The 113,649-nt window shown below is 43.3% G+C and overlaps 3 protein-coding genes across 3 annotated transcripts; all 3 read left to right on the forward strand.

Moving 5' to 3' along the window:
• Positions 1–25,584: 25,584 nt before the first annotated feature.
• Positions 25,585–79,747, forward strand: neo1a (neogenin 1a; the record flags this gene model as incomplete). Its single annotated transcript, XM_031817449.1, has 22 exons — positions 25,585–25,853; positions 27,207–27,361; positions 30,661–30,809; positions 41,175–41,313; positions 41,483–41,532; positions 44,639–44,783; positions 46,292–46,402; positions 48,626–48,820; positions 50,004–50,099; positions 55,622–55,854; positions 61,769–61,907; positions 62,503–62,610; positions 63,460–63,654; positions 64,565–64,597; positions 64,780–64,845; positions 66,381–66,519; positions 72,752–72,990; positions 73,291–73,383; positions 73,823–73,996; positions 74,926–75,204; positions 76,411–76,541; positions 77,216–79,747. Coding segments are annotated over 22 exons (3,288 nt in total), but the record flags the coding sequence as incomplete, so codon positions are not given.
• Positions 79,748–82,053: 2,306 nt separating this feature from the next.
• On the forward strand, positions 82,054–91,431 carry LOC116352700 (sorting nexin-1). Its single transcript, XM_031817450.1, has 15 exons — positions 82,054–82,578; positions 84,959–85,118; positions 85,246–85,358; positions 86,130–86,196; positions 86,831–86,874; positions 87,119–87,260; positions 87,420–87,498; positions 87,721–87,796; positions 88,011–88,124; positions 88,391–88,484; positions 88,600–88,805; positions 89,223–89,366; positions 89,472–89,552; positions 89,664–89,735; positions 89,866–91,431. Exons 1-15 carry the CDS (start codon positions 82,462–82,464, stop codon positions 89,914–89,916), a joined length of 1,560 nt encoding a protein of 519 aa, XP_031673310.1. The 5' UTR covers positions 82,054–82,461; the 3' UTR covers positions 89,917–91,431.
• Positions 91,432–91,704: 273 nt separating this feature from the next.
• On the forward strand, positions 91,705–111,773 carry LOC109877267 (casein kinase I-like; the record flags this gene model as incomplete). The annotated part of the gene is made up of 4 exons (XM_031817448.1): positions 91,705–91,944; positions 104,385–104,749; positions 107,882–107,922; positions 111,706–111,773. Coding segments are annotated over exons 2-4 (284 nt in total), but the record flags the coding sequence as incomplete, so codon positions are not given.
• Positions 111,774–113,649: the final 1,876 nt, after the last annotated feature.

Genomic DNA, 113,649 nt, shown 5'->3' on the forward strand with positions numbered 1-113,649 from the left:
AGCTGGTCTGTCATAATATATAGAGACAGTAGATCTAGCTGGTCTGTCATAATATAATAGAGACAGTAGATCTAGCTGGTCTGTCATAATATAATAGAGACAGTAGATCTAGCTGGTCTGTCATAATATAATAGAGACAGTAGATCTAGCTGGTCTGTCATAATATAATAGAGACAGTAGATCTAGCTGGTCTGTCATAATATAATAGAGACAGTAGATCTAGCTGGTCTGTCATAATATAAAGAGACAGTAGATCTAGCTGGTCTGTCATAATATAATAGAGACAGTAGATCTAGCTGGTCTGTCATAATATAATAGAGACAGTAGATCTAGCTGGTCTGTCATAATATAATAGAGACAGTAGATCTAGCTGGTCTGTCATAATATAATAGAGACAGTAGATCTAGCTGGTCTGTCATAATATAATAGAGACAGTAGATCTAGCTGGTCTGTCATAATATAATAGAGACAGTAGATCTAGCTGGTCTGTCATAATATAATAGAGACAGTAGATCTAGCTGGTCTGTCATAATATAATAGAGACAGTAGATCTAGCTGGTCTGTCATAATATAATAGAGACAGTAGATCTAGCTGGTCTGTCATAATATAATAGAGACAGTAGATCTAGCTGGTCTGTCATAATATAATAGAGACAGTAGATCTAGCTGGTCTGTCATAATATAATAGAGACAGTAGATCTAGCTGGTCTGTCATAATATAATAGAGACAGTAGATCTAGCTGGTCTGTCATAATATAATAGAGACAGTAGATCTAGCTGGTCTGTCATAATATAATAGAGACAGTAGATCTAGCTGGTCTGTCATAATATAAAGAGACAGTAGATCTAGCTGGTCTGTCATAATATAATAGAGACAGTAGATCTAGCTGGTCTGTCATAATATAATAGAGACAGTAGATCTAGCTGGTCTGTCATAATATAATAGAGACAGTAGATCTAGCTGGTCTGTCATAATATAATAGAGACAGTAGATCTAGCTGGTCTGTCATAATATAATAGAGACAGTAGATCTAGCTGGTCTGTCATAATATAATAGAGACAGTAGATCTAGCTGGTCTGTCATAATATAAAGAGACAGTAGATCTAGCTGGTCTGTCATAATATAATAGAGACAGTAGATCTAGCTGGTCTGTCATAATATAATAGAGACAGTAGATCTAGCTGGTCTGTCATAATATAATAGAGACAGTAGATCTAGCTGGTCTGTCATAATATAATAGAGACAGTAGATCTAGCTGGTCTGTCATAATATAATAGAGACAGTAGATCTAGCTGGTCTGTCATAATATAATAGAGACAGTAGATCTAGCTGGTCTGTCATAATATAATAGAGACAGTAGATCTAGCTGGTCTGTCATAATATAGAGACAGTAGATCTAGCTGGTCTGTCATAATATAATAGAGACAGTAGATCTAGCTGGTCTGTCATAATATAATAGAGACAGTAGATCTAGCTGGTCTGTCATAATATAATAGAGACAGTAGATCTAGCTGGTCTGTCATAATATAATAGAGACAGTAGATCTAGCTGGTCTGTCATAATATAATAGAGACAGTAGATCTAGCTGGTCTGTCATAATATATAGAGACAGTAGATCTAGCTGGTCTGTCATAATATAATAGAGACAGTAGATCTAGCTGGTCTGTCATAATATAATAGAGACAGTAGATCTAGCTGGTCTGTCATAATATAATAGAGACAGTAGATCTAGCTGGTCTGTCATAATATAATAGAGACAGTAGATCTAGCTGGTCTGTCATAATATAATAGAGACAGTAGATCTAGCTGGTCTGTCATAATATATAAGAGACAGTAGATCTAGCTGGTCTGTCATAATATAATAGAGACAGTAGATCTAGCTGGTCTGTCATAATATAATAGAGACAGTAGATCTAGCTGGTCTGTCATAATATAATAGACAGTAGATCTAGCTGGTCTGTCATAATATAATAGAGACAGTAGATCTAGCTGGTCTGTCATAATATAATAGAGACAGTAGATCTAGCTGGTCTGTCATAATATAATAGAGACAGTAGATCTAGCTGGTCTGTCATAATATAATAGAGACAGTAGTCTAGCTGGTCTGTCATAATATAATAGAGACAGTAGATCTAGCTGGTCTGTCATAATATAATAGAGACAGTAGATCTAGCTGGTCTGTCATAATATAATAGACAGTAGATCTAGCTGGTCTGTCATAATATAAAGAGACAGTAGATCTAGCTGGTCTGTCATAATATAATAGAGACAGTAGATCTAGCTGGTCTGTCATAATATAAGAGACAGTAGATCTAGCTGGTCTGTCATAATATAATAGAGACAGTAGATCTAGCTGGTCTGTCATAATATAATAGAGAGTAGATCTAGCTGGTCTGTCATAATATAATAGAGACAGTAGATCTAGCTGGTCTGTCATAATATAATAGAGACAGTAGATCTAGCTGGTCTGTCATAATATAATAGAGACAGTAGATCTAGCTGGTCTGTCATATATAATAGAGACAGTAGATCTAGCTGGTCTGTCATAATATAATAGAGACAGTAGATCTAGCTGGTCTGTCATAATATAATAGAGACAGTAGATCTAGCTGGTCTGTCATAAATAAATAGAGACAGTAGATCTAGCTGGTCTGTCATAATATAATAGAGACAGTAGATCTAGCTGGTCTGTCATAATATAATAGAGACAGTAGATCTAGCTGGTCTGTCATATATAATAGAGACAGTAGATCTAGCTGGTCTGTCATAATATAATAGAGACAGTAGATCTAGCTGGTCTGTCATAATATAATAGAGACAGTAGATCTAGCTGGTCTGTCATAATATTAGAGACAGTAGATCTAGCTGGTCTGTCATAATATAATAGAGACAGTAGATCTAGCTGGTCTGTCATAATATAATAGAGACAGTAGATCTAGCTGGTCTGTCATAATATAATAGAGACAGTAGATCTAGCTGGTCTGTCATAATATAATAGAGACAGTAGATCTAGCTGGTCTGTCATAATATAATAGAGACAGTAGATCTAGCTGGTCTGTCATAATATAATAGAGACAGTAGATCTAGCTGGTCTGTCATAATATAATAGAGACAGTAGATCTAGCTGGTCTGTCATAATATAGAAGAACAGTAGATCTAGCTGGTCTGTCATAATATAATAGAGACAGTAGATCTAGCTGGTCTGTCATAATATAATAGAGACAGTAGATCTAGCTGGTCTGTCATAATATAATAGAGACAGTAGATCTAGCTGGTCTGTCATAATATAATAGAGACAGTAGATCTAGCTGGTCTGTCATAATATAATAGAGACAGTAGATCTAGCTGGTCTGTCATAATATATTAGAGACAGTAGATCTAGCTGGTCTGTCATAATATAATAGAGACAGTAGATCTAGCTGGTCTGTCATAATATAATAGAGACAGTAGATCTAGCTGGTCTGTCATAATATAATAGAGACAGTAGATCTAGCTGGTCTGTCATAATATATAGAGACAGTAGATCTAGCTGGTCTGTCATAATATAATAGAGACAGTAGATCTAGCTGGTCTGTCATAATATAATAGAGACAGTAGATCTAGCTGGTCTGTCATAATATAATAGAGACAGTAGATCTAGCTGGTCTGTCATAATATAATAGAGACAGTAGATCTAGCTGGTCTGTCATAATATAATAGAGACAGTAGATCTAGCTGGTCTGTCATAATATAATAGAGACAGTAGATCTAGCTGGTCTGTCATAATATATAGAGACAGTAGATCTAGCTGGTCTGTCATAATATAATAGAGACAGTAGATCTAGCTGGTCTGTCATAATATAATAGAGACAGTAGATCTAGCTGGTCTGTCATAATATAATAGAGACAGTAGATCTAGCTGGTCTGTCATAATATAATAGAGACAGTAGATCTAGCTGGTCTGTCATAATATAATAGAGACAGTAGATCTAGCTGGTCTGTCATAATATAATAGAGACAGTAGATCTAGCTGGTCTGTCATAATATTAGAGACAGTAGATCTAGCTGGTCTGTCATAATATATAGAGACAGTAGATCTAGCTGGTCTGTCATAATATAATAGAGACAGTAGATCTAGCTGGTCTGTCATAATATAATAGAGACAGTAGATCTAGCTGGTCTGTCATAATATAATAGAGACAGTAGATCTAGCTGGTCTGTCATAATATAATAGAGACAGTAGATCTAGCTGGTCTGTCATATATAATAGAGACAGTAGATCTAGCTGGTCTGTCATAATATAATAGAGACAGTAGATCTAGCTGGTCTGTCATAATATAATAGAGACAGTAGATCTAGCTGGTCTGTCATAATATAATAGAGACAGTAGATCTAGCTGGTCTGTCATAATATAATAGAGACAGTAGATCTAGCTGGTCTGTCATAATATAGAGACAGTAGATCTAGCTGGTCTGTCATAATATAATAGAGACAGTAGATCTAGCTGGTCTGTCATAATATAATAGAGACAGTAGATCTAGCTGGTCTGTCATAATATAATAGAGACAGTAGATCTAGCTGGTCTGTCATAATATAATAGAGACAGTAGATCTAGCTGGTCTGTCATAATATAATAGAGACAGTAGATCTAGCTGGTCTGTCATAATATAATAGAGACAGTAGATCTAGCTGGTCTGTCATAATATAATAGAGACAGTAGATCTAGCTGGTCTGTCATAATATAATAGAGACAGTAGATCTAGCTGGTCTGTCATAATATAATAGAGACAGTAGATCTAGCTGGTCTGTCATAATATAATAGAGACAGTAGATCTAGCTGGTCTGTCATAATATAATAGAGACAGTAGATCTAGCTGGTCTGTCATAATATAATAGAGACAGTAGATCTAGCTGGTCTGTCATAATATAATAGAGACAGTAGATCTAGCTGGTCTGTCATAATATAATAGAGACAGTAGATCTAGCTGGTCTGTCATAATATAATAGAGACAGTAGATCTAGCTGGTCTGTCATAATATAATAGAGACAGTAGATCTAGCTGGTCTGTCATAATATAATAGAGACAGTAGATCTAGCTGGTCTGTCATAATATAATAGAATAGATTACAGTAGATCTAGCTCTGGTCTGTCATAATATATAGAGACAGTAGATCTAGCTGGTCTGTCATAATATAATAGAGACAGTAGATCTAGCTGGTCTGTCATAATATAATAGAGACAGTAGATCTAGCTGGTCTGTCATAATATAATAGAGACAGTAGATCTAGCTGGTCTGTCATAATATAATAGAGACAGTAGATCTAGCTGGTCTGTCATAATATAATAGAGACAGTAGATCTAGCTGGTCTGTCATAATATATAGAGACAGTAGATCTAGCTGGTCTGTCATAATATAATAGAGACAGTAGATCTAGCTGGTCTGTCATAATATAATAGAGACAGTAGATCTAGCTGGTCTGTCATAATATAATAGAGACAGTAGATCTAGCTGGTCTGTCATAATATAATAGAGACAGTAGATCTAGCTGGTCTGTCATAATATAATAGAGACAGTAGATCTAGCTGGTCTGTCATAATATAGAGACAGTAGATCTAGCTGGTCTGTCATAATATAATAGAGACAGTAGATCTAGCTGGTCTGTCATAATATAATAGAGACAGTAGATCTAGCTGGTCTGTCATAATATAATAGAGACAGTAGATCTAGCTGGTCTGTCATAATATAATAGAGACAGTAGATCTAGCTGGTCTGTCATAATATAATAGAGACAGTAGATCTAGCTGGTCTGTCATAATATAATAGAGACAGTAGATCTAGCTGGTCTGTCATAATATAATAGAGACAGTAGATCTAGCTGGTCTGTCATAATATAATAGAGACAGTAGATCTAGCTGGTCTGTCATAATATAATAGAGACAGTAGATCTAGCTGGTCTGTCATAATATAATAGAGACAGTAGATCTAGCTGGTCTGTCATAATATAATAGAGACAGTAGATCTAGCTGGTCTGTCATAATATAATAGAGACAGTAGATCTAGCTGGTCTGTCATAATATAATAGAGACAGTAGATCTAGCTGGTCTGTCATAATATAATAGAGACAGTAGATCTAGCTGGTCTGTCATAATATAATAGAGACAGTAGATCTAGCTGGTCTGTCATAATATAATAGAGACAGTAGATCTAGCTGGTCTGTCATAATATAATAGAGACAGTAGATCTAGCTGGTCTGTCATAATATATAGAGACAGTAGATCTAGCTGGTCTGTCATAATATAATAGAGACAGTAGATCTAGCTGGTCTGTCATAATATAATAGAGACAGTAGATCTAGCTGGTCTGTCATAATATAATAGAGACAGTAGATCTAGCTGGTCTGTCATAATATAATAGAGACAGTAGATCTAGCTGGTCTGTCATAATATAATAGAGACAGTAGATCTAGCTGGTCTGTCATAATATAATAGAGACAGTAGATCTAGCTGGTCTGTCATAATATAATAGAGACAGTAGATCTAGCTGGTCTGTCATAATATAATAGAGACAGTAGATCTAGCTGGTCTGTCATAAATAATAGAGACAGTAGATCTAGCTGGTCTGTCATAATATAATAGAGACAGTAGATCTAGCTGGTCTGTCATAATATAATAGAGACAGTAGATCTAGCTGGTCTGTCATAATATAATAGAGACAGTAGATCTAGCTGGTCTGTCATAATATAATAGAGACAGTAGATCTAGCTGGTCTGTCATAATATAATAGAGACAGTAGATCTAGCTGGTCTGTCATAATATAATAGAGACAGTAGATCTAGCTGGTCTGTCATAATATATAGAGACAGTAGATCTAGCTGGTCTGTCATAATATAATAGAGACAGTAGATCTAGCTGGTCTGTCATAATATAATAGAGACAGTAGATCTAGCTGGTCTGTCATAATATAATAGAGACAGTAGATCTAGCTGGTCTGTCATAATATAATAGAGACAGTAGATCTAGCTGGTCTGTCATAATATAATAGAGACAGTAGATCTAGCTGGTCTGTCATAATATAATAGAGACAGTAGATCTAGCTGGTCTGTCATAATATATTAGAGACAGTAGATCTAGCTGGTCTGTCATAATATATTAGAGAGACAGTAGATCTAGCTGTCTGTCATAATATAATAGAACAGTAGATCTAGCTGGTCTGTCATAATATAATAGAGACAGTAGATCTAGCTGGTCTGTCATAATATAATAGAGACAGTAGATCTAGCTGTCTGTCATAATATAATAGAGACAGTAGATCTAGCTGGTCTGTCATAATATAATAGAGACAGTAGATCTAGCTGGTCTGTCATAATATAATAGAGACAGTAGATCTACTGGTCTGTCATAATATAATAGAGACAGTAGATCTAGCTGGTCTGTCAAATATATTAGAGACAGTAGATCTAGCTGGTCTGTCATAATATAATAGAGACAGTAGATCTAGCTGGTCTGTCATAATATAATAGAGACAGTAGATCTAGCTGGTCTGTCATAATATTAGAGACAGTAGATCTAGCTGGTCTGTCATAATATAATAGAGACAGTAGATCTACTGTCTGTCATAATATAATAGAGACAGTAGATCTAGCTGGTCTGTCATAATATAATAGAGACAGTAGATCTAGCTGGTCTGTCATATATAATAGAGACAGTAGATCTACTGGTCTGTCATAATATATAGAGACAGTAGATCTAGCTGGTCTGTCATAATATATTAGAGACAGTAGATCTACTGGTCTGTCATAATATATTAGAGACAGTAGATCTAGCTGTCTGTCAATATATTAGAAACAGTAGATCTACTGGTCTGTCATAATATAATAGACCAGCTAGATCTACTGTCTGTCATAATATAATAGAGACAGTAGATCTACTGGTCTGTCATAATATATAGACAGACAGTAGATCTACTGTCTGTCATAATATTAATAGAGACAGTAGATCTACTGTCTGTCATAATATATACAGACAGCTAGATCTACTGTCTGTCATAATATATATACAGACAGTAGATCTACTGGTCTGTAATAATATATGACAGACAGTAGATCTACTGTCTCTATTATATTATGACAGACCAGCTAGATCTACTGTCTCTATTATATTATGACAGACCAGCTAGATCTACTGTCTCTATTATATTATGACAGACCAGCTAGATCTACTGTCTCTATTATATTATGACAGACCAGCTAGATCTACTGTCTCTATTATATTATGACAGACCAGCTAGATCTACTGTCTCTATTATATTATGACAGACCAGCTAGATCTACTGTCTCTATTATATTATGACAGACCAGCTAGATCTACTGTCTCTATTATATTATGACAGACCAGCTAGATCTACTGTCTCTATTATATTATGACAGACCAGCTAGATCTACTGTTCTATTATATTATGACAGACCAGCTAGATCTACTGTCTCTATTATATGACAGACCAGCTAGATCTACTGTCTCTATTATATTATGACAGACCAGCTAGATCTACTGTCTCTATTATATTATGACAGACCAGCTAGATCTACTGTCTCTATTATATTATGACAGACCAGCTAGATCTACTGTCTCTATTATATTATGACAGACCAGCTAGATCTACTGTCTCTATTATATTATGACAGACCAGCTAGATCTACTGTCTCTATTATATTATGACAGACCAGCTAGATCTACTGTCTCTATTATATTATGACAGACCAGCTAGATCTACTGTCTCTATATATTATGACAGACCAGCTAGATCTACTGTCTCTATTATATTATGACAGACCAGCTAGATCTACTGTCTCTATTATATTATGACAGACCAGCTAGATCTACTGTCTCTATTATATTATGACAGACCAGCTAGATCTACTGTCTCTATTATATTATGACAGACCAGCTAGATCTACTGTCTCTATTATATTATGACAGACCAGCTAGATCTACTGTCTCTATTATATATGACAGACCAGCTAGATCTACTGTCTCTATTATATTATGACAGACCAGCTAGATCTACTGTCTCTATTATATTATGACAGACCAGCTAGATCTACTGTCTCTATTATATTATGACAGACCAGCTAGATCTACTGTCTCTATTAATATGACAGACCAGCTAGATCTACTGTCTCTATTATATTATGACAGACCAGCTAGATCTACTGTCTCTATTATATTATGACAGACCAGCTAGATCTACTGTCTCTATTATATTATGACAGACCAGCTAGATCTACTGTCTCTATTATATTATGACAGACCAGCTAGATCTACTGTCTCTATTATATTATGACAGACCAGCTAGATCTACTGTCTCTATTATATTATGACAGACCAGCTAGATCTACTGTCTCTATTATATTATGACAGACCAGCTAGATCTACTGTCTCTATTATATTATGACAGACCAGCTAGATCTACTGTCTCTATTATATTATGACAGACCAGCTAGATCTACTGTCTCTATTATATTATGACAGACCAGCTAGATCTACTGTCTCTATTATATTATGACAGACCAGCTAGATCTACTGTCTCTATTATATTATGACAGACCAGCTAGATCTACTGTCTCTATTATATTATGACAGACCAGCTAGATCTACTGTCTCTATTATATTATGACAGACCAGCTAGATCTACTGTCTCTATTATATTATGACAGACCAGCTAGATCTACTGTCTCTATTATATATGACAGACCAGCTAGATCTACTGTCTCTATTATATTATGACAGACCAGCTAGATCTACTGTCTCTATTATATTATGACAGACCAGCTAGATCTACTGTCTCTATTATATTATGACAGACCAGCTAGATCTACTGTCTCTATTATATTATGACAGACCAGCTAGATCTACTGTCTCTATTATATTATGACAGACCAGCTAGATCTACTGTCTCTATTATATTATGACAGACCAGCTAGATCTACTGTCTCTATTATATTATGACAGACCAGCTAGATCTACTGTCTCTATTATATTATGACAGACCAGCTAGATCTACTGTCTATTATATTATGACAGACCAGCTAGATCTACTGTCTCTATTATATTATGACAGACCAGCTAGATCTACTGTCTCTATTATATTATGACAGACCAGCTAGATCTACTGTCTCTATTATATTATGACAGACCAGCTAGATCTACTGTCTCTATTATATTATGACAGACCAGCTAGATCTACTGTCTCTATTATATTATGACAGACCAGCTAGATCTACTGTCTCTATTATATTATGACAGACCAGCTAGATCTACTGTCTCTATTATATTATGACAGACCAGCTAGATCTACTGTCTATTATATTATGACAGACCAGCTAGATCTACTGTCTCTATTATATTATGACAGACCAGCTAGATCTACTGTCTCTATTATATTATGACAGACCAGCTAGATCTACTGTCTCTATTATATTATGACAGACCAGCTAGATCTACTGTCTCTATTATATTATGACAGACCAGCTAGATCTACTGTCTCTATTATATTATGACAGACCAGCTAGATACTGTCTCTATTATATTATGACAGACCAGCTAGATCTACTGTCTCTATTATATTATGACAGACCAGCTAGATCTACTGTCTCTATTATATTATGACAGACCAGCTAGATCTACTGTCTCTATTATATTATGACAGACCAGCTAGATCTACTGTCTCTATATATTATGACAGACCAGCTAGATCTACTGTCTCTATTATATTATGACAGACCAGCTAGATCTACTGTCTCTATTATATTATGACAGACCAGCTAGATCTACTGTCTCTATTATATTATGACAGACCAGCTAGATCTACTGTCTCTATTATATTATGACAGACCAGCTAGATCTACTGTCTCTATTATATTATGACAGACCAGCTAGATCTACTGTCTCTATTATATTATGACAGACCAGCTAGATCTACTGTCTCTATTATATTATGACAGACCAGCTAGATCTACTGTCTCTATTATATTATGACAGACCAGCTAGATCTACTGTCTCTATTATATTATGACAGACCAGCTAGATCTACTGTCTCTATTATATTATGACAGACCAGCTAGATCTACTGTCTCTATTATATTATGACAGACCAGCTAGATCTACTGTCTCTATTATATTATGACAGACCAGCTAGATCTACTGTCTCTATTATATTATGACAGACCAGCTAGATCTACTGTCTCTATTATATTATGACAGACCAGCTAGATCTACTGTCTCTATTATTATGACAGACCAGCTAGATCTACTGTCTCTATTATATTATGACAGACCAGCTAGATCTACTGTCTCTATTATATTATGACAGACCAGCTAGATCTACTGTCTCTATTATATTATGACAGACCAGCTAGATCTACTGTCTCTATTATATTATGACAGACCAGCTAGATCTACTGTCTCTATTATATTATGACAGACCAGCTAGATCTACTGTCTCTATTATATTATGACAGACCAGCTAGATCTACTGTCTCTATTATATTATGACAGACCAGCTAGATCTACTGTCTCTATTATATTATGACAGACCAGCTAGATCTACTGTCTCTATTATATTATGACAGACCAGCTAGATCTACTGTCTCTATTATATTATGACAGACCAGCTAGATCTACTGTCTCTATTATATTATGACAGACCAGCTAGATCTACTGTCTCTATTATATTATGACAGACCAGCTAGATCTACTGTCTCTATTATATTATGACAGACCAGCTAGATCTACTGTCTCTATTATATTATGACAGACCAGCTAGATCTACTGTCTCTATTATATTATGACAGACCAGCTAGATCTACTGTCTCTATATATATGACAGACCAGCTAGATCTACTGTCTCTATTATATTATGACAGACCAGCTAGATCTACTGTCTCTATTATATTATGACAGACCAGCTAGATCTACTGTCTCTATTATATTATGACAGACCAGCTAGATCTACTGTCTCTATTATATATGACAGACCAGCTAGATCTACTGTCTCTATTATATTATGACAGACCAGCTAGATCTACTGTCTCTATATTTATGACAGACCAGCTAGATCTACTGTCTCTATTATATTATGACAGACCAGCTAGATCTACTGTCTCTATTATATTATGACAGACCAGCTAGATCTACTGTCTCTATTATATTATGACAGACCAGCTAGATCTACTGTCTCTATTATATTATGACAGACCAGCTAGATCTACTGTCTCTATTATTTATGACAGACCAGCTAGATCTACTGTCTCTATTATATTATGACAGACCAGCTAGATCTACTGTCTCTATTATATTATGACAGACCAGCTAGATCTACTGTCTCTATTATATTATGACAGACCAGCTAGATCTACTGTCTCTATTATATTATGACAGACCAGCTAGATCTACTGTCTCTATTATATTATGACAGACCAGCTAGATCTACTGTCTCTATTATATTATGACAGACCAGCTAGATCTACTGTCTCTATTATAATGACAGACCAGCTAGATCTACTGTCTCTATTATATTATGACAGACCAGCTAGATCTACTGTCTCTATTATATTATGACAGACCAGCTAGATCTACTGTCTCTATTATATTATGACAGACCAGCTAGATCTACTGTCTCTATTATATTATGACAGACCAGCTAGATCTACTGTCTCTATTATATTATGACAGACCAGCTAGATCTACTGTCTCTATTATATTATGACAGACCAGCTAGATCTACTGTCTCTATTATATTATGACAGACCAGCTAGATCTACTGTCTCTATTATATTATGACAGACCAGCTAGATCTACTGTCTCTATTATTATGACAGACCAGCTAGATCTACTGTCTCTATTATATTATGACAGACCAGCTAGATCTACTGTCTCTATTATATTATGACAGACCAGCTAGATCTACTGCTCTATTATATTATGACAGACCAGCTAGATCTACTGTCTCTATTATATTATGACAGACCAGCTAGATCTACTGTCTCTATTATATTATGACAGACCAGCTAGATCTACTGTCTCTATATATTATGACAGACCAGCTAGATCTACTGTCTCTATTATATTATGACAGACCAGCTAGATCTACTGTCTCTATATATTATGACAGACCAGCTAGATCTACTGTCTCTATTATATTATGACAGACCAGCTAGATCTACTGTCTCTATTATATTATGACAGACCATAGATCTACTGTCTCTATTATATTATGACAGACCAGCTAGATCTACTGTCTCTATTATATTATGACAGACCAGCTAGATCTACTGTCTCTATTATATTATGACAGACCAGCTAGATCTACTGTCTCTATTATATTATGACAGACCAGCTAGATCTACTGTCTCTATTATATTATGACAGACCAGCTAGATCTACTGTCTCTATTATATTATGACAGACCAGCTAGATCTACTGTCTCTATTATATTATGACAGACCAGCTAGATCTACTGTCTCTATTATATTATGACAGACCAGCTAGATCTACTGTCTCTATTATATTATGACAGACCAGCTAGATCTACTGTCTCTATTATATTATGACAGACCAGCTAGATCTACTGTCTCTATATATTATGACAGACCAGCTAGATCTACTGTCTCTATTATATTATGACAGACCAGCTAGATCTACTGTCTCTATTATATTATGACAGACCAGCTAGATCTACTGTCTCTATTATATTATGACAGACCAGCTAGATCTACTGTCTCTATTATATTATGACAGACCAGCTAGATCTACTGTCTCTATTATATTATGACAGACCAGCTAGATCTACTGTCTCTATTATATTATGACAGACCAGCTAGATCTACTGTCTCTATTATATTATGACAGACCAGCTAGATCTACTGTCTCTATTATATTATGACAGACCAGCTAGATCTACTGTCTCTATTATATTATGACAGACCAGCTAGATCTACTGTCTCTATTATATTATGACAGACCAGCTAGATCTACTGTCTCTATTATATTATGACAGACCAGCTAGATCTACTGTCTCTATTATATTATGACAGACCAGCTAGATCTACTGTCTCTATTATATTATGACAGACCAGCTAGATCTACTGTCTCTATTATATTATGACAGACCAGCTAGATCTACTGTCTCTATTATATTATGACAGACCAGCTAGATCTACTGTCTCTATTATATTATGACAGACCAGCTAGATCTACTGTCTCTATTATATTATGACAGACCAGCTAGATCTACTGTCTCTATTATATTATGACAGACCAGCTAGATCTACTGTCTCTATTATATTATGACAGACCAGCTAGATCTACTGTCTCTATTATATTATGACAGACCAGCTAGATCTACTGTCTCTATTATATTATGACAGACCAGCTAGATCTACTGTCTCTATTATATTATGACAGACCAGCTAGATCTACTGTCTCTATTATATTATGACAGACCAGCTAGATCTACTGTCTCTATTATATTATGACAGACCAGCTAGATCTACTGTCTCTATTATATTATGACAGACCAGCTAGATCTACTGTCTCTATTATATTATGACAGACCAGCTAGATCTACTGTCTCTATTTATTATGACAGACCAGCTAGATCTACTGTCTCTATTATATTATGACAGACCAGCTAGATCTACTGTCTCTATTATATTATGACAGACCAGCTAGATCTACTGTCTCTATTATATTATGACAGACCAGCTAGATCTACTGTCTCTATTATATTATGACAGACCAGCTAGATCTACTGTCTCTATTATATTATGACAGACCAGCTAGATCTACTGTCTCTATTATATTATGACAGACCAGCTAGATCTACTGTCTCTATTATATTATGACAGACCAGCTAGATCTACTGTCTCTATTATATTATGACAGACCAGCTAGATCTACTGTCTCTATTATATTATGACAGACCAGCTAGATCTACTGTCTCTATTATATTATGACAGACCAGCTAGATCTACTGTCTCTATTATATTATGACAGACCAGCTAGATCTACTGTCTCTATTATATTATGACAGACCAGCTAGATCTACTGTCTCTATTATATTATGACAGACCAGCTAGATCTACTGTCTCTATTATATTATGACAGACCAGCTAGATCTACTGTCTCTATAATTATGACAGACCAGCTAGATCTACTGTCTCTTTATATTATGACAGACCAGCTAGATCTACTGTCTCTATTATATTATGACAGACCAGCTAGATCTACTGTCTCTATTATATTATGACAGACCAGCTAGATCTACTGTCTCTATTATATTATGACAGACCAGCTAGATCTACTGTCTCTATTATATTATGACAGACCAGCTAGATCTACTGTCTCTATTATATTATGACAGACCAGCTAGATCTACTGTCTCTATTATATTATGACAGACCAGCTAGATCTACTGTCTCTTTATATTATGACAGACCAGCTAGATCTACTGTCTCTATTATATTATGACAGACCAGCTAGATCTACTGTCTCTATTATATTATGACAGACCAGCTAGATCTACTGTCTCTATTATATTATGACAGACCAGCTAGATCTACTGTCTCTATTATATTATGACAGACCAGCTAGATCTACTGTCTCTATTATATTATGACAGACCAGCTAGATCTACTGTCTCTATTATTTATGACAGACCAGCTAGATCTACTGTCTCTATTATATTATGACAGACCAGCTAGATCTACTGTCTCTATTATATTATGACAGACCAGCTAGATCTACTGTCTCTATTATATTATGACAGACCAGCTAGATCTACTGTCTCTATTATATTATGACAGACCAGCTAGATCTACTGTCTCTATTATATTATGACAGACCAGCTAGATCTACTGTCTCTATTATATTATGACAGACCAGCTAGATCTACTGTCTCTATTATATTATGACAGACCAGCTAGATCTACTGTCTCTATTATATTATGACAGACCAGCTAGATCTACTGTCTCTATTATATTATGACAGACCAGCTAGATCTACTGTCTCTATTATATTATGACAGACCAGCTAGATCTACTGTTCTATTATATTATGACAGACCAGCTAGATCTACTGTCTCTATTATAACTACAGTATACTACTACAGCCCAGAATACTACTACAGCCCAGAATGCTACTACAGTATACTACTACAGCCCAGAATACTACTACAGTATACTACTACAGTATACTACTACAGCCCAGTATACTACTACAGTATACTACTACAGTATACTACTACAGCCCAGTATACTACTACAGTATACTATAACAGTATACTACTACAGCCCAGAATGCTACTACAGTATACTACTACAGCCCAGTATACTACTACAGTATACTACTACAGCCCAGAATGCTACTACAGTATACTACTACAGTATACTACTACAGCCCAGTATACTACTACAGTATACTACTACAGTATACTACTACAGCCTTCCCAGTTACAACGAAGATGCGAGAAAGCAGTGCTAAAAATACAATTTAGGGACTCCTCTGGGGCTCTGTACAACCCAACAAGAACACAAATGTAAACCCCTAGTGTCTGTCTGGGGGATAGAAGCTGTATCTTCAGGCCGGGGTCAGGGACAGGGCGACCAGACACTATTTGTGTTGTGTGTCACTGTGGCGTCTGTAGCAGTGTCTGTAAAGTCATAAAGCGAGCAGTGGTCCCCGTGCGACGCTCACTGCCATGTAAATGTGACAGGTTTACGCGCCCCGCATGTCGCCCCCCTCTCAGGAAGGCCTCTGAGAAGAGAGGGAGAGCGAGTCAGAGAGATGGCGAATTGAATCAGAGCGACTGTTGGTTTTACAGCTACGCACTCTGACAAGGGCCTTTTTATTAGCCTTGGAAGATGGATGGTGTACCAGCTAGTGTGATATTAGTTTATATGGGGTACGTTCAAGATTGGAAATTAAATGTTTTGAAAATGTTAGAAATGTATAGAAATGAGGTTAGTTCAAACATACAGCCTACAGTAGTAACATGCAAGGTATTCTTAGTGCCCCATCAATAGTAAATACACTAAATAGTGGTGTTACCCAGAAGGCTCGGTCCACCTACAGGAAGTAATGGTAGTGTTACCCAGAAGGCTCGGCCCACCTACAGTAAGTAATGGTAGTGTTACCCAGAAGGCTTGGCCCACCTACAGGAAGTAATGGCAGTGTTACCCAGAAGGCTCGGCCCACCTACAGGAAGTAATGGTAGTGTTACCCAGAAGGCTCGGCCCACCTACAGTAAGTAATGGTAGTGTTACCCAGAAGGCTTGGCCCACCTACAGGAAGTAATGGTAGTGTTACCCAGAAGGCTCGGCCCACCTACAGGAAGTAATGGTAGTGTTACCCAGAAGGCTCGGCCCACCTACAGGAAGTAATGGTAGTGTTACCCAGAAGGCTCGGCCCACCTACAGGAAGTAATGGTAGTGTTACCCAGAAGGCTCGGCCCACCTACAGTAAGTAATGGTAGTGTTACCCAGAAGGCTTGGCCCACCTACAGGAAGTAATGGTAGTGTTACCCAGAAGGCTCGGCCCACCTATAGTAATTAATGGTAGTGTTATCCAGAAGGCTCAGGCCACCTACAGTAATTATTGGTAGTGTTACCCAGAAGGCTCGGTCCACCTTCAGGAAGTAATGGTAGTGTACACCCAGAAGGCTCGGCCCACCTACAGTAAGTAATGGTAGTGTTACCCAGAAGGCTTGGCCCACCTACAGGAAGTAATGGTAGTGTTACCCAGAAGGCTCGGCACACCTACAGGAAGTAATGGTAGTGTTACCCAGAAGGCTCGGCCCACCTACAGTAAGTAATGGTAGTGTTATCCAGAAGGCTCAGGCCACCTACAATAATTATTGGTAGTGTTACCCAGAAGGCTCGGTCCACCTTCAGGAAGTAATGGTAGTGTACACCCAGAAGGCTCGGCCCACCTACAGTAAGTAATGGTAGTGTTACCCAGAAGGCTTGGCCCACCTACAGGAAGTAATGGTAGTGTTACCCAGAAGGCTCGGCACACCTACAGGAAGTAATGGTAGTGTTACCCAGAAGGCTCGGCCCACCTACAGTAAGTAATGGTAGTGTTACCCAGAAGGCTCGGACCACCTATAGTAATTAATGGTAGTGTTATCCAGGAAGGCTCAGGCCACCTACAGTAATTATTGGTAGTGTTACCCAGAAGGCTCGGTCTACCTGCAGGAAGTAATGGTAGTGTTTACCCAGAAGGCTCGGTCCACCTGCAGGAAGTAATGGTAGTGTTACCCAGAAGGCTTGGCCCCCTACAGGACGTAATGGTAGTGTTACCACAGAAGGCTCGCCCACCTATAGTATTAATGGTAGTGTTATCCAGAGGCTCAGGCCACCTACAGTATTATTGGTAGTGTTACCCAAAGGCTCGGATCCACCTGCAGGAAGTAATGGTAGTGTTACCCAGAAGCTCGGTCCACCTGCAGGAAGTAATGGGTAGTGTTACCCAGAAGGCTCGGCCCACCTACAGGAAGTAATGGTAGTGTTACCCAGAAGGCTCGATCCCCTACAGGAAGTAATGGTAGAAGAAACACAGACACCCTAACCAGAACACCCACTCATCCTTCTACCTCTGATTACTTGGGCCTGTGTTGGTTTCACTGTGAGCAGTTAGGCAGCTGACCAGAGACTGTGGTTTCCAGTGTGTGTGTGTGTGTGTGTGTATGTATTTGTATTTATCACACTCTGTTCAAGGGACCGTGAGCGTGGGTTTAAACTGCCAATTTGCTCCCTTGGGCTTTGTTTAACTCTACAATGGTTAGGACCGGCAGTGGTTGGTTCCTAAAGCTTATTGTTCTTTGTATATTTTCCCTGATTGTTCATTCCATCTCTGAGATTCATTTGCTTACACGAGGACAGAATATTACCATCTGTGTGTTTTCTGTTATTCTGTATGATAATTCAACCCACTTTCTTTTTACAATGGAAACTGTAAGCTTATGTTTCTTTAGTTTCCTGTATCTTTTCATAGCTTTTTTTCCAAGGTCACACTTTCAACCTTGTTATCGTGGCCGTTTTTAGCCCTGACCTGGGCTTGGTGTGTCACCTGCTCACGCTCCAGTCACACCTTCCCTATCACTTTATCACTCACACTCCATCCAGGATGCTGGTTGCTGTTGTTGGATACCACCCATCCCGGAGTCTACTTTCAGGGCTCTACTCGGCCCAAACAGCCTAAATGGGTGGAAGCGCCACGTTGCGCCAAAACAACGCTCTTCCTCTATACCCCGACAGGTCACCTGACCCCCAGCGGGGCCCCTGGGCTCCTGGCTCAGAGATGGGCGGCGTTGCCAGGCTAGCGTTTCCCTTTCACGTCAACCGCCCCCTGTCGTGCCACCCTCCCTCTACGCATATTGACCATCATGCAACATTCCAGGGGTGGTATATAATAGGCTACCCGCCTTGATGTCCCTGTGCGTGATATCCACCACGTAGACCAACCCAGCGACCCTGATTACACTCTGTGAATCCAAGGGGAGGGGTTTCCTCTCTGAGTTACACTAACAATTCATTTATTTGAACCTTTCCTCTCCTGTTGGGAGAAACCTGGCACAAGCACCCCTGAGATATCAAAACCACTTACCGTACTGTACACAGTTACGTGTTGAGAATTCGATTCACAAACCAGGTAATAAGAACCTGCAGTCTGTTGGGATGATGATGTAGGGTAAAACACATTTCCTGCTTCTTTAACTCTACAGGAGGAACCCCTGTGGGTGCCCCCCCCCCTGTTTCTTCTCCACTGAGCATGTTTACCACTGGATGCATATGATGCTAATTTCCCCAAAGAAAGACTACAAGACGGGGGGGAGGAGGGGAGGCAATCAACATAGAAAAAGATGTCCATGCTCTTATTCATTTGCATATCGGGGCTCATGCCACAGCAGGCGCCTCACATGTTTTGGGCGAAGAGGGGGGCTTGATATACAATCATGACCCTACAGTGGAAGTGGATCAAGGGATGATGTTTGTCTGATGAGGAAGGGGATGCTGTATGTATGCATGTACACACCAGACATTTTAATTATTGATGTAACCAACCTGATTCAATTATCAGCTGTTTTTCAAAGCAGATGACAGTCCAAGGGGAATTTACTGTGTATATTAAACGTGTACACTCTTGTGATGGGAGACGAGCATGCAGGCACTCTGGGACCACGGATAGAGGAAGGACTTTAAAGTGGCAAGGGCGGAGATTTATTAGGGGGAGGAGATGAGTGGGATGGGGGGGGCAAAAGGAGTAAGACTGACTGCTCCATGGGCCTGCTTTAGCCCTAGCAGGGAGGGAGGTTAGACCTCCTCTAGGGAGCCTACCTCTCCACCCTCACCAGATGAGTCTCTGTACACTCACTCCATCATATCCCCTGATGCCTGGAACACTAGGGGGCATCCCTAAACCCTAATCCTGCTCTCATGCTGTGACCCCCCCCCAACCACCCTCTCCACCAGATCCCCCCCTGTCCGTCCGTCCACTGCAGTTGTGTTGTCCTCCTACAGCTCCATCCCTTTATCTCACCAGCCAGAGGGTCCTCAGGCAGAAAGGAGGCCATCTCACCCCCCCCCCCCAAACCAGTCCCATCCCAAATGTTTCATCTTCCACACGTCTCTGATGCCTTAGTTCCACTTTGCTCTATTTTTAGGCCTGTTATGCAGTTAGTTGGCTCTTTGTTGACGACGAAGAAAAAATAAAGTGTCTTCCAATGAGTTGAGTGTGATCTGGCTACGCAGTTGGTAGCTATAGGTTTTCTACTTCCTGTTGAACCACCATACCACAGTACAACAAGCCCTTCACTTGTCCTTGGGTTCCCTTACTATGAGCGGTTCCACAAAATACCTTCCTTATCTGTGCTTCATAAAATAAAGAATATGCCAGATTTCCAATATGCTGCAAACACCTGTTGAAATGGTGCAGGGAGTGTAAGAAATGAATATGGAGATACCGAGAACTCATGCAGACAGCTCCACATCACCCAGAACCCATGAACTCATGTCTAACCGTAGCTCTACAGTGGACTACTTTGTTTTCTCTGTGGCGCGAGCCTCAATGAATAGCAGCTTTTAATGCCACCTTCTCAGGAGGGAAACCCCATGTGTATCATGTTACTGATCTGTGTTTTGTGCCTTGGGCAGTGGGCGTTCTGTAACCCTTATAGACTTTATAGGAAATCAGATGCCTCTCCCGTCCCTCACGACTCCCCTCACCACGTAAAAAGGTGTCAGAAACAGAAACGCTTTGTTCTTAAAGGAAAAAAGGCAGAGGTGGCCCCGAAGAGGAGGGTGGGGGAACAGCGTCCTCATCTTGATCAAGTCCAATGCTTGGCCAACCGACGAACGAGAGGAAGCAAGGGACCGGGAGATAAAGAACATGTTTCATCTGCCTCTCCATCTTTCTCGTTCCCTCCCTCATTTTTGTCTTGAAGACATTTGTCTGTCTCTTACCCGAGTTTGTATCTTTTGTCGACACATCAAGAGCCTCTCCCAATGTCACGTTCTGTCAGAATTCTATTTCCTCTGATGCTATCGGCTGGAGACTAGCAAGAGAACATGGCCTCTTGAACAAATGAATGACTGAAATGGTCTTCGCTTTGCTTCCATCAGCAACCAATTGGATACGACCACACCGCGATCGTTCTCGCTTGATCAGAACCCCCCACAAACGCTGTTTCAGAACATCTCCTCAGAGGAAGCATCACGAATCAGTCAAGATCGCAGTCTGTTTGCCATCACACATGTTCTTGTTGAAGTTCTATGAAAGCTTGGATGTGTTCCTTTAGCTGCTTAACTGACCAAGACATTTCCTTTAAATCTTTTAGCTCTATCAGTATTTTTTAACCATCGTATATCAGCTCTCTCCATTTCATGTGCCATATCTCATCCTCTTCTGCTGAGGAGCGTGACCATCTCTCTTCCCTCTTTCTCTCCTCCCTCCTTCCCTCCCGGAGTTAAAAGCGCTCATTCTGTAATGAGCCATTAGTGTAGCCATGTGGCTCTGTTCAGCGACATTACATGAACCCAACCCACAGACAGAAGCAGAGACTGTTTCCTTCAATTCTGAGACTAGTTCTACCATTATGCAACACTTGGCAAGACCTCTCACTCTCCAGGTTACATAGTAGCGACTTTGAACACTGCCTGGTGACGTCACTGTTGACCTGAATCCTAAATAACCATGCTTTCTTTGTATATAACAGCAATTAGATGTTTGAAAGCCCAACAGCCGGCCAATGAGCTAAGTGTCCTGTGGGTGTACGTGTGCCGAGAGGGGACTTTCTAAAACCCACGGCCGTCTACCCGTCAGACAAAGTGGCAGCGCATTCTGCCAGTTATGTTTTCATATGCCCACAAAGTTGACGTATTGTACAACTCGTATTGACATTACTAGAAGCTTAGGCACCAGTTACTTCCCTTGTAATAAACTTGAAAAGGTACTGGAGATATTTTGTTCTAAAGAGTTCCACTGATATCATTCAGCTGCCCTGGGAAGTACAGTATGTTTCATTGTCCATTATTAAGATTCTTCTGTTATTAACAGTTTTTTTTTAACAATCTTTTGTCTAACTCTTTCTTATACACAGTACCCAGATACCTGGTTAAGGTAGAGGATAACTTTCCTCATTAGCTCCTAATGCCAGCCATTCATTACCAGTGTCACACGCCCTAATGACACAATTAATCTACTAGAAATAGACCATAAGAACAGCTACAGTAGAAATCTAGGATTCTCCTCAATGTCTTCCTTACTGTAACTGTCCATGGCTGAGAATAGATGGAAGACTGATTGTGACCAGGAGACTGAGACATTTCCTGTTCTCTGTAATACCACGGAGACTAACATTAACAAGGAGGAGACTGAGACAGGGCCTGTTCTCTACAGTACCACTGAGACTAAGATTATGGTTTTCATCTACTTGCTGTATGCCCGGTGCCAACTTGGACATAGTGGTCCTTAGTACGTGGCCGCATGCCAGCGCCTCGCTAGGCAGCTCAGGAACCTCTCCACCCAGTTGACTGCCATCTTTCTAAACCCTTTTCTTTCCTTTATTCCTTCCCCGGCAATTTGCTCCGGGTTCTGTCTCCAACAGAATGGTAATCTCCAGCTGAGCCTTAAAGCCCAGAGGACCGAGGGGAGTGGAGCCCCGGCCCAACGGAGTATGCTTGGGTTGTATCCAGATTCATACCTTCATACCGACCTTGTGCCAAACCGGGATATTCAGTAATACCGACACAGAACACAAGGGGCGCTGTTTTCAAACCCCACTGATACTCTGAAATCCGAAGGTTAGCAATGCTAAAAAGTCCCATAGAGAATGCTAACTAAATGCTAACAAGCCTATTGTGAAGATTTTATACAGTCTGACCTAAACTACACAACTAACTCAAAAATGCTACTTACGGTTTGCTGCACACACAACAAATATAAGCCACAAGGCTCTTGATCCAAGAGGGAATTCTCTGCAGCTAGATAGTTAAATAGCTACTAAATTAGCAAACCACATGCACAACTGCAGAGCATTTAGCACATTTTTGACAGTTAACTTAATAGTTATAAGATATCTAGCTGGCAAACATTTAGTTGTGAATTCCATACTGTAATTTGATCACCTGGCACATGCTTCACAACAGTGACTCACAAGGCCCCAGTCTTTTGTCCTAGTGGGCTTGTAAACATACACCACATGTAAACTTGAAAATGAAAAATTGTGACAGGTGAAATGAACAACACGATCTTTATCTCCTAATGTATTGCACAAGTTTACTGCAGGTATTTATAATCTTTATCTCCTAATGTATTGCACAAGTTGACTGCAGGTATTTACTTAAAAAGTAGCTACAAATATTCACATTTTATAAAATTTAAAAAACTTCACTTGTATTGAAAAACGTCTCATGGCTTTTTCCAAATACCCTGGTATACGGTGTGTGTATATACGGTATACCGCCCAAGCCTAAAACGGTCTCTGACCGAGAGCGTCCTACGTACACATACAGATATACAGCTGTATAGACACACACACACACACACACAAATGGACACACACAACTGTCATAGACATGTCAGGACTGTTTATGATATGAGGATATAACCTCTGAAAGTCACACGATTAACAGATATGTCAAATAAATAGTTCCCAATGCTTTCCCTGCAGCAGCCTAGTCACACTGACAGACTGACAGCTCACTCTGTGTACTAGTCAGTAATTGCTGTGAATGATGCCTCCTCTACATTCCGTCTAATGGCTCGTGTCGTTACAGAGAAGCTGTAGTGAAATGAACCAGACTTAATGTATTTCCTAGAGTTATGAATCAGATGGATGTATATCCTCCTCAGGCCCTCTTTGTAAAATAGCTTTATGTTTATGGAGGGAGATGGAGCCCAGGTATTCCCAGTTGTTGGCTGTTTCTGTGATTGAATATTTTGTTGATGATTAGATTGTTTACATTTTATATTGGCGTGTGTTTTTTATTATGGGAGGTGAGGAGAATTTTCTCTCAGTGCCCAAGGAAAATATGTTGTAACTCTGTAGAATGACACTTATTTATTATCTTCCCTTTACTCAGATATACAGGGGAATCAATTCCCTGTGTGTGTGTGTGTGTGTGTGTGTGTGTGTGTGTGTGTGTGTGTGTGTGTGTGTGTGTTCATTTATATGTGTAATATACAGCAAATCCCACACCACTCTGTTCAATATCCAAGGTCATGGCACTGCTGGAATCTGTCATATAAACAGATAGTCTAGTCTCCCTGAATAAGCATCTCCTCAGTGTGTCATGGTGGATAGATATACTATGGTCAGCATACATTTGCATATAGAGTTGTATTTCTCCATATATATATATACCCCATATGTTTAGTTTCTATGCATTTTGGCATTGCCCTCGACTTGATTCCTTTGACCTGCAACCAATAGAAATGCCACAGTCTCTCTGACATTCTTTCCCTGTGTTGAGACAACACGATTAACAGTCGTCTAGAATGAAATAGAAAGCAGATATACCCATGTCTAACCACAGATTGTTCTGAGAAAGCACCAAATGACATTTTTTCACATTGCTGTGGGTAGACTGTGGAATAGCGCCAGTACAAGTGCATTAAAACATTATAGGGTGGGTTTGACAGTTGGTGTGGAGCTCTAAGGTCACACTTTGCTATGTAGAATATGTACCAAGTCTAGACTGTATTTTCTATATGTGTTCATACACCAGTCAGTGGTGTTTGTGTTGCTCCCCTCTTCCATTAGAGATGTTGTGCATGTTTAGTCTCCCTCTTTTTGTATTGTGTTTCGTTGTGATTATTCCAGCGTGATATTAGTGTGTTTTTGTGATTCCTTGTCATGCTGAGAGCTCTTTTTTTGTCACGTGGTTATTTTGTGTGTTTCTTCTGTTTTCTTTTTTGTTCTCCTTTATTTCGCTGTCCTTTCCTTTCTCTTCTACTCTCTGTTCCTTTTGGATGCCCGCCATCCGTCCACCTCTTTCTCCTTCTCTCTCTCGCTGTCTTCTTCACCTCCCTTCACCTTCCATCCACCTGACCACTACTCATCTCCCACCACTCCACCCTCAAAGATGTAGCCCTCCCCACCCCTCCTCCCCCCTCACTGACTCCTGACACTACTGACCATGTAACGCCAGGCTCCAGAGGTGTGGCTAACCCCACTGGCCCCACCCCTTCCGCCCCCCGTGACGTCGTGGCCTCGCTGGTCTCCACACGCTTCATCAAGCTCACCTGGCGCCCTCCTGCTGAGCCCAACGGAGAAGACCTCACCTACTCTGTCTACTTCAATCAGGAGGGTACCAACAGGTAGGGACCCTAGGCAGTACAGTATTACACACTACTCAGTGTATTATAGCAGGTAGGCCCTCTATTCAGTACAGTACATCATACACCCTGCTGAGGGCCCCTATAGCATACACCCTGCTGAGGGCCCCTATAACATACACCCTGCTGAGGGCCCCTATAGCATACACCCTGCTGAGGGCCCCTATAGCATACACCCTGCTGAGGGCCCCTATAGCATACACCCTGCTGAGGGCCCCTATAGCATACACCCTGCTGAGGGCCCCTATAGCATGTACCCTGCTGAGGGCCCCTATAGCATGTACCCTGCTGAGGGCCCCTATAGCATGTACACTGCTGAGGGCCCCTATAGCATGTACACTGCTGAGGGCCCCTATAGCATGTACACTGCTGAGGGCCCCTATAGCATGTACACTGCTGAGGGCCCCTATAGCATGTACACTGCTGAGGGCCCCTATAGCATGTACACTGCTGAGGGCCCCTATAGCATGTACACTGCTGAGGGCCCCTATAGCATGCACCCTGTTGAGGGCCCCTATAGCATGCACCCTGCTGAGGGCCCCTATAGCATGCACCCTGCTGAGGGCCCCTATAGCATACACCCTGCTGAGGGCCCCTATAGCATACACACTACCCAGTGTACAGGTAGACTCTTGCTATGTAATGGTGTGTAGTCTGTAAATACAATACTGTCCACTCAGTAGAAATCAAGTGATGTAGTATGGCTTGCCTTCTTTTGATAGTGTGTGCACTAACTGGGCTGTTGATAGTGTGTGCACTAACTGGGCTGTTGATAGTGTGTACACTAACTGGGCTGTTGATAGTGTGTGCACTAACTGGGCTGTTGATAGTGTGTGCACTAACTGGGCTGTTGATAGTGTGTGCACTAACTGGGCTGTTGATAGTGTGTACACTAACTGGGCTGTTGATAGTGTGTACACTAACTGGGCTGTTGATAGTGTGTACACTAACTGGGCTGTTGATAGTGTGTACACTAACCGGGCTGTTGATAGTGTGTACACTAACCGGGCTGTTGATAGTGTGTACACTAACCGGGCTGTTGATAGTGTGTACACTAACCGGGCTGTTGATAGTGTGTACACTAACCGGGCTGTTGATAGTGTGTACACTAACCGGGCTGTTGATAGTGTGTACACTAACCGGGCTGTTGATAGTGTGTACACTAACCGGGCTGTTGATAGTGGGTACACTAACCCGGGCTGTTGATAGTGGGTACACTAACCCGGGCTGTTGATAGTGGGTACACTAACCCGGGCTGTTGATAGTGGGTACACTAACCCGGGCTGTTGATAGTGGGTACACTAACCCGGGCTGTTGTGTGTGTGTGTGTCTCAGGGAGCGTATCCTGAACACCAGTCGGCCAGGTGAGATGCAGGTCACCATTCAGAACCTGATGCCCGACTCCAAGTACAAGTTCCGGGTGGTGGCACACAACAAGAACGGCCTGGGAGAGAGCTCTGCTGTCCTCAAGGTGGCCACCCAGGGTGAAGGTAAAACACACACACACACAGACAAACATACTGTATACTCTACAAACAAACATAAACACTTACACAGGGATAAACATGAACCCAGACCACCCCACTGTCGCTCAGAGGACTACAGTCCTCTCCTATCTAGGCCGTAGAAACATCCTCTGTAGTGGTTGTTCATTTCCTTCCAGTTACTTACCTGTGTGTGTGAGAGAGGTGTGTGAGATGTGTGTTTAAACATGACCGCCCATACTGTGGCTGAGGAAGAAGGGTGTGTGTGTGTTTGTGAGAGAGGTGTGTGTTTAAACATGGCCTCCCATACTTTGGCTGAGGGAGAAGGGTGTGTGTGTATAGTGGGGTATGGTAGGCAGGCTGAATTAAAATCCATCCTCCTTCCTTCCAGTTCTCCAATCCGTAATACCTCCTCCGTCAAACATTGACACTGTATCCATTCACAGTGTATACAAAACTTTGACACTGTATCCATTCACAGTGTATACCAGGCCTTTTTAGGATGTTGTGACTGGAGCGTTTTCCCCTCACAGCTCTACAGTAGACATGCTAAAGGCTTCCCCCTCCATGGCACAGTGGAGGTGAACACCCTTCTATTCATTTCTCCTCCTCTCTCCCTCATCACGGCTCAGCCTATTCATTTCTCCTCCTCTCTCCCTCACGGCTCAGCCTATCCATCTCTCCTTCTCTCTCCCTCACGGCTCAGCCTATTTATCTCTCCTTCTCTCTCCCTCACGGCTCAGCCTATCCATCTCTCCTTCTCTCTCCCTCACGGTTCAGCCTATCCATCTCTCCCTCTCTCTCCCTCATCACGGCTCAGCCTATCCATCTCTCCTTCTCTCTCCCTCACGGCTCAGCCTATCCATCTCTCCTTCTCACTCCCCCATCACGGCTCAGCCTATCCATCTCTCCTTCTCTCTCCCTCATCACGGCTCAGCCTATCCATCTCTCCTCCTCTCTCCCTCACGGCTCAGCCTTATCCATCTCTCCTTCTCTCTCCCTCACGGCTCAGCCTTATCCATCTCTCCTTCTCTCTCCCTCACGGCTCAGCCTTATCCATCTCTCCTTCTCTCTCCCTCACGGCTCAGCCTTATCCATCTCTACTTCTCTCTCCCTCACGGCTCAGCCTATCCATCTCTACTTCTCTCTCCCTCACGGCTCAGCCTTATCCATCTCTCCTTCTCTCTCCCTCACGGCTCAGCCTTATCCATCTCTCCTTCTCTCTCCCTCACGGCTCAGCCTTATCCATCTCTCCTTCTCTCTCCCTCACGGCTCAGCCTTATCCATCTCTACTTCTCTCTCCCTCACGGCTCAGCCTATCCATCTCTACTTCTCTCTCCCTCACGGCTCAGCCTATTCATCTCTCCTCCTCTCTCCCACCATCACGGCTCGGCTGTTGCCCAGTTTCTGGGTCAGTCTCTGCCTCTCTACCTGTGTCCTTTGCACCTGGCACTCCATAATGTGTGCCGGCGGGAGCCTAACTACCCGTGGGGATAGCAAAGGGGGCAGCCAGTGCCAGGGACAAATTTGTCTGTCTGTCTGACAGCATCTCTTCTAGGTTATAAATGAAGGTTTAAACTGTTGACCTGATTCCAAGTACCCGACCTGGACCGACCACACTGCATCCCTCACTGTATATATCTTACAGACACCTACTATATATACTGACAAATGAGAGCCTCCGTGTACTGCCAGGCATATCTGCAGCTAACGCACAGCAACGGTACATGTTCCTTTCCCTTAGAGAAGAATTGGGGTATTTGTCAGTGAAACTGGGTCTCAAGTATTTTCCAGGCGTAGTTTGTATTACATGTAGAATCAACATGGTCTGTCTGTTAAAACACTGCTATAGGTTCCTTGTGTATATACAGTGTATTTTGATTTGTTGAACACTTTTTTGGTTACTACATGAATGTGTTATTTAATAGTTTTTAGGTCTTCACTATTATTCTACAATGTAGAAAATAGTTTTAAATTAAGAAAAACCCTTGAATGAGTAGGTGTGTCCAAATGTTTGACTCATACTGTATATACACTACCATTCAAAAGTTTGGGGTCACTTAGAAATGTCCTTGTTTTTCAAATAACTTTATTTTTGAAATGTCCATTAAAATGACATCAAGTTGATCATAAATACAGTGTAGACATTGTTCATGTTGTAAACGATTATTGTAGCTGGAAACGGCAGATTTTTTATGGAATATCTACATTGGCGTACAGAGGCCCGTTATCAGCAACCATCACTCCTGTGTTCCAATGCCACGTTGTGTTAGCTAATCCAAGTTTATCATTTTAAAAGGCTCATTGAGCATTAGAAAACTCTTTTGCAATTATGTAAGCACAGCTGAAAACTTGTTCTGATTAAAGAACAATAAAATTGGCCTTCTTTGGACTAGTTGAGTATCTGGAGCATCAGCATTTGTGGGTCCGATTACAGCCTCAAAATGGCTAGAAAGACCTTTCTTCTGAAACTCACAACATTAGCAATGTCTACACTGTTTTTCTGATCAATTTTATGTTATTTTAATGGACAAAAAATTTGATTTTCTTTCAAAAACAAGGATATTTCTCAGTGACCACCACACTTTTGAACAGTAGTGTACATGCATACACACGTCATCCTAAACACCACCGAAGTTCTCTCTTGAGGACCAGGTATGGTTAATGATGCATTACATTTGCCACACAGCTCAGTTTCTCAGACCCTATCGTTATCCGTCTAGAGACTACATCCTCTAGTAGATGTGTGGCTCTCAGCACCTGCTACCACAGTCTTGTGTTAAACAGCTACGCCGGTCGGCACCAGAGCTGTTAATTGAATGTAATGACCCACGTCCCTGCAGAGCAAACAACAATGGAAACACCCCTCTCCCTCCTCAAACACTTGGTTTAGTCCCAGCCGCTCTCTCTCGGCTAACCAATTCCAATTAACTTAATACTTCAAATAAATTCCTCTGTAAACCAAGCATGACCTTGTCTGTCCCCGCTCCCCCCTCTCACCTACTGCAATACCATGCTAGAGGGATTGGTGGGATGATGTGGGGAAATGACCACAGCATGTGTGTCAGGCTTTGCGGTTTAAGAAAAAAACAAGGGGACATTCCAAAATGGCAGTCTTTCAAATTGGGACAGAATTGTCTCCAAGTGATTGAATGAGAGTGTGGTTTTGTGCAAGTGTGGTTATATGATGTGGCTTACATATGAAAAAAAATACAAATATTGAGATTTGGGGGGGAAATGCCTTCCTGTGTCTTTTTATTTTGGGATTCATACTAAGTGTCCGCTGTATCCTTTGGTGTTTCCAGTGCAAGTTCCTGGCCCCGCCCCCAACCTGCAGGCTGTGTCGACCACACCCACCTCCGTCACCCTCAGCTGGGACACGCCCCTCACTGGTAACGGAGACGTCCTCACCTACAAGGTCTACTATATGGAGAAGGGTCTGGACCTGGAACAGGTAAGACCCAGTGTGATGGGTGGGGGAGTTAGATGGCCCTATATGTTGAAATAGTGATCCATCATATTCTATGAGAGAGATTAGTCTTGTGATGATATAACAACAAGACTGCAAACAAGCAAAACAGAACAGTGAAATGAACCGTTGCTTTTCCCGGTTTAGCATCAGCACCATATAGCCCATTGAAGTGTCCCAGCTCGGTCACAGCCCAGTAGACTGCCTTGAAACTCCTGTTCCCCTGAAGTTCCAAAGCCTCTGCTCTATTCCCACTCTATCAGATAGCTGGCAGCACCACCCTCCCCATTCCCCAGTCTCCCAGCAGGCCACAGTGCAGCGCACCGCAGCACAGCCTCCTGAGTCATCCAGCCCTGCCAGCCCAACCAGCCAGGCGTTAAAGAGCCTTTAATATGATAATGGATGAAATGTCAGCCAGCACAACGAGTAATGATGCTGTTGCTGCTGCCGTCCCTCGCTCCCTAGAGGAGAGAGAGAGAGAGGCTGACAGGAAGAGAAGAGGCTTATCTGACGATCTCTTTATCTGAAAAGAGAGGAACAAAGGTTGAATCCAGAGAACAGGGTAGCTAACGGGGTGTTGGAGTGGATGAATTATTGAGGCAGCGACAGGGAAGGCTTCAGGAAGTGGCATGTCTACAGGGAGGAAGCTGTCACAATGGCGCGCCTGACTTAATTTGAACAGTTAGGCACTGTGGTTTTACTACCCAGGGACAAAGATTAGGGCAGTACCCAAATAGAAGGGGATTTTTTAAAATAAGTAGCTAGTTTTCCATCCAATTGACAACAGATTTTTATGCAAAAAAAAATACAAAATCTGCATCAAAACAATATGCGCATTTTCCCACCAGATAACTGTTTCCATCAAATTGACTTGTTGCGGATAAAAGGCTGTGCGTGATGACGTAGTGCCCATAAAATAACTTTTGTGATTAAACTCCCATGTACAGAAGAAGAAAAACAGTGAAGTGTTTCTATCTCATTTCCAACAACTGATGGTTTTGTCACAAAATAATGTTGCGTTATATAGTGAATGTGCCAACTCTGGTCGTGGCATGTGCACTATAGACAACAGCTCGCAGATACAATGTGTGTATAGCCTACATTCATGGCCAAAAGTTTTGAGAATGACAAATATTAATTTCCACAAAGTCTGCTGCTCCAGTGTCTAGATATTTTTGTTAATGTTACTATGGAATACTGAAGTATAATTACAAGCATTTCATAAGTGTCAAAGGCTTTTATTGACAATTACATGAAGTTGATGCAAGAGTCCAAATTTGAGGTGTTGACCCTTCTTTTTCAAGACCTCTGCAATCCGCCCTGGCATGCTGTCAATGAACTTCTGGGCTACATCCTGACTGATGGCAGCCCGTTCTTGCATAATCAATGCTTGGAGTTTGTCCGAATTTGTGGGTTTTTGTTTGTCCACCCGCCTCTTTAGGATTGACCACAAGTTCTCAATGGGATTAAGGTCTGGGGAGTTTCCTGGCCATTGACCCAAAATATTGATGTTTTGTTCCCCCGAACCACTTAGTTATCACTTTTGCCTTATGGCAAGGTGCTCCATCATGCTGTAAAGGGCATTGTTTGTCACCAAACTGTTGCTGGATGATTGGGAGAAGTTGCTCTCTGAGGATGTGTTGGTACCATTCTTTATTCATGGCTGTGTTCTTAGGCAAAACTGTGAGGCTGTGAGTGAGCCCACTCCCTTTGCTGAGAAGCAACCCCACACAAAAATGGTCTCAGGATGCTTTACTGTTGGCATGACACAGGACTGATGGTAGCGCTCACCTTGTCTTCTCCGGACAAGCTTTTTTCCGGATGCCGCAAACAATTGGAAAGGGGATTCATCAGAGAAAATAACTTTACCCCAGTCTGTCCCTGATGTTTTTCTGAAGGGAAGTGGCTTCTTTGCTGCCCTTCTTGACACCAGGCCATTCTCCAAAAGTCTTCGCCTCACTGTGCGTGCAGATGCACTCGCACCGGCCTGCTGCCATTCCTGAGCAAGCTCTGTACTGGTGGTGCCCCAATCCTGCAGCTGAATCAACTTTAGGAGACGGTCCTGGTGCTTGCTGGACTTTTCTTTGGCGCCCTGAAGCCTTCTTCACAACAATTGAACCACTCTCCTTGAAGTTCTTGATGACCTGATAACTGACTTTGCAATTAATTGCTATTCATCTGGTCACTCTTCATGACATTCTGGAATATATGCAAATTGCCATCATACAAACTGAGGCAGCAGACTTTGACAAATATACATTTTCATATTCTCAACTTTTGGCCACGACTGTACATGATAAGATTATTATTGACAAAAGAGCAAGATTATTTTTATCATCATGTAATCAGAATAAGACCCTTGATATTTATTGGAAAGGAGCGTCAAGCTCGTCACTGTGCGCTTTCACCACCCTGTGAAGTTCATCATATATAAAAAAGATTAAGAACAGACACTAGCCTTCAAGGCAGAGTTCCTCTGTCCAGTGTCTGTGTTCTTTTGCCCATCTTAGTCTTTTCTTTTTATTGGCCAGTCTGAGATATGGCTTCTTCTTTACAACTCTGCCTAGGAGGCCAGCATCCCGGAGTCGCCTCCTCACTGTTGATGTTGAGACTGGTGTTTTGCGGATACTATTTAATGAAGCTGCCAGTTGAGGACTTGTGAAGAGTCTGTTTCTCAATCTAGAGACACTAATGTACTTGTCCTCTTGCTCAGTTGTGCACCGGTGCCTCCCACTCTTTCTATTCTGGTTAGAGCCAGTTTGCCCTGTTCTGTGAAGGGAGTAGTACACAGCGTTGTATGAGATCTTCAGTTTCTTGGCAATTTCTCACATGGAATAGCCTTTATTTCTCAGAACAAAAATAGACTGACGAGTTTTAGAAGCAAGTCCTTTGTTTCTGGACATTTTGAGCCTGTACTCGGACCCACAAATGCTGGTGGTCCAGATACTCAACTCGTCTAAAGATGGCCAGTTTTATTGCTTCTTTAATCAGTACAAGTTTTCAGCTGTGCTAACATCATTTCAAATGATCAATTAGCCTTTTAAAATGATTAACTTGGATTAGCTAACTCAACCTGCCATTGGAACACAGGAGTTTCTGATAATGGACCTCTGTACACCTATGTAGATATTCCATAAAAAATCTGCCGTTTCCAGCTACAATAGTCATTTACAACATTAACAATGTCTACACTAGGGATGCACGATATATCAGTGAACACATCGTAATCAGCCAATACTCGCAAAAAATGCCAACATCAGTTTCGGCCGATGTCTAGTTTAACGCCTGATGTACAAAACTGATGTCAAAGCTGACGTGCATACCTATATAATGAAGGTACATGATGTAATGGCGCCACGTAAAATGTTGCGCTATAAGTTAAACACAGCATTCCTAACCTAGCCCACAATGTCTGCTGTGTGGATCGAGCAGTCAACAAGTCATTTGAAAAAGTAAAAACATTTCAGTGAGACAACTCAAAGGGGAAATCCATTATAGCCAAGATAATGGGATTCATTGCCCTTGACAATCAAACGTTCTCTGGGTGATGTTGGCTTTCGCCGACTGGTCGAACACCGGTACAAACTACCAAGTGTGCTATTTTTCAGATGTTGCCCTAACGGAGTTACACTGTAATAGCGTCACTATTAGCTTCACGACATGCATACTATGGAAAGCCGTTTGGGTCTTTTTTGCGTGTCAAAAAAGATACAGTAGCACTGTCAAAGCTGTACTAAAAAGTCCGCAAACATCTGCCACGAACGATGTGTTTACCATACCGCGTTAGTAATAAAGCATAATTTGTTCGACCAACTTCTGGGGTAGCTAGCTTTAGCTTGGTACCTAGCTAGCACCAATACAACCAGCCTAAAAACTGCAGTCGTTTTCATTATTCTTAGCAATGATTCCTTGTGAGTAAGTATTAGCTAGGTTGCCACTTGTTGTTCGCCTATTGAAATTGAACTTCAGTTCATGAAAATAAATAGCTAGCCAGCTACTTAACCCTGTTTCCCAAAGCTAAAGTTATAAGCAGCCAGCTAGCTTCATCTGGCTAGTGAGGCTCGACCTGACCAGGTTATGTGTTGTGAAGCTAGCCACAATAAGGATTAGGCACAATAGTGGAATTTGCGGTTTGCCTTCAAAATAAAAGTATGCCATTGACAGTGATGCAAATTAATACAAATTGTAGAATTATGCCATACTTTTATTTTGAAGGCTAATCGCAAAGTCCATTATTGTGGCTAATCCTTATTGTGGCTAGCTTCACATGATGGGTCCGACCACCATTAATGAAATAAGAACTCTCTTATGAATTAGGGTTATTTAGATGTTAGCTAGCTAACTATAGCTACTGAAAAGATTGTCATGTTATTTATTATTAAACGACTGAACAACAAAACAGCACAGCAAGTAAGTGAAAGAAATAGGTTTTGATTATGTTTTACTGGTAATGGGACATGCATAAATGCCAACAAAATAACTTTTTGGGTTGTGTGTGTGTGTGGGCGGCAGCGTAGCCTAGTGGTTAGAGCGTTGGACTAGTAACCGGAAGGTTGTGAGTTCAAGCCCCCGAGCTGACAAGGTACAAATCTGTCATTCTGCCCTTGAACAGGCAGTTAACCCACTGTTCCCAGGCCGTCATTGAAAATAAGAATGTGTTCTTAACTGACTTGCCTGGTTAAATAAAGGTTAAAAAAAAATAAAAAATAAAAAAAGTGAAACTAGGAAAATCAGTTAAGAACAAATTCTTATTTACAATGACGGCCCAGACGATGCTGGGCCAATTGTGCGCTGCCCGATAGGACTCCCAATCACGGCCCGATGTGATACACCCTGGATTCAAACCAGGGACTGTAGTGACGCCTCTTGCACTGAGACGCAGTGCCTTTGACCGCTCCGTCCATGTGTGTTAACTATTTAACTGTACTAGAATGCTTATCGGTATTGTGGTTTTTGGCAAGGAAAATATCGGTATCGGCCAAAAATGTCATATCAGTGCATCACTAGTCGACACTGTATTTCTGATCAATTTGATGTGATTTTGATGGACAAAACAAGGACATTTCTAAGTGACCCCAAACTTTTGAACGGTAGTGTAGGTGTCAGAAGGGAGGAAGCAGAGAAGTAGTTGTCATCCGCATGGCAATGATGGGAGAGACCATGTGAAGATATGACGGAGCCGAGTGACTTGGTGTTTCCACCAGTTGTGATAGTAGTAGGGGTTGTGGTAGTAGTAGTTGTGGTGGTGGTGGTAGTAGTAGTAGTAGCGGTGGTGATAGTAGTAGTAGTAGTAGTAGTAGCGGTGGTGATAGTAGTAGCGGTGGTGATAGTAGTAGCGGTGGTGATAGTAGTAGTAGTAGCGGTGGTGATAGTAGTAGTAGCGGTGGTGATAGTAGTAGTAGCGGTGGTGATAGTAGTAGTAGCGGTGGTGATAGTAGTAGTAGTTGCAGCGGTGGTGATAGTAGAGGTAGTAGTAGTAGCGGTGGTGATAGTAGTAGTAGTAGCGGTGGTGATAGTAGTAGTAGTAGCGGTGGTGATAGTAGTAGTAGTAGTAGCGGTGGTGATAGTAGTAGTAGTAGTGGTGATGATAGTAGTAGTAGAGGTGATGATAGTAGTAGTAGAGGTGGTGATAGTAGTAGTAGCGGTGGTGATAGTAGTAGTAGCGGTGGTGATAGTAGTAGTAGCGGTGATGATAGTAGTAGTAGAGGTGATGATAGTAGCAGTAGAGGTGATGATAGTAGTAGTAGAGGTGATGATAGTAGTAGTAGAGGTGATGATAGTAGTAGTAGAGGTGATGATAGTAGTAGTAGAGGTGATGATAGTAGTAGTAGAGGTGATGATAGTAGTAGTAGAGGTGGTGATAGTAGTAGTAGAGGTGGTGATAGTAGTAGTAGAGGTGGTGATAGTAGTAGTAGAGGTGGTGATAGTAGTAGTAGAGGTGGTGATAGTAGTAGTAGAGGTGATGATAGTAGTAGTAGAGGTGATGATAGTAGTAGTAGAGGTGATGATAGTAGTAGTAGCGGTGGTGTTGATAGTAGTAGTAGAGGTGATGATAGTAGTAGTAGAGGTGGTGATAGTAGTAGTAGCGGTGGTGATAGTAGTAGTAGCGGTGGTGGTGATAGTAGTAGTAGCGGTAGAGGTGATGATAGTAGTAGTAGAGGTGATGATAGTAGTAGTAGAGGTGATGATAGTAGTAGTAGAGGTGATGATAGTAGTAGTAGCGGTGATGATAGTAGTAGTAGAGGTGATGATAGTAGTAGTAGCGGTGATAGTAGTAGTAGAGGTGATGATAGTAGTAGCGGTGGTGATGATAGTAGTAGTAGAGGTGATGATAGTAGTAGTAGAGGTGGTGATAGTAGTAGTAGAGGTGATGATCGTAGTAGCGGTGGTGATGATAGTAGTAGCGGTGGTGATGATAGTAGTAGCGGTGGTGGTGATGATAGTAGTAGTAGAGGTGGTGAATAGTAGTAGTAGAGGTGGTGATAGTAGTAGTAGAGGTGGTGATAGTAGTAGTAGAGGTGGTGATAGTAGTAGTAGAGGTGGTGATAGTAGTAGTAGAGGTGGTGATAGTAGTAGTAGAGGTGGTGATAGTAGTAGTAGAGGTGGTGATAGTAGTAGTAGAGGTGGTGATAGTAGTAGTAGAGGTGGTGATAGTAGTAGTAGTAGAGGTGGTGATAGTAGTAGTAGTAGAGGTGGTGATAGTAGTAGTAGTAGAGGTGGTGATAGTAGTAGTAGTAGAGGTGGTGATAGTAGTAGTAGTAGAGGTGGTGATAGTAGTAGTAGTAGAGGTGGTGATAGTAGTAGTAGTAGAGGTGGTGATAGTAGTAGTAGTAGAGGTGGTGATAGTAGTAGTAGTAGAGGTGGTGATAGTAGTAGTAGTAGAGGTGGTGATAGTAGTAGTAGTAGAGGTGGTGATAGTAGTAGTAGTAGAGGTGGTGATAGTAGTAGTAGTAGAGGTGGTGATAGTAGTAGTAGTAGAGGTGGTGATAGTAGTAGTAGTAGAGGTGGTGATAGTAGTAGTAGTAGAGGCGATGATAGTAGTAGCGGCGGCGATGATAGTAGTAGCGGCGGCGGTGATAGTAGTAGCGGCGGCGATGATAGTAGTAGCGGCGGCGATGATAGTAGTAGTAGAGGCGGTGATAGTAGTAGTAGAGGCGGTGATAGTAGTAGTAGAGGCGGTGATAGTAGTAGTAGAGGCGTGATAGTAGTAGAGGCGGTGATAGTAGTAGTAGAGGCGGTGATAGTAGTAGTAGAGGCGGTGATAGTAGTAGTAGAGGCGGTGATAGTAGTAGTAGAGGCGGTGATAGTAGTAGTAGAGGCGGTGATAGTAGTAGTAGTAGAGGTGGTGATAGTAGTAGTAGTAGAGGTGGTGATAGTAGTAGTAGTAGAGGTGGTGATAGTAGTAGTAGTAGTAGAGGTGGTGATAGTAGTAGTAGTAGTAGAGGTGGTGATAGTAGTAGTAGTAGTAGAGGTGGTGATAGTAGTAGTAGTAGTAGAGGTGGTGATAGTAGTAGTAGTAGAGGTGGTGATAGTAGTAGTAGTAGAGGTGGTGATAGTAGTAGTAGTAGAGGTGGTGATAGTAGTAGTAGTAGAGGTGGTGATAGTAGTAGTAGTAGTAGAGGTGGTGATAGTAGTAGTAGTAGTAGAGGTGGTGATAGTAGTAGTAGTAGAGGTGGTGATAGTAGTAGTAGTAGAGGTGGTGATAGTAGTAGTAGTAGAGGTGGTGATAGTAGTAGTAGTAGAGGTGGTGATAGTAGTAGTAGTAGAGGTGGTGATAGTAGTAGTAGTAGAGGTGGTGATAGTAGTAGTAGTAGAGGTGGTGATAGTAGTAGTAGTAGAGGTGGTGATAGTAGTAGTAGTAGAGGTGGTGATAGTAGTAGTAGTAGAGGTGGTGATAGTAGTAGTAGTAGAGGTGGTGATAGTAGTAGTAGTAGAGGTGGTGATAGTAGTAGTAGTAGAGGTGGTGATAGTAGTAGTAGTAGAGGTGGTGATAGTAGTAGTAGTAGAGGTGGTGATAGTAGTAGTAGTAGAGGTGGTGATAGTAGTAGTAGTAGAGGTGGTGATAGTAGTAGTAGAGGTGATGATAGTAGTAGTAGTAGTAGTAGAGGTGATGATAGTAGTAGTAGTAGTAGAGGTGATGATAGTAGTAGTAGTAGAGGTGATGATAGTAGTAGTAGTAGAGGTGTATGATAGTAGTAGCGGCGGCGATGATAGTAGTAGCGGCGGCGATGATAGTAGTAGCGGCGGCGGTGATAGTAGTAGCGGCGGCGATGATAGTAGTAGCGGCGGCGATGATAGTAGTAGAGGCGGTGATAGTGTAGAGGCGGTGATAGTAGTAGTAGAGGCGGTGATAGTAGTAGTAGAGGCGGTGATAGTAGTAGTAGAGGCGGTGATAGTAGTAGTAGAGGCGGTGATAGTAGTAGTAGAGGCGGTGATAGTAGTAGTAGAGGCGGTGATAGTAGTAGTAGAGGCGGTGATAGTAGTAGTAGAGGCGGTGATAGTAGTAGTAGAGGCGGTGATAGTAGTAGTAGAGGCGGTGATAGTAGTAGTAGAGGCGGTGATAGTAGTAGTAGAGGCGGTGATAGTAGTAGTAGAGGCGGTGATAGTAGTAGTAGAGGCGGTGATAGTAGTAGTAGAGGCGGTGATAGTAGTAGTAGAGGCGGTGATAGTAGTAGTAGAGGCGGTGATAGTAGTAGTAGAGGCGGTGATAGTAGTAGTAGAGGCGGTGATAGTAGTAGTAGAGGCGGTGATAGTAGTAGTAGAGGCGGTGATAGTAGTAGTAGAGGCGGTGATAGTAGTAGTAGAGGCGGTGATAGTAGTAGTAGAGGCGGTGATAGTAGTAGTAGAGGCGGTGATATAGTAGTAGAGGCGGTGATAGTAGTAGTAGAGGCGGTGATAGTAGTAGTAGAGGCGGTGATAGTAGTAGTAGTAGAGTGGTGATAGTAGTAGTAGTAGGGTGTGATAGTAGTAGTAGTAGAGGTGGTGATAGTAGTGTAGTAGCGGTGTGATAGTAGTAGAGGTGATGATAGTAGTAGTAGCGGATGGCGGTGGATGATAGTAGTAGTAGAGGTGATGATAGTAGTAGTAAGGTGATGATGGTAGTAGTAGAGGTGATGATAGTAGTATAAGGTGATGATAGTAGTAGTAGAGGTGATGATAGTAGTAGTAGAGGTGATGATGGTAGTAGTAGAGGTGATGATAGTAGTAGTAGAGGTGATGATAGTAGTAGTAGAGGTGATGATAGTAGTAGTAGAGGTGATGATAGTAGTAGTAGAGGTGATGATAGTAGTAGTAGAGGCGGTGATAGTAGTAGTAGAGGCGGTGATAGTAGTAGTAGAGGCGGTGATAGTAGTAGTAGAGGCGGTGATAGTAGTAGTAGAGGCGGTGATAGTAGTAGTAGAGGCGGTGATAGTAGTAGTAGAGGCGGTGATAGTAGTAGTAGAGGCGGTGATAGTAGTAGTAGTAGAGGTGGTGATAGTAGTAGTAGTAGAGGTGGTGATAGTAGTAGTAGTAGTAGAGGTGGTGATAGTAGTAGTAGTAGCGGTGGTGATAGTAGTAGAGGTGATGATAGTAGTAGTAGCGGTGGCGGTGATGATAGTAGTAGTAGAGGTGATGATAGTAGTAGTAGAGGTGATGATAGTAGTAGTAGAGGTGATGATGGTAGTAGTAGAGGTGATGATAGTAGTAGTAGAGGTGATGATAGTAGTAGTAGAGGTGATGATAGTAGTAGTAGAGGTGATGATAGTAGTAGTAGAGGTGATGATAGTAGTAGTAGAGGTGATGATAGTAGTAGTAGAGGTGGTGATAGTAGTAGTAGAGGTGGTGATAGTAGTAGAGGTGATGATAGTAGTAGTAGCGGTGGCGGTGATGATAGTAGTAGTAGAGGTGATGATAGTAGTAGTAGAGGTGATGATAGTAGTAGTAGAGGTGATGATAGTAGTAGTAGAGGTGATGATAGTAGTAGTAGAGGTGATGATAGTAGTAGTAGAGGTGATAGTAGTAGTAGCGGTGATAATAGTAGTAGCGGTGGTGATAGTAGTAGCGGTGGTGGTGATAGTAGTAGTAGCGGTGGTGGTAATAGTAGTGGTGGTGATAGTAATAGTGGTGGTGGTGATAGTAGTAGTAGCGGTGGTGATAGTAGTAGTAGCGGTGGTGATAGTGGTGGTGGTGGTGATAGTAGTAGTAGCGGTGGTGATAGTGGTGGTGGTAGTGATAGTGGTGGTGGTAGTGATAGTGGTGGTGGTAGTGGTGATGGTGGTAGTAATAGTACAAAACAAGGAGAAGTACAAAATAAATCTACAGAAGCACTACTTAACTTTGTGTGTACCACCTCTCTTCTCAACCTCTCAGGACGTAGACGCTGGAGCTCTGTCCTACACCTTGATGGGTCTGAAGAAGTTCACAGAGTACAGCATTAGAGTGGTGGCCTTCAACAAGCACGGTTCGGGAGTGTCCACAGGAGACATCACCGTCACCACCCTGTCTGATGGTAAGCAGGGGACAGATGAAGGAGCGGAACTCTTCCTCTCTCATAGGAGAAATGGGTAGATCACAACGGGCAGTCTTCTTTCTGAAGAGGAAGATGTTAAAGACCTGGTGTGTTAAGGTGATCTCTCTTGAGTTCTAAAGAGTAAAACACCTTGTTTTTACCCCTACAGTCCCCAGTGCCCCTCCTCAAAACCTCACTGTGGAAGTTCACAACTCAAAGGTAAGCACAAGTCAGCCACTTCTCTTTAGCACGCAGACACTCTCCCTACCTCTCAGGTGATGTGATAGCTGTGGGCCTAACCCTGTTTTCCATGCCATTAGCTCTTGTCAGTGGGCTCAGCTCACACACAGACTGCTAGCGTTGTGCTTGAACCCTGTATCGATCCACCCAGCAAGCGGCTGGAGACTGGGCCTGTGAAGGCTTTCGTCTCTCTCTATCACAACTCCTACAGCCTCACACATCTAGAGGCTCATCTCACACAGGAAGGCTTTCTATCCAGCTCACTTGTGTCCGTTTGTGAATGAGCCAGGAGTCAGGAGCTCTTGCTGTTGCAGCACATGGAGATGTGTTAAACTGAGTGAGGACCTCTTGCTGCTTGGTGTATGTAGTACCACTATAGAGATGGGGTGTATTTAGTACCACTATAGAGATGGGGTGTATTTAGTACCACTATAGAGATGGGGTGTATTTAGTACCACTATAGAGATGGGGTGTATTTAGTACCACTATAGAGATGGGGGGGGGGGGTGTATTTAGTACCACTATAGAGATGGGGGGGGGGGGGGGGGTGTATTTAGTACCACTATAGAGATGGGGTGTATTTAGTACCACTATAGAGATGGGGGTGTATTTAGTACCACTATAGAGATGGGGTGTATGTAGTACCACTATAGAGATGGGGTGTATTTAGTACCACTATAGAGATGGGGTGTATTTAGTACCACTATAGAGATGGGGGGGTGTATTTAGTACCACTATAGAGATGGGGGGGTGTATTTAGTACCACTATAGAGATGGGGGGGTGTATTTAGTACCACTATAGAGATGGGGGGGTGTATTTAGTACCACTATAGAGATGGGGGGGTGTATTTAGTACCACTATAGAGATGGGGGGGTGTATTTAGTACCACTATAGAGATGGGGTGTATTTAGTACCACTATAGAGATGGGGTGTATTTAGTACCACTATAGAGATGGGGGGGGGTGTATTTAGTACCACTATAGAGATGGGGTGTATTTAGTACCACTATAGTAGCATGTATTTAGAAATGGATTCAGTCTGACTTGCATCTAGAACTGGTTTGTGACCTTATTTGTTCTGTTTACTGGTCAATCAGAGCAGGTTTTACTTTGTTCTTCCTTTGTCAGACTTGTCCTGTATGTTACTGTTTGATACCAGTAATGAATGGCCTTATATGGATGAATATCATTATAAAATACATTTCTAATTAGATTAAAACACAAAATGCAATTTGTCATTTTAATGGTTTAATTTGCTCTGTCCTGTGGGCCGTGTCAGTCAGCCAGGCCCGAGGGGTGAAAACTAACATACAAGGGGAAGTGTAGTCTCAACATGTGAACCACAACCCCCCCCCCTCAATTTAACTTGTATTTTAGAGAAGGGGGGAAGGGGTGAGGGGAAAGATTGTAGCTGAAATACGAACGCACTATAAGAAAATGGAAATGAACTAATTGAACACACTTAGCACAGATTTAATTAGTGCTGTTCCCCCAACTCATGGATGTGTGTTAATGTTGGCACGCCTGTGTGTGTTTTTGTGTGTGTGTGTGAGCGACAGTGGGGTAGTGTTAATTAACTCCTCTCTCACGCTGAGTTCCCCCCACGCGTCCCTTCACACACACACACACACACACACACACACACACACACACACACACACCCACCCAGCCTACAGTATCTCTCCTCCCTCCTTCCACACCATCCCACAGTGCACTGCAGGGCCTGCAGCTAAGGACCTGAATCTATCGCTCTCTCTCTCGCTGGGAGCCACTCCTCTCACCAGGGCTCCTCTCACCAGGGCTCCTCTCACCAGGGCTCCTCTCACCAGGGCTCCTCTCCTCCACTCTTTATTTATTATGAATGTCTTTATTTCCTCCTTTCTCCAACAAGACAGCCTGTTCTCTTCTCCTTCACCACTACATTACCCTCTAACATCAGTCTGCTTTAAGACTGGTGCAAGGCTTTGTGAGACTGGTATAAGACTGGTGTAAGGCTTTGTGAGGCTGGTATAAGACTGGTGTAAGGCTTTGTGAGGCTGGTATAAGACTGGTGCAAGGCTTTGTGAGGCTGGTATAAGACTGGTGTAAGGCTTTGTGAGACTGGTATAAGACTGGTGTAAGGCTTTGTGAGGCTGGTATAAGACTGGTGTAAGACTTTGTGAGGCTGGTATAAGACTGGTGCAAGGCTTTGTGAGGCTGGTATAAGACTGGTGTAAGGCTTTGTGAGGCTGGTATAAGACTGGTGTAAGGCTTTGTGAGGCTGGTATAAGACTGGTGTAAGGCTTTGTGAGGCTGGTATAAGACTGGTGCAAGGCTTTGTGAGGCTGGTATACGACTGGTGCAAGGCTTTGTGAGGCTGGTATACGACTGGTGCAAGGCTTTGTGAGGCTGGTATAAGTCTGGTGCAAGGATTTGTGAGGCTGGTATAAGACTGGTGCAAGGCTTTGTGAGGCTGGTATAAGACTGGTGCAAGGCTTTGTGAGGCTGGTATAAGACTGGTGCAAGGCTTTGTGAGGCCGGTATAAGTCTGGTGCAAGGCTTTGTGAGGCTGGTATAAGACTGGTGCAAGGATTTGTGAGGCCGGTATAAGGCTTTGTGAGGCTGGTATAAGACTGGTGCAAGGCTTTGTGAGGCTGGTATAAGACTGGTGCAAGGCTTTGTGAGGCTGGTATAAGACTGGTGCAAGGCTTTGTGAGGCCGGTGTAATGTCGCCTTTTGACCTTACACCAGACGTGGTCAGGTTAGCCCTGTGACGTCAATGTCACAGCGAGTGGTGTTACTGTGTATTGCCATAACCACCCACTCATTGCCCTGGTGTGATTTTATCTGCAAAGTCCTGTGGTTGTCATTCCACCTCTAAAGTCAATGGTGGCAGCTAGAGATGATTCAGTATTGTCCTTGGGTTGGGCTCGTATCCATTGCAATTCAGGAAGTGAAATGAAATTTGTGAATGGAAAAAGTTGACATTGAAAACAGTGGGTCAGTTTTCTGTGAATATGACCATTTCCCTGTGGTTCAGCAGTAGAAACTGTAACCGTGTCTTAGACTATGTACTCACTGTGTGTCGTTCCACCCCCCTACCCAGAGTATCATGGTCCGGTGGCAGCCCCCACCACCAGGCGCCCAGAACGGCGAGATTACTGGGTATAAGATCCGTTACCGGAAAGGAACGCGGAAGAGCGAGGCGGCAGAAACCACGGGAGGCACCCAGCTATTCCAACTCATCGACGGTAAGCTCTCCTATAATACCAAGTCACGTACTCTATCACGTACTCTATCGCGTACTCTATCACGTACTCATCACATGACTCATTGTGGAGTTGAATTAGTCATGCACATGCAATATCTTACATGGGAAATCATGTGATTATTGATTAGCGTGTACTAAAACAAATCTAGTTTTCAGATAGGCCGAAGGCACTGTGGCTACTGCTGGTAGTTTAACTTTTGGAGCCAATTGGAAGTTTCTAAGTTGAATACTGTGGTCCCATAGGACCAGATGTTGTATCACTGGAGCACTTTTCATTTGAGCCTTTTGTCTGGCGTGTTGTTTGGAGTCATCATTTTCCTTCATCGTCTGTGTTACTTCAACATCTCACATCCAAACTGATATTATACCGTTACTGTAGTACAATAGATATCAGACTGTAGCGACGGCAATGAATATTACATGTTGTCTCAGCAACTTTTCTGGCCCCGTCTCACGCTGTGTGGTGCAGCATCAAAGAGAATACACACTTGAAAGTCAGACCCGATTTATATTTGGGGTGCAACAGGGGTGTTTGTTGGTTCAAAGGCTTTTAAGCTAGAGATTTTCTTTCTAGAGCCTTGGAGTCCTGGAGTGTCTGGGTGGTTTTCAGCAGTCTGCCTCAGGGACAGCCCGTAGTAGTGAAGGGAGAGACGACACGATTAGCATTTAGCGTCCAAACCGATAAATCCAATCCGATTCTTAAGAAAATGTTTGCACCAGTTAGCGCAGCTACATGTTCTTTAAAGACAGCGGGCGGTTCCCACCACTTTGAATTTCCAAAACACGCCCGTGGCGGTGATGTAGCCGACCCAGCAATGTGGCTGGGATGGTGGTCCAAGCAGGGATCCAGCTCCACTCCTCCAGGAGTGAACAGTGTCCTCTTTCTTCTCTGAGATTTCTATCGGGAACGGCTTGCTTGGGTTACATTCAAACTGCTCATGTGTAAATTCCCCCACAGACGCGTCGTGATCAATGGCAGAAGGTTCATCTCTATCAAACCCATTGGATTGGAAAGAGGAAAATGTTAATTGCGCCACGACGACGAGCTCTCTCTTGATCCCACCCCTGACAGAGTTATCGATTTTCCCTTCACACAAGCAAAGAAATATTGGACTTCCTCTTGAAATATTACGGCTTCAAATATTTAGTGTGTCTGCATGCCCAGCTCGATTGAGTGGTGGAGTGAGGGATGCACTGCTAGTACATCCTTTAAGAAGCCCACTGAAAGGAAAGTTTGGACAGTTTTCTAACTGCAGAAACTGATGGACCTAGCCTATGGCTGATTCTGCACACAAACCCAATTACATTTCTTGGTCTGCCTGTCAAAAGAGCGCACTACTTGTTCACTTCGCCTCAAACATTTCAAAGCACTTGATTGAGGGGGGAGTGAACAAGATGAGGGCGCACTTTGGGTAGAAGAGGGAGGAATGGAACTGGGCTTCCTGTCTGACTCTGACTGATTTTCTATCTGTGTGTTGTTGTGGTCAGGTCTAGAGCGGGGGACAGAGTACACGTTCAGAGTATCAGCCATCACAGTGAACGGCTCCGGGCCCGCCACAGAGTGGAGCACCGCAGAGACCTTCGAGAGCGACCTGGACGGTAAAACTTCCCTTAATACACTGACCAGTCAAATCCCTCTACCTCAGCCCTGATCCTTACCTCTTCCCTTAATACACTGACCAGTCAAATCCCTCTACCTCAGCCCTGATCCTTACCTCTTCCCTTAATACACTGACCAGTCAAATCCCTCTACCTCAGCCCTGATCCTTACCTCTTCCCTTAATACACTGACCAGTCAAATCCCTCTACCTCAGCCCTGATCCTTACCTCTTCCCTTAATACACTGACCAGTCAAATCCCTCTACCTCAGCCCTGATCCTTACCTCTTCCCTTAATTCACTGACCAGTCAAATCCCTCTACCTCAGCCTGATTCTTACCTCTCTTCCCTTAATACACTGACCAGTCAAATCCCTCTACCTCAGCCCTGATCCTTACCTCTTCCCTTAATACACTGACCAGTCAAATCCCTCTACCTCAGCCCTGATCCTTACCTCTTCCCTTAATACACTGACCAGTCAGATCCCTCTACCTCAGCCCTGATCCTTACCTCTTCCCTTAATACACTGACCAGTCAGATCCCTCTACCTCAGCCCTGATCCTTACCTCTTCCCTTAATACACTGACCAGTCAGATCCCTCTACCTCAGCCCTGATCCTTACCTCTTCCCTTAATACACTGACCAGTCAGATCCCTCTACCTCAGCCCTGATCCTTACCTCTTTCCCTTAATACACTGACCAGTCAGATCCCTCTACCTCAGCCCTGATCCTTACCTCTTCCCTTAATACACTGACCAGTCAAATCCCTCTACCTCAGCCCTGATCCTTACCTCTTCCCTTAATACACTGACCAGTCAGATCCCTCTACCTCAGCCCTGATCCTTACCTCTTCCCTTAATACACTGACCAGTCAAATCCCTCTACCTCAGCCCTGATCCTTACCTCTTCCCTTAATACACTGACCAGTCAGATCCCTCTACCTCAGGCCCTGATCCTTACCTCTTCCCTTAATTCACTGACCAGTCAAATCCCTCTACCTCAGCCCTGATTCTTACCTCTCTTCCCTTAATACACTGACCAGTCAAATCCCTCTACCTCAGCCCTGATCCTTACCTCTTCCCTTAATACACTGACCAGTCAAATCCCTCTACCTCAGCCCTGATCCTTACCTCTTCCCTTAATACACTGACCAGTCAGATCCCTCTACCTCAGCCCTGATCCTTACCTCTTCCCTTAATTCACTGACCAGTCAAATCCCTCTACCTCAGCCCTGATTCTTACCTCTCTTCCCTTAATACACTGACCAGTCAAATCCCTCTACCTCAGCCCTGATCCTTACCTCTTCCCTTAATACACTGACCAGTCAAATCCCTCTACTTCAGCCCTGATCCTTACCTCTTCCCTTAATACACTGACCAGTCAGATCCCTCTACCTCAGCCCTGATCCTTACCTCTTCCCTTAATACACTGACCAGTCAAATCCCTCTACCTCAGCCCTGATCCTTACCTCTCTTCCCTTAATACACTGACCAGTCAAATCCCTCTACCTCAGCCCTGATCCTTACCTCTTCCCTTAATACACTGACCAGTCAGATCCCTCTACCTCAGCCCTGATCCTTACCTCTTCCCTTAATACACTGACCAGTCAGATCCCTCTACCTCAGCCCTGATCCTTTCCTCTTCCCTTAATACACTGACCAGTCAGATCCCTCTACCTCAGCCCTGATCCTTACCTCTTCCCTTAATACACTGACCAGTCAAATCCCTCTACCTCAGCCCTGATCCTTACCTCTTCCCTTAATTCACTGACCAGTCAAATCCCTCTACCTCAGCCCTGATTCTTACCTCTCTTCCCTTAATACACTGACCAGTCAAATCCCTCTACCTCAGCCCTGATCCTTACCTCTTCCCTTAATACACTGACCAGTCAAATCCCTCTACCTCAGCCCTGATCCTTACCTCTTCCCTTAATACACTGACCAGTCAGATCCCTCTACCTCAGCCCTGATCTTGACTACTTTCACTAGTCTGAATTGTTCAGGGCCAACATGTTTTGTTTACTTGTTGGTTTATCAGCATCATAAATACCTTCAAACCCTCTTTTAATGTGGTCTCACCTTTATATTTATGGTTTAGTTTTAATGTATTTTATTGTCTTGATTCTAGTCTAAAGTATATGGAGTGTTTAATATTTATTGTGTTTAATTTCTTTATTGTGTTGTAATTGATATAAGTTTGATCTCCTGAGTTTTCCTCCCTCCAGAGTCCAGGGTGCCAGACATCCCCAGCTCGCTACATGTGCGCCCGCTGGTCAACAGCATCGTGGTGAGCTGGACGCCGCCGGAGAACCAGGACATGGTGGTACGAGGCTACACCATCGGCTACGGCATCGGCAGCCCCCACGCCCAGACCATCAAGGTGGACTACAAGCAGCGCTACTACAGCATTGAGAACCTAGGTGAGCACACCCTGTTGTTGCCCTCTGGGTTGTTGCCCTCTGGGTTGTTGCCCTCTGGGTTGTTGCCCTCTGGGTTGTGCCCTCTGGGTTGTTGCCCTCTGGGTTGTTGCCCTCTGGGTTGTTGCCCTCTGGGTTGTTGCCCTCTGGGTTGTTGCCGTCATTGTTGATAGTGTGTTGTTGTGGAGCCATGTTCTTGATGCATGACTGTGAACAGTCTTTGACTGCATGGCTGGCTGTGCTTCATGGTGTCCTGTAGCCTACTGTAATTACAACATGGTTAGGGGGGACCACTATGATAATGTTGCATAATTTAGCTTTTCATTAAAACCCCAACGAGAGAATGGGTTTCAATATACACCTTTTGTCAAGATGATGAATATCCTGATCCTATGAGGAGAGGGTCTCAGGAGTCTGGACTTGATTAGCTACATTATTTCATAATGCGCTCTCTCTCCCCCTCCGTCTCGCCCCCTCTTTCTCCCTCTCTCTCCCTGGCCCTCTTTCTCCCTCTCTCTCCCTGGCCCTCTTTCTCTCTCCCTGGCCCTCTTTCTCTCTCCCTGGCCCTCTTTCTCTCTCCCTGGCCCTCTTTCTCTCTCCCTGGCCCTCTTTCTCCCTCTCACCCTGCCCTCTTTCTCTCTCCCTGGCCCTCTTCTCCCTCTCTCCCTGGCCCTCTTCTCCCTCTCTCCCTGGCCCTCTTTCTCTCTCCCTGGCCCTCTTTCTCTCTCCCTGGCCCTCTTTCTCTCTCTCTCCCTGGCCCTCTTTCTCCTCTCACCCTGGCCCTCTTCTCTCTCTCTCTCACCCTGGCCCTCTTTCTCCCTCTCTCTCCCTGGCCCTCTCTCTCCCTCTCTCTCCCTGGCCCTCTCTCTCCCTCTCTCCCCTGGCCCTCTCTCCCCCTGGCCCTCTCTCCCCCTGGCCCTCTCTCCCCCTGGCCCTCTCTCCCCCTGGCCCTCTCTCCCCCTGGCCCTCTCTCCCCTGGCCCTCTCTCCCCTGGCCCTCTCTCCCCTGGCCCTCTCTCCCCCTGGCCCTCTCTCTCCCTGGCCCTCTCTCTCCCTGGCCCTCTCTCTCCCTGGCCCTCTCTCTCCCTGGCCCTCTCTCTCCCTGGCCCTCTCTCTCCCTGGCCCTCTCTCTCCCTGGCCCTCTCTCTCCCTGGCCCTCTCACTCCCTGGCCCTCTCCTTCCCTCAGACCCCAGCTCCCACTATGTGATAACCCTGAAGGCCTTCAACAACGTGGGGGAGGGGATCCCTGTATACGAGAGCGCCATCACCAGGCCACAGTCAGGTAGGACACCTACACAATACCCCTACACCCTGAATACTGGAGTAATGGAATGGTCTCATGGACACACCCTAAATAGCCTTACCAATGAGATGGTCACTAATACCCTCCATACTGGACCGGTGAAATGGTCTCATGGACACACCCTAAATAGCCTTACCAATGAGATGGTCACTAATACCCTCCATACTGGACCGGTGAAATGGTCTTTTAATGGAGAAATGGTTTCATCCATAAAAACGTATGCTGGTGTCATTTCTGTTTGCTGCCATATTTCAGTGGGGAGTGAAGTCATTTAACTCCCTTAAAGAAGGAATCTGACTGTAGTCTTTGACCAATGTTACATCACCACCACCATCATCATCATCATCAATAAATATACCCTGACGCGGCTTGACTCTAAATAACTTCAGAGATAAACTTACTAAAACCTAATGTGTTTTTTATTTGACCAACTAGAGCCTTGACTTTATATTAGACATTATTCCTCCTGCATTCATATGGTGCAGTTTACCTTCCATCAGACCTGATCGTTAGAATCAACTTGTCAGAGAGCATCTCTGACCTGCCATTCTCTCTGTGGTAATTGACTTTCCCTTTGTCACAAATATCACTGCACAAAACAAGTGGTCCCGGCTCATCTTAGGCCTGTCTCCCAGAGAATAATAAGGAAATATCCTCCAATCCAGATTTCTCTAATCTGAGGACAGCTACTCAGACAATTAGCTGATATTTAGGTCACAATACCAAATGCCAACAATTGAACACAAAGTATGAATTGCTAGCAGGAAGTCGCTGCTCAACATAGCTCTGTAGAGTATGCCGCATTTTTTGACACCCGTAAGATGAGGGAACTAGGAGTGTAGGCTGTACCCTGTGTCGAGGCACCCCCAGGGAACTCTGAGTGATGGCTGAAACCCATGTCGACTTTAAGCCAACCCCTCGTCACCCCCTCTCTGTTTTGATGAGCCAGTTTGTCTGTACTTGCACTCCGCTATCCCAGCATGCACTGCTGTGCAGGGACAGGATACCGGATGACTGAAATGGCATCAACATGCTGCAGGGGGGCAATCCACACACACACACACAGGCACACACACACACACACACACACACACACATACACACACAGGCACACACACACACAGGCATACACGCACACAGAACACACAGACATATATACATAGCACTGTGCAGAAGCGCGCACGCACACGCACACACCCCTGCTGTGGCTTTGGCAACCCTCTGTCAGATCCAGCTCTCCTCTCAACACAGAACCAAAGCCCTCCAATACAGTCTGCAGTTTGAATACACCAGTGAGTTGCTCCACAAGCATGTTCATTGGATGAAAAAGTTTGGAATAAAAGACTGGTTGACCTAGATAATGTTTTGACTTAAAAGAAGTTGGGAGAAATCTAGGAGTGTTGTTTAGGGACTGATGTATTATAGTAAATATCCAGTGGGAAGATAACCTTGGTGCAAAACATATGCAAGACTGACTTGAAAAGGAGATTTTCAAACTCAATGTGACTTTCCTTTATAAAGCATAAATCAAACCAAAGCAGAATAAAAACCTTCTCCTATATGTGGCATCTGATAACTGACTGAAATGCATGGAGGGGGGGGTTCTTTTTGACAGGTAGGAACATTTCATTCAGAGCACTGTAGGCTACTAAACCCAGGCTGGTACAGACTACTGCTGCAGACACAGTTCTCAGAGTGAAAAACAGATGCCATTTCCATGCCACCTAAAACCACACCGTGTTTCCAGGACCACCTCCATGCTTCCTAGAAAGAGAGAGAGAGACACACACACACACACACAAAATGGAGCGGGGAGGAGAGAGGGAGCTGGATAGAGTGGGGGTGAGTTTGGGGGAGGTAGGCTACACCAGATGACCAGAGATTTTTCTAATTACCACTGGACCCTGGTCAAAATCTGGTGTCCAGGGCTGGCGCAGAGCATGGCGTAACATAGCTAGCAGCGAAGCCTGGTCAGTCCGCTCATTGCTGCCATCTTGAAGCGTTTGGTTGGCATTGTGGCGACTTGAGCCAGGGAACCACTTGTTACTGCCTCTCTCACAACACCAGTGTTTACCATGCGTCCATAATGAGTACACACACACCTCAGCAACCCCCTGGAGGACATTGTAGTGAGGGAAGCAGGTGGATGGACATGTGCTCACAGTGGCTAACTGTGTTTAGTTACATAACAGAGGTATCCTCCATCTGTCAAGAGATGTGACCAGGGTAACATTCTTTAGGGAGGTATCCTCCATCTGTCAAGAGACGTAACCAGGGTAACATTCTTTAGGGAGTTATCCTCCATCTTTAAAGAGACGTGACCAGGGTAACATTCAGTAGGGAGGTATCCTCCATCTGTAAAGAGACGTGACCAGGGTAACATTCAGTAGAGAGGTATCCTCCATCTGTCAAGAGACGTGACCAGGGTAACATTCAGTAGAGAGGTATCCTCCATCTGTCAATAGACGTGACCAGGGTAACATTCAGTAGAGAGGTATCCTCCATCTGTCAAGAGACGTGACCAGGGTAACATTCAGTAGGGAGGTATCCTCCATCTGTAAAGAGACGTGACCAGGGTAACATTCAGTAGGGAGTTATCCTCCATCTTTAAAGAGACGTGACCAGGGTAACATTCAGTAGAGAGGTATCCTCCATCTGTCAATAGACGTGACCAGGGTAACATTCAGTAGAGAGCATCTCCATCTAGAAGAGACGTGACCAGGGTAGCATTCTTTAGGGAGGTATCCTCCATCTGTAGAAAGACGTGACCAGGGTAACATTCAGTAGGGAGTTATCCTCCATCTTTAAAGAGACGTGACCAGGGTAACATTCAGTAGAGAGGTATCCTCCATCTGTAAAGAGACGTGACCAGGGTAACATTCAGTAGAGAGGTATCCTCCATCTGTAAAAGACGTGACCAGGGTAACATTCAGTAGGGAGTTATCCTCCATCTTTAAAGAGACGTGACCAGGGTAACATTCAGTAGAGAGGTATCCTCCATCTGTAAAGAGACGTGACCAGGGTAACATTCAGTAGGGAGGTATCCTCCATCTAGAAGAGACGTGACCAGGGTAACATTCAGTAGAGAGGTATCCTCCATCTGTAAAGAGACGTGACCAGGGTAACATTCAGTAGGGAGGTATCCTCCATCTGTAAAGAGACGTGACCAGGGTAACATTCAATAGGGAGGTATCCTCCATCTGTAAAGAGACGTGACCAGGATAACATTCAATAGGGAGCAACTATATCATTAAGTAACACAGACATAGATGATGCTAATCAATCCCAGATAGAACAGACATCACTAATTTAATCAATCCCAGATAGAACAGACATCACTAATCTAATCAATCCCAGATAGATCAGACATCACTAATCAATCCCAGATCAGACCATAATTTATCTAATCAATCCCAGATAGATCAAGCATCACCACATTATTCATAGGTAAAGACCAAGTCAATCCATTTGAAGTTGTCAAAACTCCCTTTCATTGGCGTTTAATATCCCTCGCCCTTGACACACGAGATCCGCTGATAGGCTACATGAGCAACAATGAACAGATGAATAATTCCCACATTTCACTTCTTACATGCATAGAGTTTGAACACAGCGTCAGTGTAGGGCTTTCCTTGTGAGTGACATGGCTGTATATACAGTCCTATTGTGATTCAGCTATAGTAAATGTTCTGTTGCAATGCTGCATACAGTAGTATTTCTATTGAGACACTGTAAAGTAGTGCCTGTATTCACAGAGACACTGTAAAGTAGTGCCTGTATTCACAGAGACACTGTAAAGTAGTGCCTGTATTCACAGAGACACTGTAAAGTAGTGCCTGTATTCACAGAGACACTGTAAAGTAGTGCCTGTATTCACAGAGACACTGTAAAGTAGTGCCTGTATTCACAGAGACACTGTAAAGTAGTGCCTGTATTCACAGAGACACTGTAAGTAGTGCCTGTATTCACAGAGACACTGTAAAGTAGTGCCTGTATTCAGAGACACTGTAAAGTAGTGCCTGTATTCACAGAGACACTGTAAAGTGGTGCCTGTATTCAGAGACACTGTAAAGTAGTGCCTGTATTCACAGAGACACTGTAAAGTAGTGCCTGTATTCACAGATACACTGTAAAGTAGTGCCTGCATTCAGAGACACTGTAAAGTAGTGCCTGCATTCAGAGACACTGTAAAGTAGTGCCTGTATTCACAGATACACTGTAAAGTAGTGCCTGTTCAGAGACACTGTAAAGTAGTGCCTGCATTCAGAGACACTGTAAAGTAGTGCCTGCATTCAGAGACACTGTAAAGTAGTGCCTGCATTCAGAGACACTGTAAAGTAGTGCCTGCATTCAGAGACACTGTAAAAGTAGTGCCTGCATTCAGAGACACTGTAAAGTAGTGCCTGCATTCAGAGACACTGTAAAGTAGTGCCTGCATTCAGAGACACTGTAAAGTAGTGCCTGCATTCAGAGACACTGTAAAGTAGTGCCTGTATTCACAGAGACACTGTAAAGTAGGACCTGCATTCAGAGACACTGTAAAGTAGTGCCTGCATTCAGAGACACTGTAAAGTAGTGCCTGTATTCACAGAGACACTGTAAAGTAGGACCTGCATTCAGAGACACTGTAAAGTAGTGCCCCGTTTTCAGTCACTGTTTAGCCTTGCAGTCAGAGACATTATTATCAATAATGAAAGAAATCAGTCTTCTTTAAAGGTGTGGTAAGTCAGTATGGTATTTGTATTTTTGATCTTGTTGTTCTGTTGCACTGTTGTCTTTCCCCAAAAAATTCTGAAGCCATGTGGCTAAATGTTACTCTGTTGACCTTTACTAGAGATTACTCTGTTGACCTTTACTAGAGATTACTCTGTTGACCTTTACTAGAGATTACTCTGTTGACCTTTACTAGAGATTACTCTGTTGACCTTTACTAGAGATTACTCTGTTGACCTTTACTAGAGATTACTCTGTTGACCTTTACTAGAGATTACTCTGTTGACCTTAACTAGAGATTAATCTGTTGCACGTTCCTTCTAGTTGTAGCTTTCCTTTGAGTGATTATCCATCTTTACTTAGTGTTGATAATGTGAGTTGATTATGTTGAACACAACAGCCCTGGATCAAATCCGTGACAACAAATCGGTATTTGACCCAAGTCTGATCGACAACAGCCCTTGTATAGACAGTAGAAAACCTTGATGTAGCCAATAGCCATGTCTGTTGATCTAATAGAATTTTCTCTCTTTCTCTTCACCCTTCCCAATCCCCTCTCCTCCTCCCTCATTTGAATAACTCATTAACATATTTTCTACCCTTCTTCGTAACCCCTCCCTCTCTCTCTACACCCCGCCACCCCGTTTCATTTGGACCGGTCTTGCTTTTTCTTTTTCTTTTGACCTCGCCACAAAACACACTTTTTTGGTTTGTAATTTCTTCCCTCTTTTCCACCATGTTCTGTTTGCCATCTGTTGTGAACCTGGTGTGTTGGTAACTGCTGGCAGACCCCATAGACCCTGATGTTGATTTGTATGAACTCTTCCATGCGCCATACACACCAGTACCAGACCCCACCCCCATGCTACCTCCCGTGGGCGTACAGGCCTCGGTGCTCAGCCACGACACCATCAAGGTGACCTGGGCCGACAACTCTCTGCCCAAGAACCAGAAGATCACGGACGCACGCTACTACACGGTGCGCTGGAAGACCAACATCCCCGCCAACACCAAGCTCAAGGTACGGTCACGGGGACGCAGCAGCATGGCCCGCAGGGCCCCGTTCAAAACAGCACAGCTTTATTATTCCCTCACGGTTCATTTTAAAGTAGAAGGTGTCATCAGAGCACAGCATAGTATATGTATTCTACCACTATGCCATTCTAATCATCAGTGTGTTCAGCTATCCCACTAGCAGGGTGATGAATCAATGTGAAGTAATCCCACCCACTAATTACATGAGGTTCAAACGTCTCTCAGTCCTTCCCATCTACATTCCACAGTCCTTCTCATATACATGCCACAGTCCTTCCCCATCTACATGCCACAGTCCTTCCCCATCTACATGCCACAGTCCTTCCCCATCTACGTGCCACAGTCCTTCCCCATCTACGTGCCACAGTCCTTCCCCATCTACATTCCACAGTCCTTCTCATATACATGCCACAGTCCTTCCCCATCTACGTGCCACAGTCCTTCCCCATCTACGTGCCACAGTCCTTCCCCATCTACGTGCCACAGTCCTTCCCCATCTACATGCCACAGGCCTTCCCCATCTACATGCCACAGGCCTTCCCCATCTACATGCCACAGGCCTTCCCCATCTACATGCCACAGGCCTTCCCCATCTACATGCCACAGGCCTTCCCCATCTACATGCCACAGGCCTTCCCCATCTACATGCCACAGGCCTTCCCCATCTACATGCCACAGGCCTTCCCCATCTACATGCCACAGGCCTTCCCCATCTACATGCCACAGGCCTTCCCCATCTACATGCCACAGGCCTTCCCCATCTACATGCCACAGGCCTTCCCCATCTACATGCCACAGGCCTTCCCCATCTACATGCCACAGGCCTTCCCCATCTACATGCCACAGTCCTTCCCCATCTACATGCCACAGTCCTTCCCCATCTACATGCCACAGTCCTTCCCCATCTACATGCCACAGTCCTTCCCCATCTACATGCCACAGGCCTTCCCCATCTACATTCCACAGGCCTTCCCCATCTACATGCCACAGGCCTTCCCCATCTACATGCCACAGTCCTTCCCCATCTACATGCCACAGGCCTTCCACATCTACATTCCACAGTCCTTCCCCATCTACATTCCACAGGCCTTCCCCATCTACATGCTACACAACAGAGATGTTCAGCACTAACGTTTATAGTCTCTCTGAAAAAGGGAATATCTTTAACAAATAAATTGCATTGATTGCACTGTCATTAGTCAGTGTACTGCATTCACTCAGGTTGTGAATGTGGCATAGTATGGTATACAACACAGAAAGACAAACCCTTCAACTAGGTGTAAGAGATGCTATAGCATCCTGCCCTAGCTCAATTAAGATCATTACTTATCTCCCTCAACAAGATTAGGTGTGTGGTGGGGGGTCAGAATACGAATAACGGCTGTGTTGTTTCATAGGTGGTTAAACAAGGACAAGGACAAGACAGAGGTCTGGGGAATGGGGGCCTGACAGTGCATTCTGAGTACAGACTGTTCATACAACACATATTCTGATTCAGCAGTTAGTCAATCCCTATTCTGAACATAGAGACTGCTGTATCCATCACCTAACATGGGACTGTCAAGATTCAGAATTTAAAAAATCGTTATTTAACTAGGCAAGTCGGTTAAGAACAAATTCTTATTTACAATGACGGCCTACCAGGGAACAGTGGGTTAATTGCCTTGTTTTGGGGCAGAACGACAGATTTTTACCTTGTCAGGTCAGGGATTCGATCCAGTAACCTTTAGGTTACTCTCTAACCACAAGGCTACCTGCCTCCCCCCAACACAGAGGTGCTAAAAGGCTAGTCTGGTTATTGAAAGCGGATGTAGATGCTAAAAGGCTAGTCTGGTTATTGAAAGCGGATGTAGATGCTAAAAGGCTAGTCTGGTTATTGAAAGCGGATGTAGATGCTAAAAGGCTAGTCTGGAGCGACTGCAGTCACTGTTAGCGCAATGCAACACATTTAGGACAATGATGTGTGATGTTGATGCTAATTAGGGGTTGGGGTCAATTGCATTTCAATTCGGTCTATCCAGGAAGTGAATTGAATTTGAGAATTGCTAAAAATCCAGTCAAAATAAATGGCGATTTTCAAGTCTGAAATTATAATTTTGAATCATCTCCTGAATTGGCTGGATTGAAATGGAATTGACCCCAAACCTGTTAGTCACCCTGTGTTGTTTTGTAGAAAGGCATTGTTCACACTGGACAATTACTCTCACCTTGTTGTGCTCGTCCCAGCTGTCAGAAATGCCTTCCTGTTTCTCTCACACACACACACACACACACACACACACACACACACACACACACACACACACACACACACACACACACACACACACACACAGCGTGTACCTACATTATTGAACAGATGGCTCCTCTCCACTCAACTAAAAGGATAGGATGTTTTTCTCTCTGTGACATCCTGGATGACAGATTTGTCTTGTTTAGTACACTACAGGACGTGGCTAGCATCACTGGGACAGGCTATTTAGAAAGCTAGGACCTGAACTAGCCTTCACCAGGAGAGACTGACTACCCAGGGTCTAGATTAGACTGCTGGGCGTAGTGAGGAAATGGGCGTAGTAAAGTGATCAGAAGTATTTTCATCGCTGCATGTCATCTAGTCTTTATTCAAACGGTGTCCACTGTTTTCATGTTATACCAACTACGTTTCAGCTGTTATTTTGGAATAAATAGCCTTCATTTAGTTTATCTGGCATTTTTTTATGTACAGAACGTATTCACACCCCTTGACTTACTCCACATTTTGTTGTTACAGCCTGAATTCAAAATTGATAAAATATATATATATATATATTTTTATTTTTATTTTTATACATACTACCCCATAATGACAAAGTGAAAACGGGTTTTTAGAAATGTTGCTTACATTTACATTAGTATTCACACCCCTGAGTCAGTACTTTTGTAGTATCACCTTTGGCAGTGATTACAGCTGTGAGTGTTTCTGGGTAAGTCTAAGAGCTTTCCACACGTGGATTGTATAACATTTACCCATGTATTCTTTTCAAAATTCTTCAAGCTTTGTCAAATTGGTTGTTGATCATTGCTAGACAACCATTTTCAGGTCTTGCCATTAGATTTTTAAGTACTTTAGATTTAAGTCAAAACTGCAACTCGGCCATTCGGGAACATTAACAGTCTTCTTAGTAAGCAACTCCAGTGTAGATTTGGCCTTGTGTTTTATGGTATTGTCCTGCTGAAAGGTGAGTTCATCTCCCAGTGTCTGTTGGAAAGCAGGCTGAACCAGGTTTTCCTCTAGAATTTTGCTTGTGCTTAGCTTCATTCAGTTTCTTTTTTTTATCCTGAAAAACTTCCCAGCCCTTTAACAATTACTAGCATACCCATAACATGATGCAGCCACCACTATGCTTGAAAATATGTAGAGTGGTACTCAAATATGTTTGTGGCAAATCCAATACAATGTTTTGGATTATTTCTATTCTGTATAGGCTTCCTTCTTTTCACTCTGTTATTTAGGTTAGTAGTGTGGAGTAACTACAACGTTGTTGATCCATCCTCAGTTTTCTCCTATCACAGCCATTAAAACTCTGTTACTGTTTTAGAGTCACCATTGTCATGGTGAAATCCCTGAGCGGTTTCCTTCGTCTCCGGCAACTGAGTTAGGAAGGACGCCTGTATCTTTGTAGTGACTGGGTGTATTGATACACGATCCGAAGTGTAATTAATAACTTCACCATGCTCAAAGGGATATTCAATATATTTTTTTTTCCTTTTTTTTATTTACCCATCTACCAATAGGTGCCCTTCTTTGCGAGGCATTGGAAAACCTCCCTGGTCTTTGTGGTTGAATCTGTGTTTGAAATTCACTGCCGACCTGAGGGACCTTACAGATAATTGTATCTTTCGGGTACAGAGATGAGGGACCTTACAATTATCTGTAAAGTCCCTCTGTACCTCACACATACAGATAATTGTATGTGTGGGGTACAGAGATGAGGGACCTTACAGATAATTGTATGTGTGGGGCACAGATATGAGGGACTTATTAACAGATAATTGTATGTGTGGGGTACAGAGATGAGGGACCTTACAGATAATTGTATGTGTGGGGTACAGAGATGAGGGACCTTACAGATCATTGTATGTGTGGGGTACAGAGATGAGGGACCTTACAGATCATTGTATGTGTGGGGTACAGAGATGAGGGACCTTACAGATAATTGTATGTGTGGGGTACAGAGATGAGGGACCTTACAGATCATTGTATGTGTGGGGTACAGAGATGAGGGACCTTACAGATCATTGTATGTGTGGGGCACAGATATGAGGGACTTATTAACAGATAATTGTATGTGTGGGGTACAGAGATGAGGGACTTATTAACAGATAATTGTATGTGTGGGGTACAGAGATGAGGGACTTATTAACAGATAATTGTATGTGTGGGGTACAGAGATGAGGGACCTTACAGATCATTGTATGTGTGGGGTACAGAGATGAGGTAATCATTAAACAATCATGTTAGACACTCTTATTACACACAGTGAGTCCTTTCAACTTGTGTGACTTATTAAGCACATTTTTACTCCTAAACTTATTTAGGCTTTCCATAACAAAGACATTGAATACTTAGACTTTCAAGCTTTCAGCTTTTCATTTAATGCATTTGTACTTTGACATTATGGGTTGGAAACACTCTGGTGGGTTTGGTCAGTGACAAAACGTCTCAATGGAATCCATGTTAAATTCCGTCTGTAACAGCAGAATGTGGAGCAGTCCAGGGGTGTGAATACTGTGAAGGCCCTGTATTATTCATGGCTGTTTATTTTAAAGATGCATGGAGCAGGTTTCTGCTTTGAAGCACTCTGGTTCTGTTGGTCTTGAGGGCCACTTTGTGGTCAAAGTCTGTACCTTCCATTATGAACTGGTTTTCTGTGTGTGCCTGCGTGTGTGTGTGTGTGTGTGTGTGTCTGCGTGTGTGTGCCTGCGTGTGTGTGCCTGCGTGTGTGTGCCTGCGTGTGTGTGCCTGCGTGTGTGTGCCTGCGTGTGTGTGCCTGCGTGTGTGTGCCTGCGTGTGTGTGCCTGCGTGTGTGTGCCTGCGTGTGTGTGCCTGCGTGTGTGTGCCTGCGTGTGTGCCTGCGTGTGTGTGTGCGTGCGTGTGTGTGCGTGCGTGTGTGTGCCTGCGTGTGTGTGCCTGCGTGTGTGTGCCTGCGTCTGTGTGTGTGTGCCTGCGTCTGTGTGTGTGTGCCTGCCTGTGTGTGTGCCTGCGTGTGTGTGCCTGCGTGTGTGTGCCTGCGTCTGCGTGTGTGTGCCTGCGTGTGTGTGCCTGCGTCTGTGTGTGTGTGCCTGTGTGTGTGCCTGCCTGTGTGTGTGCCTGCGTGTGTGTGCCTGCCTGTGTGTGTGCCTGCGTGTGCCTGCGTGTGTGTGCCTGCGTGTGTGTGCCTGCGTGTGTGTGCCTGCGTGTGTGTGCCTGCGTGTGTGTGCCTGCGTGTGTGTGCCTGCGTGTGTGTGCCTGCGTGTGTGTGTGCCTGCCTGCGTGTGTGCCTGCCTGCGTGTGTGCCTGCCTGCGTGTGTGCCTGCCTGCGTGTGTGCCTGCCTGCGTGTGTGTGTGCCTGCGTGTGTGTGTGCCTGCGTGTGTGTGTGCCTGCGTGTGTGTGTGCCTGCGTGTGTGTGTGCCTGCGTGTGTGTGTGTGCCTGCGTGTGTGTGTGTGCCTGCGTGTGTGTGTGCCTGCGTGTGTGTGTGCCTGCGTGTGTGTGTGCCTGCGTGTGTGTGTGCCTGCGTGTGTGTGTGTGCCTGCGTGTGTGTGTGTGCCTGCGTGTGTGTGTGCCTGCGTGTGTGTGTGCCTGCGTGTGTGTGTGCCTGCGTGTGTGTGTGCCTGCGTGTGTGTGCCTGCGTGTGTGTGCCTGCGTGTGTGTGTTTTCAGACGGCCAACACCACCAACCTGAGCCACATGGTGACGGGCCTGAAGCCCAACACGCTCTATGAGTTCTCTGTCATGGTGACCAAGGGCCGGAGGACCAGCACCTGGAGCATGACGGCCCAGGGAACCACCTTTGAGACCAGTAAGAGCACACATACACAGGCATACCGAGTACATACACACACACACACACACACACACACACGAAAGCATCTTCAGTGAAGTTTGTGTCTTTTAACATGACTACACAGAATATCCTGGTTCTGTCAAAGCTGATTGTCGTGGGTGTTTGTCATTGACTGCTTTTCTCTGATATGCGGCAGGTCTCCTAGTGATTAGAGCATTGGGTCAGTAACCTATAGGTTGCTAGTTCGTGTCCCAGAGAGAAAGAAAATCAGCAAATCTGCCCTTGAGCAAGGCACTTACCCCTAATTGCTCCTGGGTCGCCGGCAATAATGTCTGATCCCATGCCGTGACCCTACTCTCTGAGGGTGTCTCAGGGGAGTGGGATATGCAAAAAATACTTTTCCATTTCAGGTTACACCCACTGGTACAGGTTACACCCACTGGTTCAGGTTACACCCACTGGTACAGGTTACACCCACTGGTACAGGTTACACACACTGGTACAGGTGTCAAACAGTAATAATATAAGCAGCCCCTATTTGATGTCAAAGCCAAGCGTTCCCTCATTAATGGCCTTGTTCCCATACTGACTTTCTGTTTGACTTTCACAGTTCCCAGCTCGTCCCCCAAAGATGTGACTGTGGTGAGCAAGGAGCTGAAACCACGTACCATCATAGTCAACTGGCAGCCCCCCTCAGAGGCCAATGGAAAAATCACAGGTGAGACCACACACACACACACTCTTATCAGGTTTATTCAGTCAGAGAAACAAGTGGTCTGAAACAGTTCTCTAACCTTCTCCTCTCCCCCATCTACCTCTATCTCCTCTCCTCCGATCTCTCGCTCCTTTCCCCCCATCTCTCTCTCTCCTTTCCCCCATCTGCCTCTCGCTCCTTTCCCCCCATCTCCCTCTCGCTCCTTTCCCCCCATCTCTCTCTCTCCTTTCCCCCATCTCTCTCTCCTTTCCCCCATCTCTCTCTCTCCTTTCCCCCATCTCTCTCCTTTCCCCCATCTCTCTCCTTTCCCCCATCTCTCTCTCTCTCCTTTCTCCCTCTCTCTCCTTTCCCCCATCTCTCTCTCTCTCTCTCCTTTCTCCCTCTCTCTCCTTTCCCCCATCTCTCTCTCTCTCTCTCTCCTTTCCCCCCATCTCTCTCTCCTTTCCCCCATCTCTCTCTCTCTCCCCCATCTCTCTCTCTCTCTCTCCCCCATCTCTCTCTCTCTCCCCCATCTCTCTCTCTCCTTTCCCCCATCTCTCTCTCTCTCCTTTCCCCCATCTCTCTCTCTCTCCTTTCCCCCATCTCTCTCTCTCTCCTTTCCCCCATCTCTCTCTCTCTCCTTTCCCCCATCTCTCTCTCTCTCCTTTCCCCCATCTCTCTCTCTCTCCTTTCCCCCATCTCTCTCTCTCTCCTTTCCCCCCATCTCTCTCTCTCTCCTTTCCCCCCATCTCTCTCTCTCTCCTTTCCCCCCATCTCTCTCTCTCTCCTTTCCCCCATCTCTCTCTCGCTCCTTTCCCCCATCTCTCTCTCGCTCCTTTCCCCCCCATCTCTCTCCCCCTATCGCTCCACTAGGCTACATAATCTACTACAGTACTGATGTGAATGCGGAGGTGCATGACTGGGTGATAGAGCCGGTGGTGGGCAACAGGTTGACCCACCAGATCCAGGAGCTGACTCTGGACACCACCTACTACTTCAAGATCCAGGCCCGTAACTCCAAGGGCATGGGCCCAATGTCCGAGGCCGTACACTTCCGCACCCCCAAGAGTAAGTGTGGGGGGGGATCCCTGGAGGTTGATAGGCTCTGAAAGGTTGAACATTGGGATGATTGTATTAAATGTTCTTATTGGTTGAGTTAATATGCGTTGTGATGGGCTGAATGGTCAAGATTCAAATAATTATCTTAGCTTCTCTTCACTGTAGCTGGCTGCATTCTCAATCCCTTTTCTATAGATGCTGGTAAAGAACATACCATTCTGTTGAGCCGAGCCTGCCCTCTCTCCTGCTCTCTTTCTCGCTCTTGCTTTCTTTCTTTCTTTCGCTCTATCCCTCTCTTTCTCTTTCTTTCTCTCTCAATCTCTCCCTCTCCCCTCTCTCTCTGTCTCTCTCTCCTTTATTGATGCTCACACCTGCTTGCCTTACCCCTCCAATGCTGTACCCTTTACCCATCTCTCTCTACCCCCCTCTCTCTCTCTACCCCCCCCTCTCTCTCTACCCCCCCCTCTCTCTAGCCCCCTCTCTCTCTCTACCCCCCTCTCTCTCTCTACCCCCCTCTCTCTCTCTCTAGCCCCCTCTCTCTCTCTAGCCCCCTCTCTCTCTCTAGCCCCCTCTCTCTCTCTAGCCCCCTCTCTCTCTCTCTAGCCCCCTCTCTCTCTCTCTAGCCCCCCCTCTCTCTCTCTAGCCCCCCCTCTCTCTCTCTAGCCCCCCCTCTCTCTCTCTAGCCCCCCCTCTCTCCCTCTAGCCCCCCCTCTCTCTCTAGCCCCCTCTCTCTCTAGCCCCCTCTCTCTCTCTCTCTCTCTAGCCCCCTCTCTCTCTCTCTCTCTACCCCCACTCTCTCTCTCTCTACCCCCACTCTCTCTCTCTCTCTCTCCTTCTCCCACTGCTCTCCTTAACTCCTCTAACCAGTGTTTGCTTTGTATTTTCTCTCCCTGGCTACTGTCTCCTTTGGCCTGTTTAGCTGAATCCTCTGACAAAATGGCTAATGACCAAGGTAATTCCCTCTTCCCTTCCATTCACTTCTTCTCAATGATGACTGATTGACTGTGCAGATTGTGTTCTTTTTCCTCACTCACGTGCCTAAAGCCCTTCATCTGCGTTCTGGTAAGGTGAAATAAGTCAGGTAGTATTTAATTAACTGGGTGTAATAACTGGTGGTTTTGTCTCCTATCTCAGCCAATTTGCCAGTTAAACCGGGAAGTAACCAACCACCTCTTGACCATGGCTTTGGGTCTTCACACGGTAATGGCCTTTTCAGGTCACCATTGCCCATTCTGATTTGATCAACTCAATTGGCTGCAGTGTGGGTCCATTTCATTCCACCTCCATACATGGATGTTAGTGTGAATAGGGCTTTGTTCAGTTCCATGGTACATTGGATTCATTTCTGGACTGAAGCTGAAATGGAATTGACACCAATTCTGCATTGAGCACTAATGTCTTTCTCAGCTAAGATAGTGTGCAGGAACTGAACAAACCCCTATTCACATAAGTAACACTTTATTTGGATAGTTCTAAGTAGATGGTTTGTAGATGTTCAACTGTCAACATCTGAACTAACCCTTATCCTAACCCTAACCTTTACCCTTACCCTAAACGTAACCTTTACCCTTACCCTAGCCCTAACCCTGAACTTTACCTTTACCTTAACCCTAGCCCTAACCCTAAACTTAACCTTTGCCTTAATCCTAGCCCTAACCCTAAACTTAACCTTTACCTTAACCCTTACCCTAGCCCTAACCCTGAACTTAACCTTTACCTTAACCCTTAAACCTAACCCTTACCTTTACCTTTACCTTAACCCTTACCCTAGCCCTAAACTTAACCTTTACCTTAACCCTTACCCTAGCCCAAATCCTAAACTTAACCTTTACCTAGCCCTAACCCTAAACTTAACCTTTACCCTTACTCTAACCCTTAGCCCTAACCCTAAACTTAACCATTACCCTTACTCTAGCCCTAACCTTAACCCTAACTAGTCCTAGCCTTTACCTTCACCCTTGCCCTAATCCTAAACTTAACCTTTACCTTAACCCTTGCCCTAAACTTAACCTTTACCGTAGCCCTAACCTTTACCTTAACCCCTAACCCTAAACTTAACCTTTAGCTTAACCCTAGCCCTAAACTTAACCTTTACCTTAACCCTAAACTTAACCTTTACCTTAACCCTAGCTCTAAACTTAACCTTAACCATTACCCTAACCCTAAACTTAACCTTTACCTTAACCCTAGCTCTAAACTTAACCTTTACCTTAACCCTTAACCCTAGCTCTAAACTTAACCTTAACCATTACCCTAACCCTAAACTTAACCTTTACCTTAACCCTTACTCTAACCCTAAACTTAACCTTAACCCTAACCCTAAACGGAACCTTTACTTTAATCCTTACCCTAGCCCTTATCCTAACCCTAAACTTAACCCTTACTCTAACATTCACCCCAACCCTCATTCTAAACCTAACCTTAGCAAGCAGTTGCTTATCAACAGATAGTTTGTTGATAGTGTGACCATCCATGGAGCATCTATATGGGACTATCCTCATAAAGTGGGACAGAAGTAATTCATGAAATGTAATCTAACCCAAACCCCTTATACAAGTCTCCTATTGGTCTGAAATATTAGTCATCATTCTAAAAGAAGTATAATGGGAAATTAATGAATGGACACACAAACAAATGAATTGTTAAATACGCTATTTGATCTCCAATGAGGACATTAATTATTATGTGGATAAATAGGATTTTCTTTCTCACCTCTCTGGTCCATTTTGTTCCAGGAAAACCAGGAATTACAGGAAGTGGGGACAACCACATCCTGGTCATCGTCGTCATCATCTCTGTGGGAGCGTTCACCATCATTGTGGTGGTTGTGGGGGCCTTCCTCTGCACACGACGCACCACCTCCCACCAGAAAAAGTGAGCTGGTGCGCTGTAGCAATAATGTCTCTTAGGTCACTAATGTCCCAGCCAATACCAGACCAACAACACAGGGTTATAACACACACACAGAATACCTGAGAGGAGCAGAAATGTCTGCTTTCCTTTATCCACCTACCTTTCCTTCTGTCATCTTTCACTTTCCTTTTTTATTTATTTATTTTATTTATTTTACCTTTATTTAACCAGGTAGGCAAGTTGAGAACAAGTTCTCATTTACAATTGCGACCTGGCCAAGATAAAGCAAAGCAGTTCGACAGATAAAACGACACAGAGTTACACATGGAGTAAAAAACAAACATACAGTCAATAATGCAGTATAAACAAGTCTATATACAATGTGAGCAAATGAGGTGAGAAGGGAGGTAAAGGCAAAAAAGGCCATGATGGCAAAGTAAATACAATATAGCAAGTAAAATACTGGAATGGTAGTTTAGCAATGGAAGAATGAGCAAAGTAGAAATAAAAAATAATGGGGTGCAAAGGAGCAAAATAAATTAATTAATTAAAATTAAATACAGTTGGGAAAGAGGTAGTTGTTTGGGCTAAATTATAGGTGTGCTATGTACAGGTGCAGTAATCTGTGAGCTGCTCTGACAGTTGGTGCTTAAAGCTAGTGAGGGAGATAAGTGTTTCCAGTTTCAGAGATTTTTGTAGTTCGTTCCAGTCATTGGCAGCAGAGAACTGGAAGGAGAGGCGGCCAAAGAAAGAATTGGTTTTGGGGGTGACTAGAGAGATATACCTGCTGGAGCGTGTGCTACAGGTGGGAGATGCTATGGTGACCAGCGAGCTGAGATAAGGGGGGACTTTACCTAGCAGGGTCTTGTAGATGACATGGAGCCAGTGGGTTTGGCGACGAGTATGAAGCGAGGGCCAGCCAACGAGAGCGTACAGGTCGCAATGGTGGGTAGTATATGGGGCTTTGGTGATAAAACGGATTGCACTGTGATAGACTGCATCCAATTTGTTGAGTAGGGTATTGGAGGCTATTTTGTAAATGACATCGCCAAAGTCGAGGATTGGTAGGATGGTCAGTTTTACAAGGGTATGTTTGGCAGCATGAGTGAAGGATGCTTTGTTGCGAAATAGGAAGCCAATTCTAGATTTAACTTTGGATTGGAGATGTTTGATATGGGTCTGGAAGGAGAGTTTACAGTCTAACCAGACACCTAAGTATTTGTAGTTGTCCACGTATTCTAAGTCAGAGCCGTCCAGAGTAGTGATGTTGGACAGGCGGGTAGGTGCAGGTAGCGATCGGTTGAAGAGCATGCATTTAGTTTTACTTGTATTTAAGAGCAATTGGAGGCCACGAAAGGAGAGTTGTATGGCATTGAAGCTTGCCTGGAGGGTTGTTAACACAGTGTCCAAAGAAGGGCCGGAAATATACAGAATGGTGTCGTCTGCGTAGAGGTGGATCAGGGACTCACCAGCAGCAAGAGCGACCTCATTGATGTATACAGAGAAGAGAGTCGGTCCAAGAATTGAACCCTGTGGCACCCCCATAGAGACTGCCAGAGGTCCGGACAGCAGACCCTCCGATTTGACACACTGAACTCTATCAGAGAAGTAGTTGGTGAACCAGGCGAGGCAATCATTTGAGAAACCAAGGCTGTCGAGTCTGCCGATGAGGATATGGTGATTGACAGAGTCGAAAGCCTTGGCCAGATCAATGAATACCGCTGCACAGTAATGTTTCTTATCGATGGCGGTTAAGATATCGTTTAGGACCTTGAGCGTGGCTGAGGTGCACCCATGACCAGCTCTGAAACCAGATTGCATAGCAGAGAAGGTATGGTGAGATTCGAAATGGTCGGTGATCTGTTTGTTGACTTGGCTTTCGAAGACCTTAGAAAGGCACGGTAGGATAGATATAGGTCTGTAGCAGTTTGGGTCAAGAGTGTCCCCCCCTTTGAAGAGGGGGATGACCGCAGCTGCTTTCCAATCTTTGGGAATCTCAGACGACATGAGAGGTTGAACAGGCTAGTAATAGGGGTGGCAACAATTTCGGCAGATAATTTTAGAAAGAAAGGGTCCAGATTGTCTAGCCCGGCTGATTTGTAGGGGTCCAGATTTTGCAGCTCTTTCAGAACATCAGCTGAATGGATTTGGGAGAAGGAGAAATGGGGAAGGCTTGGGCGAGTTGCTGTTGGGGGTGCAGTGCTGTTGTCCGGGGTAGGAGTAGCCAGGTGGAAAGCATGGCCAGCCGTAGAAAAATGCTTATTGAAATTCTCAATTATGGTGGATTTATCAGTGGTGACAGTGTTTCCTATCTTCAGTGCAGTGGGCAGCTGGGAGGAGGTGTTCTTATTCTCCATGGACTTTACAGTGTCCCAGAACTTTTTTGAGTTAGTGTTGCAGGAAGCAAATTTCTGCTTGAAAAAGCTAGCCTTAGCTTTTCTAACTGCCTGTGTATAATGATTTCTAGCTTCCCTGAACAGCTGCATATCACGGGGGCTGTTCGATGCTAATGCAGAACGCCATAGGATGTTTTTGTGTTGGTTAAGGGCAGTCAGGTCTGGGGAGAACCAAGGGCTATATCTGTTCCTGGTTCTAAATTTCTTGAGTGGGGCATGTTTATTTAAGATGGTTAGGAAGGCATTTTAAAAAAAATATCCAGGCATCCTCTACTGACGGGATGAGATCAATATCCTTCCAGGATACCCCGGCCAGGTCGATTAGAAAGGCCTGTTCGCAGAAGTGTTTCAGGGAACGTTTTACAGTGATGAGTGGAGGTCGTTTGACCGCTGACCCATTACGGATGCAGGCAATGAGGCAGTGATCGCTGAGATCTTGGTTGAAGACAGCAGAGGTGTATTTAGAGGGGAAGTTGGTTAGGATGATATCTATGAGGGTGCCCGTGTTTAAGGTTTTGGGGAGGTACCTGGTAGGTTCATTGATTATTTGTGTGAGATTGAGGGCATCAAGTTTAGATTGTAGGATGGCTGGGGTGTTAAGCATGTTCCAGTTTAGGTCGCCTAGCAGCACGAACTCTGAAGATAGATGGGGGGCAATCAGTTCACATATGGTGTCCAGAGCACAGCTGGGGGCAGAGGGTGGTCTATAGCAGGCGGCAACGGTGAGAGACTTGTTTTTTGAGAGGTGGATTTTTAAAAGTAGAAGTTCAAATTGTTTGGGTACAGACCTGGATAGTAGGACAGAACTCTGCAGGCTATCTTTGCAGTAGATTGCAACACCGCCCCCTTTGGCAGTTCTATCTTGTCTGAAAATGTTGTAGTTTGGAATTAAAATGTCTGAGTTTTTGGTGGTCTTCCTAAGCCAGGATTCAGACACAGCTAGAACATCCGGGTTGGCAGAGTGTGCTAAAGCAGTGAATAGAACAAACTTAGGGAGGAGGCTTCTAATGTTAACATGCATGAAACCAAGGCTATTACGGTTACAGAAGTCGTCAAAAGAGAGCGCCTGGGGAATAGGAGTGGAGCTAGGCACTGCAGGGCCTGGATTCACCTCTACATCGCCAGAGGAACATAGGAGGAGTAGAATAAGGGTACGGCTAAAAGCTATGAGAATTGGTCGTCTAGAACGTCTGGAACATAGAGTAAAAGGAGGTTTCTGGGGGCGATAAAATAGCATCAAGGTATAATGTACAGACAAATGTATGGTAGGATGTGAATACAGTGGAGGTAAACCTAGGTATTGAGTGATGAAGAGAGAGATATTGTCTCTAGAAACATCGTTGAAACCAGGAGATGTCATTGCATGTGTGGGTGGTGGAACTAATAGGTTGGATAAGGTATAGTGAGCAGGACTAGAGGCTCTACAGTGAAATAAGCCAATAAACACTAACCAGAACAGAAATGGACAAGACATATTGACATTAAGGATAGGCATGCTTAGTCGAGTGATCAAAAGGGTCCGGTGAGTGGAGAGGTTGGTTGGTGATTTAGACAGCTAGCCAGGGCATCGGTAGCAAGCTAGCATAGGATGGAGGTCTGTTGTTAGCCACCCCTTACGTTCCGTCAGTAGATTAGTGGGGTTCCGTGTGGTAGAGGGGATTAATCCAAATCACACAACAACAACAAAAATAAAAACAATAGATATAGTTATAGAGGCCCAAGAAGAAAACATAATAATAATAATAAAAAAATAAAAAAATAAAAATAAAAATAAAATAAATTAAAAATAAATTGTTTATTCAGATAGCAGCCGGTAAGACAGCTAACGGTTAGCAGGCCGCAGATGGGCGTTCAGGTAACGTCGCGACGGAGGAGCCAGCCGAATAACTCCATCGGGTAGATAACGTCGGCAGTCCAGTTGTGAAGGCCCGGTGGGGCTCCGCGAAGGCAGTAAAACGGGTCCGGATAGGTGACTGCAGCCCAGGTGTGATTGATGGAACTCAGGAGTGATTGACGGAGCTTGCTAGCTCCGGAATAATTGATGTTTGCTCCGGAATCGACGAAGGCCGATAGTCACACGGATAGCAGCTAGCTAGCTGTGAGATCCGGGTATGAATGTCCAGAGAGCAGTCGAAATCCAGGGACATGAAGAGAAAAATTGGTCCGGTATGTTCCGTTCCGAGCCGCGCCGTACAGAACTGGCGATAGATTTTCGAGCTAAAGGATAGCTGATGACCACAAACCGTGGTTAGCTGAATATTAACGATTTGCCAGTAAAGGAGCTAACTAGCTTCTGAACTAGCTTCTGGATTAGCTTCTGGCTAGTTTCAGGCTAGCTTCTTGGAGTTTCTGGCTAGCTTCTTGGAGGATTACAGATCTGAGGTAAATAATACTTTTTTATAAATATACATTGGTGAGGCGGGTTGCAGGAGAGTGTTTTGAAGATGAGTTGATGGAAAATAAAAATAAAATGTATGTGAAAAAGTTGTAAATATATATATATATATACAGGACACGACAAGACGAGGACAAAAGACGTCTGAACTGCTATGCCACCTTGGAGAACCTTTCCCTACCACTTAATATGATTCCCCCTTTTCAACCGACATGACCCCTCCCCCCTTCAACCGTCATGACCCCTCCCCCCTTCAACCGACATGACCCCTCCCCCCTTCAACCGACATGACCCCTCCCCCCTTCAACCGACATGACCCCTCCCCCCCTTCAACCGACATGACCCCTCCCCCCTTCAACCGACATCACCCCTCCCCCCCTTCAACCGACATCACCCCCCCCCCCCTTCAACCGACATCACCCCCCCCCCCCCCCCTTCAACCGACATCACCCCCCCCCCTTCAACTGACATCACCCCTCCCCCCTTCAACCAACACCCCCCCTTTATTGCTGGTGGCCAGTAATAAACTGGTCCTGAACATCTCTAAAACTAAGAGCATTGTATTTGGTACAAATCATTCCCTAAGTTCTAGACCTCAGCTGAATCTAGTAATTTAATGGTGCGGTTGTTGAACAAGTTGAGGAGACTAAATTACTTGGTGTTACCTTAGACTGTAAATTGTCATGGTCAAAACATATAGATTCAATGGTTGTAAAGATGGGACATGTCTAGCCATAATAAAGAGATGCTCTGCTTTTTTGACACCACACTCCAAAAAGCAAGTCCTGCAGGCTCTAGTTTTGTCTAATCTTGATTATTATCCAGTCGTGTGGTCCAGTGCTGCAAGGAAAGACCTAGTTAAGCTGCAGCTGGCCCAGAACAGAGCGGAACGTTTTGCTCTTCATCGTAATCAGAGGGCTGATATAAATACTATGCTGCCAGTCTCTTGGCTAATAGTTTTTATAAGAAACATTAATATGTTGGAAATCCCAAATTGTTTGCATAGTCAACTTACACACACTTATCCCACCAGACATGCCACCAGGGGTCTTTTCACAGTCCCCAAATCCAGAACAAATTCAAGAAAGCGTACAGTATTATATAGAGCCCTTATTGCATGGAACTCCCTTCCATCTCAGATTGCTCAAATAAACACCAAACCTGGTTTCGAAAAACAGATAAATCAACACCTCATTGGCAAAATAACGCTCCCCTATTAGACCTTGTTAGCTTGTGTCTATACATTGATATGGAGGCTACTTCTGCCTTTACAAAATATGTATGTAGTTCTGTCCTTGAGCTGTCCTTGTCTATTAGTGTTCTGTATCATGTCATTCTGTATCATGTTTTGTGTGGACCCCAGGAAGAGTAGCTGCTGCTTTTGCAACAGTTAACGGGGATCCACCTCCCCCTTTTCAACTGACATCTCAACCCCCCCCCTTTCCTCTTCTCTAACCCATAGGAAGCGGGCGGCCTCCAAGTCGTCCAACAGCTCCCACAAGTACAAGGGCAACTCCAAGGACCTGAAGCCTCCAGACCTATGGATCCACCACGAGCGGCTGGAGCTCAAGCCCATTGACAAGTCCCCCGAGCCCAACCCGGTGATGACTGACACCCCCATCCCCCGCACCTCGCAGGACATCAACCCCGTGGACCCCAGCCTGGACAACAGCCTGCTGCAGAGACGGAACTCCTACCGAGGTCAGATTGATGTAATCAGTTTGGGGATTCCTTTGTCTGTGTTTTGAAGAGGCTGTCTTTGTCGTTGTCATGCTAAACATTTCCTGCTTTTCATACATTTAACATTTCATACATTGTGTTTAGAGGGAAGAATCACCACTAACCAAACCCAGCCTCACGACTGAGTCACAGATTTCTCTCAGGAGCCAGATTACCAAATCCTTCGATTGTTCCTGTCAATCCAAGAACAGTTACATTTTCAGACGTTCTTCATTCAGAGTCACTACCAATAGTGATCAAGGAAAAAACTCTGACTTGCAGGCCACGAATCAGAAGACAGCATATCTGCGCTGGCAGGGCGCCGGGGGATGCGGCCTAAAATGATGATGCCCTTCGATACGCAGCCCCCCCAGCGTAAGTGTGTGTTTGGGATCTGTGCTCTCATTGGTCACACTGAGGTCAATAGATTATTTACCACTCAGACTATCGTACTGTTCAGCTGAAAGGAAAAGAATATGCTGGTTTCTCCCTCCCGTGATAATGCACTACAGTCAATAGACTGAGCGCACTACAGTCAACATGTGGTTCTATAGGATCTGTTTCTATATTTTAGCCTTCATCTCATTTCAGTTTAACACATTCATTCACTACCAAATTATGCTGCCAATTCAAATGTCCATCAGACGCACTCTGTGGAGTTATTGTATACGTGTGTATGGTTAAATACTACTGCTTTATGGTGTCACTATGAACCTGGCCTGTGTGTGTGTGTGTGTTTGAACAGCACTGCTTCCCCACCCCTTCGTCAGCACGGCTGATTAAATGTTGTCTCTGTGTGTGTGTCCATTCACAGCTGTGATTAGCGCTCACCCCATCCATTCCCTTGATAACCATCACCACCATTATCACACGGGCAGCCTGGCATCCCCGACACGCAGCTACCTCCATCACCACCAGGGCAGTGCCCACCTGCGCCCGCACGTCTGCGCCACCCCCATCTCCTATCTAGACATGGTGGGCTCCACAGGTGAGAGACCGCTGCCGCCCGCAGGATGGAGGAGGGAATACAAGCGGGCAGCGCCAAGGGCCCACCTGGTCGTTCTGTCTGTCTTTCTGGCCTGATTTTGAGGAAGAACACAGGAGCATTATCTTTCATCTTCATGTCCATCCGATAATCTGTGGGTCCACTGTGGGCTGTCACATCCTTTTATCTGTGGGTCCACTGTGGGGCTGTCACATCCTTTTATCTGTGGGTCCACTGTGGGGCTGTCACATCCTCTTATCTGTGGGTCCACTGTGGGGCTGTCACATCCTCTCATCTGTGGGTCCACTGTGGGGCTGTCACATCCTCTCATCTGTGGGTCCACTGTGGGGCTGTCACATCCTTTTATCTGTGGGTCCACTGTGGGGCTGTCACATCCTCTTATCTGTGGGTCCACTGTGGGGCTGTCACATCCTCTCATCTGTGGGTCCACTGTGGGGCTGTCACATCCTTTTATCTGTGGGTCCACTGTGGGGCTGTCACATCCTTTTATCTGTGGGTCCACCGTGGGGCTGTCACATCCTCTTATCTGTGGGTCCACTGTGGGGCTGTCACATCCTTTTATCTGTGGAGCGGTCTCATTTCATTGTTCTTGTGGCCTTGTCCACTATTCACTTGCCAATACTCATTAGTGTGTGACTTGCCTAGTTAAATAAAGGTCAAACAAATAAATAATAATAGTAATTTATAATACATTAAGCCAGTCATGACACCTTTGAGTGTTGCAGAACCAAACAACCTTGATAACAAATTTATTCCATATTTTCCACCAAACTCATCAGGCTTCATCCTGACGTTGATACTAACGCCTCCTATTTATGGACACAACCACTCTAGAACCCAGGCTATACACATACTGTCTCAAACACACCATCCACTGACCTGTCCCCCCCACACTCCTTTTGTGACTGCAGAGTCGGTGAGGAACACCCCCAGCACAGAGCCCCTCCCACCCCAGGCCCAGCCCCCCTGCCAAGCCGAGCACCAGCACCCGGAACCCGAGGGCAGCTACCAAGACTCCACGGCCACCGACGATGAGCCTAGCGCCAGCGGCAGCTACTGCAGTGCCGGCCAGCCCCCCACCGCCCACGTGCGCCCCACTCACCCCCTCAAGAGCTTTGCCGTGCCCGCCAACCCCGCCGCCATCTTCGAGTCGCCCGCCCTGCCCAGCATGCCGCTGCTTACTCAGACTGGTGAGGAGCACATCACGCATACATACATACATGTACACACACATGCACACCATGCATTAGGACAGGCGTATGTACTGCCAAAATAAAGGAAACACCAACATAGTGTCTTAATAGGGCGTTGGGCCACCAAGAGCCACCAGAACAGCTTCAAGGAGCCATGGCATAGATTCTACCAGTGTCTGGAACTCTATTGGAGGGATGTGACACCGGTCTTTTTTTACCCCTTTTTTCTCCCCAATTCCGTGGTATCCAATTAGTAGTAGTTAGTCTTGTCTCATCGCTACAACACCTGTACGGGCTCGGGAGAGGCGAAGGTCGAGAGCCATGCGTCCTCCGAAACACAACCCTACCAAGCCGCACTGCTTCTTGACACAACGCACATCCAACCCGGAAGCCAGCTGCACCAATGTGTCAGAGGAAACACCTGGCGACCTGGTCAGCGTGCACTGCGGCCGGCCCACCACAGGAGTCGCTAGTGCGCGATGAGACAAGGACATCCCTGCCGGCCAAACCCTCCCTCCCATACAGCCAATTGTGCGTTGCCCCATGGACCTCCCGGTCGCGGCCGGCTGTGACAGAGCCTGGGATCGAACCCAGAATCTCTGGTGACACAGCTAGCTCTGCGATGCAGTGCCTTAGACCACAGCGCCACCCGGGAGGCGTGACACCGTTCTTCCACTAGAAATGCAATAGTTTGGTGTTTTGTTGATGGTGGAAAATGCTGTCAGGTGCTGCTCCAGAATCTCCCATAAGTGTTGGATTGGGTTGAGATCCAGTGACTCTCTCTCTCTCACACACACACACACACACCCTATGCTCCTTTGATACACCTGTTTCAAAGTCACTGAGATCTCTTCCATCCATGGTAGTCAAAATAATGGGCAACTGTAGACACCCTAAGAATGATGGGATGTTAATTGCTTAATTAACTCAGAACCTGCTTACAATATACTTTGTATCCCTCATTTACTCAAGCGTTTCCTTTATTTGGGCAGTTTTCTGTACATGTTTTACACCCCCACTGCAGATGAACATACACTGTTGGTAGAGCTTCTTGAGAAAGGAAAGGAAACACATTTAATGAAGATGACTTGTGATTCCCTCTAACTATCAATCCCTTTGGAACTGTGTCTGTCCTGCCTGTCCTGTCTGTGTCTGTCTCTCTTTCTGTCTGTATCTCTGTCTCTCTCTCTGTCTGTATCTCAGGGCCCCAGCTCCACTCAGTAAAGACAGCCTCCATCGGCACCCTGGGCAGGGTACGCCCCCCCATGTCAGTCACGGTGCCCAGTGCGCCAGACGTGCCCGAGACCAGCAAGATGCTGGAGGATGTAGACAGTGTGAGTACTGCTCCCCCCAGGTCTTAGTGTAGAAAGGCTACAACATGCTGATTATGACTGTTAAATCAGCTGGCATATCATGTCATGTTGGTTGTTATTGTAGTTTGCACACACTTTAAATACAGGAAGTACACATGAATTACTATGTCATGTTGGGGTAAAAACCTGGTCATAGATCAATCAAACCCATTGAACTAGTGAATATATTCCAAGATCATGTCATGTTTCTTTTTGGACACAATCCTAAATGACATTTAATCACATTTCTGTTTCTTTTCTCTCTTTATTCTTTGCAACTTGTTGCCTCCCTCACTGTTTTATGGTGTTATCGTTGGCTGCTTGTGATCATTGATATTATTGCATTCAATTTCTAATACTTCCTCTAAACCCATTGGAATGGTTTTGCCCATGATAATTCCCCTTAACCCATTGGAATGGTTTTGCCCATGATAATTCCCCTTAACCCATTGGAATGGTTTTGCACATACATTGATGTCTTGCCCCCTTTCAATGCCTTAACATATTGGTTGGCTGTTGATGCTGCTTTGTTTGTCTTGGGCTTGGCTTCATGCTGCAGTCCCATTGACCAATTCCCCACCCACCCTTTATTTTGTAAACCTCATTACTCCCACCCCCTCCAAAAACAAACTGACCCTCTCCTCTCCCTTCCCCAGGTCCTTGCCTCCCTCCCCTCCTGTTCCTCCCTTGCTCCCCGCAGTAACCCTGTTCCTTTCCCTCAGAGCTACGAGCCTGATGAGTTGACAGAGGAGATGGCCCACCTAGAGGACCTGATGAAGGACCTGAACGCTATAACCACAGCCTGAGAACCACACGCCCACTCATTACGCTGCTCACACACATACAAGCAGACACACACACACACACTGCCAGCCCTCAGCAAACTGGGAGCCCGATGCCCCGGTACAAAATGGATACCGTAAATGGATCTTACACACCCCACTCAAGACAAACAAAAAATCTCAACTGAAACTTTTCAACTTTTGGCTTACCTTGCTCAGTCTCAGGAAGGAGATGGCCATTTTAAAAAGCGACAGTTCACCTTTTTATGAAGAAACATTCTCAGAGACGATATCTAACATTGGTCGCATTCAACCAGAAGATTGTGAATTTTCTCAGCACAAAAACTGAAATGCATCAGAAGGTTGCTCTCATACTTTGATTGCCGTGGAGACCGCTCCTATGGTTGCCGGGGAGACCGCTCCTATGGTTGCCGGGGAGACCGCTCCTATGGTTGCCGGGGAGACCGCTCCTATGGTTGCCGGGGAGACCGCTCCTATGGTTGCCGGGGAGACCGCTCCGACAGACATCATATTGTGATTCCAAGTCAAGAGGAAGAGTCAAATATGCCGGTATTTCATGTTGGTGCTCACGAAACACAATCTAAACACAGTGTTTGTTTAATTAGTGTCACTTATTTGTGCGTTTTTGTATATCTATTGCCCTGTTTCAGTGAAGTGAACGTTGGACAACAGTCCCCTCCATTTCCATAAAAGCGGTAATTTTATAGCTATCATTTTGATCCAATGACGTCTGTTTTCCCTACTCTGTGTTATATATTGTGCCAAGTCTCTTATTATTCTCTAATATGCCATGTATGTTTTTTACATATCCGTATAGATATGTACATATGTTTTTTACATATCCGTATAGATATGTACATATGTTTTTACATATCCGTATAGATATGTACATATGTTTTTTACATATCCGTATAGATATGTACATATGTTTTTTACATATCCGTATAGATATGTACATATGTTTTTTATAAACGGCCTCATTCTATTCCCCCCCCCAGCCTAGCCAATCATTTCATTTTATTTGGGAGGAGAGTGACAAAATAGACCCTCAAACACTCACTTTTCATATCTTGTGGGGAGATGCCTTGCGTGTTAGTCCATTACATTTGAATGGTTTATTGCGTTCTCTGGCATTGTGTTGCCCCTTTATACATTGAAATGTTCAGTCTTTTTTTGTTTGTGGGAGCTCTGTTTCAAAAAGCCTTACGAAACGTGTCCGTACGTTTACATTGGAGATGACTGTGCCCTCTGTGGACGTTTTCCAGTTACACTGTGATCCCTCTGACACGCAGCATCACCACTCTCAGGCCAGCCTGGCCTTGGAGTGCCAAGTAGTAGGGCTTGTTAGCTGGTGACCTTTCAGAACCATCTGTGGGACATGAACCCTCCAGAGGCTGCTGGACTCGGAGTGCCTCACCCCGCAATCACACATCCTACCCAGTCAGTCGTTTCAATGGAATGGCAATATATCATATGAAAGTGCTATGAAATGGATGTCTTGTTTCCAAGAGCCAATATTTGGTTGAAGAGGTCTGTTTTTTGCTCTTTATCTCTCTGTCATGTGAAAACCAGGTTTTTCAATCAAGGATAAGTGTTTACTGTTATCTGAGGTCTGTTAAAGAAACACTGCTTCATCGCTCTTTTTAAATGCTACTTGCAACGATGTTGGCCTATTGAATGGGACTCCCAGATTCAGATTTTTTTTTTTACATGTAGTTTGTTTTGTATGAAGAAAAAATAAACTTGTTCTGTACACAATTCCAATGTAAAAAAATTAAATATGATAATGTAAGAAGCTAGTTTTTCATCTGCCCTCTTACCCAAAGAAATGTAATTGCAATCCTAGTTACATGCTCTACTTTTGTGAATACCATGTTTCTCATAATGTACATCATCATGAATGTCAATATAACTGTAAGAGATTTTACTTATGGATACAAAAGGAGCATGTATAAAAAGAATGAAAAAGAAAGTGGACCGTGGGAAAAAGACAGGACGCTAACCCGTTGGGAATAACCTATTAAGTTGTAGACAGTCAAGCCTGTATTGCACTTTTTCACAATTTTTGAAAAAAAATAATCTTCCATATCTTGTGTTTTAAATATAAAAGCGATGTTTCTGTAAAGTAGTGTCCTAGGTTAGCAGCAGGCAGCTGGTCTTGTTTTAATGGTCATTTGTTTTTGAGATATGAAATTGAGCGGCAGGTTTTACTGTGCTGCTGAGGTATTCTGTTGCTTGTTTCTGTACAGAGATCTCTTTGCTTTCTGTAGGATATTCTGTGGCTTAAAAAAAAAAAAGTTTGAGAAAAAATGTTTTTTTATTTTTATTGGTGCTCTTATACATTGTGTATCCAACTATTATGAATACTAACAAAGTTGAAGCTTCTACTTGTCTGTTTTGTCATGCATGTCGTATTTTATTGGTTGTGTGTGTTTGTCGTACATGCGTGTGTGTGTGGGCGTCGATCTATTTCTCCATGAGACTTTTTAATGGATGCCTGCCTTCATAGACTAGGTGTAACATCGTAAATGGAAATCCGGGACACTCAAATAAGTATATGTTACGTTTGTATGGAAACACAAGACAAGGTGGTTACTTAAGGTAAAAACAAAAGGAGGGTGGATGGATGGGCGTTATAACGTCTAGGATTTACGTACAGAAAAATAGAAAATGCTCAAGGATCACCTTGCCTTACTTATTCTCTATAATACTTACCGTAGCTCTGCTTAATACCAGTAACCAGTCATTGACCTGTTGGCACAGGCAACACTTTCATATACTGAGAGTCAACTATATATAGGCTGGAGTGTGATTGTCAATGGAGGAAGGGGACCTGAGGAGACATTACCACTTAGATCAAAGAGACGCTAGACGTGTTCACTTCGCCTGGTCCTAGATCTGAAAATACGCTTAGCAATGTCTTCGCAGCCATTGTTAAGCCAAACTTCCCTTTTTTTTTTAAATGAACTAAATAAAGAAATCGACAAACATGTCAAACCAGCCAAAGGAGGTTAATAGTTTTTACATTTTAAATGAACCAAGCCAGTGGAATACGTGAGCTGCATGCAGGTAAAAAGATGTGCACATTTATGGGGCTGAAGAACAGTATCAGAACGAACCAGTGACTCTCGGCAGTAAATCCAGATCTCTGTGAAGCTCAGTGACATAAGTGTTAATGGGTAGGAGAGTGAAGGAGGACGACTGTCAGGACCGGAGATACTCAAGTCAAAGAGAGAGAGCTAGGACAAAGCTCTTGCATCTATACACATTCTATGCAAATGAATGAAAATTAAATTGTTTTCTTCCTTTGAAACTCATTTGATCTATTGATCTTAACTTCACCAGGCAATTCTATATTAACCCCCAACATTACTTGGCTAGCATAACAATAGTTTACCTATCAATTATTACATCTTAATGGGGTTGGCCACATATAAATGCTTAGAACGTGAGAAATCCTTCATCGGCAAGACAAACCTGTTCGGTCATGAGGACTCACACAGGGGAGAAATCATACAGATGTCCAGAGTGCAGCAAAAGCTTTTCTAAAGCCAGTCATTTGAAAATTCATCATAGAATTCACACAGGTAAAAAATATATCGGTGTAAACGATGTGGCAAATCCTTCAGTCACGAGGTTAAACATGTAGACTCACACAGGTGACAAATCACATCAATGCGAATAAAGTGGAAACTCATTGAGGGCGAGACCAGACTGGCCCTTTGAGTTCTTTCTGGTTTCTCAATGGAAGTCGTACGTTGACGCGTCCATAACCATAACATTTCAATCCATTTTTCACATACAAAAATATCTGAGTTGAACTTTGGACGGGCCGAAGGATAAGTAACCATCCGTTTAGCGAATTAGAAAAGAGCATGCGTTTCACGTCACACACTCCACACGGACCAAAATGCATCCGTTTTAATTCGGTGTCCATTCTCCACGGGTCAGTACGGCCTTGACCTTGTAGTCAGAGCGGACATTTGGTCAAGCATACGACATTTCAAACAGGGGAGAAACCGTTTTGCTGCAATGAATGTGGTTCATGCTACACCAGAAATTCAAGTCTTAAAAGCATTTTGTGCTTTATGTGTCGAAAATGGTTAATATCAACCACTAAAATGGCATCAGTCAATTCCCTGAAGAGAAACTACTTTGTTGCCATGACTGTGGCAAACTCTTCCAAAACAAGAAGAACATTGATAAAAATATCAAGAGGAGACGAGGAGAAAATATATTGCTGTCATATATGTGTCAAATGCTTTAGACAACAATACACTGATGGGCATATGAAGATACACATGGAAGGAAGAGAATGGATTTCAAAGGGAGGCTGGTTAGGCTCACTCAGTCTGATTAAAAAAACATTTTTAATTACTTTTTAATCTGTTTTCTCTTAGACTGTAGGCCTACATTTGAACTTGTATCTGTTTTCAAATGACACTTCTGTCATCAATAAGAATCATTGTTCAGTAAAGTAGACTATCAAAAATAAATGATTTTGAATGATAATTTTGGAGCTATTGTTCCCTTTGTTTTTCTATGGCTATCAAACTGTTAATTTGTCAGGACTCTAGGGGACAGAGGGAGTTTCTCTCCTAACAAATACCTATAGAGGATCTCTTTCACAGCCTAATTTCCGTATGTCTCTGTCAGAATACTTTTTAAATGCATGCTTCTTTGAGTCCTTCCTATACGTTGTGACTGATAACACATGACTGGATTAGTGAAGGGTATAAGGACCCTCGCTTTCATCTGTCCAAATTAGTGATTAATTCAAGGAGAAGGTAGAGGTGTATTTTTAAAAACTCTGACCAAGCCACTTTAACCCATGCCCAACCTAACACCTGGCGCCACATGGTAATGAAAAAACATCACATATAATACAGAATGGCGGTTGAAATACATTATATAGGCTAGATATTTTATACAAGGTGCTTCATTATATTGCTATTTCCAGCACCATTTCCAGTTTTACAGTAGAAAGAATAGAGGTCTGTGACGTTCCTAAACGCGTTGCCGTTTAATCACCAGCAGGTGTCGCTCCAGACAGTACTTTGCACTTGTCAACTTCCGTTTAGAGACGTATCATCACAGACATGGCGGCTAGCTCACGGCGGAATCCCCCTCCTCTCCCTGGAGCAGAGAACCAAGACCCACTTTCCGAAATGGCAGATGAAGACAGTGACGAAGGGGAGGATATATTCGTTGGCAATGTAAGCACTAGGCATATCAGATGATACCAGTTACAGCTTGAAACCTGATTTGTACACCATTCCATAGCATGCTAATGTTAGCTAAGCTAGTAGCCCTGTACACTACAGAACGGAGTTTAGCCAGCTAGCTAGGCTAACATTAGCTAGCTACCTGTCAAGCACAACTCTTCAAGTCTCCATTCTGGTACAATCCATTAGATAGCTTACTGACGTTAACTCCTTTTGTTTTTTGATTGCAGTCAGCAAGCTGCACTCACTCAAACAATTACTAATTTATTAAGCGCTGCACTCCAGCCTAGATATCTACCTGTGTGAAGCTAGTCACAAAAAGGATTAACCATAATAGTGCATTTTTCGGTTCGCTTTCAAAATAAAAGTGACACAATAGTGGAAACGTGCTAAATTTGGACTAGCTAAACAATGTAGGAATGTTCTTATACATTCAACAAAAGACAATAATTAGTTTTGACACACACAAAAAATCAGTTGACAATCGCACTGTGGATGTATTAGACTAGAATTGCATTGTGGGCATACTTATATTTCATTCTACAGCCTTGCCTAAACATCACTGTTACCATGGTTATTCCATGGATAATCAGTCTGAAAGAAATCGCTGTAAAAAAATATGCAAATCTATGCAAGCTAAAATGTTGAATAAAATGATATGAGGTTACTTTACCGGTTGTCCGTGCAGAACCTACCGGCGCAGCAAAAAGTCAAGTAAACAATTATTTACTGTGGACATTTGATCTCCACAACTTTTTCCAGCACCTGTAAATTCTCTCACTTGTATTTTCCATCTCCATAGCATTTCACGTGATGCACAATATGTAAACAATAGCCGAATGTAATCGAACATGGTCCTGTCTATGCTTCGGTTAAACTCGGCCATTGTTGATATATTGGCCAAGTCATGCGAATTGCGTCAGTATTGGAAATAAAAACCAGAAATACAAACCGATATACAGACCAGCGTACTGAAAGTCGGGTTAATAACACTACTCTGTGGATAGTCCGTCTCGGATTACCGCCTATATAAGGAGTAAAGTATGTTTAAATTAAGTTTATTCAATGTTCTGACTTGTCTTATGACTGTTCACAAAAAGTGAGCCTACATGTTAGAGATGAGAGAAGAGTCTGCCACGCTGGGATTCGTAGAGACTATGTACAGGCTAACCTATGGATGTTGCACCCATGAAATGGAGTATCAGCCTACTCAGTGACATTCACAGAACGCTAATATGTGTGTAAACGCTACACAGTTGTTTTCTGTGAGTGTCACTCAATAGGCTGATACCCTATTTCATGCAACATCCTTAGGTTAGGCTGTACAGTGCATATAAGTATGCCAACAAATGCATTTCTAAAGTCTAATACATCCACAGTGCGATTTCAACTGATTTGTATTACTTTGGGTCAAATTAACTAATTATTGTCTTGAATCTGTATAACATCCGACCATTAACTAGTCCAAATATGGCATTATTCCACTATTTGTATTCGTTTGAATCTCTTTTAATGGGGCACTTTTATTTTGAACCGCAAATTCCACGATTGTTGCTAATCCTTAGTGTGGCTAGCTTCACACAGGTGTAGCTAGCCAAGGTGGCTAATTCTGTTTTGATTTTAGCCCATCTGGGCAATGGTTGACCTCACTCTTGTTCAGGACCGGGGCAGCTGATAATGTAACTAACTAGCTTGTTAAATCGGTTCTATTCACTGCACGTTGGCTAGCTAGTTCTACTAATATCTATATATCTAACTTCAGTTGGACATACACTTGTTTCCACCCAAATAAAGGAAAAGATGAGAAATTGTCTTCAAATCCCATAGTGGACATCAGTCTACACTTGAACAGTTACCCCCACCTTCATTTTTGACGAAAATGAGTTTGATAGTAATGGACATGTGGCTATGTAGGCCCATTTATTCTGTTGCATCATTGTAATACAGCAATGTAATACACAACTAAAGGGACAATTCACTATTTTCCAACACTAAATTCATCATCTCCAACACCCCCAACATCAACATGTGAACATGGTGGGTTTATATGTTTTTGAGTCAAAAAACACATCTTCCTATCTCTTCTACTTCAAAACACAAATGCACCATTTTCATATGTTGATGTTGAGCTGGTGCTGGAGATGAATATGAAGTTACAAGTTTTTTTTATTTTTTATAATTGCCTTTGTCACAATCAACTGACCTGGCCCCTTTTCACTGATAACCCAAGTCCACCCCACACAAATATTGTGGTTTGTGCTTCTCCTTGTATGTGAAAGGTTTAAACGCCGGCACTAAAAAAGTGACCTGTTTTAATACCCTCAATTCTAAGTGCTGTACTCTTTATTGATGTTTCTGTATTCCCCTTCAGAGCAACCCTGTTGCAGAGGCCTTTCAGCCTGACACAGCCAATGGTGAAGAACCAGCTGACCTCTTCAGTGAAGCAGAAACTAGCACCGCTGCCAACAGTTACATCACAAACTCTAAGTCCAACGGTGTCCATTCAGACAATGAGAATGATCTATTTGCAGGTATGTTATCATTTTTACCTTTTATTATTACCCCTACTAGACTGAAAAGCAGAATTGGTTCATCTCCCTGTGACGTCCTTGCTTATGTTATATGTTGCCCCCCCCCCCTTTGTCCCCGTCCCCTCAGAGGTCTCGGTGGAGCTGTCCATGGAGAACCCCAGCACCACAGCCAAGTCCTCTGGAGCTGAATTCACCCCATCACTTACACTATCAGCAACACAACCTGAGTCTATGGAGCAGGTAGGCTATAACAGGACATCAGAAACACAACCGAGGTCTATAGAGCAGGTAGGCTACAACAGGACATCAGCAACACAACCCAGGTCTATGGAGCAGGTAGGCTACAACAGGACATCAGCAACACAACCCAGGTCTATGGAGCAGGTAGGCTACAACCGGACATCAGCAACACAACCCAGGTCTATAGAGCAGGTAGGCTACAACAGGACATCAGCAACACAACCCAGGTCTATGGAGCAGGTAGGCTACAACTGGACGTCAGCATCACCACCCAGGTCTATGGAGCAGGTAGGCTACAACAGGACATCAGCAACACAACCCAGGTCTATGGAGCAGGTAGGCTACAACAGGACATCAGCAACACAACCCAGGTCTATGGAGCAGGTAGGCTATAACAGGACATCAGAAACACAACCCAGGTCTATGGAGCAGGTAGGCTACAACAGGACATCAGCAACACAACCCAGGTCTATGGAGCAGGTAGGCTACAACATGACATACCCAACAAATTCCACCACAGTTTAGTTTAATGTAATATGTTGTTGTCTGCTGCTCGTTGCTTTGGAGGGCCATTATGCCATACCGTAATTATTATCAGCCCTCAAAAGACAGATACAGGGGATAGGGAACACTGCTGACCTTATGAGACTAGCAAAACCCAAAATGTTTTCATCATATGCAGCATTAGCAAAAGAGAGAGAATAATAACAGTAAATGTAAGTGCAATTTCCCGAAGTCTTGTTGTTCACCAGCTCATTTCCACCAATTCAGTTGGAAGAGGAAAAGGATGAGGACAGCTTTGACATGGAGGTTGCTGTCACCAATCCAGAGAAAATTGGTAAGGAATATATATTTTTTTTCACTATCTTTGAACTGATGTTTGGCAACCATTTAGAAGCATTGGAAGTGTGTATTGTGGTTTAATCCATGGAAGCTATGATGTAATTATCTCATCTTCCTTTCAATTGAGTTGAGTTTTTAAAGTAGGAAGCCAAGATGGCATTGCTGGGAGAGGGAGTGTTTTCTTGCTTGTCCAAGCAACTTTGAGGGTTAGGAGTGTAATATTGGCTATCAATATAGCAATAACTAACTATAGCTTTAGCTACACATGGCAAGTTGAGAGTTTTGATTTGTCAATTTGAATGGGAGAACACAACAAAGACAACAGGAGATGGAATATCAAAACCTCACAGAAGCCGACAGGCATGCTAGCTAGCTACGACAAGAGCCAGAACAGCATGTATACACAAGATGCCGTGAGCTCAAGACGGACCAGATCCTTGAAACCTCTTTACCTCAGTTTAGTTTTTAAATGTTGTTCACGCTTGGTCCTGGAGGGTTGTAGCCAGGATATGTTTTTTTAATTGTTTTTTTTACAGTTTGTGTGTCATTTTCCCATCTCTCGGATTTCATATTTGAAACTAAACTATGTCTCAACCTCTGTAACCTGACAATTTGATTTTCCCTTTTAGGAGATGGCATGAACGCTTACATGGCCTACAAGGTGTCCACTCGGGTATGTAACTTCTGCAGCAGCAAAATCAGGACTTTTTAAACAACTCGTTTTTGTTTTGGTCATGTATACAGTAGTACTCCCAAACCATTTTTTCTATACTTTGCACTGTGACCATGAACAATTTGAAGGAATTACTCTGCTTGTGTTGAGTAGGCCTACTTCTGCCAGTGTCCTCTATGGAATCAGAACTTGTGATTTCGTCTTGCGCAAACTGATACTAAGCCTCACTAATTCCACCCCCTAGACTACATTACCCATGTTCAGGAACAGGACATTCTCGGTGTGGAGGAGGTTCAGTGATTTCCTTGGTCTGTATGAGAAGCTGTCAGTGAAGCACTCTCTGAACGGCTGTATCATCCCTCCACCACCAGAGAAGAGCGTTGTGGGTAAGGAACTACATTTTTCAGTTTATGTCTGCCAGCCAGTTTCAAAAACCTGGTTGCAGGTATAGTATGCAAACCCGGTAGATTTCACAGGTGCAGGGTACTGATCACGGCACATGGAATACAGAAAGACACTAGTAACACCATGTCTTGACTCCCTAGGGATGACCAAAGTGAAGGTGGGAAAGGATGACTCTTCCTCGGCTGACTTTGTGGAGAGGAGGAGAGCGGCTCTGGAGAGGTAGAACCTGAAGAAGCACCTTTTACCATTATTGTACTCAGACTTTGCATGTACAGCACGGTGAAGTATCATGTTCAGATTGTGTTTTATATTAGCCTGTTGATATTTGTCATATTCCTTTGCTTTTGTTAAGAATGTATTGCTGTATCTTCATTGCTATGGCAGGCATTGCAGTGTTTCCTCCCTGTAGTCTAGCCCGTTGATATTTGTGGGATTTTCTAGGTACCTGCAGAGAGTAGTGTGTCACCCATCCCTGTTACAAGACCCTGATGTCAGAGAGTTCCTGGAAAGAGACGAGGTAGGTGCTCTAAAGTCATTAGCTGTCAATACTGTCACAGACTACTGGAATCATGCATTAATTTGTTCACTGCGTGTGTGTGTCTGCGTGCGTGTGTGTCTGCGTGCGTGTGTGTCTGCGTGCGTGCGTCTGCTTGTGTCTGCGTGCGTGCGTGCGTGTGTGTCTGCGTGCGTGCGTGCGTGCGTGCGTGCGTGTGTGTGTGTGTGTCTGTCAGCTGCCTAGGGCGGTGGGTACACACACACTGAGTGGAGCTGGTTTCCTGAAGATGATCAACAGAGCATCAGATGCTGTCAGTAAGATGACCATCAAGATCAGCGACTCGGATGCTGTAAGACAATCACTGTTCTGGTTGATTTACTCAAATGCCAAACAAGAAATCATAGCAGTAAAGTCAGTTATCTAAATTAATGTTGGAGCTTTTGCATTTATTAATTTTTTCTGTAAAATGATGATATTTTTCTTTCCTGTCTGCTAAACGGGATGCGTATGCCTCTGTAAAGCTTTGGGTCGATACGTCCCCTTTGTCATTCAAATTAGTTGAATTGATGTAGATTGGTTGCCTGATCGTACCTCCCACGTTGCTTTGTGTTCCAGTGGTTTGACAACAAACTGCAGGAGGTGGAGAGCGAGGAGCTGCAGCTGAGGAAACTCCATGCGGTGGTGGACTCCCTGGTCAACCACAGAAAGGGTGAGATTCACAGAAAAAAGATGTCTGCTTTAAAACCCTTTTGATAAGATTGGAGCTTTAAAGCAGATTGGAGCTTTTTAAAATTATGACCCTGTTATATCTGTTGTTTCGTCAGAGCTCTGCGGGAACACAGCAGTGTTCGCCAAGAGCATGGCCATGCTGGGCAACTCGGAGGACAACACAGCTCTGTCCCGGGCCCTCTCCCAACTGGCTGAGGTGGAGGACAAGATGGAGACGCTACACCAGGAGCAGGCGGCCAGTGACTTCTTCATCTTGGCCGAGCTGCTGGCCGACTACATCCGCCTACTAGGGGCCGTCAGGGTACTGAAACTTCATTCTACATCCGCCTACTAGGGGCCGTCAGGGTACTGAAACTTCATTCTACATCCGCCTACTAGGGGCCGTCAGGGTACGGAAACTTCATTCTACATCCGCCTACTTAGGGGCCGTCAGGGTACGGAAACTTCATTCTACATCCGCCTACTTAGGGGCCGTCAGGGTACGGAAACTTCATTCTACGGCCTGAATTTTAAATAGAACGCTACGACTACATTAACTGGATGAGTAAATCCAAAATGTCTATGGAAGATTAGTGCAAACGCTGCTAGATTTGGTGCTAAACTGGGTAGCTACTAGCTAGAATCTGTGTGCCCTCGATGTGAAATTGATGTGGTGCAGATTTTGGTCTGAACTCGTGCTGTGCGCTTAATTTGGGCATTCTCGTTATGTTGTCCTCAGGGCTGTTTTGAGCAGCGCATGAAAACGTGGCAGCGCTGGCAGGAGGCTCAGAGCACCCTGCAGAAGAAGAGGGAGGTTGAGGCAAAGCTTCTGTGGGCCAACAAGCCTGACAAACTACAACAGGCCAAAGAGGAGATCACTGAGGTACAGGAGCCAGCACTGTGTTAATGCATGCTTAAAGGGAGGTGGTATTGCTTTGACTTCTAGTTCCACATTAAACTCTCCTTCTTCCCCTCATGTCTTTCACAGTGGGAGGGTAAAGTCACTCAGTACGAGAGGGATTTTGACAGGATCTCTGTAACCGTCCGCAAGGAATTCCTCAGGTTTGAGGTAAGGATTTATTAATTTTTTGCATCGGAGCAACATCTTGCTCCCGTATTCAGGGTAGTTTTGCATGAGAAAATCTACATGACCGTTATTTTCTTCCCCTCCATCTAACAGAAAGAGAAGTCCAATGACTTCAAAAGCCAGATAGTGAAATATCTGGAGTCTCTTCTACAGTCTCAACAGCGGGTAATCTGTACTCTTTTTTAAAATCTCTTCAAATGTGTGTTTTTCCATGTAACTGTTTGCTTGAAATATTGGTCTTTATACTCCAGATATTGATGTGCTCTCTTTTCACTTTTCCCCCTCTTGGATCTAGCACGTAAAGTTCTGGGAAGCATTCCTGCCTGAAGCAAAAGCGATAGCATGATGAGGCTTGAGGACGTTAGGAAGAGAACGACTGCCTTTTTGAACACTTTACCTCCTGACTCTGTACCCAGAAGACAATGCAACAGAGGGGACAACTACTCTACATCTCATCCATATTATTTTAGCATTAGTGATTTATTTTCCAGCTTTTCAGTATGCTCTACATCGGCACAATGTATCGATTCAACAGAGATGAATTTGACAGTCTAGCTTTTCTAAGTAAACATGTCAGTGGTGTAAGTGGGATATGTTTACTCCGTGTTCTTGGGCCACCCTTACTCCGATAGGAAGAGTTTGACTTAACAATCCTAAAGTGTTCACGTTTTGAGGTACTTCCCTAGAGTAGTAGTGTTTGTTTACAGTGGAGGGCAGTTCATAACTGTTTACAAAAGCTCATGAAATAACTTTTGGATCCACAAAAGCATAGAGGGGAATGTAGTAAATTGTGTGTGTCGTGTGAAATACCACTTTGACTAGAGAGCTCATTCAAACTGATAGACGGACTAATACCAACTGTCCTCAATTTGTGCATTTGCAGACCTACAGTGAAGGGACAAAATAATGGAAGCATGGAGTGTATGTTTATGGTGACCCATCAGATGAGTGTGCCTGCCTGTGTCTGTGCGTGTTCACCATTGTTTGATCATCAGTTGATATACATCTGTAACCTCAAATAATTATGATCAACAACAGTCTTTCTGAACTGACCATCAGTATATTTTTTACATCTGTGTTCAAACATGTAGCCTCATTGAATTCAATGTGATTGTGAAATATGTCATGTTCAGTGTTGGGAAAAGTACTCAATCGTCCTACTTGAGTAAAAGTACAAAGTAAAGGTCAATGCTATACATAAAATTCCTTATATTAAGCAAACCAGATGGCATGATTTTCTTTTTTTAAATGTATTTACAGACAGACTGTGGCACATAATTCTATTCTGCCTCAGCATTCAAAATGTAATAAGTTATTTTGGGTGTTGGGGTAAATGTATGGGAGTAGTACATATCTTTAGGAATGTGGTGGAGTAAAAGTAGTCAAATATAAATAGTAATGTAATGTACACATACCCAAGTATTTTTTTCTTCAGTACTTTAAACCAATGGTCAAGTTTCCTCGCAATTTTGATAAACTAGCAACAGTGCTTGACTTGGACTGAAATAGGTGTCAGTACTCATTTTGTGTGCTGGTACTGTTAAGGTGCAGGAAGTCCATAATACTTTTGAACTAAATATTCTATATAAGGTGCAGGAACTCGAGCAGTAGAAAATTAGGTGCCGCTATTCAGTTCCGGTTGGGGTTATACCCAAATCCAGCACTGACTAGCAGTGTGTAATGATGATGAAAGCAAAGTGATAACAAGTGTTGACTCCTTTAGTTTTCTTACCCAACATTTATATGAGTGTCTGTTCTTTTTCCTCGAGATGTGCTTTATTTTTGTAACCACTCGCATTTAGATAAGATATTCCTGAAAATTATATAGAAGTGAGTAATAAAGATGATTGACTGAACTTTGTTTAATGTTTGAGGCAGTTTTTTTTTGTCCATAAAATGTTATCAGTATCCAAAAATGTAGGACAGGGAATATCAAATTGAGGTTATTTGGTGCATGGTTTCAAACATTCTATCCACATAATATACATTTTAAATAACTGAGCTTGTATCATTGCATTGTTAAAACCATTGAGTTAGAACATTTGAAGTCATTTACTCATAATTCATCACCATTATTTAAAAAAAAAATTAAACTTGGGTCCCCCCCAAGAAATGTATCGAGCCCTGTGCAACCTGGAAGTGTTGACGCAAGCGGGTGTGTCGTTCAAAGCTCAATGGTGCGACTGCCTGTACTTCCGGAGAACGTCAACCTTTCACGAACAGCAAGAATAAGAAAAATTATGAAAGGGTTGCTTGTCTGTCTCTATTGACTGATAATTATACAATATTTATATTTGATAGAATTAAATACACTCGAACACTTAGGTGAATCGCAAGAAGCGGCCGAATCAACAGCAGGAGTACCACAGCTAAAGTAAGTCGGTGGTTGTTTGCATGATGATAGCTAGCCTCGTTGCTAATGACGATAACTACTAGCGAACGTTAGCTATTTTCCATTTCCTCGTTCCACCTAATTTGGGTTAACCGAAATTACGTTCCCCCTGAAATAAATGTAGTTCCATGTCAATGAGACTGCTATAGCTAAATACCAATGAAATAAATGGCGCTATTAATTGGCCTGCTAGCTAGCTAACATATCCAAGCAAGTAACGTTATTGCTTTTTCATCCAATTCAGTTTGTTTTGTATAACCTAACGTTAGCTAACTAGTTGTTGGCTGGATATATGAAAGTTATGGTTGGATAAAATTGTGGTTGCTGCTAAAAGTGGTGGTGGTTGCTTTTGACAAAATAAACGCTATCTATCTAGCTAGCTAACGTTATAAACATTCCCATCATTGGCTAAGTAACTAGCAAGCTAAGGTCAATTTACACATCTAACGTTACTGTAGGTGGCTAGCTAATCGATATGTCCACATTGTCAGTAAGTATCTTTTGTCTATGGAAGAAGCCTATAATAACAAACGTCGCTGCTGGCATCGTTTTTTTAGCTTGTGGAAAAGCATCTCTGCAGTTAACGTTAAATCAGTATTGTCCCTGTTAGCTAGGTAACGTTATGTCTTGTTATTAAATTGTGTAGGCCTAGATATAGCCATTATTTTTTTGGCGAAAAAGATTAGACCTACAGTAGAATGATTACTCATTTGATGTTAATCTGGCTATCTGAGACGAAATATATTGACGTGTATATAATATAAATGACGTTATTTACAGTATATATGGACATACAGTACCAGTCAAGTTTGGACACACCTACTCATTCAAGGGTTTTTCTTTATTTTTCTATTTTCTACATAGTATAATAATAGTGAAGACGTCACAACTATGAAGTAACACAGATGGAATCATGTAGTAACCAAAAAGTGTTAAACAAATTAAAATATATTTGAGATTCTTCAAAGTAGCCACCCTTTGCCTTTATGACAGCTTCAAATCAAATTTGATTTGTCTCATGTGCCGAATACGACAGACCTTACAGTGAAAGGCTTATTTACAAGCCCTTAACCAATAAGGCAGTTTTAAGAAAAATAATTACCTAAAAAATGTATAACAAATAGTTAAAGAGCAGCAGTAAAATAACAGTAGTGAGGCTATATACAGGGGGTACCGGTACAGAGTCAATATGCAGGGGCACCGATTAGTCGAGGTAATTGAGGCCGGAGTCTTTGACACTTTTTTTTTGGACCTTCCTCTGACACCGCTTGGTATAGAGGTACTGGATGGCAGGAAGCTTGGCCCCAGTGATGTACTGGGCCGTACGCACGACCCGCTGTAGTGCCTTGCGGTCGGAGGCCGGCAGTTGCCATACCAGGCAGTGATGCAACCAGTCAGGATGGTGCAGCTGTATAACTTTTTGAGGATCTGAGGACCCTTGCCAAATATTTTCAGGCTCCTGAGGGGGAATAGGCTTTGTCATGCCCTCTTCACGACTGTCTTGGTGTGTTTGGACCATGGTAATTTGTTGGTGATGCGGACACCAAGTAACTTGAAGCTCTCAACCTGCTCTACTACAGCCCTGCTGATGAGAATGGTGGCATGCTCGGTCCTCCTTTTCCTGTAGTCCACAATCATCTCTTTAGTCTTGATCACGTTGAGGGAGAGGTTGTTGTCCTGGCACAGACAGGTCTCTGACCTCCTCCCTATAGGCTGTCTCATTGTTGTCGGTGATCAGGCCTACCACTGTTGTTGTCAGCAAACTTAATGATGGTGAAGTCGTGCCTGGCCATGCAGTCATGGGTGAAGAGGAGGGGACTGAGCACGCACCCCTGAGGGGCCCCCATGTTAAGGATCAGCGTGGCAGATTTGTTGTTACCTACCCATACCACCTGGAGGTGGCCCGTCAGGAAGTCCAGGATCCAGTTGCAGAGGGAGGTGTTTAGTCCCAGGGTCCTTCGCTTAGTGATGAGCTTTGAGGGTACTATGGTGTTGAACACTGAGCTGTAGTCAATTAATAGCATGTTCCTTTTGTCCAGGTGGGAAAGGGTACCTGTGGAGTGCAATAGATTGCATCATCTGTGGATCTTTTGGCATTCTCTCAACCAGCTTCATGAGGTATCAAATCAAATTTTTCAAATGTATTGGTCACATACACGTGTTTAGCAGATTATTGCAGGTGTAGCAAAAATGCTTGTGCATCTGGCTCCGACAGTGCAGTAATATCTAACAAGTATTATCTACGTTTTACAACATATACCCAATACACATAAAAAATAAGTAAGGAATGGATTAATAATATATATAGATATGTCAGTTGCATTGAACTAGTATAGAGTAGAGGTCGACCGATTTATGATTTTTCAACGCCGATACCGATTTAATCTGAGGATTTTTATTTTTTATTTATTTGTAATAATGACAATTACAACAATACTGAATGAGCACTTATTTTTAACTTAACATAATACATCAATAAAATCTATTTAGCCTCAAATAAATAATGAAATATGTTCAATTTGGTTTAAATAATGCAAAAACAAAGTGTTGGAGAAGAAAGTAAAAGTGCAATATGTGCCATGTAAAAAAGCTAACGTTTAAGTTCCTTGCTCAGAACATGAGAACATATGAAAGCTGGTGGTTCCTTTTAACATGAGTCTTCAATATTCCCAGGTAAGAGGTTTTAGTTTGTAGTTATAGGACTATTTCTCACTATACCATTTGTATTTCATATACCTTTGACTATTGGATGTTCTTATAGGCACTATAGTATTGCCAGTGTAACAGTATAGCTTCCGTCCCCCTCCTCGTCCCTACCTGGGCTCGAACCAGGAACACATCGACAACATCCACACTCGAAGCATCGTTACCCATCGCTCCACAAAAGCCACGGCCCTTGCAGCGCAAGGGGAATAACTACTCCAAATCTAAAAGCGAGTTACGTTTGAAACAGTATTAGCGCACACCCAGCTAACTAGCTAGCCATTTCACATTGGTTACACCAGCCATTAGGCTGATAGGCTTGAAGTCATAAACAGCGTTGTGCTTGCGAAGAGCTGCTGGCAAAACGCACTAAAGTGCTGTTTATATGAATGATTACGTTTCTGCTGCTGCTCAGTCAGACTGCTCTATCAAATCAGACTTAATTATAACATAATAACACACAGAAATACGAGCCTTTGGTCAGTAATATGATCGAATCCGGAAACTATAATTTTGAAAACAAAATGTTTATTTCAGTGAAATACGGAACCGTTAGGGATGCCACCCGTTAGATAAAATACCTAAATCTAAATATTCTTGTTCCATTGCACAACCTTCAATGTATGTCATAATTACGTAAAATTCTGGCAAATTAGTTCGCAATGAGCCAGGCAGCCCAAACTGTTGCATATACCCTGACTCTGCGTGCAATGAACGCAAGAGATATTACACAATTTCACCTGGTTAATATTGCCTACTAAACTGGATTAGTAGTTATAACTAGTGATTATGATTGATTGTTTTTTTATAAGATAAGTTTAATGCTAGCTAGCAATTTACCTTCGTTTCTACTGCATTTGCGTAACAGGCAGGCTACTCGTGGAGTGCAATGGTTAGAGCGTTGGACTAGTTAACTGTGCAGTTGCAAGATTGAAACCCCTGAGCTGACAAGGTGAAAATCTGTCATTCTGCCCCAGAACAAGGCAGTTAGCCCACAGTTCCTAGGCAGTCATTGAAAATAAGAATGTGTTCTTAATAACTGACTTGCCTAGTTAAATAAAAGGTACATAATCGAAAATCGGCCCCCCAAAAATACCAATTTACGATTGTTATGATAAGGCAGATAATTAATCGGCCATTCCGATTAATCGGTCGACCTCTATTATAGAGTGCAGTTTATACATATGAGATGAGTAATGAACAGAAACATTAAAGTGTCTAGTGATCCATTTCTAAAAGTGGTCAGGGATTCCTGATCTATGTGTATAGGCAGCCGCCTCTGATGTGCTAGCGATGGCTGTTTAGCAGTCTGATGGCCTTGAGATAGAAGCTGTTTTTCAGTCTCTCGGTCTCAGCTTTGATGCACCTGTACTGACCTCGCCTTCTGGATGTTAGCGGGGTGAATAGGCAATGGCTCGGATTGTTGATGTCCTTGATGATCTTTTTGGCCTTCCTATGCCATTGGGTGCTGTAGGTGTCCAGGAGGGCAGGAAGTTTTCCCCCGGTAATGCGTTGGGCAGACCACACCACCCTCTGGATAGGTTTGCGGTTGTGGTTGGTGCAGTTGCTGTACCAGGTGGTGATACAGTCCAATAGGATGCTCTCAGTTGTGCACATCATTACTGGAATGCATTTCAATGAACAGGTGTGCCTTGTTAAAAGTTCATTTGTGGAATTTCTATCCTCAATGCGTTTGAGCCGATCATTTGTGTTGTGACAAGGTAGGGGTCCTATACAGAAGATAGCCCTATTTGGTAAAAGACCGAGTCCATGTTATGGCAAGAACAGCTCAAATAAGCAAAGAGAAACGACAGTCCATTACTTTAACCTTTCTGGCACAGGCGTTCTGCTAGCGACCCACCTCGACAACATACGGTGAAATTGCAGAGCGCCAAATTCAAAATACAGAAATAGTCATAATAAACATTCATAAAAAATACAAGTGTTATACATCGGCTTAAAGAGTTACTTCTTGTTAATCCAGTCAGATTTCAAAAGGGCTTTATGGCGAAAGCATACCATGCGATTATCTGAGGACAGCGCCCCGCATACAAAAGCATCAAAAAACAAACAGATGCATCACGAAGGTCAGAAATAGCGATAAAATAAATCGCTTACCTTTGAAGATCTTCATCTTTTTGCAATCCCAAAGGTCTGTTACACAATGAATGGTCGTTTTATTCGATAAAGTCCTTCTTTATATCCCAAAAATGACTAAAAATGTTTATTTGGCGCGTTTGATTCAGAAATACACCGGTTCCAACTCGCCCAACATGCCTACAAAGGATCTAAGTTACCTGTAAACTTAGTCCAAACATTTCAAACAATGTTTCTCATCCAACCTCAGGTACCCTAAAATGTAAATAATCATTTTCAATACCGGCGAAAAACACCACCTGAGTGACACTTAGAAACAATACGACTACTTCTTCATTTCCATTTTTTTTTTTTACATGGAACATTTTCTGAAGACTGTTGACTTCTAGTGGAAGCCATAGGAACTGCAATCTGTGTCCTAATAATTTGGCTTCCCCATAGAAAAGCATTGGGTTTCGCCTGCCAAATCAGTTCTGTTATACACACAGACATTATTTTAACAGTTTTAGAAACTTTAGTGTTTTCTATCCAATACTACCATGCATATGCATATCCTAGCTTCTGGGCCTGAGTAACAGGCAGTTTACTTTGGGCACCTCAGTCATCCAAACCTCCGAATACTGCCCCCTATCTCTAAGAAGTTTAAGAGATTGACTAACTTCCATCTAACAAATTTCATGAACTTTTAAAGTTTCTTCAAGTGCAGTCACAAAAACCATCAAGCGCTATGATGAAACTGGCTCTCATGAGGACCGCCACAGGAAAGGAAGACCCAGAGTTACCTCTTCTGCAGAGGATATGTTCATAAGAGGTAACTGCACCTCAGAAATTGCAGCCCAAATAAATGCTTCACAGAGTTCAAGTAACAGACACATCTCAACATCAACTTTTCAGGAGACTGCGTGAATCAGGCCTTCATGGTCAAATTGCTGCAAAGAAACCACTACTAAAGGACACATAAGAAGGAGAGACTTGCTTGGACCAAGAAACATGAGCAATGGACATTAGACCGAGTCCAAATTTGAATTATTTGGGCCAACCGCAATGTATTTGTGAGACGCAGAGTAGGTGAACGGATGATCTCTGCATGTGTGGTTCCCACCGTGAAGCATGGAAGAGAAGGTGTGATGTGGTGCCAGGGTCTCAGGCTAACCATAAGATGTATAGGAGGCACCAGGCCCAGCAAGGTGCCAGGGTCTCAGGTTAACCATAAGATGTATAGGAGGCACCAGGCCCAGCAAGGTGCCAGGGTCACTGGTTAACCACAAGATGTATATGAGGCACCAGGCCCAGCAAGGTGCCAGGGTCACTGGTTTAACCACAAGATGTATATGAGGCACCAGGCCCAGCAAGGTGCCAGGGTCTCAGGTTAACCACAAGGTCTGTAGGAGGCACCAGGCCCAGCAAGGTGCCAGGGTCTCAGGTTAACCACAAGGTCTGTAGGAGGCACCAGGCCCAGCAAGGTGCCAGGGTTTGTTCTCAAACCACTTTCTTTTATCCTTTTATTTATGACAGAACTCCCTTCCACCAAATGTGTACGATTACTGGAAATGATTGTTAATTGTCAGAAACTGAAAAAATGACCACACTATGAATTGTGGGTTTAAGGATGCAACACATTCTTTTTGTTCCGTCCAGTGTTATCGCGATTCCAGTACTCCGAAACCAGATTTTAAACTCGATGGTCCTTTAAAATCCTACGTTATGTAAAATATTGTGTTTTGTAGTTTACAAAATAAACAAATGTGACTGACCGACCATTTCGAATCTCACCATACCTTCTCTGCTATGCAATCCGGTTTCAGAGCTGGTCATGGGTGCACCTCAGCCACGCTCAAGGTCCTAAACGATATCTTAACCGCCATCGATAAGAAACATTACTGTGCAGCCGTATTCATTGATCTGGCCAAGGCTTTCGACTCTGTCAATCACCATATCCTCATCGGCAGACTCGACAGCCTTGGTTTCTCAAATGATTGCCTCGCCTGGTTCACCAACTACTTCTCTGATAGAGTTCAGTGTGTCAAATCGGAGGGTCTGCTGTCCGGACCTCTGGCAGTCTCTATGGGGGTGCCACAGGGTTCAATTCTTGGACCGACTCTCTTCTCTGTATACATCAATGAGGTCGCTCTTGCTGCTGGTGAGTCCCTGATCCACCTCTACGCAGACGACACCATTCTGTATACTTCCGGCCCTTCTTTGGACACTGTGTTAACAACCCTCCAGGCAAGCTTCAATGCCATACAACTCTCCTTCCGTGGCCTCCAATTGCTCTTAAATACAAGTAAAACTAAATGCATGCTCTTCAACCGATCGCTACCTGCACCTACCCGCCTGTCCAACATCACTACTCTGGACGGCTCTGACTTAGAATACGTGGACAACTACAAATACTTAGGTGTCTGGTTAGACTGTAAACTCTCCTTCCAGACCCATATCAAACATCTCCAATCCAAAGTTAAATCTAGAATTGGCTTCCTATTTCGCAACAAAGCATCCTTCACTCATGCTGCCAAACATACCCTTGTAAAACTGACCATCCTACCAATCCTCGACTTTGGCGATGTCATTTACAAAATAGCCTCCAATACCCTACTCAACAAATTGGATGCAGTCTATCACAGTGCAATCCGTTTTATCACCAAAGCCCCATATACTACCCACCATTGCGACCTGTACGCTCTCGTTGGCTGGCCCTCGCTTCATACTCGTCGCCAAACCCACTGGCTCCATGTCATCTACAAGACCCTGCTAGGTAAAGTCCCCCCTTATCTCAGCTCGCTGGTCACCATAGCATCTCCCACCTGTAGCACACGCTCCAGCAGGTATATCTCTCTAGTCACCCCCAAAACCAATTCTTTCTTTGGCCGCCTCTCCTTCCAGTTCTCTGCTGCCAATGACTGGAACGAACTACAAAAATCTCTGAAACTGGAAACACTTATCTCCCTCACTAGCTTTAAGCACCAACTGTCAGAGCAGCTCACAGATTACTGCACCTGTACATAGCCCACCTATAATTTAGCCCAAACAACTACCTCTTTCCCAACTGTATTTAATTTTAATTTATTTATAAAAAAATGTATTTCTACTTTGCACATTCTTCCATTGCAAAACTACCATTCCAGTATTTTACTTGCTATATTGTATTTACTTTGCCATCATGGCCTTTTTTGCCTTTACCTCCCTTCTCACCTCATTTGCTCACATTGTATATAGACTTGTTTATACTGCATTATTGACTGTATGTTTGTTTTTACTCCATGTGTAACTCTGTGTCGTTTTATCTGTCGAACTGCTTTGCTTTATCTTGGCCAGGTCGCAATTGTAAATGAGAACTTGTTCTCAACTTGCCTACCTGGTTAAATAAAGGTAAAATAAATAAATAAATAAACTGACAGCATAAGATTTTTTTCCTCAAACATTAGGACTGTTAACCTCAGGAAATTAAGTCTGCTTCATGTTTTGTTGCCTTTGCTTCTTTACTTCCTAGTATCGCGGTACTGGTATTGTGACAACTCTAATTAGGTCAGCCCGTGTCCCGACAAGTTTTCTTTGAAGGCCTGCTTGGAAAAGTTGAGTTGGCCTGTGTTGTTGTGTGGGGAACTTTGAAAGGAAGTCAATGGGGCTGAGAAATTGCCTCAAGCTACAGTGCATGAGAGAAGACAGTGGGAGAACCAGCTGCTAGCTGGCACTGCCACAGTGGGAATCCCTCCATATTGCCCCACCCCCCCAGATCTGATCTTTCCACTGAAGGTTAATGACTCCTTTTTAGAGCAGGGGTGTCAAACTCAGTCCATGGAGGACTGTGTCTGCTAGTTTTGTTAGTTCCTTTTCATTTGGCCAAATAAGACCTAGACGACAGGGTGAGTTTATTTTTATTTTTTATATATATTTTTTGAACCAATCAGGGACCCTAGTTGATCTATAAGGTACAAGAGAGGAGTGAACCCACAGATACTCGGCCCTGCATATGAGTTTGACACCTGTGACAAACTCATTGTAGAGGACAGTCGGGAGCTAACCCTGTCCACACACTGTCGCCGCAGTGATATTGTAGCTAACCCTGTCCACACACTGTCGCCGCAGTGATATTGTAGCTAACCCTGTCCACACACTGTCGCCGCAGTGATATTGTAGCTAACCCTGTCCACACACTGTCGCCGCAGTGATATTGTAGCTAACCCTGTCCACACACTGTCACCGCAGTGATATTGTAGCTAACCCTGTCCACACACTGTCGCCGCAGTGATATTGTAGCTAACCCTGTCCACACACTGTCGCCGCAGTGATATTGTAGCTAACCCTGTCCACACACTGTCGCCGCAGTGATATTGTAGCTAACCCTGTCCACACACTGTCGCCGCAGTGATATTGTAGCTAACCCTGTCCACACACTGTCGCCGCAGTGATATTGTAGCTAACCCTGTCCACACACTGTCGCCGCAGTGATATTGTAGCTAACCCTGTCCACACACTGTCACTGCAGTGATATTGTAGCTAACCCTGTCCACACACTGTCGCCGCAGTGTTATTGTAGCTAACCCTGTCCACACACTGTCGCCGCAGTGTTATTGTAGCTAACCCTGTCCACACACTGTCGCCGCAGTGTTATTGTAGCTAACCCTGTCCACACACTGTCACTGCAGTGTTATTGTAGCTAACCCTGTCCACACACTGTCGCTGCAGTGATATTGTAGCTAACCCTGTCCACACACTGTCACTGCAGTGTTATTGTAGCTAACCCTGTCCACACACTGTCACTGCAGTGTTATTGTAGCTAACCCTGTCCACACACTGTCGCTGCAGTGATATTGTAGCTAACCCTGTCCACACACTGTCACTGCAGTGATATTGGAGCTAACCCTGTCCACACACTGTCACTGCAGTGATATTGTAGCTATTTGTCACCAGTCTTGATCATTAAACACCCAAACACTCAGTTTGATAGTGCAGCCTGTTGTCTGAGCTACCTCAACTGTATAGCCTACGAGAGATAATGCGGCCTGTTGTCTGAGCTACCTCAACTGTATAGCCTACTAGAGAGATAATGCGGCCTGTTGTCTGAGCTACCTCAACTGTATAGCCTACTAGAGAGTAGAGTAGTACTTTATTGATCCCTTACTTGGAAAAATGTTTTATCACCACAGACAAGTATCAATACTACAGCCTACACATAATGATTAACTGATATTAAGACAACTGCACCTCAGGACCATTAAAAGAGAGTCCTTTTTTTGTTTTAGCTAATAAATGCTTTTGTCTATCCTTTTCTGGGGAAACGAGCAATAACATTTGTATCATGGACGTAATCATAAATCATCACATTCAAAGACTGATGGCTATGAGTAAGAATATACTATATACTCCTATTACAGGATTTCCCACTGCCTGGTGTCTGAAAAACACTTCTGATGGTGTCATGCACACACATGCCAAAAAAAACTACTTAGCAGGAAAGCCATCAATGTTATGTTTTTTTGGCATCATGTGTGCATGACAACAGAAGTGCATTTCAGATACCGGGATGTGGGAAATCCTGTGTTGAAGTTAATGGTTGTAATGCACAGATGGCTTAACATATGGCTAAGGTCATATAGACTTAAAGTAAGGTAACCTACACTGTTATCTAACTTTTATTAGATGACAGTATTAATGCAAGTTAATGTTATACCCACCACTAGGTGAGCAGCATGTAGTAAATATCGACCCCCTAAAAACACACATGAAGGCCAATTTTCCAATTTGATTATTGGACTGGAAAAAAGTAGCACACTCATTCATCTAAGGCAATAACACTAGTCATTTAGGTCTAATACAACCATGTATGCACACAAGATCCAGCATGACTGTTGTGCAGCCAGATAGATGGAAATGATTGCCTCTGGCTGGGACTGGATAAGTTGTCACCTCACCAACACCACTGCTGTCTTTGCTGTGCTGTGCTCTCCCTGTTTTGTAGTCATGCACTGTTTTGGGGGTTTATGTAATGGGAAGGCTGTGGAGCTGCCCTTGGGAGAGACTGGCTGTCTTTGACGCTGAGATAGAATTTGAGATACTGAACATGAGTCACCGGAGCGTGCACACACACACACTACTCCAGCTTCACCCATGCCTCCATGTCTCAGCAAATCATCTATGCTTTTCAGGATTCATTGTGTTGATATAAAACAAATACTTTGAGCAGTTATCGATGTGCAAACATCATTTGGTTGAGGTCGCACTGGTGGCTCTTGGGAAAGGGAGCTAGCTTTGTAGGTCCATTGAAAGTAGTCCTAGGCTACATCTATTTTCACTACTTTTGTCTCCTAACTGATCATTTTATGAAGTTGTTACACACCACTGGTGTGCTATTGTAATTAATGAGCAAGAAATCATTACTGACAATCAGGCAGTCTCAAGACAGTGTGATCGGGTTTACAATGATTAGGCCTGTTAACACACTCTCATGGGCAAGACATTCTGTTGATGAAGTCCAGGCTGTGTGTAAAGTGGTTATTTTGTTTCCCTGCTGTGAGACAACTTTATGTAATGGTTTACATAATAATCTCACTACCCACATCCTTGAGTACAGCCAGTGGGTGTAATCTAAGATGATTAAAATCACGACTTTCACTTTGTCTCCAGGGTCAAACCTCTTGACTACATTTCATGTTGGTTAGTATCTCTCTAGCAAGTCTTTGGTGGTAGAGCGAGACGTACAACAATGTTGTTCTGTTCACCTTTCTAATAGTAGACAATGATAAGAAATTGACTGTAGTCCATGTGCTCAACTTTGTCCTACTCAACATATTTGTCTCCTTAAGGCTAGAATCCTTAGTTAAAACAATAATAAGGTGTTACCCTGCCTCTGTTTTGGTAAAAGCTTAGGGATGAGCCTAGAGAAATGTTAACTCAAATTCAAAGGCAGAGCTATGTATGCAAGACCTGACCATCCATGATATCAAAATTATATTTAAATTGAGGCTATATGGTGTTTGTTTACAGTAAAATAATGTTTATTTTGTGTTCTGGATGGGTATTGACAGTTGATCTAAACACTGCATTTAAACATTTATAGTCATCAAATCAATGGGTAAAAATCATTAAGTTAAAAACATTGCTGTAGCAAGTAAGGATTCCTAGCTTTAATAAGCATGGTAGCTAACAGTCCAGCATGCTCTGATTTAAAGTATGTCCCGTTCAGCCAGACAAAAGATCTCAGTAGCTATATTTTCATTTTATTTATGTTTTTTCTTTTTTTTTACTGGTCAAGTCAGTTAAGAACAAAATCTTATTTACAATGACTGCCTACCCCGGCTTAATCCTAACGACGCAGGGCCAATTGTGCGCCGCACTATGGGACTCCCAATCACGGCCAGTTGTGATACAGCCTGGAATCGAACCGGGTCTGTAGTGACGCCTCTAGCACTGAGATGCAGTGCCTTAGACCACTGCGCCACTCGGGAGCCCATATTGGCCAGGTGCCTCGTAGGACAGTCAGTCTAGATTTATTGATGGCCTGCTGGTGAAACCAAAGTGCTGAGTCATAGATCACCTCTTTAAACCACCATTGTCCTCATTCACTCAATGACATTGTACTGAGGGACTTCTCCTAACGTGTTTACTTCCTGCTTGCTCCCTAGGTCTCCTATCTCTTCCCTGTTCCGACCCCGATGTCGAGCACATCGGCCAGCCACCACAGTGAGTGGTAGAGGGGGGGCGAAGGGGCAGCCAGCGGCCCTGTGCCAGTGACGGGCTGTGGTGGGCACGGCCCGAGGCCTCTAACTGGATCCCTCGAAGCAGCAGCAGCCGCCCGGCGGTTCCCGCAGTGCCATGGACCATCCAAAAGAGGGTGAGCGGCCGGCGAGGAGCAGCAAGGTGGCACAGGGGCGCAGCGGGCACTCCAGACCCTCCAGCTCCTCAGCCTCCTCCGGGGTTCTCATGGTGGGACCTAACTTCCGCGTGGGCAAGAAGATCGGCTGCGGCAACTTCGGAGAACTGAAGCTCGGTAAGAGGAGTTAATGTAATCTTTATAATGGTAGGACTGTATTTCATATTGATCCACCCAAGGACACTCGGTTTACATGTGGTAACATGAACTGCTCTTTGTTGTGTTGATGATTTCATACGATGTGTTGGACACTAGTGTTGTCATGATACCAACATATTACTTACAATACCAGACCAAGTATCACGATACTGAGTAGTATATTACCGTGGTTTATCTTGGCCAGGTCACAGTTGCAAATGAGAACTTGTTTTCAACTAGCCTACCTGGTTAAATAAAGGTGAAATCATTATTTTGTATATATATATTTTTTAATACCGTGCATCACTATTGGCCACACAAGCCTCCCAGACCCAGTATCCCTTATGTTGTCCATAGTGCTTTTATTTTGGGCTCACGGGGATAGGCATATTGATAGTGATTTATTCATGCCTGCTTCATAGTAATCACATAAATAATGCACAGTCTTTCAGTGGCTTGGCCTATCATGGCCAGGAACATAAAAGCCATATTTCAGATGCTAAATTCATGACATTCTGACAATCCAATGACACGGAGGACTGAGAAGGTTTATCAGCTTCAACGTGTGCTGTTATAACTGGTTATATTATAACCTCCCACAGCAACACAAGACCGACACCACTGTCTCTGAGACCCATCGGCACTAATGTTGTGTCTGTGTACAGAATTCCGTTGTAGTAGTACATGTGGTACTCTGCTATGCTGCTGTACCAATAATCAATGCATTTCTCTTAATTGAGTAGATTAGCTAGTACACGTGATGGCCATAGGCGGGGCCTGCTTGCTGAATGGAGCATACTGGGGTCACACCAATGATGTTTATAAAACCTGGTATTGGTCATTGAGAGGTTTTGAAACCACCGGTCGGCCATATTGGCGCTCCTCATTTAAGAGCAGTCCTCCATAGGAATTACTGGAATTCTACATTATTTAAAAAAAATTTAAATAACATTACATTTATTTAACTTTTGTTTTCGTCCATAAAATTTATCAAAAAAAATATATGCCAAGGAAAATGTTATATTTTACTTTTGTGTTTAGCTCACGTAATATAATTTGAAAGTTTGCATAAGGTTTCTGTAATATAATATGAGGTAAAAAAAAATGTAGACATTAATAAATGCATTTCTATAACTTTCTAAATATTTTTTACAATTGTGGGGGAGGCCCGAAATGTCAGTGCGGTGGCTTCAACACAGCGCCCACGCATTAGTAATCTAGTGTATATAGACATTTGAAGTCGGAAGTTTACATTACACTTAGCTTGGAGTCATTAAAACTTGTTTTTCAACCACTCCACAAATTTCTTGTTAACAAACTATAGTTTTGGCAAGTCGGTTAGGACATCTACTTTGTGTGTGACACAAGTAATTTTTCCAGCAATTGTTTACAGACAGATTATTTCACTTAGAATTCACTGTATCACAATTCCAGTGGGTCAGAAGTGTACATACACTAAGTTGACTGTGCCTTTAAACAGCTTGGAAAATTCCAGAAAATTGTCATGGCTTTAGAAGCTTCTGATAGGCTAATTTACATCATTTGAGTCAATTGGAGGTGTACCTGTGGATGTATTTCAAGGCCTACCTTCAAACTCAGTGCCTCTTTGCTTGACATCATGGGAAAATCTAAATAAATCAGCCAAGACCTCAGAAAATAAATTGTAGACCTCCCCAAGTCTGGTTCATCCTTGGGAGCAATTTCCAAACGCCTGACGGTATCACGTTCATCTGTACAAACAATAGTACGCAAGTATGAACACCATGGGACTACGCAGCTGTCATACCGCTCAGGAAGGAGACTCGTTCAGTCTCCTAGAGATGAACGTACTTTGGTGCGAAAAGTGCAAATCAATCCCAGAACAACAGCAAATGACCTTGTGAAGTATCTATATCCACAGTAAAACGAGTCCTATATCGACATAACCTGATAGGCCGCTCAGCAAGAAAGAAGCCACTGCTCCAAAACCACCATTAAAAAAGCCAGACTTCTGTTTGCAACTGCACGGGGGGACAAAGATCATACTTTTTGGAGAAATGTCCTCTGGTCTGATGAAACAAAAATAGAGCTGTTTGGCAATAATAGCCATTGTTATGTTAGCTGGAAAAAGGGGGAGGCTTGCTAGCCGAAGAACAACATCCCAACCGTGAAACACGGGGTTGGCAGCATCATGTTGTGGGGTGCTTTGCTGCAGGAGGGACTGGTGCACTTCACAAAATAGATGGCATCATGAGGTAGGAAAATTATTGGATATATTGAAGCAACATCTCAAGACATCAGTCAGAAAGTTAAAGCTTGGTTGCAAATGGGTCTTCCAAATGGACAATGACCCCAAGCATACTTCCACATTTGTGGCAAAATGGCTTAAGGACAACAAATTCCAGGTATTGGAGTGGCCATCACAAAGCCCTGACCTCAATCCTATAGAACATTTGTGGGCAGAACTGAAAAAGTGTGTGCGAGCAAGGAGGCCTACGAACCTGACTCAGGTACACCAGCTCTCAGGAGGAATGGGCCAAAATTGACCCAACTTTTGTGGGAAGCTTGTGGAAGGGTACCAGAAACATTTGACCCAAGTTAAACAATTTAAAGGCAATGGTACCAAATACTAATTGTGTGTATGTAAACTTCTGACCCACTGGGAATGTGATGAAAGAAATAAAAACTGAAATAAATCATTCTCTCTACTGTTATTCTGACATTTCACTTAAAGTAAAGTGGTGATCCTAACTGACCTAAAACAGGGCATTTTTACTCTGATTAAATGTCAGGAATTGTGAAAAACTGAGTTTAAATGTATTTGGCTAAGGTGTATGTAAACTTCCGACTTCAACTGTGAATCATTGGGTCACACACAAACCGCTGTCTAGAGATAGATTGATGCATACACACTCATTTCTTGAGGCTGGACTGAAGTTCCCCTGAGCAACGCAAAGCTCACTATTTTTCTATGCCTTTTTTGTCCTGCTCTGAAACTGCTTTTGGAGATGGTCATTTGCTGTCTACTAAGCCAAACACCAAAACACTCTATTTAGGCAAGCCCTTCAGTAGGTTGAGTAATAACCAAAGTGCTCTTATCTGAATGCCACCTCTCTCTCTGCTTTGTTTCAGGTAAAAATCTCTACACCAATGAGTATGTAGCTATTAAACTGGTAAGTACTCTCTCCTGAAAAAAATGCACTGAACAAAAATATAAACACAACATGTGTTGGTTTCATGAGCTGAAATAAAAGATCACTGACATTTTCCATACACATAAAAAACGTATTTCTCATTGTGTTTTTGCACATATTTGTTTACATCCCGTTTAGTGAGAATTTCTCCTTTGCCAAGATAATCCTTCCACCTGACCAGGTGTGGCATATCAAGAAGCTGATTAAACAGCATGATCATTGCACAGGTGCACCTTGTGCTGGGGACAATAAAATGCCACTCTAAAATGTGCGAATTTGTAACACTACACAATGCTACAGATGTCTCAAGTTAAGGGAGCGTGCAATTGGCATGCTGACTGCAGGAATTGAGTTGTTGCCAGAGAATTGAATGTTCATTTACTCTACCATAAGCTGGCTCCAACATCATTTTAGAGAACTTGGCAATGCGTCCAACCAGCCTCAACTACAGACCACGTGTAACCACGCCAGCGCAGGACATCCCCATCCAGCTTCTTCACATGCGGCATCGTCTGAGACCAACCACCCAGACAGCTGATAAAACTGTGGATTTGCACAACCTAATAATTTCTGCACAAACTGTCAGAAACCTACTCAGGGAAGCTCATCTGTGTGCTCAGTTCGGGGTCGTAACCGATTTCGGTGGGCAAATGCTCAGCTACGATGGACACTGGCACGCTGGAGAGGTGTGCTCTTCACAGATGAATCCCAGTTTTGACTGTACAGGGCAGATGGCAGAAAGCGTGTATACCAGTGCCCAATGGTAGCAGTGGGGTTATGGTATGGGCGGGCATAAGCTACGAACACAGTTAGCGGTGACCCAAAGGCCTTATGTAGGCTACAGTTAGCGGTGACCCAAAGGCCTTATGTAGGCTACAGTTAGCGGTGACCCAAAGGCCTTATGTAGGCTACAGTTAGCGGTGACCCAAAGGCCTTATGTAGGCTACAGTTAGCGGTGACCCAAAGGCCTTATGTAGGCTACAGTTAGCGGTGACCCAAAGGCCTTATGTAGGCTACAGTTAGCGGTGACCCAAAGGCCTTATGTAGGCTACAGTTAGCGGTGACCCAAAGGCCTTATGTAGGCTACAGTTAGCGGTGACCCAAAGGCCTTATGTAGGCTACAGTTAGCGGTGACCCAAAGGCCTTATGTAGGCTACAGTTAGCGGTGACCCAAAGGCCTTATGTAGGCTACAGTTAGCGGTGACCCAAAGGCTACACGCATAATCTGTCACTCATCAATAATTGAGCAAAGGGGGCTACCTGGGTGGCCCAGTGGTCTAGGGCTAACCAGGTCGCCAGGTGCACGGCGTTTCCTCCGACACATTGGTGAGGTTGGCTTCCGGGTTGGATGCGTGCTGTGTTAAGAAGCAGTGTGGCTTGGTTGGGTTGTGTTTCGGAGGACGCATGGCTTTCGACCTTCGTCTCTCCCGAGCCCGTACGGGAGTTGTAGCGATGAGACAAGATAGTAACTACTAACAATTGGATACCACGAAATTGGGGAGAAAAGGGGGCAAAATAAATACATAAATAAAATGATCCCAGAGGACACATCGCCTGAAAAACATCAGACTCTGCCTTTGAAGCAGAAGACTGTCTTTAAGTTGTTGACAGTCAACATGGTGAGCCCTGGCAGTAATTTCTCTAAAGGACAGGTCTAGAGGAGTTTGGGGGCTGTCGTATGAGGTACTTGACAGCAGCACTGCTCTGTATACTTCGAATCGGGCCAGAATGAATGCATATCAATTGTAGGCTACTGAAGTCTTTGTTTACAAAATAAGATTTCTGAGGGTTGATACTGAAAGGGAAATTAGACTTGTCCTTTTTTATGTGGATGTGACTAGGCCTAATTGTCAGCATACCAGCATACCGCCCTGCATCCCACTGCTGGCTTGCCTCTGAAGCTAAACAGGGTTGCCACTAGTAGGTCCCTGGATGGGAGACCAGATGCTGTTGGAAGTGGGGTTGGAGGGTCCTCTGGTCTTAAGATCGAATCCCAATGCTCCATGGCAGTGAAGGGGACATTGCTCTGCATAGGGTGCCGTCTTCCTGATGTGACATTAAACAGGTGTCCTGACTCTCTGTGGTCATTAATAATCCCATGGCACTTATCCCAATTGTATAGGTGTTAACTAGAGGTTGACCGATTAGGGTTTTTCAACACTGATACCGATTTATTGGAGGAACAAAAAAAGCAGATACCGATTTAATCGGGCGACTTTTTATTTTATTTTATTTGTAATAATGACAATTACAACAATACTGAACACTTATTTTAACTTAACATAATACATCAATAAAAATCCATTTAGCCTCATAAATAATGAAACATGTTCAATTTGGTGAAAAAAATTATGCAAAAACTAAGTGTTGGAGAAGAAAATACATGCAATATGTGCCATGTAAAAAAAGCTAACTTTTAAGTTCCTTGCTCAGAACATGAGAACATGTTAAATGGAACCAACAACTTTCATATGAGACTTCAATATTCCAAGGTAAGAGGTTTTAGGTTGTAGTTAATATAGTATATATAGGACAATTTCTCTCTGTACCGTTGCATATAATTGATGCGGTGCACATTCACGGAAAAAGGACTGTCATTTCTCCAACGTGTACCTAACCACGTTGGAGCAAAGACCGTCCTTTTTCCGCGAATGTGCACCGCATCGATTATATGCAACGCAGGACACACTAGATAACTACACATGGTTGATGATATTACTAGTTTAACTAGTGATTATGATTTTTTTTTTTTTTTACCTTTAAGTCGGTTAAGAACTAATTCTTATTTTGAATGACGGCCTAGGAACAGTGGGTTAACTGCCTGTTCAGGGGCAGAACAACAGATCTGTACCTTGTCAGCTCGGGGATTTGAACTTGCAACCTTTCGGTTACTAGTCCAACGCTCTGACTGGTGTAGTCTACTTTTCTCTGGTACTTTTCTCAGTGTAGTCTACTTTTCTCTGGTACTTTTCTCAGTGTAGTCTACTTTTCTCTGGTAAAATGCCAGATTAACTTCAAGCAAAACATTAGGAAATGTAGCTGGCTGCATTCTTTCTATAGTAAACATTAGAAATTTGATGGCCATGCATTGTTTTTTGCAACACAGGAATAACTAGCTTATTCATTGTAAGCTCATTTACTTGTGTGGCTGCCAGCCAAATAGCGTTGCACTTCTGTTGTCATCTGATGAAAATGAAGCTATTTTCTGCCAAATGTGTTGCATGAATGTATTTTTGGTGAAGGAGAACTATAGTTGCACTCCCCGGACCAGTTTATTTATATTGAAAGACCAAACACTTGACTTTCAATATAAAACGCAGGTGAAATTATTTAAACAGATATTTTTTGAAAATGCAGATTTCTGAGCTCTTAACGCGACCCCTGTAAAGGATACCTGCTAACATGTATTGAAGTTAATAGTCCTAATGCTCTTCATACATCACAAGCTAGGCTGGGATATGTGTGGCACAATGGTTGCCTGGCAGGACTGTTCTGGACAAGCAGATAAATAGTAGCTGGTGGAAATGCCAGCTTAGGTGTGCCTCTAAAAGCTGTGGCACGGGAAATGACTCATGCCATTCTAATAGCTCTCCAGACGGCTATAAATTGCTGTACTACCAAAAAATATGAAGCTCGCAAAAGTCTCATTACAATTTAAGTTAGCAATTTGAACCCAAATGCTGTGGGGGAAACTGCCAGTCAGTAAAAGTGTATCCCCCCCCCATTGTTAATTGAAGTGCTTTGTTGTACCCTGTCGCGCAGGAACCAGTCAAGTCGAGGGCACCACAGTTACATTTGGAGTACGGTTCTACAAACATTAGGAAGTACAGGTAAGGTCACGCTCTGGATTATCTTCATTCCTGTTCCCTGGTGTTCTTGTGTTTGCTGCATGACAATCACTCAACTGTTTTTTGGTTGATTTAACAAAAAGATTACCCCATATCCACAATAAGTGATTACTCGCTCTAGATGACAACGATAAGCTTTGACATTAATTTTGAGAATATTTTGGCTTCATTTCATGCAAGGGACTAGTTTGACCTGTAAATTGGTTGGACATCTCAAATATAAATGATTAAAATCCATTGTGGTTGGTTTCTACAGCTGAGACTATGATCTTAACCTAGTTGAATGGGCTTGTATGACACATGAAGCACAACAGACGATGTTTGCAAGACCGGCACTAAGGGAAACCTAGTCAGTTTTAGAACAGAATGCCTTCAACTGAAATGTGTCTTCCACATTTAACCCAGCCCCTCTGAATCAAAGAGGTGCGGGGGGCTGTCTTAATCGACTGCCTTGCTCAGGGGCAGACCGACAGATTTTTACTTTGTCAGCTCGGGGATTCGATCCAGCAACCTTTAGGTCATTGGCCCAACGCTCTAACCACTAGGCTACCACTATACCTCATGTTGGTTTTGACACTAGGATGTTGGTTTTACCAGGGAGGGAGAATCCACAACAGGAAGGAAAGGCTATCCCCGTATTTTCTCGCTCATACAACTTGAAGCCCCCCACCACCAGGCAGCAGAAAAGCAACTTCCTTTCCCCAGTGCTGATAAGACTCCTTTAGCCTAATGTTTCCTGGGAACAACTGCCCGGGTTGTTTGTGTGTCTGTTCTCTGGGGAGGAAGATAAGTTACCGTGGATGTATAGCTACGACAAGCCCTCTCCTTTGTCTGTGTGAGCCGCCGTGGTGTTTGATCTCGGCATTTGCATCCCCCCATACAGGAAGTGCTGTCATTCGCCACCGCCAACACCTAGGAAGAGATGTACCCTTTACAGTTTACAGGGGTCACGTTTAAATGCCAGCTGTGCTAAGCTGGTGGGTCATTATCTCAATGTTAGAAGAGAAAGTGTGCGATACTTGAGGACGAATTTGAGCTCTCGGTTCTGGTTGCTGCCATGGAGGCCTTTTTTGTGTGGACAGCCTTCACATATTATTACCCTATGGAAAGCGGGGGGGGCATGAGACCCTGTTAATACAACAAAATCTGGAATTGTATGCAATTGCCCTGTTTTTGTCTATAGAGGTTCATCCTACTTACAAGTTCATGCCATAACAGATCAAACTTATTTTTTTTTAAATAAAAAATGTTTATGTTTTAAGCAAATAGGGCCTTAACGGATTTGGACATCAGACAAAAAAAATCAATTCCCCCCCATAGTCACTTGGTGCCTGCCTTGACTGCTTATTATGTTTCACACTGCTTGAATCAACTTCAGAAGAGGTGGAATTTGAGTTTGTTCAAACTTGCCTAAACATTCAAAAGATGCTCACTGCTGTGCATTTCTGTGTAGAACAGTTACTAGTTAATGCAAGGTCCAAGGTCCCATCAACCAAATAGGTGATTCACAACCCCCCTTACACCAGCCACTGTCAGGAATCTTGTGAAGACCTAATGATCATTATAGAGCATTAGATTATGGGAAACACTACTTTTTCCCCTCTCCCGAGTATCTGAGGAATGGGTGGAAACCCACACGCTGAGATACATAGAAATGAAGGTCTTTTAATAGCTGCTCTAAGAAGCTCCTATTAAACCATGGTGAAACAGTGCTTTTTCATTGGTGCTTTTTTGTTTGTTGGGAAACAGTAAAACTACCAAAGGTCATTCTTCCAGAAATGGAGATAGGATATGACCTTGTCATACTCCGCCAGCCAACTATGGAGCAGACGAGTGCATCAGACAACAACATAAATTG

The sequence above is a fragment of the Oncorhynchus kisutch genome, unplaced genomic scaffold, assembly GCF_002021735.2.
Source record: "Oncorhynchus kisutch isolate 150728-3 unplaced genomic scaffold, Okis_V2 scaffold1029, whole genome shotgun sequence".
Classification (NCBI taxonomy): domain Eukaryota; kingdom Metazoa; phylum Chordata; class Actinopteri; order Salmoniformes; family Salmonidae; genus Oncorhynchus; species Oncorhynchus kisutch.

Excerpts from the sequence above, each read along its gene's own strand:
- LOC116352700 (XM_031817450.1), top strand. The coding sequence starts at position 82,462 with ATGGCGGCTAGCTCACGGCGGAATCCCCCTCCTCTCCCTGGAGCAGAG. Across the intron at positions 85,359-86,129 it reads AACCTGAGTCTATGGAGCAG|TTGGAAGAGGAAAAGGATGA; the intron begins GTAGGCTATAAC and ends CCACCAATTCAG. Across the intron at positions 89,367-89,471 it reads CCAAAGAGGAGATCACTGAG|TGGGAGGGTAAAGTCACTCA; the intron begins GTACAGGAGCCA and ends TGTCTTTCACAG.